General features: G+C 49.1%; 2 protein-coding genes across 5 annotated transcripts; both read left to right on the forward strand.

Annotated features, from left to right (window-relative positions):
• Positions 1-238: 238 nt before the first annotated feature.
• On the forward strand, positions 239-59428 carry APLP2 (amyloid beta precursor like protein 2). Of its 4 annotated transcripts, XM_008142535.3 has the most exons (18): positions 239-444; positions 27562-27735; positions 28571-28694; positions 35716-35828; positions 36509-36696; positions 37046-37266; positions 38290-38457; positions 41478-41608; positions 42769-42843; positions 44786-44944; positions 45964-46092; positions 49489-49588; positions 51068-51220; positions 52709-52744; positions 55430-55515; positions 56390-56464; positions 56715-56870; positions 58083-59428. In XM_008142535.3, the coding sequence occupies exons 1-18, from the start codon at positions 340-342 to the stop codon at positions 58182-58184; spliced, it is 2295 nt and encodes a 764-aa protein (XP_008140757.2). In that variant the 5' UTR covers positions 239-339; the 3' UTR covers positions 58185-59428. The 4 variants fall into 4 exon arrangements, with proteins under 4 accessions (XP_008140757.2, XP_028002694.2, XP_028002693.2 ...); XM_028146893.2 differs by lacking the exon at positions 38290-38457 and having other exon boundaries at positions 242-444; XM_028146892.2 differs by lacking the exon at positions 52709-52744 and having other exon boundaries at positions 243-444.
• Positions 59429-71879: 12451 nt separating this feature from the next.
• ST14 (ST14 transmembrane serine protease matriptase) lies at positions 71880-109934 on the forward strand. The gene is made up of 19 exons (XM_008142854.3): positions 71880-72030; positions 90675-90831; positions 91536-91663; positions 91814-91884; positions 92259-92416; positions 92617-92652; positions 92905-93145; positions 95869-96008; positions 96340-96437; positions 97416-97525; positions 97674-97804; positions 99414-99518; positions 99834-99944; positions 100066-100179; positions 100497-100619; positions 101445-101631; positions 107597-107871; positions 109074-109210; positions 109289-109934. Exons 1-19 carry the CDS (start codon positions 71950-71952, stop codon positions 109448-109450), a joined length of 2565 nt encoding a protein of 854 aa, XP_008141076.2. The 5' UTR covers positions 71880-71949; the 3' UTR covers positions 109451-109934.
• The last annotated feature ends 27866 nt before the right edge of the window (positions 109935-137800 follow it).

The following is a 137800-nucleotide window of genomic DNA, read 5'->3' on the forward strand; positions in this document are numbered from 1 at the left end:
AGCCCACCCGACGCACACCTCCGCACCTCCCGGCCCAGGGTCGGGCGGGGGCGGGGCTGTCAGCGGCCGGGGGCGGGGCCTGGCGCGCGGCTGGGGGTGGGCAGGCTCTCTCGTTCCCTGATTGGGTCTGGGATGGCCAGGAGGCGGTGTCTTGGAGAGCTTCCACGGGCCGACATTGGGCCGTAAAGGAGGAGGGCGTGGCTTTGTGAAGTCAGTTCCGGTCGCTGTAAAACCCCCTGGGCGGCGACGAACAGGCTTCAGATGCTTCTGGGTCGCGGAGCGAAAGGTCCTACTCTCAGTGTGTGAGCTTCAGGCCGAGCGCGAGAGCGACCCGGAGGGATGGCGGCCACCGGGAGCGCGGCCGCCGCGGCCACGGGCAGGTTCCTCGTCCTGCTGCTGCTCGGGCTCACGGCACCCGCCGCGGCGCTGGCCGGCTATATCGAGGTGGGCAGCGGACGAGCGCCCGAGCGCCGCCTTTTTCACCCGCCGTGGGAGCGCGGCCTGCGGGCGGGCGGGCGGGCTGGGGGCGAGCCGCGCGGGGAGGCGGGGGTCCGGGCTGCGGCGGGTCCGGCGCTCCCTCCCCCGCCCCTGCGTGGTGCAGTGCTGAGCGCCGGAGGGATGTCGGGCCGCCTCGGTCGCCGCAGAGGCCAAATGAAAGGCATCGGGGCTGCGGGGGGCGGCGGACCGCCTCGGCCGCCGCAGCAGCCTCCATCCCGCCTGCGGCCCCGCCGCTTCGTCGGGGGAACCCCGCGCGGTCCAGACGCCACCGCGTTTCCTTCTCCCTCCCCCTCCACCCCACCCGCCGCGGGACAAGCCGAGCCTTCGGTCCGCAGCTCCGACCTCGGGGTGGCCGGTGGCGAAATGGGCAGCGCGCGCTCCCCGCGGGACAGGGCTGGCTTTCCCTCCGGGGCAGCGGCTGGGGGGCATCCTTTGTTGGCGAGGTGGGCTCCGGTGTGGGGTGCAGCTCCCCCGGCGTGGCCCCGTGGAAGCGCCGAGGTCCCGAGCGAAGGGGCGCGAGCGCGCGTGGGCTGCGGGCGAGAGCGCTCCTGCCCGGCCGCGGGTGTCCCTCTGCCTCTCCCGCTCGCCTGCCTCCCTCTCCAGGAGGTCCTCCGCGCTGGCACCCGGCCCCGGAGGGGAATTATTCAATAAGAGCTGTTTGCCTGAGTCTGGAAAAAAGGGGAAAGGGGGGGGAGACCCTTCTCTGGTGGCCGGGGGTGCTCCCTTTTAAGAGTCGGTTTCCCCGAGGAGGGAAGGGGAAGCCTCCTTTTTGGTTATCCTACTTTTTGGCTGTCATTCTCTTCAGTAGTTGTGCATCTGATGACCCTGTGAGCATTTTTTTTGTGCCACCAGGTGGTAGGTTCAGTGGCCTGGGTTGTGGGCGATGCTGGCGTGGAGGCCGCGTGAACGCGGGTCGCTGGGGTCAGGGTGGGCTCCGTCTGGCTCCCACCCTGGAAACGCATCTGCTCGTGGGGGGGGGGTGGGGGGGAACCTGGGACCTTATTTTTACCTGCCTTCTTGAAATGGCGCTTGGCACTGTTGGGCTGCATGGAATGAGTGTTTCTGGTGTGTGTCGTTTATATTTCGTTTCCCTGTTCACTATTTAAAAAAAAAAAAAATGACCATTTCTGCGGAGTTAGCTGATTTCAGAGAGAAGTGAGACCTGGATTTGATGACCTAGGAATTGACGGACTTCCTAATAAAAACCGCAAGTTGGAATGTGTTCTACAGAATGCTTACACATTTCCACGGGTGAAATAAATCTAACCAAGAACAAACTTTTTTTTTCAGGTGGAACGGCTTAAAAACGATTGTATTCTGCTTAAAGCTTTAAGGAAAGGTTTAGGGAAAAGAAATTGATTCATTAGGGAGAAAAGTTTTAAGTAGAAATAGTTCGTGTTGATATAAAAACGCTTTTCAATGATGATTATTTTAGCTTCCGCACCATGGTTGGTTAGATGTTTAACGATCCCCCTCTCCCCCCAGTATGATGTCGCAGGAAAGCAAGTTAGATCAGTGCAGTGGGAGGGGAAGGGAAAAAGGGATTTTGTGTAGAATATAGACCTTAAAGCTGACAAAAACCATTGTTCACACTCTGACCTCACTTCCCAGGGGGATGAGTAACTTCAGGCACTGGTGAGTTCACAATAAAAGGATTCATCAGTTGTAAAGAACATCTTCCTTTCAAGTGTAAGCAGAATATTAACACTGGTATGCCTATGGAGAAAGAACTCACAATATGAGGATTTGTTGTGGATTAGATTTTGATTGTTACTCCCCCCCCCGCCCCCCCAATATTGTTCAGTTGAAAAGGCTAGACAGTAGGAAATAGACATTTCCCAGGAACGGTTTCTAAATGCTATTTTATGGTAACTCCTGTTCTTGGGAACTATTTTTTTGCCCGCACTAAATTATTTTTCAAATGTTTTTGTCTTTTGTGAAGCAGGCAGAATTTTACTCATTTGCATATATTTTGATTTTACTTCTTTGTTGTCAGGCAAAAGATTGCATAAGCCTTAATTGAGATGAGTATGGCCTAAACGTGGATATCTCCGGGAAGATCCTTATTGAGATTAGCCAAAGGGATTCTAGCCAAATCCCTGATCAAGTTGCTTGGCACAGAATTATTAATTGGAGAATCTTTAGTGTTGCTTGGTGTTGACTGGATTAATCTCTTACACCTGTTTAAAAAGAAAAAAAAACACCTCTGTACTCAGGGTCACTTCCTCTTTTAAATCCAAGACAAATCCTGTTGTGTGCAAGCTTCCATTTGGGATTCTCAAATGGTATTTGTGCTGAAACTCTGCACTGTATAAAGTGGACATTGAGACTTACGAGAGCCAGAGCTTGAGTTCTTTCTGCCACGTTTATAAGTAAGTGGGCCAGTTGATAGCCAGTTTTCAGACAAGTCAAACTCCAAGTGTGACAGCTGCAGCAGAAGGTAAAGAAGGCTTTTGTTGGTATATTTCCGAGTGGTGGTATATGGAATGTCTGATTATGACTTGGAGATAGGAATATCAGTCCTCATTTTATCATAGCTATCTTAGAAACCTTTTTATAAATTTGATAAACTAAGTTTTACCAGTCAGGTCCTCCTTTCATAGAGGAAATTTGTTTCATCATCTAAACCCGTCTGCCCGTATTGGAGCCACATGTGGCTACCGAGCTTGCAGTTGTGGATAGTGAGATTGAGGAATGAATTTTCCATTATATTTCATTTTAATTAATTTACTTTTCCACTTAAAGACTGACACTCAAATCAGTGATTGGAAAACTTTTAACTTGTTTGAAACAGCGTGGCTATGTGAACCCACTTCTTAAACTGTACATTTTATGAACTATAAATGCAGATCAGGTATTTCCTATGAAAATTTAGCATCTGCCTGGAGGTGTGCTGTAATTGTAAAAGACACACCAGATTTTGAAGACTTAGTATGAAAAAAATGCAAAATATCTCAACACTTTTTACATTAATTATATTAAAATATAATATTTTAGATATTGGCAGAGTAAAATATATTAGTAATAGTTTTGCTTGTTTCTTTTAATTTTTAATGTGGCCGCTAGAAAATACTACATCTAGGACTCACATATTTCTACTAGAGTGCTCATTTAAAAAAAAATTTTTTTATTGATTTCAGAGAGGATGGGAGAGAGAAAGAGATAGAAACATCAATGATGAGAGAGAATCATTGATCATCTGCCTCCTGCACGCCCCACACTGGGGATCCAGCCTGCAACTTGGGCATGTGCGTGGACCTGGAATCAAACCGTGACCTCCTGGTTCATAGGTTGATGCTCAATCACTGAGCCATGCCGGCCGGTCTGGATTGTTAATTTAATGTCTTGCTTGAGTTGGTCCTGGATGTGTTTTTATTAGCACAATTTAAAACATATTGCTTTCCAACCCCTCTTCCCCCAATAAACTCTTGCTTGAAGTCGGTCCAGTGTGATGGTGTTTTCTTAGGACAATTTTGAATGTTATTTTCTCTCGCTTTTTTTTTTTCAATTAAATTTCATTTAGAAATAATTTCAAGCTTACATAAAATTGCAAAAATTGTACAAACAACTCTCATACCCTTTACCCAGATTCACCAGTTGTTAACATTTCCCCTACTTAGCATGTACTTTATCATTCATTCTGTTATGCATTTTTTTTCTGAACTATTTGAGATTAAGGGGCATATATCATGCCCGTTTACCTTTGGAAACTTCCTTGTGTATTTCCTAAGAACCAAGGACATTGTCTTACATAACCTTAGAATAGTTATCAACTTAATGAAATTTAACATTGATGCAATGATTTAATCAAATCAAATACTGTCTGTATTCGTTTGTCAGTTGACCCAATAATATAAAGCTTTTGAAAACATGGTTATTTTTAAAGCTAAAGAGCTTTAGAATTCTTGGCAGAATATGTGAAAGGTTATTAATTTTCTCCAAATAGAAAAATCAGTTTTTAAAACTTCTCTGATATTGTTGACTTTGGAAAATAAAAAATTGTTAAACTTTTAACATTCTTTAATTATGTTATGTACCCTTACTGAATTCTCAGGCTTTTGCATTTTCTTCTCTTTTTTAAAAATATATTTTTATTGATTTCAGAGAGGAAGGGAGAGGGAGAGAGAGAGAAAAACATCAGTGATGAGAGAGAATCATTGATCGGCTGTCTCCTGCATGCCCCAGCTAGGATAGAGCCTGCTACCCAGACCTGGAATCAAACCTTGACCTCCTGGTTCATAAGTCGATGCTCAACCACTGAGCCACACCAGCCTGCATTTTCTTCTTGAAATAAGAACTTAAAGCTTAAATATTATATAGGTAGTGCTGTTCACTATAAAAATAAAAATAAATACATGTAAACATGAGAAATGAAAAAGAATCTGAAATCCTGTTAATTAGGGAAACCTCACGGCAAGCATTCTGGTGGTGTCTAGCCTTCTGGATCTTTCAGATACATACATTTTATATAAGTGGCATATGTTGCATATTGAAGCTGGTACCTAACAAGTATTAATTTGAATTGTCCTAAACTGAACTATTGAAAGAAAATAAAGTTATCTGTGTGATTAAAAAGTAGGGATAAAAATTTGCCCAGTCATTGTAGTCTCTATGGAGGGGCCAATTTGAGAGAGAATTTGAAATCTCCCACAAACCAGTTTTCATGAGTTGTTTTTTAAAAATGAGATAAACTAGATTACTCTAATGCTTACTTATTTAATGTAGTGCACCTTGATCTGTGGCCCGAGGTGGAAGGAGAATCATGGAGGCGCATTCGGATAGAAATGAGTTCCAGTCCTTTGTTTCAAATATAACTAATAATGACTTTTGCTAAGGGAAGTTTTCTTCCATACGTACCATGAAGTCTCTTTTAATGACATCTTTTTTTAAGCATAACTGAAATCTATTTTTAAAATAGGAATTCTCATTTGTTATTCACACTACTGGTGTCAGATGTTAAACAGTACAGCAGTAAAAAAAGTAATGCAGTGCTTTTTACTCTAGTGAATGCCCTTGCTTGTGATTCTAGGCCCCACCCCAGGGATTCTCAGTGAGTGCATCTGGGATTCTCACTTCCAAATGCTTCCTAGGTGATCTTCTGAGCAAGTAGAGAAAAACAAAACAAAACAAAGCTCCAGCAAATAAAAACCCCAATAGAACTCATGTGGGCACACTGTCTCACGAATGTTCCCAAACAGACTGGCGAAGTAGGTATTCTTGTCTCACCTAAAAATGGAGTCCGGAGAGGCCAAGGGTTTATGGTCGCGCATCAGGGCCAGGGTTGAGTCTGTTTGTCCTATTCTCAGTCTGTTGCTCTTTCTTTCCTCTACATCAGGATGTTTCATAATCTTCCCCTTTTGGCTGCGGATTTCTTTTTATGTATGTCTACCTATCTTTCCCAGGACCAAAAATCCTGATAGTATTTTCTTTGAAAGAAACTAATTTCATAGAAAATACTACATATCGTGAATCAAAATACGCCGAATGTTTAACAGCGGTTATCTTTGAAGGATGTAATTTCAGGGAATGCTGTGTTTTACATTTTCTATGGCTTTTTAAAAAACTTTTAGTGCCTTTTTAAAAAAAATTCTTACCAGAGGATATGTTTATTTACTTTAGAGGGAGACATACACACACACACACACACCCACACACACACACACACATCGAATGGTTATATGCACCCTGACCTGGGATTGAACCTGCAACCTAGATATGTGCTCCGATCAGGAATTGAACCCGCAACATTTTTGGTCCCTGGGACGACGGTCCAATCAACTGAGCCACCCAGCCAGGGCAAACTTTAAATTTTAATGCCTTTAAAATATAACATGCAGGTTCTTTTTTGTTTTGTCTTCTTAATCCTCACCCAAGGATATTTTTCTTTTTTCTTTTTTAGAGAGAGAGAGAGAGAGAGAGAGAGAGGAGGAAGAGGGAGAGGGAGAGAGAAACATTGATGTGAAAGAGACACATCGATTGGTTGTCTCCCGAACATGCCTTGGCCGGGGCAGGGGATCGAACCTGGGATCCAAGTACATGCTCTTGACCAAGAAAAGGACTCACAACCCTTCAGTTTGTGGGCCAATGCTCTTTAAGCACTGAGTCACACTGGGCAGGGCATGTGCAGGTTCTTTTTTAAAAATAATAATCTTGCTTCATCTTTGTATTCTGCAAAAAAAAAAAATTAAGAAAATATGTGGAGAGTCTTATAAAACTCACGGGGTTATTTGGAAGAGAAAATGCTATGGGTACCAGATTTACAATCACTGGCCTAGTTGATAGACAAAACATTGGGAAGAAGTTGATTCAGTAACCAATGACTGGGATAAGTTTGTGGTCTAGAAAAAAGATCATCAGCATTTGGAGTAGGTCACCCACAGGGATGGTTTGTTGAGAGCACAATCTTTTCAGTCTGCCTTCGCCTAAAGCCTCATGATTGCAACGTGGCTCTTTCAGTTCCACAGGGCATGCTCTGATGTGTCAGCATCCAGGGCACGAAGAGACTGTCTCTTCTTGTGTATCTCCTGTTAAGAGTGAAGGAACCTTTCTCCAAGCCCACCAGCACAAGACTCCCGCAAGTCTTATTGGGCAGAATTGTGTCAGATGCTCCTAGCCAAACCAGAGGGGAATGGGACCTCTGTGATCACTTAGACTTCGGGTTGGGTTCTGTTGCAAAAGAGGGCTGTGGATATTGGGTAGATAACAACCCAGTGCTTATACAATTTGGGTAGTTATATAGCTGGGCTAACTGGAAAGAAAAAGACTTAATTTTTTTCTTACCAGGAGTATCCGTGAATTAAAAGGCGAAATGAGACATTGGAGGAGACACACACAGTGCAGTTATTAGGATTGGCTTTTCGTTTTGAGGGATATTGCATTCAGAATAAAATGGCTGGAATGATGAAGTATGTGAAAAATTGGATATGAGACATGGATGGTAGTTAGCCTAGAGAAGAAGAAAACCTGAGATTTAGTGGCGGTGGTATAGAACATAGTATTTTGAATATTTTAGACTTTGTTTCTGGAAGGCTAACTGATGACTTGCTTTGGTTGAAGCAGAATTTTTACCTGGAGAAATGAGCTGATAAGAGTGTAGGACCTTTTATTTTACTCTTTTTAATTATGTACATTTCCAACATAATGTAGTAAATATATAAAAGATACTCATATCTTTTGTTAAATTTTAACATTTCCATATTTGCCTTAGCCTTTCTTTTTGAAATAACTAAAGTATTATAGATATGGAAATAAAACATTACGATAGACCTTTAAACTTTTCCACAGCCCATTAACCTTCCTTCCAGAGGTAACTCTTATTTTGAGTTGGGGGTTGAGCATTTCTATTCCTGTTTGCATGCTGAGAGAGAGCTCTGTCATCTCCCTGGATTCCAGAGAAACTTGCTCTGGCTCTTGGTTGTAATAAATACTGGTTTATCCGTGTAGTGTTCATTGTTTGATGGTGTTTTGTGATATTTTAGAAGGTAAGATGGCGAAGATACTTGAGAATAGAGGTAGTGCCGTACTCCTGAACACACCCAGCATACAGAGCACCGTTTCTGGCCACCCAACATCAGAAGCCCCTGGGTATTTTTGAGTTTTTAAAATATATATCAGTGTGTTTTCATAAAACAGACAATTTGTGCAACTACCACCAAGGTCAAGAAATAGAACATCCCCCCTCACCCTCTCCAGTAACTGTTACCCTGACTTTTATTGTATGTAATTGCTTCCTGCTTTCCTTTATAGTTTTACCGCCTCAGCATTCATTGCTTAACACCATATTTGAGTTTTTTCCTGTTCTCTCGTTTTATGTAAATGCAATCCTTCAGTATGTATTCTTTAGTATCTGGCCTCTTTCACTAAACATGTTTTTGAGAGTCTGTACTGTTGAGTATAGCTGTGGTTCATTTGTTCCCATTGCTGTATAGTACTCCATTGTGTATGAAGAAACCACAATTTGTTCTGCTATTGATGGACATTTGGGATGTTTCCAGATTGAGGTTATTGAGATAATACTGTTCTCTCTGTGGCTTGCCTTTTCACTGTCTTAATGATGTCTTTTGAAGTTCTTAATTTTAATGTCTAATTTACCAGTTTGTTTTCTTTTTAAATTATTTTCTTTCAAAGTGATTTAAAATTACAGTAGGTGCTTTTTGTGTCGTATTTGAGAAGTCTTTTTCTACTCTGAGGAAATAGTTATTATTCTCCTGTCTTGTAGATTAGAAGCCTTTTGTTTTGCCTGTCACATTTGAAAGTACAGTTTACCTGGAACTGATTTTTGTTTAGTTATGAAGCATCAGTTTTTTTATTTCTCTTTTCCGTATGGATATCTAGCATAAACCAGCTTCACCATTTATTGTCAAGGTCATCCTTTTCTTTCTATTTTCCCATGACACCTTTGTTGTTAACATCTCTACTGTATATGGATGAGTCTGTTCCAGGTCACTGATCCATTCTTTTGTATTAGCTCATCTGATGTTGATTCTTTCTAATGTATTTTTCATTTCAGTTACTGTATTTTTCAGGTCTGTTGACTTTTTTTTTCCTTAAGGTCTACTTAGTTCTTTATACTTTCTAACTCTTAGTTGAAATTCCAAGTTCCTATATTCCACTCTCTAGTATGGTGAGCAGTCTTATGACCTTTTCTTTGAATTCTTTATTCAGTAAATTATTTATCTACATTTCTTATAAGAAGTAGACAAAATAGCTATTTCTCCACATCTTGAAAAAAGTGGCCTTATGCCTCTGTGTAGGCTCTGTGTGCAGGTGGTTTTGGCAGGCCAGTAGGAACTGAGGGGGTGTCTAAGGTGTCAGGGCCACTGGCCTATGAGCAGGAGCAGCTCTGGAGGGGGAGGTCAGGTGTAATAATGCCCTGTTGGTCCTACTTGCTCTGTTCGTTTGACCTAAAATGGGCGAGGGAGGTGTCTGGAAATGTGCTGCAGGGACTTAGCAGGCAGGCTAGAGCACCTCGATAGAGCCCCTACCCACCCTATGGAGGTGGAGGCCAGCTTAAGTCACCTTTAACCTGGAGTGTTCTCCCATTCCCTGAGAGCATCCGCAGCTCCTCAGCTTTCTCTGGACAAAGTGTTCTTGTGTAGAAGTGACCTCTGTCCAGGTGCTGTGCGCCTGATAGTTTGGGGAAGCCAGTTGGAGCGGAGCAGGTTCTTATGGTGCCTGAGGCACTGGTTTTCCAGACTGGGGTGGCTCCCAGCACAGAGGTCAGGACCCTGTTCTGCTTGCTTAGGAGCCAGAAGGCTCCAGGCCTTGCAGCCGGGAAGGCCCTGCATTTATTTGATCTTGCACAAGAGCCAAAGCCCCCAAGCAGAGCTCCTGCCAGCCTCAGTGGAGGGGACATAACCAGTGCACTCCAGAGCCAGGGGCAGCTTCCATATTTACCTCCTCTCTAGTCCATCTCTTCTCTTGCTTGTTGAGAAGCTGTTCATTCAGCCACTTGTCTCACAGGAGAAATTGGTCTCTCTATTCATATATGTTTGAGTTTGCTCATGGAAGGGGGTGAGTTCAGGATCGGCCTGTGCCACAGCCATGTTGGGCCTCCTAACTGTCTTTTTAAATAATCAGCTTTGGGTTTTGTTGCTCATCTCTATTGTCTGTTTAATTTTATTACTTCCTGCACATTATTTTCTTCTTTCTACAATTCATGGGATTAATTTGTTCTTTTTCTAACAGTTTGAGATGACTGCTGAATTAAAATTTTTTCAACCTCTTTTCTAATGCGTTTATGTAAAGCTATAAATTTTATTCTGAACAGGGCTTGCGCTGCAGTTCACATGTTTTTTCAAGCTTTCTACTTAATTTTTAAAATTGAGTATAATTGACATAGAGCATTTTGTAAGTTTAAGATGTACGGTGTGTCAGCATAAGAAATGTCCAAACTGGTAGAATTTTAATGAGTTTATTTGAGCCAAACTTCTAAGATTTACTCTGAGCAACTTTCAAATATACAATGCAGTATTATTAACTGTTGTCCCTGGACTATTAAAAGTTTTGTACTTACCATTGTGTTACAGTTGCCTACAGTATTCAGTGCAGTTACATGCTGTACAGGCTTGTAGCCTCACAGCCTAGGTGTGTAGTAGGCTAGACCAGTGGTCCGCAAACCGCGGCTCGCGGGCCACATGCGGCTCTTTGGCCCCTTGAGTGTTCTAACGCCACTTCTTTAAAATAGACTCGCCCAGGCCGAAAACCGACTTCTGCGCATGGGCCACGAAGTTTCAATCGCACTGTATGTGCGCGCCCGCACGTGGTATTTTGTGGAAGAGCCACACTCAAGGGGCCAAAGAGCCGCATGTGGCTCTCGAGCTGCGGTTTGCCGACCACTGGGCTAGACCATCTAGGATTGTGTAAGTGCCCTTTTGATGTTCCCACAGCATTCCTCAGCACCCATCCCTGTCATTAAGTGGTGCATGACTGTATTTTTTAAATACTCCTCAGGTAATTCAAATTTTCAGTGCGATTGAGAGCCTCTGATTGAGATTTACAGATTCTCTTTGTTATTCTTCATGCCTCTTGTATCTCTGACCTTCTTTCTGGGATAAGTTTTTTCTTCCAAACACACTTTAGAATTTTTTTAAGGGTAGGTTGTTGGATGACATTCTTTTACCAAATATCTGTCTCACTACCTTTCTTGCAAGATAGGGTCATTGGGAATAGACTTTCTTTCATCATCTTAAAGATCTTACTTTACTGCTCATATTTAATGAAACCAGTATCCTACTGTTGAATATAACCCACAACTTGACTTAGCTGTCAGCATAGTTGTTGCTCCTTTAAAGGTAATGTGTTCTTTATTTCTGGCTACTTTTAAGCTTTTCTCTTTGAATCTGGTTTTTAGCATTTTTGCTGTCTGTAGCTAAGTGTGGATTTTTAAAAAATGTACAGTTGATCGTGGGTGTGAGGGGCTTTGACCCCTGTGCAGTCAAAAATCCTTGTATAACTTTTGACTCCCCCAAAACTTAACTACCCTTGGTATCTGCAGGGGGTTGGTTCCAGGACCCCTGTGCATTACCGAAATTGGCTGGTGCTCGAGTCCCCTATATAAAATGGTGTAGATCAGCGATTTTCAACCTTCTTCTCATGGCACACACAAGCTAATTACTAAAATATTGTGGCACACCAAAAAAACATATTTTTTGCTGATATGACAAAAAAATAGGTATAATTTTGATTCCTTCACACCAGATGGCTATTGTTGTGTTGGCTGTTGTCATTTTTTGACAGTCTAATGGAAAAGAGTCAGGTATTGCATGTTTTAAAATTTCTAGCAGCACATCGGTGTGCCAAGGCACACAGGTCAAGAATTCCTGGTGTAGATCAGTACACACTCTTGGCCATCCAACTTGTAGTAAGCATCTACCACTCATGGCAGACTTCAAGTGGACTAAAAGCCACATTTGGTAACAGAATTTTCTTTGATTGGCTGCTTGGACTCGGCCGTGCCCTACCCCCTTTTGAAGAAGCTTTTTGCTTAATGCTATATGGATGTTTTTCTTTATAGAAATTCTCCCTCCCCCCAGCAACTTTTAAGAAAAATTACTATTTGAGGTTTGATTAGCTTCCACAGGATCTACATTAATAAAATATCCAGCTGGGCTGTCATTTTGAAAGAGTAATCTTGTGAATTGATTGAAGTCATTGAGACTGAATGTTGTCTGTTTAAAAAACAATGGAAATAGTCAGCAGGACAGATGAAAATGTTTTAAATATTGATTGAAAGAGATTAAATGCAAAGCACAGACTCAAACCTGGTAAGTTCCCAGTCACGTTGAGCCGTTACAGGTGGTTTTGTGTGCTTATGTGTAGTGAGTGAAGACGCCGAACTTGTCACAGAATGGTGGTAGTGCATATTGCAGACCTAGTACCAATCGCTATGGATGAATGGATCCTCATTAAAATATCCCTATGGTGGTCTGAGAGCTATCTGAGCTGTATTGATGTCTGTCCCCAAAAAGCCAGGAGAAGATAAAGTAGAGCATAAACTCCAAGTCTAGTTTGAGGTAATGAAGGTTGCTTCAGTAAACATTACCAAGAAGAATACCCTTTTAGCATTCTTTTTACTTGGTCATTAATGAAGATAAATTTCTTTTGGAAATTTATCAGTGCTACATCAGTTTTTGGAACATTTTGGAGTTTTATGGCAAAAATGTTTGGAAGAAAGTAAAGAGACAAAGTGACCAGAAGGTAAAAAATGTCTTATACAAATGTAGATAAGATTACATCATTTTATGTGAGCATATGTTGGCCAAGTAAAATTTTATGTTAAGTATTACTGAGACTAAGATACAGCGGCTTTTGTGATGTTAGATTTATATATATTTGGAAATGTTTGAAATCAATTTTTTTTTACAGGGCCAAAGAAGTCACTTTAACCTAATATGAACATCGGGTTTCATCCTGGCATTAAGTATTACAAATGAATTGCAAACTTTTTTCCATTGAGCTTGTTAATAACTGTTCCCAAGGGATGAGTAGGGCAAAGGAAAATCATTCTAATACAAGCCAACATGGATCGCCCAAATTTGGCTTGGGTACTAAGTTACCAGATAGTATTACATACCTAAATAGCTGCTTGACTCGCCTGTTTCTGAAGGGTTCAAGGTGAACTATTTCTGATGACTTTGTAAGACTATTTAGAAGAAAAACAAGGAGGGGTTTTTGTAGACAAAGTGTGTGTGCTAACACATGCTGTTGAAAATTACTGAGGAGACATTTTTTTTTTTCCTTTGGTAAAAGCACTATATATGTTGGCAAAAATAATTTTCTTCTTACAAATGTTGTTATAAACATACATATCTAGATCATATTTGGCTCTTGTGCAAGATCAAATAAATGCAGGGCATTCCCGGCTACAGCAGTTTGGGTTGAATGTCATTTAGAGGCTGATCTAAGGACATGAATAATTGTAGTAGTGTTTTTTAATAAACCATACCATGTATATGTATATATACACATAGATACATATATATTATATATGTATTGTTGTGGATTGTAGTTATTTATTAAAGAACAAAGACCAGCCCTGGCTGGTTTGTTCAGTGGTTAGAGCTGTTGGCTAGTGGACTGAAGGGTCTCAGGTTCGATTCCAGTCAAGGGCATGTTACTGTGGTTGCAGGCTTGATCCCTGGCCCTGGTTGGGGCGCATGCAGGAGGCAACCAGTCAATGTGTTTCTCTCTCATCAATATTTCTCTCTCTGTCTCTCCCCTTCCCTTCCACTCTCTCTAAAAATCCTCGGGTGGGGATTAACAACAACAAAAAGAAGAAAAGACCATTTGGGAGTTTTTAACTATAAAATACATAAAATGAATTTAACAAGGTGGTTGTCATTTGTTTTTAATCCAAAGTATAATGGTTTAGAATTTGCCAATGGTTGCCATGCTGTCACCTGCTTTTTATTGATTTGCTTTTATGGAGTATCTGAATTCAAATAAAAATGGCATGTTATTATACAGAATAATTGTAGATGGCTGTAAATCATCAAAGGAAGAAAGTTTTAGCACAAGGAATAGGATAGTTTTGATTACTCCAGGGGGAGGAAAAGATTAGATGGATTTGAAGAAAATCCGTGTTCAGGGAAGGCTACAAGCACTGGTACAGAGACATCACAGAGATGTCCAGGAAAACTAGTTGAAATTGGGAGGACTAAGTCACTGAACATGCATCTTTGGAAAAATGCCTGGCTCCGTCTTTGACATGACAGGCATTCAGGTGCTACAGTGAATTGGCAGTGAGAATCGTCCAGGCTTGTGAACTTGAAGGAAATAACAAGGTTCTCAGAGCAACAGAGGAATACTCAGGCTTGCTCCAGAGAAGTTTGCAAGGAAGAAAAGCCCCCTTTCTGTACTTCACTAGATATTTTTTAATATATATTTTTATTGATTTCAAAGTGGATGGGAGAGGGAGAGAGAAACATCAATGATGAGAGAGAGTCATCGATCGGCTGCCTTCTGCATGCCCCACACTGGGGATCAAGCCCGCAACCCGGGCATGTGCCCTGACTGGGAATCGAACCAGGACCACCTGGTTCATAGGTCGAAGCTCCACCACTGAGCCACACCAGCCAGTCATACTTCACTAGATTTTGAGAAGCTTCAGCCACTCTCTCCCATAAAGGGAGCATTCCAAAAGGGCTTCTATGATCTAGATATGTATGTTTATAACAACATTTGCGTCTCTTCTTTCTTCTCTATTTTCATATTTGGTCAGGAACAGACTTCCAATTTGTACTATTATGCCTATAGAAAATAGGGGTATTAGTGTACCTTTCATTGTGGCTGCTTTTGACTGCCATTTAGGAAGCGATCGAACAGCAGTTGGGGATCTCTTAGGACAGTTTGAGACTCTTTCCCTTTTTATTAGGGCTGTTTTGTTTATATGCCATCTCCCTACCACATCAAGCCTCCACACAGTTGAGGTGTTTGAGGACTTGTGACCCATTCATCTTGTTATCACTGGAGCCTAATATATACTTCATCTGTTCTGGTTGTTACTATTATCATTTGTCTTTAGGAGACCTTTGGATTTTGGTCTGTGGGGGTCAGAAGCCTGGGAGAGGGTTTTTGTTTGATTGGTTGTTTCAGTCAGACATGAACATACAAGTGAATCTAAAGAGTTGGGGGTGGAGGAGAGTGTCTCCCTATGTGTGTCCACCTTCTCCTGGTCCAGCAATTGGATAAAGTAAGAACTTCGGCTCTTGGCACCTTACTCACATAATCAATCTTTTTAAGAAGTAATGTCTCAGGGTCCTTTTTTCTGTCTAATTCCTGTTCCTTACTTTACTTGTAACCGCTTGTCTCTTGAGCTAGCCTGGCCTCTTCAGACAGCTTTTGTGGCTCTCACCCACTTAACTCTTGTCAACTTGAGGATTTCTCAATCCTCAAGGAACCATGTGAGTACATGCTGCGTCACCAGGAACGCTTGCTAGTCTTCATGATGGAAGAAAGGAAAGTGCATTTATGTTATTTCATTATTATTTTTTTGTTCATCTTGTTAATCCTCACCTGAGGGTATTTTTTTCCATTGACTTTTTTTTTTTTTCCCAGAGAGAGTGGAAGAGAGGGGCTTCCACTGTAGACAATGTGTGGGGAGGGGAGAGAGAGACAGAAAAAGAGAGAGAGAGACAGACAGACAGACATGCAGACATGGGTTGGTTGCCTGCCACACTCGGGGGCTGGGAATGAAGCCTGCAACCCAGGTACTTGCCCCTGATGGGGTTCTATTCCCCTTTGATGCTCTAGCTGACACTAACCACTGGGCAACACTGGTCAGAGGGAAAGTGCATTTAAATGGCATCTACAGGTGAAAGAAAAAAATCATTCAGGTCATGTCTTTCTTAGCGCAGTGTTAACTGAAGATTCAGTACAGCACGTCCAGTAGAAATAAATGCAAGGCGCATGTGTAATGTAAATTTTTTCTAGTTAGCATTTTCTTTAAAAGCAAAAAATAGATGAAATTGGTTTTAACAACATGTTATTTAACTCGTAGCTGATATATTATTTCTACATATATAATCATATTATAAAATCAACATGTAATATACTTAATGAGAAACTGGACGTTTTTCAATTTACACACTGAATCTTTGAAGTTGAGCATATATTTACCTTTATAGCCACATCTCAATTTGGATCTAATCTTCATGGGAAATGCTTGATCCGGTAGACTCACCTTCTGTCTGTACTCAGACTGTTTCCTCTCCTCTCGTGTCTCCTGGGCTCAGAGTGGCCTTGTTTCTGTCACTTTCACCACATTGAAGTGACTAGTGCTCCATAACCTTGGGAAATCGTGGGCTGGCATTTCAGTTGGTACTGCTTCATCTCCTGGTTTTTCTCCCTCAGCAATGGACTTTCTGTACACCTTAGTGCTGATAGTTCTTTTTTAAAAAAATATATATTTTTTATTCTAGAGAGAGGATGGGAGAGGGATAGAGAGATAGAAACATTGATAAGAGAGAAACATCAGCCCTGGCCAGTTTGGCTCAGTGGATAGAGCATCGGCCTGCGGACTCAGGGGTCCCAGGTTTGGTTCCGGTCAAGGGCGTGTACCTTGGTTGCGGGTACATCCCCAGTGGGGGGTATGCAGGAGGCAGCTGATCGATGTTTCTCTCATCGATGTTTCTCTCGCATCGATGTTTCTGGCTCTCTATCCCTCTCCCTTACTCTCTGTAAAAAAATCAATTAAAAAATATATTTAAAAAGAAAAAGAGAGAGAGAAACATCAGTCAGCTGCCTCCTGCGTGCTCCCCTACTGGGGATCGAGCCCAAAACCTGGCATGTGCCCTAAATGGGAATCAAACTGGTGACATTTTGGTTCATGGGTTGACACTCAACCACTGACCCATACCATCTGGGCAAATGTTGATATTTCTTATGGTTCTGTCCTCCATTTCAACTGCAGTCTCCCCAGATGATCCTACCTAATCTCTGGGTTTAAAATTCTTTCAGCTTGTTACTGAATTGCAAGTTCATAATTCCAGCCCATAATTAATTGCAAATTCATAATTCCAGCTCTGGAGTTCCTGACCTATATCTTTGTCTGGGAAATATCTCCACTATTGCCACTTGAATAACCTTTGAGTACTCAAAATCCAGTGCACCCACATCTGAAACCTGACATCTGACCACCTCCCAGCCCGTGGGGCGGAGGACTGCATTCTCCTGTGAGCCTCGTGTTACGTGACTTTTCAGGCTGTGTACATGGATTCACTTGGCAAAAAAATCCAAACTTGCCATACTGCATATGCTTCTTTTTAAAGTTTAATTTGGCATTCATTATCGATCTACTTTGGTGTAAATGATTACCGTTTATTCTAGGTGCTGTTTCCAGATACTGTGTTTAGACAACAGATGAGGGTCTCCCTTTGAGGACTGACTTACATTCTAATGGAGGGAGCTGGACAGTGCAGGTAGTTTCAGATTGCTGGGGGGCGGAGGGGGACAGTGAGGGGGGGGGAAGGCAGCCATGTCTTGGGGACTGTCCTCAGGAAGGCCCCTCAGGTCCTGAAAGGTGAGACTGTGTCTGTCTCCTCAGGAAGAGCAGGGGAGGGGAGTTCTAGGTGGAGAAACTTGAGGTTGGAAAGACCCTGGCTGGTGTGTGGACACAAGGACTCAGAGCGGGTGGTGCTGAGCACAGGGTTGGGCGATGGAGTGAGGCAGGGGTCACTGGTAAAGGGTAGGAATCCCTTGGACTCAGAAGAGTGATGTGTGCTGAGATCATTCAGAATGCGTGTGAGAACAGATCCTAGAGGGCAGGAGTGTGGCCGCCGCTCCCCAGAGGCCACCTGACAAGGAGAACAGTAGTGCTGTTGTACTTTCCACTGTGGGGGTGTGTGCGCGCACATTTACATCCTTCTTAGTCATTCTTTTTACTTGACTGTAGCTTTTCTTCTCCTTTATGCATTTACTTAGTAGTTAGGGGGCTTGATCCTAGGGAGGCCCTGAGCGGGTCTGCCTACGGCTGGCCTGTAGCGTGTGGGTTCTTCACAGCACGAGTCCAGTGACTGTGAGAGTACGTTGTTAAAGCTGGGGACAGTGAAATAGGGGAGGGCTTAGCATAAAAGAAGCGACAGGAGAGCCTAGGCGGTTGCTTTGGCTCACTGGGAAGTCAGAGAAAAGGCGGCCTCGGAGACAAGGTCAGGGGGTTCGCCTGGGATGAGCTGCTGTTACCCATCGCTCCCCTGGCTGCAAGTCTCCTGGAGTCCCTTTGAGTTTAGGAGATGCACGCCTGCGGAGGGAAGAAGAGGGGGGAGGGGAAAGTGCTGGCATGTTCCTGCGGGGGTGGGGCGGGGGGAGGAGAGTGCTTGCTGGGTCCTTTGCTTTGTTTTGAGGGTTTTGAAAGGCTGGGAGTTTAGGGGAGAATTTCGATAGAACAGTCATCAGCTTTTCCAGGTGTACCCTTTTAGGGTCGTAATCTCCACTGATTGGTCAGTTCCAGGGCAGGGGTCATGAGCCATTGCAGCTGGTCCTGGCATCACCCACCTGGTTTTGCTGCTTTTCTGGGCCTGGAGCTAAAGTACAACTGAGGCCTAGATGTTATCTCTAGGGAGGTGACCTTCTGGATCTGGCTGTAAATTGCTTGGCCAGTCTGTTCAGCTGTCTTAGTTTCCCCATTCTACTCGCCAAGGAATTTTCCCAGCTTCTGACTATCTATCCTGCCTCAGTGGCAGCATGCAACACACATACTGACCAGCAGCTCATACTAGCTTTATTACTTTATTTTTAAAATTGCTGGTAATTACAATAATGCACATGGATGGGCATGGGTCCCAGACAGGAAGCATTATTGTCTGCAAGCAGATCTGGAGTGAGCTGATAATACAGCCTGTATTTACTTTCAGATTTAGATGCTGTGTAAATCATAGGAAAGATGCCTTTTGACTGCTTTGAACTAGGAGAGGGTGGGCACTTTCATATTTTTGTTATTTTTACGGTTGTTTTGTTGGATATTAGTAGTTAAAAGTGAGCTCTAGCCCGTTTGGCTCAGTGGGTAGAGGGTCAGCCTGTGGACCGAAGGGTCCCGGGTTTGATTCTGGTCAAGGGTACATACCTAGGTTGCAAGCTTCATCCCAGGCCCTGGTCAGGGGCATGTGCAGGAGGCAGCCAATCCAGCCAATCTATGTGTCTCTCTCACATCAATGTTTCTCTCTCTCTGTCTCTACTCCTCCCGTCCACTCTCGCTAAAAATCAATGGAAAAATATCCTCACGTGAGGATTGACAAAATAAATAAATAAAATAAAGAAGTTAAAAGTGAGTTGTGACATCAAGATTGGTATCCGACTATTGCTTGTACCTGGTAAACATGGTGAAACATTTAGCAGAATAGCATGTAGAAATTGCTACTTGTGTTTTAAAATAGAAATTTGCCTCTTTCTGCCCTGTGAAAGTCATTTGGCAAATTGTCTTATTTTGTACTTGTAAACAAAGATAAGGGTTATTCACTTAAGAGTTTCTGCCCTTTCTCGCCTTTTGGCATCACAGAACCTTAGAGAGTTTATAATAAGCCTTTGGTTTTCATGGGCTAGTAAAAACTAAGGAAAAAATTTTAGAAAGGTAAGGTTGTCAATTCTTCATATACAGAATATTATTTTAAAACAGACTACCCATTCACTATTGCGGTCATTTTATGAAAAACATTTGAAAGCAAAAGGTGGAAAGGAAGTAATGGTGGAAAGGAAGAATTCAGGACAGTCATTTCTCAAGAGAGAACAGTTAGCAGTTCTGTTGTCCTCTAATCGTGTGTGCACACAAATGCACTCTAGACCTTCTTCTTCAGGAGGCCCGGAGACCTGTTGCAGACCTTCCTAGCCCCCTAGTGAATGCCAGGGAACCCCTGCTTTAACAGCAATAGAAACCATTCTGCACATTAAAACATGAACCTTTTCAGCTGCATGGGTTTGTTTTCTTTCCCTGGATATATTAAAAGGAAAGGGATCCAGTAGAATTGAGATCTCTGACATTGGCCTTTTGTGTTTGTGGTTGTAACTTTTTTTTTTTTTTAGTTGATTTTAGAGGGAAGGAGGAATAAAGGGAGAGAGAGAAACATCGATGTGAGAGACACATTGGTTGCCTCTGTGTATGTGCCCTGACTAGGAATCCAACCCACTGAGCCACCTGGCCAGGGCAGTAGTGGTAACATCTTGAAGTCAGATAGAGCTCTGCAGCCAAAGCAGTCATGTTGGATAGTTTCCCAACGTAACCTTGGTAAATTCACTAGGTTGAGTATTTATTTTAGTGAAATGGGTCTGTCTGAATACTTCTTTAAAAGGTGTAAGTTATTACATTTCAAGTACATGAAATTTTGAAATATGCTAAAAAAAAATTACCTAATTTTTAATGGCTGTGAAATTGCATTTCATAAACACAGTATCACAGAGCTTCAGATCAACCAGAAGTATGTTTATAATTTCTGATTATATTGCCAGGTTTGTGCTTGGAATTCCACAGAAAACCTCCCATCAGTTGTATTTCTATTGTCTGTGACTCAATAGTAATGATTTAGAATGAACGTATTTAATTATTAATATTTAATCAGCAATACTTCTGGGTGTTTTTTAACTTGAGTCATTTTACCCTTTGAAGGTTTAGAAAGCGCATCCCTATATAAACTCCCCCAGGCTTGCACACACTTTATTTAGTACATTCGTAGTAAATAATTTTTTAAGTAATACTGGCCCTTGAGTTCAAAGGTTAAGCCCAAGTTCACACCATTAAGATCATCTTATATTAATGCTCAAGCCTCCTGGCTTTTTGACCTCTGCTCAAAGTATGACAGATTGCTGCTTAGCTTTGGAATCATGCAGAATCTCATTCAAGGAAGCCTCTTTGTTTTCCAGCCGTGTTTCTTAGATATCAGGAGTTTTTGGAAAGTGGAGTTCTGTCCGTTGTAATGTGAACCAAATTCCAAAGTTAATATTGTAGGTGTCATTTATTGTAATATCTAAATTTTGGGTAATGCCGTATTTAGATTGCACACAAGTGATAGCTAAGATCAAGAGAGTGAGGAAATAACTTCCATGAGGTAGCATAGCTCAGTGGTCGGCAAACTGCGGCTCGTGAGCCACATGTGGCTCTTTGGCCTCTTGAGTGTGGCTCTTCCACAAAATACCACGGCCTGGGCGAGTCTATTTTGAAGAAGTGGCGTTAGAAGAAGTTTAAGTTTAAAAAATTTGGCTCTCAAAAGAAATTTCCATCGTTGTACTGTTGATATTTGGCTCTGTTGACTAATCAGTTTGCTGACCACTGGCCTAGCTGGTAAGAAGAGGGAATATCCCTTAAGAAGACTCACTTAGAGAAATAATTTGCATAGTGCTTTTTTTTTAAAATCACAACAGTGACTTAATAATCGAAAGCCAGACCGGATCCAGGAAGCTAGCAAGCCAGCAGCTCCCGGTGATTTTCCTTTAAATAAATAGGGCAGCATTAAAATATTCATGTAAACATTTGGCACCTGAATTCCCACAAAATGAAATGTGGAGTATTATTGCAGCCTGCTCTAGGCATGTTCCGTTTAATCTGTAAAAAAGCAATGTGCAGTCCTTTAACCCCATTTCATGCTCTCCTGGCTTTGGGGATGACTGGCCACGTCAGGATCTCACGTGTTCTTTCGTCCCTGGGTGCCCGTGGGTTAAGCCCCAGTTCTGTGCAGTGGTAGGCTCACATTTGAGTGCTTGCTCTGAGGTCAGCATTGTGCTTAGTGCATTATCTTCATTTAATCCCCACAGCAAGCCTGGGAGCAGTGTGTATGTTAGCAGCCCTGCTGTACAGATAAAGCAGCACATTGCACACTTCTGAGATCAGAAGTGGGATGAGCAGACGCCTGATGGTTGGACAGGGCACGTCCTTAGTGTCATCCTACCTGTGGGAATCGGTTTTTTTAGGATTCCTATTTTACTATGGGACATTGGAAAGAAACAGGAGCCAGTAAAAAAACTTTAGAATTTTAGGTCCATAAACACTGTTCTGCATCTTTTTTTTTTTTTAATATAAAAGTACTGGATGTGTTTTTCAATAACTTCTTTTATAAAAGACTTCCTGCTCATCCCAGAGACACGTGCGTAAAGACAGACCTCACGTAAAGCTTGGTGCTTGGACCCTGACCAGTGTAATCCAGATGGACAACTTAACGGGGCCCTGTCAGAAGCCTAAGAGACCGTCTAAAACACTTCTAGTCTTGGCAGTGATACCTCATTTATGCTTTAATATTAGAGCTCTAATAAAAGCAGGGATTATTTGTATAAATTACTGCCTATGAAAATCATACATAATAGCTGCTATATGTCAATGGAAGGATATTGACCTTTTATATTTGGAATTTTTCTCTCCTAACTCTAATTCACCAGCTTCTAATTAGAAGTTCAAATGTAAAAAGAGGTCAGTGATTTTCAACCGGTGTGATGAAAACTCACTTTTAAGAATAGGTTTTGCTTCGTTTGCTGGAAAACGCTTGATAAGAATCCTGTTATTTTATTCAATGGCGGGTTAAAGTGTTTGAAGCTTGGATCTTTTAATTGAAAGCTTCACTTCTGTACAGTTGATGAAGATACTTTGAAGGCTCCAAACTCTAGGCACCCCTTTGACAGTAACAAGAGTGGACTTTCTTATGTCTTAGGCTCTGAGCAGAACTGTAATTGTCCTCCCATTGGAGAGAAATAAGACTTAATGTTTGTACACATGGGATCTTACCACGTTAGAATATATGCTCATGTGTTCAGAATAAAACAGTATGTTTTTTTAGGTATTGTGCCTGCTCTGATTATACTTACTCTTTGTCCTTCTCTTTTGACAAATTGAATCCATGTAATCATGATTGAAATTCAGGCAGGCAATGAACAGGATTAAAAAACCAAAACCAGTTTATTTTGAACTGATTTTAGAGTTTTTTTAAAAAGTTGCAAAAATACTACAGAGAGCCCCCTATATCCTTAGCTCACCTCCCTTAATATTAACATCTGATATAACCACAGTGCAGCTATCAAAATGCGGGATTAACATTGGTACAGTGCTGTTAACAGATTTACAGCCCTGAGTCCAGTAACTCCTCCGGTTCTCCCATTAAGGTCCTGTCCCTGTTTCAGGCTCCCCCTTTGCATTTACTTGTCATTTCTCCTTAGTCTTTTCCAGTCTGTAAGTCCCTCTGTCTTGCCCAACTCTCTTTCCTGTTGGTATTCTTCTTCTTTTTTTTTTTAAATATATTTTATTGATTTTTTACAGAGAGGAAGAGAGAGGGATAGAGAGTTAGAAACATGGATGAGAGAGAAACATCGATCAGCTGCCTCTTGCACACCCCCCACTGGGGATGTGCCCGCAACCAAGGTACATGCCCTTGACCGGAATCGAACCTGGGACCCTTGAGTCCGCAGGCCGACGCTCCATCCACTGAGCCAAACCGGTTTCGGCTCCTGTTGGTATTCTTAAGTGTCTTATTGCTGGTAAGGTTAATGTTGGTGCCTCCACTGTGAAGTAATTTCTTTCCCTTTTTGTAGTTAATAAATATCTTGGAGACCTATCTTCACACTATGGATTTTGAGTCATTTTAATGTACCAATCACTAGCATGCAGATAGTAAATAGATGTTGCAAAGGTGCTTACCATTGCTGTATTGCTCAGTATTTATAAGAACTAGAACTGAGTTAACTTGACTTTCCAGGGTGAAGCTTGGACACCTGAGAGGCTGGCATGCAGCACCTTCCTGTCCAAGGAGACATGATTCACTCAATCATAGGATGGAACCCTCCTCTTTAGAAAGAAGCAGCTCCCTCCCCGGCAGGCACCCGCACAAACCCTAGAGCCAGATTAGGTTCTGGGGCAGTAGCTTCAGTGAGGGAGGAAGTAATGGGCTTGCTTATTTGCTTGGATTGGGATCGCTGCACCGGTCCTGCGTGGCTTTGTGAAAGGAGGCGGGGCTTAGCTGGGGGTGTGGGTGCAACTCTCCAGCGATGATTAAAGGGCTGGGGATAAGTTAGGTTCAGACTTAGAATTATTTATTGCCTTAAGCCATTTCAGGTTTTCAACCAAGTTACTAGAAACACTTTTTACCAAGTTGAATTTCTGTCCTTAAATAGCTAAACTCTCTTTCCTGATCCAAATTAATACAATGGGATTTCTCATTAAGAATGAATTATTAAGTAAAATGGAAGCACTGGGCTAGGACAGCAATTGATGTAATTTGTTTTCAAAGCCTTCAAAGTGCCGCAGCGTGCATAGATCACAGGCACTGGCTTAAGTGCCAAAGCAGGGGCATTAATTTCCTTTCCGAGTGGAGTCCAGGTTCACAGGATGTCAGAACTGCTGACTTGGCAGTGACGTCCCATTTGTAACATGTTAGATTAGGAACCAGATTGATTTATACGTTGATGTAATGGATCAAGGCACAGTGTGCGCTTAAGAAAATGGAGAGCCCATTAAATAAGAGCATTTTCAAAGTGAAGAAGTACAAACAAAAAAGATCCGATTATACTCTAGATAAGGTTGGGGTATGTTTGATTAGTTGATTTCTAGACATGGTCCACAGAGGCTTTTTATACCTTCTTGAGAGTCTCTTATGACCACAAGGATTAATCTTTCTGAACTCAAAAGTGAATCACTGCAGCGTATTAGCTGTCTGGAATGATTCCAGTTACTCTCCCTTTTCTTGGTGGTAACTGATGTGAGGGTGTCGCTGCTTAGCTGCCTCTTCCTGTTGCTTTAACCTCTGGTATTTTAGATTCTCTTTAGGGACGGGAATGCTGACCATCTCAGCACAGAGATCAAATGCACTTACCACTGCTGTATTGACCTCAGCGGTTGACCCGTACACTGAACATTTATGCAGTTGGAACCCTTGCGGTCTTTTCTCTAACAGCCATAATGAGTAACGCGTGGAACATAGTCTTCGGTGCCGATAAATAAATGGCTGCCTGCACAGTTCCCACCACTCCACAGCTGTGCCTTGGGTGACCTCACATAACTAACTGACCCTGTGTCTTACGTGTATTCATTTTTGGAATCTAAGAGGTAAATCCCCACCCCACCCCCACTCCCCACTTGAAAGATTGCACATCACACCCAGAACTCTATTTGTTTAATAGCTGTCTTTAATGTTAAGAATATACAAGGCCAGCCCTGGCCGTTGTGGCTCAGTTGATTGAGTGTTGTCCTATGCACCGAGAGTTCCATTCCCAGTTCCCAGTTCCATTCCCAGTCAGGGCACATGCCTGGGTTGCGGGCTGGATCCCCAGTGGGGGGCATGCAGGAGGCGGCTGATCGTAATCTAGGTTTCTAGCCATAATCCTTAGATACGGCTCCAAAAGAAGAAAGGCCACCACAAGAGGCATTTTGGTGCATGTCTTGAACTCATTGTGAGAATTAACACATTTGTCTTGGGCATCCTTTTACCATTTAATAAACACCATTAGTGTCCTTTTAAATGTTTTTTGCTTTCTTTGGGGGAAGTAGGACTCAACACCAATCTGTAGCTTCACATGCAGTTATACTGAAGGCATAGGATCTTCCTTCTACTTTAATAAGTGACTATCATCACAGGGTTACAGTCGATTCTAGTTCATAAAGTTGCAAATTGTTCTCCTGATTGGATTTAATAGGTAGTTTTCAACCCAGATTGATGTAGGCAACATTTTACTTCAAATTCCCTTTCTCCCAGATGTCCAACAAGTGTTAGTGCTTCATTCTCTTGTACTAGTGGAGAGATGGCTAATTTTCATAAGTATCACAGCAAAAGGTGTAGGATGGTAAATTTGTCCTGGAAAAAGATCATTAATGTATTTCAAAACCTAATGTAGGCTCCTGATGGGGAGGACCATTCATGTCTATGTCGTCCATCAGCATAGATAAGTAAGAATTGCTTGGAAAGCACACATTTTCCATGTACTCAAGCCAGGTCTACCTTTCAGTTATAGAAAACCATTTTATGTTAATTTCTCTCTTTAAAAAGAACAGTAGAATAGCCCTGGCCAGGTAGCTCAGTTGGTTAGAATCCCAATACACCAAAGTTGTGGGTTCAATTCTCGGTCAGGGCATATACAAGAATCAACCAGTGAATGCATAAATGAGTGGAACAACAAATCTTTCTCTCTCTTCCTTTCTCTCTCTGAAAAATATAGACCAATATAATCAAGCAATTTAACCCTACTCCCCCCTCCCCAATCCAAGTTTTAACATTTTTTAAAAAGCTATTTAGTTTTTATTTTGAAAGAACTTCCTCTAGGAAAGACCACAGAACTCTACTGTGGATACAGCCATCAGTGTTGGCATATTTCTGGATGTTGGGATGCCTGTGCTTTTTTCCTACTGCCAGAGACTTTGCAGGAGCCTTACTGTCCTCATGCCTGGATGTTATTTCTCACTTGTAACTTATGCGTTGTTAATGGCTGTGATCTTTTGCAAAGAAGAGAATGCTAGCCAAAAAAAAAAAAAAAGACTTTCTGCAATAGTTGATTATTTTTAACTAACACAAGGTAAAACTGTTCATGAAATCCCTTTTAGTGTTCTGTTTCCATGAATGACACCATCACTTCTTAAGTAACACTAGCCAGATTTGTCATCTTCCTCTTCCTTATCCCCCTGGCTAATCCGTCACCAAGTCTTGCTTGTTTTGCTCTCTGTGATCTCTTGAATCTGTCTCTCCATCACCCTCCTTTAGCCCAAGCTATCATGGCTCACATTTGGACTGTGCAACTCCAGCTTCCTGAGCCATTGCCCTGCATATACTCTGGGTTCCTTTCAGTCTGTTCTTCACCCTCAACCAGAGAAAGCATCAGAGCTGCATTTTGAACATACTAACTTTGTGCTTACAACCTCTCCACACTTCCAGGGATAAAGACCAAAGTCCTTTCTTGGTCTACAGACTGCCCAGTCTGTCCCTGTATGCTCCCCTCGCACCTGTTCCACTCTCCACTTCCTCTCACTTAAAGTGTTCTAAGCGCTGCTCTACTCAGGTGCCATTCTCTTCAGGAAGATTTCCTGATCATCTCATCCGAGCCCTGGGCCGATTCCCTTTTTATATGCTTCTTCAATGCTGTGTTCTTTTCCTCCTTAGGATGTCTGGGCATGTGACCACGCTTTTTGGGTGTATGCACTGCTGCTCTAGACCGCAAGCCCCGTGAGAGCAGGGGTCATAGCTCTGCTCGCCCTGGTGTCCTAAGCACTTAGCTTGTTGATTTGCATAATAGTAGCTGCTCAGTAAAATTTGTGTAAGTGAATTGAATAAAATTACTGGAACTTTAGACATGTTATGCTTTTGTGGTTCGATATATTAAGGAACAGAAAGTAGATTTGCTTTGTAATAGAGGAGACTGCGGTTATGTTATAGGTTCCCAGTCAGAAGTATCCAGATGGGGAGTGGGGGCTAAATTTCCCATTGATCTTTCACTCTGATCATGTACATCCAGAGGTCATTTTTATTCTGGGTTAGCTCCTGGGGAAGGGATTTTGTTTATGACAACAGTTACAGTGAAAATTTTTAGAAGATCAGTTCTACTGTCACAGACAACTGAATATGACTGCCTTGGTGTGGCCTTTTTGCAGTAAACGTGTCTTTTGCCCCCCTTTCGTAGGCTCTTGCAGCCAATGCTGGAACAGGATTTGCTGTCGCCGAGCCTCAGATTGCAATGTTTTGTGGAAAGTTAAATATGCACGTGAACATTCAGACTGGGGAATGGGAACCGGACCCATCCGGCACCAAGAGCTGCTTTGGAACAAAAGAAGAAGTTCTTCAGTACTGTCAGGAGGTAAGAGTGTTGCCAGAAACTTAAAACCGCTTTGTTTCTGGGTCAAATTTGAGCCTCTTTGCCTTAGAAACGGATATTCTATCATTCTTTTCTTTTGACCGAAGACTAAGTGGCTAAAGACTGGGGCACCGGGCCTTGGTTTCTAAGCTGTGAGGCGACGAGACTTCTCGAAGGCTTTTGCCTTTGTGTGCTGTGAACCGCAGTGCTCTGAGGAAGGAGTACTGCAGAAGGAACACTGTACAGCCTGCTCCTCTCGGCTTCCACTTGTCATAGGAAGACGCGAAGCAAACATGTCATGTGTGTGCTTGTGGTTTCCACTTGCTGTAAATGATCATCTCAAGTCTGATTCAACTTGGTTTTGGGTTAAAACTTGACCTAGAAAAGGATATAAGAGGTTTGAATGCACTTCTTACTTACCAAGACTGGTATATAGGGCCAGGGTCCAAGCATTGTTCTGTAATTTTACTAACAGACGCTTCCATGGACTTGCCTCTTAAATGTTTTAATTCATGAACTCAGCTACTTACACGTACCCTACAAGCATCCTTTATGTCTAACAGATTTATTGGGCTTAAAGCTTGCTGCTTTTGTATTAAAGATTCCTTTTTTTAAGAGAACGCATTAGTAGTCAGAAATCTGCCTGTCCCAAGAAAGCTAATCGTTATAGTATCTTTTTACTTGAAGAGTTTATCTGGAGCCAGGGGCAACCGAGTGGAACTTTAGATTTACATAGGATAACAGTGACCCTGAGTAAACAGACACTCAGCCTTACTTGTGAGAGAATGTGCATTTATTATAGACCAGTCCACTCACTGAGTGTGCCTTTTCTGTGCAGATGTACCCAGAGCTACAGATCACCAATGTGATGGAGGCCAACCAGCCAGCCAGCGTGGACAACTGGTGCCGGCGGGACAAAAAGCAGTGCAAGAGCCACGTTGTGATTCCGTTCAAGTGTCTCGGTGAGTGTTCTGTAGACATCCCTGCGTGCTTCTCAGGAAGTGGGCTCCCTCGTTTTTAAGTTTCTCTTGACTCACAGTGTAATATCCACATGTTAAGAACCTGCGGGCTACACGAATTTATTGTGGGACTTTCTCTTTTGAATATTTATTGCTTTCTGTGTCGATAATTGACTTGTCTTCGCTGGTCACTAACTCGCCCTCTCCCTTCGTGGGCATCCTGGTCTTTTAGGGAAGAACCTTTTCGGTGGCACTGAATGAGAGTGCTGCCCTCAGAGCGGCCCAGCTTCGCCTCCAGGGAGAGTGTGAGGTGTTAGAGTCCTAGTAGTGCGTGGGACTGAGCAGCCCATGGATCAGGGGTCCTCAAACTTTTTAAACAGGGGGCCAGTTCACTGTCCCTCAGACCATTGGAGGGCCGGACTATAGTTTAAAAAAAACTATGAACAAATTCCTATGCACACTGCACATATCTTATTTTGAAGCAAAAAAACAAAACGGCAAAAACACCCTCATGTGGCCCGCGGGCCGTAGTTTGAGGACGCCTGCCATGGATACAGCACTAAGGTGGACATCCGGGGTAGTTCTGTAGATGTACATACTTTTAGCCATGAAGTTAACTTTTTCCCTTCCCTCCCTTCTTTAAAACCTTTCCTCAAATGGAATATATTGCTTTTCTCATTCTCACATGTAGCAAAATAACAGGAAGGGTCAGCATCTGAATAACAGTATTTAAAATACGTAGCAATTGCTTTGTTTTCAATACCCAGTAGGGGGAGGAGGGACACTGCCTGTGCTCAACACCACGTCCTCAAGCTGTAGTGTGAGACTTGGAAAAAAATTTTGTGGTACGGTTTAAGGATGTTCTTCCATTCCATTTGGCTCCAAGAAGTCTCTGGGTGTGAGGTTTCATTCATTCTCTATAAAATTCTCACACTAGTATTCTTGACTGTTTGTAGATAGTACTTGGAATCATTTCTGCCTTTTGCATCCTTACCCCTAAAGACGTGCAGTCTGGTCTTCGCCCTCCTGTATGTTCTATGTCCCTTGCTGGCTCCACGACCCACCCAGAACTCTGAGCTTGAGATCTGGGAGACCTTTGTCTGTACACCCAGTCAGTTTCCAGGCCAGTCTGATTCTCGCCTCTGGAGCATGGCTTATGTCCATGTTTAAGTGCCCCGAGGCGCTCCAGGACATTGTAGCAGCCTCAGCGGCATTGTGGGATGTTTGGGTTTCCAGGGGAAACATCTGTCCGACATCCCGTGAACTACTAGCTGGGAGTAGTCACGGTTTCAACACCTGACCATTCTATTCCTTTCTGTGACCTCATCTTTGTGGCTCCCGTGATACAAGGCCAGCATCACACAGAATCACCGTGGAAGAAAGAAGGGTGGATGTGGTCCATCGATTCCAACGTTGGAAGAGTTGTGTAGGGCCAGCAGGCCCTAAGGTGTTAGCACACAAGTACTTGTTGGCCTAACCACTTGGCTTTGGGGCATTCTTTTGCCCTAGGGGTGCTGTGACTTGAAAGTTTGGGAACCTCTGGCTTACATCCTTCTCCATCTGACTCCCCTGCTCAGTTCAGCTTGCCCTCATTTCCTTCCTAGGCTGGGCTGTGCCTGTCCCTCGGGTCTGTTGTCAGTGTGTTGCCTTCTGATCTGAAGTGAAGATTGAATGGTCTCTTCTGCACATAAAACCCTTTAGTAGCCCTTCTTCACTTAAAAAGTCACCTTTAATTAAGCTCCTTAGCATGGGTTAAAACTCCATCAAGTGGTCCTTGCTTAACTCTACTTTTCTACAGCGCCCCACGTCCCCTTTTGTGCTTCAGACTCTTCATCAACATGGACTTCTCATGGCTCCTGGCCACTTACCATCCACCCAGCTCTCATAGTTTGGAATGATTTTCCTCTATTTAACCCTACTTGGGAAGTTCTCCCTTAAAGACTTATCTCCGGGGATGCTTTCTTTAACGGAACCACTTTTATTTTCTATCCGGATAACCGTATCTGAAGTTCTCCATGTTGTTGCCATTACACCTGTCACACTGTACAATCAATGGTTTCTGTGTATTGCATCTTCCTCCAACCTTGTTGTAAACTCCTTGAAAACACCGACCCTGCTTTAATTATTTTGTCCCCTCAGCACCATGCAGTGCCTAGAACATAGGGTACACTCTTTATAATGACAAGACCTCTACCATAGCCAGTACACAACAACAAAAATTTGTTTTACTGCATTTATTTTCAAATGCTATCATTTGAATTTATCAGTGTGTCATAGAACCAATGAAATGATAATGTCATTAATTAAATGCATAAAGACAGTTTGACCATAAACCATTTAATACCTTCTTTGCGTTGTCACACATAAAGCATTGTACTGTACAGTCTTCAATGTTATTTATTCAGACAGTTGTTCATGTTTACACCAGCATGCGTTTGGACAACTTTTTAAGTAAGTAGAGCTCTACCCCTTTTTATTTTTGAATGAATACAGTTGCCTGAGCCTAAGTTAGTGAAGGACCAGTCACTGAAGTTTAGGGAGGTAGTAGGAAAGACATACTGACTCTTCCTTGTTGTCATTTAAGAAGTAATAGATTTTAATGTCTTTCCACTCTCGAACCCAACCTCCCTTAGAGTACCCAGATAGAACTGCCGTTGGTTAGTAATCAGCACGACCTTCTCCTTACCATTTATTTCATTATGGACTCATTGTCCAGATTTGGCCAGTGCGAGCCCCTTCATTCTGGTTCCTTTTTGTTGTTAATCCTCACCGGAGGAGATATATATGTTGTTTTTTTTCCCCATTGATTTTTTTTAGAGAGTGGGAGGGGGAGAGAGACAGAGAGAGAGACATTGATGTGAGAAAGACCCATCTATTGGTTGCCTTCTGCACCTGCCCTGCAATCAAGGTATGTGCCCTTGTCTGGAATCTGACCTGGGACCCTTCAGTCTGCAGGCCGACACTCTGTCCACTGAGCCAAACTTGTTAGGGGCTTCATGTGTCTTTTAAGGTTCCCGTGTCTTTTTACATGTCCCTGTCATTCTTTGAAAGCTTCCTTTCTGGTACCAAAAGATGCTCTAGGCTCATCCTATATTTTCCCTACCTCACCCCTGGATTCAGCCATTTCTGCAAGAAGCCCTGATTTTATTAGTGGGGAAAATATTTAGACACCAAGATCTGGGCATTAGGTGTTCTTACTGCTATTACAGTGTTACTGCTTCTAGGCCCACTCAGGGGACAGAGCTAAGAAATATGTATATATACATTACATGCACACACAAATCTATTTTCTAGATCTATGTGCATATGTTAACAGTGAGCTCATACTGATACCTACAATTCCATTATCTTCACTATATTTTAAAATTTTCTCAATATCCCCTGTAAATAAGTCTCTCTACTTTTTAAGTATAGGTTTGTTGAGATATAATGGTTTAATGGTGTATAGTATATTCACTGAGTTATGCAACCATACTCAATTCTTTTAACGTACAAACTGTACTGAAAATTAATGCAGTAAAAAGTGAGAGTCTTGTGTATTTTATTCACCAGGAGTAACCACAGTGAGTCCTTTTATACCTATTAAGGTAAATAAATACCACATATTGACATAAAGAGATGGTAGTATGGTTAGCTTCAGCTCTGAAATCCCCTTTAAATATTGCTGCCTAGCTAACCCAAATCATAGGCCAGCCAGAGGGGTGGGGAGATGGGGACTGGGGAAAATAGTAGAATGTACTTACATTGGTTGGGAGCCTCTATTAATTGGTTTGGATGTTCCAGGGGTCTTATCTATGTACTCAGGTAGTATTTTTGTTGTTTTGCAAGGTTGAGGGGAAGGATGTGTCTTGATTAGGATGCCTGAAAGCAGTTTGAGAATGAATTTTGGTTGCTGGCAATGTTTGCATCACATCTGAGGTCACACTATCTGTAGACATCTGTGTCCAGTCATTCAACTCTGCTCTCTTCTGAGAACATGTTTAATTACCCACCAATGTGATTCTCTTAACTAATACTTAGTATATTTGGTGAGAAGTGACAGATCAGTCTCCTCAAAGTGAACATTTTATTTCCCGTTACTACTAATTGCCTCCTGCTTATCTATAAAAATGTATCTAAATAAATCGGATGATCCGAGTAGGACCCAGTTGGTGATGTGCTGGTATTTGTGGGAAGGAGTTAGTCATCTTTGACATTTATATATAGACTGGCTCCGGTACTAAAAGAAGCAAGCTTTGCAAGCCCAGGGCAGTTTTGCATTTGGTTATTTTGGAAGGAGATGAGCACAGGGGTTTGCTGTGATATGAAGCCTCCTGGAGGAAGTTGCACAATCAGGCTTTGAGATGCAGTCCTCAGCAGCTGCGCCTTCGTGTCTCAGAGCCGCTCACTCGTCCATTGCAGGCGTCTGTTTGCAAGTCACCTTCTACCTTGGAATTCACCATAGGCCATCAGCAGTTCACCCTGTTCCAGTATGAACGCTTCTGCAAGGTGTATGTTTCTGCTCCAGACAATTATTCTAGGTCTTTTAAGTTCTCATAGCCCTATTCACCTCAGAGACATGGTCTAGGGAAGGACGCTAGAGCTCACAAAAACTTGCCTTGGGTGGTCAGGTTGTGGGTTTGCAAATTGATGCAGCCACTATGGAAAACAGTACAGGGCCTCCTCGAAAAATTAAAAATAGAACTCCTTATGACCCAGCAATTCCACTTCTGGATATTTATATAAAGAAATCCAAAAATCTAATTTGAATAGACAGATACATCCCTATGTTCATTGCAGCATTCGTTACAATAGCTAGGATATGGAAACAACCTAAGTGCCAGTGGATAGAGAGTTGGCCTTCCCTAGACGAAGGGTGAACTGCTGATGGCCTATTACTCAGCCATAAAAAAGAATGAAATCTTAACCATTTGTGGCAACATAGATGGGCCTAGAGGGTATTATGTTCAATGACATAAATCAAACAGAGAAAGACAGATACCATATGATTTCACTTAACTGGAATTTAAAGAGCAAAATTAATGAATAAACAAAATAGAAACAGACTCATAGATATAGAGGTCAGACTGATGGTTGACAGAGGGAATGAGGGGTAGTGGGACCTGGGTGGAAAAGGTAAAGGGATTAACAAGTACAAATTGGTAGTTACAAAATAGTAAAAGGGATATAAAGTACAGCATAGGAAATACAGTCAGTAATACTGTAGTAATTGTATGGTGCCAGATGGTACTTGAAATATGGGGGAAACCACTTTGTAAAGTATATGATTGTCTAACCACTAGGCTGTACACCTGAAACTAATGCAAAATAATATTGACTGTAAGCTGTAATTGGAAAATTTAAAAAAATAAGTCAATAAAATTAGGGATACTTTATTTTACAGTTAAGCATGGAGTTAATTATTAAATTTCTGGCGTGGCTCAGTGGTTGAGCATCGACCTATGAACTAGGAGGTCACGGTTCGATTCCAGGACAGGACACATGACCGGGTTGCGGGCTTGATCCCCAGTGTGGGGCATGTAAGAGGCAGCCAGTCAATGATTCTCTCTCATCAGTGATGTTTCTCTCTCTCTCCCCCACCCCCCTTCCTCTCTAAAACTGATCAGTCAATAAAAGAGAGTTTTTATTTTCAGCTTTATTCTGAAATGTTTCATGCATACTGAAAAGACAAAACATAATATGGTCATCCATGCACTCACCATCCTGCTTTAAGTTCAGCATTTTGCCATGTTTGCTACAGCTCTCCCTCCTTCCACATAGACCCTGTGGGAGCACATCAGTGATGCATGAGAATCGCCTGGGATGCTTGCTCAATGCAGAGTAGTGCATCCCACCTTAGACCTACTGACTCAGAATTTCTGGGTGATAATCTGGTGACATATATATAAGCTGTTAGCTTTTTATTATGGAAATTACAAATATATGTAGACTCAGAGAAAACAGTGCCCTTAACCCTCATGTCCCTGTTGCCCAAGTGTGTAGCAGTCATTAATTCATGAGCCACTCTGACTTCATCAATGGCCTCACTCCCACCTTCCCCCAATTACCTGGAAACAAATCACAGATACCTTTTTTCCCTTTAAATATTTTAGCATGTATTTCTAAAATGTAAGGATCCTATTTTCTAAACAGCTATATGTATTTTTTCTCCAGCTCATTAGGTATGTGTGTGTGCATATCACATACTTTTTGTTGTTGTTGTTAAACTGAAAGTAAGTTTGAGACATCATGATAGTTCACCCTAAAATTAAAAGTCCAGGTCATTTGTTTGATGGAATATCCCTGGATTTGAATTTCATTATGATTAGATTGAAATGACATATTTTGACAGAAAGACTGTGTAGGTAGTATGTTCTTCTTTAGGACATCGCCAGTTTGTCTGTGATTGGCAATGTTAAACAGGTCACCTGGTCAAGGTCGTGTCTTCCAGAGTTTTCTCTTGCCAGGACCCTGTTCCCCTTGTAATTAGCTCTCCATTGATGATTCTTACGTGAATAAGTTCATTGCAGTGGTGGCTAGTCTCAGAGCTCTGTCTTTAGGTCCACAAAGGGCTAACCTAAGAATTACCTGTACCTGAGGAGAACATCCAGTCTCAGTTTCTTGGACATTTTGTTATCAGAACCAATAATAGGCAGAAATGTGGACGTAAGAGGCCAAGAATATTGTTTATGTGAAATCTGGGGGGCAGAACCTGTGTGTGTGTGTGTGTGTGTGTGTGTGTGTGTGTGTGTGTGTCTGAGGACATGGAAGGGGACCTTATTCCTATTCGCCTCATGTGCTGTGCAGCCTGCACCGGGACTGGAGGGCTTGGAGTCGGGGAGAGAGGCAGTCCCGTCCTTAGTGGCCTAATGGCATGTCGAGCTCTTGTGACTGCTTGCTTGGAGGTGTCGCATTCAGTGGGCCTTTGAGGGTGAAAGATACTACACCGTCTGCATCTGACTATGTGATTAAGAATATGCAGTGAGGGCTGTTTTCCCCTTGAATTAAGCTCAGATTTGCTTCTGACAGAGCTTCTCTTTTCCAGTGGGTGAGTTTGTGAGTGACGTTCTGCTGGTTCCAGAGAAGTGCCAGTTTTTCCACAAGGAGCGGATGGATGTGTGCGAGAACCACCAGCACTGGCACACTCTGGTCAAAGAGGTAACGGGCGGATGGCAAAGCCACCCTGGTTTCAAATTACTTTCCTTTTCTCCCTTCCAAGTTAGCAATGACTTGTACCTTCTAAGTTAAAAATATTGGGGAGAAGGGTTGGTATTTTCACAGGGAAGTTCGGTGCTGACAATCCAGACCCTAAAGTTACGGATATTAAAAAAGCCGTGAAGCGAGGATGCGCTCAGCCGGGCTCCCGAGAAGGCCCTCTGAACCCTAAGGCCTTCGGGGGGGAAATGGCCAATTATGGAAGGGCGGTGCCCGTCACAGGCTGACAGGACTGGATGTCACGTCCTTCTTCTAGTGGAGAGACCCCTTCTTAGCTCGTCTTCTGTAAAGTTGGTTCTCCCGTCGCTTGTTTTCCTCTGGTCAGATCTGGAGTGCCTCCCTCCCCAGGGACGAGTGTAAACTCACGTGGACACCCTCCATCCGCTTGATAATTACCAGAAAGAACTCCCTTCCCTTTTTGTCCAGCTTCGGGCTTTCATTGTTTATGGTCCAGATGTTTCCCTAGTGCAAGTTAAGCAAAATGTGTCCTACTACCAGCACACTTTTTGACAGAACATCTCGGTGGCCAGGAGAGGAAGCATCACAGAGCGATTTGATAGGGTTTCTTTCGGCCAAAGCTCGGGTCCGGTGTGTTCTGATGTCGGCCTGCGGGTCTCTTTCAGGCCTGTCTGACCCAGGGGATGACCTTGTACAGCTACGGCATGCTGCTGCCCTGCGGGGTGGACCAGTTCCACGGCACCGAGTACGTGTGCTGCCCTCAGACCAAGGCCGTGGAGTCGGCTGTGTCAAAGGAAGATGAGGACGAGGAAGGAGAGGAAGAGGAGGAGGAAGACTATGACGTTTATAAAAGGTGAGCTCTTGTCCCGAGCCTGGGAATGGTTTTGCCGGGGGCCGGGGGCTGCTGGGTGAAGGGGGCATTGCCTTGGTCCTGCTGAGCGGAGGCAGCCGGAGCCGGTCCCGGGAGAGCTGGAGGCTGCCAGCCTTACGCTGGGCCGCACTGCTTTCCACAGGCCCATGTGGTCCCTGCTCCCCGGCTCTTCCCTTTTGCTGGCGGAGCCAGCCGAGGCCTTCATGGCCGAGTCCAGGGCACGCTGAGCTGATTTCCTGTCTCTGTTTGTGGTTCAGAACAGGGGGCAGACTCATTGTTGTGCTGGGCGTCGGAACTGGCATTAACCTTCCTCTTTTGCTGTGGCCCTTAGTGAATTTCCTACCGAAGCAGATTTGGAAGACTTCACCGAGGCAGCTGCGGATGACGATGGCGAGGACGAGGACGAGGACGAGGACGAGGAGGAGGAAGTGGTGGAAGACCGAGACTACTACTATGACACCTTTAAAGGGGACGACTACAACGAAGAGACCCCGACGGCGCCCAGCAGCGACGGGGCCATCGCGGCCAAGGAAATGACTCACGATGTGAAAGGTAACGCCATGGGAGCAGAGGCAGTAGCATCCCTCCGGGAATTGCTTGCTTAGGATGTTGTGCTGCCTGCACCGCAGGTGGGTTACAGGAGCGGCGGGGCTTCTGTGCCGGAAGGAGGCCAGCTCCTCGGGTGCTGGTGGCACCAGCTTCGTGGCGGCTGGGCCGCGGCAGGGCCTGCCATGGACACACTTAGGGAGAGTGCAGAATGAGTCAGAGGACTGTTCTCTGCATTGCAAGGACTGAACTGGAGAACAAGAGACAACATGGTCTCTCCTGAGGGGGACCCCCTCCCCCATACTGCTAAAGCCCTGGCCCTGTGGAATGGAAATCACTTTCTTGGTTCTTCTCTTTCTGAGTGGGTTCCCGTGGGAGGGTGGAATTGAATGACCTCCTGGGAAGGGATCGGGACCAGCAGTGTTTTCATCTTGCCAGTTTAAAAAAACAACCACAAGGCTGTGACGGTTCTAGAGCCATTCCCACACAACCTCCCGCTGCTTGTGGATCTGAAACCAATGAAGATCTGAAGAATTATTTAGGACCCAACTAGGGCGAGTTATTTAGAGTCTAGAAATTGATTGACCTTGGAGACCATAAAAGTGTGCACTCGTCCTTTTTAGATGCTTGAGTAGTGCTTCCACTATCACCAGTCACAGCCCATCCACCTGCGTTCCCTGTAGGCCTTGACCCATCAGGATAGGCAAACCAGGCAAATATCGCCACCGCCCAGCTCAGCAGGGTGGCCTCACGGAGCTATGATATAGGGAATTCCTCTGCCAACCTGTACATCTAGCCTCAAGACAGCACAAAACACTGTCAGTTCCTCAATGTATTGCCTTCGAGTGGAAACGACTGGCTTGAGCTGGTGAGCCAGTTAGCCGGGCGCTGAGGGCTTGTCCAGCCCTCGCCTCCTGATGTTGAGTGTCCCCGGGCCTTCCTCGCCCGGCCCAGCCCTGCGTTCTGTAGGTTGTGACGCGTCTGCAGCTGCCACCTCTGTCCCGCTGACATCTGACCGTTTTCACACAGCTGTCTGCTCCCAGGAGGCGATGACGGGGCCCTGCCGGGCCGTGATGCCCCGTTGGTACTTCGACCTCTCCAAGGGAAAGTGCGTGCGCTTTATATATGGCGGCTGCGGAGGCAACAGGAACAATTTTGAGTCTGAGGATTATTGTATGGCGGTGTGTAAAGCGATGAGTAAGTCCGCCACGCTGGCTCTGTGCAGCAGACTGTCCTGTCCGGCGTTTGTCCTTCCCGGCTGTCCACGTGACTGCATCTGTTAGTGCTCCCTGCCCCTCGGGTGTTCGCTGTTGGTCGTGTTTCCCTCATCTCGTGCTTTCTAGATCTAGCCTTGCTTCTCTGTGGGCAGCTGCAAGCTCAGTTCTCCGTGTCCTGTGCTCACCGTGGGTATGCTGGTGGTGGTGGTGTGGTGGTGGTGGTGGTGATGGTGATGGTGTGTTCCCTGCCTGGCACTGCGGGGGCGCCCAGGCCTTGCTCTCAGCCCTCCGTTAGTCTGCTGGCTCCCTGGGCGCTGTGCGTTGGCTCGGAAGGCAGCCCTGCCCTGGTTGTCTCTAGTTGAAAGGCACAAAAGGGCAAGCAGGCGGCCAGGAGTTCTGCATCTGATCGCTCCAGGCTTTGCCTCTCATCCTTGACTTTGAACTACCCTGTCACCGACCCTGTGATGCCTGCTCTCCAAAGCAGTGACGATGGGGATGCTTTGGGAGTCCGGAAAATTGAACTCTCTCGCTTTTACGTCTCTAGGGAGAGAGCTTTGCAGCCAGGAGGTGGTAACTGTTTCTCTGTATTCGGCAGCCCTGGGTTGTGCAGAGATTTGGGGGGAGTGAAGGACTTTAGTTTATGTGTCCTGAGCTCCCAAGGAAACTCAGCGGCTCAGTTGAGTTGGGTTTACTAAGGTAGGAAAAGTTTTGCTTTTCTCCATGGTTACCCCTCTTCCTGTTTTAAGGCCCTCTTTCTCTTACTTTGCAGTACTAACCCTGTGTTTGGAAAATCCTCAGGCCAAGTTCCTATTCTGGATTTTATTAGAATGATGATTCCTGGGATTTGGCTGTAGCATCTGATGGTTTTCATTCAGATGCCTTCATGGTCCCTCTTCCCCCACTACCTACCCCCCCAAAAAAAAGATGTCTAAAATCCTAATATAACATGGTATACTTACAGTGCTTCCACTCCAGCTGCTGCCCTGTGGAAAGGCTGTTTTTATTTGATACACTTGAAAAGATGAAAAAAATATGAATCCTTAGGGAACTTTGGCAGAAAGATTTTTATTCAAGAAAGATGTAGAGATAGAAATAGATCTTTTCAGCTCTGTGGAACTACTTAAAGTAAGAGGCAACAAAAACATTGTTTTGGGTTGAAGCCTGAGGAATCGGAGTTCGGATGAGATTTTACTGAATATGCAGATGGTGATCTTTTCCCAGAGGATCAGAGAGGTGGTGCCTTAAGACACGATGGAATTTTGGCAGCTCTTCAGAGCATTAACAAAGTCTGCCCAATTGTGGTTTCCGGTTACGTATGGTAGGGGAGACTTGCCAAGGGGCTGCATGTGTTCGTGGGCTTTTGGGGCCCCTGGCTAGAGTGCCTGGATGGCCCAGGAGCATCGCTGTTCCCATAGTCAAGGTTGTGTCCCTCCTCGAAGGGGATTGAGATGGGCCGATGAGCTGGTGGTTTTCACAGGGACAGAGGGCGTGGTGCTGGGTGGGAGCCCACCGTGTCTGCAGAACCAAACCTCTAGGCCCGCTGCCCCCTTGCCCTGTAGTTTCCAGAGGGTGGGGGCAGCTTACGCTTGGTATTACCTTCATCCAGCCCAGTGATGTGAACAAAGCTCTAACACACAGTGCTTTGACATTCTCCCAGCTGGACTTTGGAGTATCCTGGGGAATGTGGTCTCTGAAGCCATACGTTAGTTAATTTAGTTCATTTGAACATTGGCTGCTGTAGCTTTTAGGTTTAGTAACTAAAATGAGGGAAATAGAAGATGCTCTGATGGAAAGCTGGAATGGCTGATGCATTTGTAGTTACATCTGTCAGTTACACCTTTGTTTTCAAGTTCTGCTGAACTTAGGCAATTCTGGAAGTTAGGTGGATTTGTTCGAATTAAAGGTTGTTGAATTGGGCTCTTACTACCCGCTTGGCTCTCACATGATGTCATGATGCAGCTGCAGGTTGTGCAGCAGGCTGCGTGTCGGTCCTGTGTCAGTCCTCCCTAGCCTGGGCCGGTTCGGGAATTGGGCGAGCAAGAGTTGCCATAAACATTCCTTGAGAGGCTGGCTGAGGAACCCGTCCTCCCAGTCCTTTCCTTAGGAGAGGAAGCTCCCTGGTGCAGCATTGCCTCGCCGGGGCCACTAGGAGTCTGCTGGACTGGCAGAGAGGGGTGGTGATTCTAAAGGATCTGCCTCGGGGTGCTGGCCTGTTAGGGCCAATGAATGTCCTGGGTGTCTTCACACCGGGCAGTCCTTGTCGAAGAGCAGCTCTGTCCTGTCACATACAGCAGCTTAGCTCTACCTGTCATCTCTGCGATCGGGGTTCAATACTGTTGAACACTGAGGCACCAGCTGGAGCAGTTGGGCCTTCCCAGTGTGCAAAGCACATGCAGTTGAGTTAGTTCCCCAAAGTAGGTGTCCACCTAAAATAGCAAGAAGAAAGGAGCCCTGAGCCCTCAAGTTCCCTTCAAAATAGAGTGTGGAGGCGAATGGTCTGACTTCAGCCCTCGTCTCTGGTCAGATGCCATCGGTGACAGCAGTAAGGCAGTTACTTTTTAGGTTTTAACCTTTTGCACTCGGATGTCGAGTGTGACTCGACACGGTTAGCATCGGTAGCAGCTCGATGAAAAAAGCAAGCGAGTGGAAAGGGTTAAGATTTTAAGAACCGAGGGACAGTTAGAAGAAGCGATTTCCTTTTCTGCCCCTGCAGTCCTCAGTAAATGCCTGGCTGGCACCGTAGTTGCCAGGGTACCTGGACTGGCCCGGTGGGTGAATCTCGTGTAAGGCGCAGCCTAACCGCCGGGTCCTGGCAGACAGGAGCGCCCCATCCTTGGAGATAGGAGCTTGGCAGACAGGAGCGCCCCGTCCTTGGAGCGCAGTACCAGGCACACGAGCCCGCTCTGCGCTCCTGAACTCAGTATCCTCCGGAGCGCAGTGCTGTCCGGGTCAGCAGGGCCCTCGCCCCCAAAGAGACCGCCCTCTGTCGTTCTTTTCCAGTTCCCCCAACTCCTCTGCCGACCAGTGATGTGGATGTGTATTTCGAGACCTCTGCAGATGATAATGAGCATGCCCGCTTCCAGAAGGCAAAGGAGCAGCTAGAAATTCGGCACCGCAACCGGATGGACAGGGTAAACTGCAGCCTCCCCGTATCTGCATGGCGTTGGGCACTGGGGGACATGGTTTTCATAGTTGAAGAAAAGGGACACCATTTGTCTAGACTGTCACGCGAACGTGTCGCCTACGACAGGTGAGGTGTGCGAATATGAGGGGACCTTCTCAGTGTGACTAGGCCTTCCCGCTTCCCCAGCTCCATGGAAGCATAATTCCCTCAGCGCGCTGCATTCCACACACAGTGGCCAGCACTTACGCTATTATGTTCTCATTAGTATTAGTATTATTTTTTGCCATTAACTAGCTTAAAAAATGTATTTTAAAGAAGGGAGCTTCATGTCATGGTTGTAAAGAGCTAGTGTCATTTGCCATTAGAGAAAGGTAAGTGTAAAAACGTATTAATGAGAGCAAGACACTGGCTAGTGGTGCCTGTTGAAGGTTCTGTGTCTTGGGATGTTTTCTTTTCCCTAAAAGGGTAAGTGTTAGAATAACAAGGGCCCCATAGTGTGACTTTCTCCCAGAGTCACTCAAGGATTGAGAGAAAATCAGAGGGAGTCCTTGCTAGGTCTCAGTGACCACCTGGAATCCCATACATCACTTGAGCTGGGCTTTTATTTTGGGAGAAATGGTCGTTATTCTGTTTTACCCACATCAATTCTGAGAAATGGGTATTAACCTCCTCCTGCTCTCTTTTTTTGGTGAGGAGACTAAGGCACAGAGACTTTTTTAAAAATACATTTTTATTGATTTCAGAGAGGAAGGGAGAGGGAGAAAGAGATAGAAACATCAATGATGAGAATCATTGACCGGCTGCCTCCTGCACACCCCCCTATTGGGGATCGAGCCTGCAACCCGGGCATGTGCCCTTGACTGGAATCGAACCTGGGACCCTTCAGTCCACAGGCAATGTTCTATCCACTGAGCCAAACCAGCTAGGGCGACACAGAGACTTTTAAATAACGTGCCCCAGGAGATAGAACAAAGAAGTGTGGGATTGAGACTCCATTGGGGGACACCGAGGCGCAGCCTCAGAGGCAGTGCCCTGGGAACAAGCTAAACGGCCTGAGCTCACGAGGGATCACACGTGCGATTTCCTTCTGCACAGTTTCCTGCATGAGCTGCGGGGGATTGTTCTAGAGACTGCTCCCTGGTTAGAGAACTCTGACTTTCGTTCTAGGTAAAGAAGGAATGGGAAGAGGCTGAGCTTCAAGCGAAGAACCTCCCTAAAGCAGAGAGGCAGACGCTGATCCAGGTGAGACGTGCCGTCCAGGGCGGGGCTTCCAGCCTGGCCCTCCGATGTGGTCAGCACCAACTCCCCGGAAGTTAGGGCTTCACAGCTCCTTTCAGTCAGGAGCTTCTGTTACAGGAAGTTTTAACCTCCCAACTGGTGTTCTCTAGAATAGCTCGCCTATGGCAGAAGGAAAACAAACCCCCAGCCAGAGCGCACCTCATTCACGCCAGGAAGCAACCTTATCCGCTGCGTTTGTTCATTCTGCTCTCCTGGCTCAAGTCCTCGGTCATCTTCCTTCATAGGCTGCGACTTGCCTTTCAGCAGCACTGAATTCTTGCTTTTACAGACTTGTTGAAAAGTCGAAAGGCAGAGAAGAAATAACTTTGTGAGAATGTAACCTTAGAATCACAGCAGCAACTGCCTCCTCCTTGCGTAGAAGAGTGTTGATAGGAATAGGGATACAATCTACGAGACAGGTGTGGGGCTCGTGACACTTAAACATTTTAAATCCGTTGGTGTTTGTTTAGCAGAAATCTCTCTTCACGATAACCCTGTCTCAGAACACCTAGAACAGGCGTCCTCAAACTACGGCCCGCGGGCCACATGCAGGAGTTTTTGCCGTTTTGTTTTTTTTACTTCAAAATAAGATATGTGCAATGTGCATAGGAATTTGTTCATAGTTTTTTTTTTTAAACTATAGTCCGGCCCTCCAATGGTCTGAGGGACAGTGAACTGGCCCCCTGTTTAAAAAGTTTGAGGACCCCTGACCTAGAAAGTCCCGTTGTGTTCGTTTCTGCATCTGTGTGGGGAAGTGAGCCCGCAGCCGGGAGCCGTGCCGTCAGATGGGGCCAGGACTCACAGCTCGCTGCTTGCCCCTCGGGACTGCAGTGGGAATGACTCAGAGGAGCCCGCCATACACTGGGACGTGCTTCGCAACACGTCTCCCATTAGGCTGTGGTTTCAGGACGAGGAAGTGGGCGCCTGGCCACCGTGTGGAAAGTCGGCATTTCTTGCCTTGCAGTGCACGTAGAGAAGCCGGCGGGGCCAGGGAAGTGCTGAGGAGCCCCGATGCTCGCTGTACCACGCTGACATTAGACAAGGAGGGACTATTCTAACAGAGCAGATGAAGTGCAGCGGCTCCTGGATCACGTCATTTCATTAACATCGTTTTATGATGTTTCTGAGATGCTGTAGCAACTTAACCCTTTGCACTCGCTTGCTTTTTTGTCGATTCCTTTATTCTACTCGGGATTTAATTTTTTAAATACCCCAGATTTTACAAAACGCAGCAGTAGAATAAAAAACTGGAGTTTCTTTTCATACAAACTTCTTTATTTGGATTCTTTTATATTTCAAATTATTGATACATTCAATACAATTCGACATACGAGCTGCTACCGATGCTAACCGTGTCGAGTCACACTCGACATCCGAGTGCAAAAGGTTAAGCCTCGTTTTATTTATTTATTTATTTATTTATTTTTATTTATTTATTTATAAATATTGTTATTTATTTCAGAGAGGAAAGGAGAGGGAGAGTGAGAAACATCAATGATGGGAAAGAATCATTGATCGGCTGCCTCCTGCACACCCCACACTGGGGATCGAGCCCGCAACCTGGGCATGTGCCCTTGACTGGGAATCGAACTGTGACCTCCTGGTTCATAGGTCGACGACGCTCAACCACTCAACCACACCGGCCGGGCTTAACCCTTGTTTATATCAGTTAGCCTATGGTAAATTGGTTGAATTATATGTCATTTTGCCTGAAGTCACAGAAGCTGGTGCGGATAAGTGAGGACTTACTGTGCACAGCGCTTAGATCTTAACCTGCTCCACTCTCTGGACCCGCTGCGGCTCTCACACGCCCTGGGCAGGGAGAAGCCTGTGTTGGGCTCTTAGGTGTTGTTTGCCTAGACTTCCCCCGGCTGCCATGAATTACATGTCTGCTTTCTGGGCATAGCACTTCCAAGCGATGGTGAAGGCTTTGGAGAAAGAAGCCGCCAGCGAGAAGCAGCAGCTGGTGGAAACGCACCTGGCCCGGGTGGAAGCCATGCTGAACGACCGCCGCCGCATGGCGCTGGAGAACTACCTGGCCGCCTTGCAGGCCGACCCGCCGCGGGTGAGTCGCGGGCAGCAGGTCACTGGGAAGCGTGCCCCAGGGTGGCCTGCCCCCAAGTAGTGTTTATGTGGAACCAGCATGACACGGGTCCATAAAATGACGTGTTGTGACAAGCTCTGGCAAGGCTGGAAGTGGGGAAAGAGGAGGGAGGAAGGGAATTGCATTGCAGTATCTGCTTACATCGGCTTAGCATTGCACTGCCTGCATGTGCACCTGTGGCACGGAGTGTGACCCAGCGAAGGCACGGCCTTAGCACAGTGGTTGGTAGTTACCAGTTACCAAATTTTTTGTTAACAGCCTTATTTTCAAAGAATAAAAATATAACCTTCCACAGACAAAGGCTTTGAACCAGTTCTGTTTTAAATAATATTGTGAAGAAAGGGGTAAAGTAGTTTATATAGAAACCCTCTTCTGCTGGTAGTCTCAGACTTTAAAAAAATATATATTTTTATTGATTTCAGAGAGAAAGGGAGAGGGAAAAAGAGATAGAAACATCAATGATGAGAATCATTGATCTGCTGCCTCCTGCATGCCCCATACTGGGGATCGAGCCTGCAACCCAGGCCGGGAATCAAACCACAACTTCCTGGTTCATGATGCTCTATCCATTGAGCCACACTGGCCGGACAGTGTCAGGCTGTTTATCCCTTGACTCTGTGTACCCTGTCTTGCTCTGGGGGGAGGATATGTGTATCCTAAGTAAGCAAGTAAAGTCACTTCTGGGTGACACAGGGACTGCCTGGTTTGTAATTAAGGTGTCAGAGGCTGAGCCAGCGAAAAAGTGCCCATTGGAGGAGGACAGTGGGCTGGAAATGAGGGAAAATACTGTTTGTGAAGGAGCTGATACAACTTTGGAACCTAGATTTGGCTTCTTGTTACTAAAAGCGTTTGAAAGGACAGCTTTCACTCTTACGCCTCACTGAGCTTTACATTCTTAAGGGGATTTTTAAAGCCTTGTTTTTCTGTCTGTTTTCAGTGCCCTCGTCTCTGGATATTAAAACCACTCTTCTGTCTTGCAGCCTCATCGCATTCTCCAGGCCTTGCGGCGGTATGTCCGCGCGGAGAACAAAGACCGCCTGCACACCGTCCGGCACTACCAGCATGTGCTGGCTGTGGACCCGGAGAAGGCGGCCCAGATGAAATCCCAGGTACCCGGCGGAGTCCAAGTTGCTCTGGGAGAGTTTCTGGTGGGAGAGGCTGCTGTGACTGACGGTTGGTCAGCACTGATGGTTGTGCTTGATATCAGTCCTTAGAAAGCGTTTCTCATTTCCAGCGTCATTAGGTACAAGAGCTGGTTTAAGAATAGTTTATTGATTTTTAGAGAGAGAGGAAGGGACAGGGGAAGAAAGAGGAACATCAGTGTGAGAATGCAACATTGATCAGCTGCCTCCTGCACACCCCCTACTGGAGTTCAAGCCCACAACCCTGGCATGTGCCCAGACCTGGAATCAAACTGGCAATATTAAGTACTTTCTACTTAAACAGTTTCTGAAAGTTTAGTAATGGGTGATTACATTGTAAGTCAGTATCTAACAGTTTATTTTTATTTAGGGCACCACTAGAATTAATAATGGAAATCATTTCCTAGGCTGCTATATCAAGCAGTTCATAAAGATTGGTATCGTTTGTACATTACATTTTTGTGTAGACAGACACTTTTAGGTTCCTGGGATTTGTCCCACGCTGGGTCTAGCTTTTCTTTACAGTCATCTATAAGAGTTTATTTCTGGACCCTCTTTCTAAATTCTATATTGTCTGTATATTAAGTTGAGTTTTACTCTCGTATGCATAGAAAATGAACTTGCCTGTAAGACTGCTGGCTCCCTTACAAATCACCGTCTAATAGTTCAGCCCATTAGTGGGTTTGTTTTGTGTTGAGTCTTTTGTTTCTTCTGTAGCCTGTTAGTTTCTAGAGGGCCCTGTAATGACATGACTGATCTTATCTCATTTCCTCCCATATTATAAACCCCGTGCTGTGCTGTTGTGGGTCCTTACAAGTGTGGGCACTTGCCCACCATCCCAGGAACTCGCCCCCCAGCCTCTGTGCCTGTGTGATGACTGGAAGGTCATCTGCCCACAGGCCTAGGAGTGCTGCGGGGAGGGTGCTGCTCCTTCGTTGAGCAGATGTTTGTGTGCTTCCTGTCCACCTGCCAGACTCGGCCCTCACGTCTGACGCCACAGAGTCCAGTCCCTGTGTGCCATTGAGCAGCTCCCAGTGCGCACAGGATTAATTACATTAATTGTAAAGATGAAGAGTAATTGTCCTCAAACGTAGCTGCACTTCAGCAGTTGGATGTCTGGGGTAATGAAAGAACTCGGGCTCCTAAAGAGTGGGAAGAACGAAAGGGGCCAGGTCTGGGGACCAGAAGGGACCCTGCTATGGCCTGGGGCGCAGTGCTTTGCTTTAAGCTGGATGCAGTAGAAGGGAGGAGAAAAGGCAAGAACCTCCTAGAGTGGCTTCCAGGAAGCTCGGGGTGGGGGGAGCAACGCATGCATCTTGACGGGTAGGTTTTGTAGGTCTACTTGATTTTTTTTTTTAAGTGATCATTTTAAAAATTCTTGTGTGTGGAAGAACTAGACTATTGTGTAGGATTTTATAGAGAACACTAGCGTTCCCGTTGCAGGAAAAATCCTTCAATAGGATTTCCTGCTGCACTCTACCCCGCCTCCGCTCTGCCCTTGTCGCCCGCCCCGCCTTCTCCGCCAGCCCGCCTGCTTTTCCCTTCTCCCCCGGCCCCGCCTCCGCTCCTCCCTTCTCCCCGCCCCCGCCCCCCTCCCCCCCCAGCTTGCTTGCTTCTTCAAAGCTTTGCTCCCTTCTGCAGCTCTTGGCTTCTTTCTAAGTTGTCTTGATATGCAAATTAGCCGTCATCTTTGTTGGGGTAATTTGCATACTCGTCCTGATTGGCTGGTGGGCGTGGCTTGGGCGTAGCGAAGGTGCGGTCAATTTGCATATTTGTCTATTATTAGGTAGGATGGCCTGTTCTGAGTGATGAGAATAGGAGGAATCGGACCAGTATATTAAATCAATACCTAGGCGATGATTCACCTGCAAGCAGGACTAAAGTGCCCCACCAAGTCACACAGGCAGCAGAGCCCTCCTCAGAACATGGAAGGGAAACCCAGCTCTGCTGTGTGACGTTTACTGTCTGCTCTGAGCCCCGCTGAATCCCATTAGCCTTTCGTCTGTTCCCTAAACTCCAGAGAGCCCTGAATACATTCAGCCGTTATCACGTGCGGATTTGGTTGGTTGTGTGACATGCCTTTGCCCCTCGTGCGCAGCTCCAAGGTTCAGCACAGACTCCAGTGTGCAGCCTTCCCCCCACAGTGCACTTCTGTCCTCATGGGTGTGGGCCTCCCTCCCTCCGATGGCCCCTCAGTTCAGCTGACGAAGTGGAGCGATGCCAGCACATGCTCAGCCTGGGGTGGGCCACGTGTTCCTTTCTAGGCATTTTCTCTCTGAGGCATTCCCTCTTGGCCTTCCCAAGTCTACTTGATTGAAAGAATGGCAGATATAAAATTAAATTGCTTCATCCTTGCTTTTAACGGTCAGAGAGATACCCGTCTACAATAAAAGCATCTTTCCAGTTAACTCTTCCAGCCCATCCACCCCCATTTTGACGCTTCATGTTAATGGATTGTAGCCCACATAATTCATCCATGGGTGTAGCTCGCCCTCTGTAGGAAGAGCTTGGTAACTGCAAGGGTAGCCAGGCAGGAGTAACCACAAATAGCTTGTGTGAGCTGCAACGTGTCTCACTGTGTCATTGGGGTGGCAGTTACCCCAAATCACCTTTCTTTCCCATCCGGAGAAGCTGTAAAGGTAAGTGACCGGTTTTAATGGCTTTTTTAAAAAGTGAGCAACCTTGGAAATTTGCGTTCAGAAAGGGTAATGAGCTATGGAAGACAGATGGGTGGTAGATAAATCTTATTTAACACTCCTTAAAATCAGGTTTGTATATACCTTAGCGTAAATTTTTGAAAGAATAGCTAATTTAGTTAAATAGGAATAAACTAGCTATCACCATGAAAATCATTTTAAGCAGTTACTTCACAAAGCAGTGTCTGTGACTGGTTCCCTCACTCCCCAAATCTACTTTTTAGCCAACGATTTCATTCTCTTTTTTTTATCCCATCTAATCTGACCAGTGGTAGAAATTGGCCAACTCTTTCCTGGTTTCACTCAGAAAAACCTTACCTAGTCCCTGGCATTGTGCAGACTAGGGTTCTTTGTAACTCATTCAGTCCAGTAAGTTCTATGAAAGGCAAGCCAACAGCTGGCTAGTAGGATTCTTACATTTTCTTTAACTTGAAGGACTCTGGTAAATTCTCAGATCGCTGGGGGTATTGCACAGTCTGCACAATTCTTCACTTCCGTGGTCAGTACGTGTGTGGGGGTGAGTGCGTTCCCTCTGCCAGCTGCTTTGCTGGGCGCTGTGGAGGCCTGGCCTTGCGGAGTGTGTGTGGCTGTCCCTGCGGGAGTGTGTGTGGCTGGTCCTCCTCCCCGGCTGTGGTGCTGACAGGCCTCTCCCATACTGTCCTTCCAGGTGATGACGCATCTCCACGTGATTGAAGAAAGGAGGAACCAGAGCCTCTCTCTGCTCTACAAAGTCCCCTATGTAGCCCAGGAAATCCAAGAGGAAATTGGTGGGTGCTGACTGTGTTTGTATCAGAGTCAGGTGGGGTCTTGGGAAGGCTGGCGAGTGATGGCCGAGAGAGGTTAGAGAACTAGGCCGCGGGAAGCCGTGAGGCTGGGTGTTAGCACCCCGGGGTTTCAGAAGTCTGGAATTCACGTGTCCAGGTCAAGGACTGGCTGTGAGCCACCGAGCCTTGAGTTTCATTAACCTTCACTCTGTTACCGGAAGAAAACTCTAGGGTGTAAAATTGCAAGGGCCTGGGGGAAGTCTCCTGTTACCTTTCCCTTGTGCTGATGCATTTCAAGGCACGTAGTTTACACACGTTCTCACTTCCTCTCCCTCTTGGTCTCTCTCTTCTCCGATTATTCAGCAAATATTTATTATCTGCCCTGTGTCAGTGTGAACAGTGCACAAGCAGACAGTATCTCCTCAGTGAGCGTAGGAGAGACAGACAGGAAAACAAGTATCAGCAGGTGGTGTGAGCTGTGGAGGGGGTAACTAGGGTAGTGGTGGTGAGTGGCTGGGTGGTCAGGGAGGCTGTCTCAGGGCCAGTAACCCGAGACCCCAGGGGGAGAGAACAGCCTTATCACAGGCATGACTCCAGCAGAGGCCTGGCGTGTAAATCAAGCGGCAGGCACATTTGAGTAGATCAGGGAGAAACGAGGCCAAAGAAGTAGGCAGAGGCCAATTTGTTAAGAGATTTTAGCAAAATCTAGGGGTTCGGATTTTATTTCAGGATAATAGCCATTAGAGGCTTTTAAGCTAGTGAGTGACTAGATCTGGATTATGCTTTTAAAAAGAACATGAATTTTTTAAAAAATTACTTAGATGCTGTGTGGAGAGTTGATTAAAATTGGAGCCCCCTGGAAGCAGTTGTAAAAATCTGGGAGAGAGCTGGTGGTTGTGTGCACTCGGGTGGTGATGGAGGGGAGAGAGTGTGGGTGGTCTCAGGATCCGGTTCAGAAGGAGGTGGACAGGCTGTGCAGTGGTCGGATGGGGATTGACGGGAAGAAAAGCATTAAGGATGATGCCCAGGTCTTCATTGGGAGCAGTGAGTGGGTGGTGGTGCCAGAGTTGACTGAGGCAGAGCGGTGTCTTCACTCATTTTAAATAGAAGTTGCTGTTGGACATGAAGTGGGCGTGTCACGTAGGCCATTAGCCTGATGAGCCAGGCTCAGGCATTAGTTAAGATACAGATTTGGGAGCCATGCTGTGTGGGTGGTGTTTAAAACTGTGCCTTAGATGAAATTACTAGAGAAGAGGAGTGCCCAGGAAGGAGCCCGGGCCCCCCAGTGCTGGGGTTCTGCGGCACCACAGAATCAGAAGGTGTTTCAGGCAGTCGGTGACAGTTGTGAGCTGGTGAGATGCTCCTCTCGGCAGGTCTCGCGAGCTGTAATCACATGAACGAGTCCTGTTCAGACTCTGGTCCTGTGCCGAGAACCCAGATCCTTTTGAAAACCTGGCTCCCTGCCGTGTCTGTCTTTGTCAGATGAGCTGCTTCAAGAACAGCGTGCAGACATGGACCAGTTCACGTCCTCTATCTCAGAGACCCCTGTGGACGTCCGGGTGAGCTCTGAAGAAAGTGATGAGATCCCACCATTCCGCCCCTTCCATCCCTTCCCGTCCTTACCTGAGAATGAAGGTGTGTATGATTGACAGTGCAACTTCTTGGCGGTGGGTGTAGGGTGGTGTGGGGGTGGGTGGAGGTGGGGGCAAGAAGGGAGAAGACTACAATTAGAAAATTGAAGTCAGATTTTTTGGACCTGGATTGTATTGGTGAGGCTGGGTTCCTAGTGAAAGTCGGGCAGGGCAAGGAAGACTTGAGTCATGGAGCACCTACTATGTGCAGGACCATAGTGGGAGCTTTCAGATAGCTGTTCATTATCACCATGAGGTTAGCCCTATTTCTCACATTTTATAGATGGTTTGCTTAAAGACTGCAGTTTTTCCTGGGCCTATCAGCTACCTCCAGCATGTGTAAAACTTACTCCACGTGGAAGTCATTTTACTGTGGACACAGCACTTTGGTGTTAAATTATGTCCTTATCTTTTCATAGCAGTCTTGGGAGTCAGGTAATGGAGAGGCTACAGAGATGACACGACTTACTGTGCTATTGGGGGGGGATAGGAAGCTGTGTCCCTGTCCTTCCGGTCAGGCATGCTGACTGCTACCCCCTGCTGGTTCTTGCTGTCCAAGGGGACCTCTGACCCTTGGGTCTGCACCAGCAACACCAAGTGCGGAGTAAGAGCGGGCCCAGGACCCCAGGGTGTGGAATCAGTCTCTCTATTTGTCTGCTACCTTTGCTGATGGTGTGGTTATAAAAAAAGAGGCCATAGCTATAGAGTCCTTATCGAATGCCAGCATCAGCTAAGCATCGTTCCTGGGTGCTCTCAGTTAATCCTCAGAGTTTCCCCATTGGGGTTCCCAGGTTCAGAGAGGTTAAGTGTCTGCCCAGGGTCCTATAGCTTGTAGGTGGAGAGTAAGGATTTGAGCCCACCTGATTTGGTGCCACAGGCCTCTGACCTGGTACAGTTGTGCTGGCAGAGGCCTGGGGAGGCGCCAGAGTGGGGAGGGGCCTCCAGCTTAGCCTTCAGACCATAATTGCTTTCTGAACTAGTTACCTCCGAGTGCCAATTCAGTTGACCCTCCAGTAACAGCAGAATCTGAGAAAGGAGGCACCACTGTGTCTCCCCCCTCCCCATGCCCCCCAAACCTGCCCTGCCAACCCCAGGCTCCGTGGCAGCAGCATGGCAGCCATGCCTACACAGCTCCTTGGGGTGGGAGCATCCGGGCGTATTTGAAATAGGACCTTGTCTCCTCTTCAGAAAACTGCAATCTGTCAACTTCTGATTCTGTTATTTTTCTAAGAAAAAGAATTTTGTGGGCTAAGCTAACTAATTTTGGAATGTCACAAATTTTCCCCAGAAAACCCAAGACAGACGTCCTCCTTTCTCTCCCACCTTCCAGCCCTCACTGCTGTTTGGTCCGTGGGCTTTTCAGGCCGGGTTTTAAGGAAGAGGACTTTTGGTTCACATTATAAAGGAGTTCTAAAATAGGAAATTTGAAAGCCATTTTCCTTCTTAATCTCCTTTTGTGCTATTTTGTTTTTATTGTTTTCCTTTCTGCTAGACACCCAGCCGGAGTTGTACCACCCAATGAAAAAAGGTTGGTTTGTCAGAGATGTTCCCTTTGAGACCTTCATCCCTGTCACTTCCCCAGTGTGTCCGAATCTCATATCTGTCTCATAACATCACCGACTGTTTCCACCTCCTTCCTCCGCCGTGGCTGTGCGGAGCCACAGCGGTCCTGTCTCCAGCCTCCAGCCCAGTGCCAGTGACCATGGTCACCAGGTGGCCATCCCAAGTTTGCCCTCTGGGTGCCCAGAGAACAGAGTACCCAGAGGTGGCTCCTAAGTCCTTTAATCCGGGGAGACCATATGAAAGCAAATAGGCTTAATCTTGGTCAGGTAGAGGGTCTTCTATTTTATTTTATTTTTTATCTTTTTCTCTGCTGCTCCCACTTACGTCTCTTCCCTCTCTGGCTGTCCTTGCTCTTTGTGCCCACCTGCCCACTGTAGTTGTCTCATGTCCCCTGGTTATTGCAATAAGCAGCGCATTCTAGAAGCCGATGGGTGCAGCAGGTGGAGACTCTGCAGTGAGTCTCGTGTCAGGAAGAGGTAACGTTATGTGAGCACTGTAGGTGGGATTTTAGCTGTTTCCTAGATCAGGCAGTCCAAGAAGCCTTAGAGTTACAGAACTTGCTCAAAGTAATGAGCTCAAGGGGCAGAGAAACCAGAATTTGAACCCAGCTCCTCTGTCTTCAAAGCCCCCGCTGTTTCTGCTGTATAAAATGCAATGTCGGCTGCTGAGTGTCCCAGGCGGCTGGGTCGTCCAGCGTCTGCAGCCACCGTGACCAGTCCGGAGGGTGCGTGTTCTCAGGGTGTGTCTGCGAGCCCACTGTGGGCTTTGCAGACAGGCTGTGGCGGGCCGGGTGGTGCTCCCTGGCCAGCATGGGGCGGTGGGGGTGCCACAGCTTATCTCGGAACAGAACAGACTCCAGCCTTCTCATGTGAATGCTTCTGCGTGAATGCTTCACTGTATTCCGCTCTGACGTACCTCTTCGTCACCGTGGTTACCCTGCTCTGAACAGCACACCCTCTGCTTACAGATCAAGTCTAAGATGTTATGTTCACAGATCAAGATACATTTTTTAGGAGGTTGGCTGGCTTTCACCCTTGGACCCCAACTGTTACTAGTTGGGATAATTTAAACATTAACTTTTGGTCTCTTAAAGCGTTTATGCGTTTGACCAAATCAGAATGGTTTTGGTTAGTGTTTACATGGGTTATATCACCCAAACAGTACTTAAACAGTGTGGACTAGTAGCAGATCCAGTGCCACGTTAGTTTTCAGATAGGATCCTGCCCTGACCTTCACAGTTTTGAGGAGGAGATCTGAGAAAAGTGGTGGAAGGAGCGCAATCACAGTGGCTTAGGCTTGGCACACGCATGCTTGCTGAGGTGGCACCGTTCCTCTCCCTCAAATAGTGGAGGTGCCGTTTCATTGGCATTTTGAGACAACACACGCCAGCCCTGGCTTAACTTCCCCTAGAATCCAGCTGTGAAATTATTCTTTAAAATGAAAACACTAGAGAAAACGGGCGTCATTGTTGGCTGTGTGCTCACGAGGGACTGCGTCAGCCGGCCTGCGGGGTCAGCAGTAGCTGTTACCATTGCTCCGTGTCGAGAGCAAGTGTGGCGTGAGCTGGCACGCTCCACGGTGGCTGGCCCGGCGTCAGCGCGCTGGTGGCAGGCCCGGGACAGCAGCGCTTTGCAGGTGCTCGTGTTTGACTGTTCCTCACGGGCAGGTGGCCACTTTGAATGCTGAGCATCCTGTCAGGTTGGTCTGTTTATAAGAGGTTCAGATCAGACATCTGTAAGAACTGTGTCGGTTTTTATTAATGAGCAAGTGTTAGGGTAGCTGGGAATCACATTTTTATTTTTAGCTTTGGAGCTAAAAATAAGAAGTAGAGAGGCTTGCTCCTCGCTTCCTCTTGCTGGGGTGCGCTGGCTTGTCCCTGATGCGGCCGTTTGGAGTGCCACGCACAAGTGACGTCGGCTCAGGCCATGTCTGACCTTGACAAGAGGAATGGTGCCGTTTCTGCTTCATCTATAGAAAGGTGCCTTCCGCCCTGACGTCAGGATTCCGCCTTCTTATGGGATGCTTCCTTCCTGTCGGTGCTCTAATAACCAGCGAGGATGTGAGCATCTGGGATCTAGGCCCAGAGAGGGTCACAGCCTGGTGGGAGACGGGAGAAAATCAATCATTACAGATAGTGCTTGATTGAAGTGCTAGAACCTGGGGTGTCTCCCAAGAGCAGCTGTAGCTTGAAGGACAAATGGGAAGGGCTTAAGGTCATGGAGGTTATTTCAGGCAGAAAGAACTGCCTGTGGGATAAAAGATGCCTGAGGTCTGACAGTTGCTCATTGGAAGGGAGCCCCAGCTGTTGAAAGAGGAGGGGCTCGGTAGTTCACTTGGGGCGTCCCATGGGTTCCATGCTGGAAGGCCTTGGCACTAGCTGCGTTCTCTTACAATAAGCACTGTCTTCTGAAGGCTTGCGCTCCATCCTTCCCGGCTGGTACAGCAAGCGCGCTCCTCTCCATTACTCCATCAGCCTCTGGAAACCGCCCGTTCCACTCATCCCTGTAAGCACAGCGCTTCCTCCAAACGGGAGCCGAGGAGCGCCTTGCGCTGCGGGGAGGCCCTCCGGGGGGCGCTGCCCCAGGAGGGGGGCGCTGCCTCTGAGAGGCACAGACGCCCTGGGAAATGCAGCTGCGCCCTCTCCACACAGGCTCTGGATTGGGCGAGCAGGACGGAGGGCTGATAGGCGCCGAGGAGAAGGTGATCAACAGCAAGAACAAAGTGGATGAAAACATGGTGAGCCATTTCTCTCTCTTGCCCTGCCCCGTTTTCATTTGGAAAAGAATGCGCGAGTGGCCTTGTGTCAGGTGCCTTCCAGGTGGCCCCCGTGTTCCTTTTCCGCTCGGCGGCAGGCGGGTGGGCCCCAGCTGCTCCCACAGGTTTCGTGTTGTTTAGCGTCCGGGTGTAACAGGGATGGAGAAGTACTTCCCAGCAGTAGCTCATTCCTTGCTGTGCAGTGGGGAAATATATTTGCAACTAAAGAGACGAGTAGAATGTGAGAGGCCGTTTTCTATTGAGGAGAGATTCAGTGTGAACGTGGAGGAGAGCTGGCTTTGGCTCGGTGCTGCCTTGCGTTCACACCTCCTGTTAATCATTCTAGCATTTTCTCTCTCTCCTATTTCTGGATTATTCTTAACTGAGTTGGATGTTTCAACTGGGCTTCCTGGTAATCTGCCCTGAAGTATCTCCCACAACAGTTCCCTAAAGGAAGATGTAGGAGAGGCCCTGGAAGGACCCTCTGCTTTACGTGACCCTGCACCCACATGCTCCTTCCAGGGGGTTCGCGTGGATCTAGGTCAGGGGGTCCTCAAACTTTTTAAACAGGGGGCCAGTTCACTGTCCCTCAGACCGTTGGAGGGCCGGACTATAGTTTAAAAAAAAACTATGAACAAATTCCTATGCACACTGCACATATCTTATTTTGAAGTAAAAAAACAAAACGGCAAACACACCCGCATTTGGCCTGCGGGCCGTAGTTTGAGGACGCCTGATCTAGGTGAAGGAGGCAGAACTGGTGTCCACCCGGTATCTGCTTTCCTCCACCACACGGAATGGCGTTACATTGACACTAGATTCCCCTCCCAGTTACTGACCTCTCCATGTGTCGCAGGTCATTGACGAGACCCTGGATGTGAAGGAGATGATCTTCAATTCTGAGAGAGTTGGAGGCCTTGAGGAAGAGCCGGTATGTGTTTAGCCCCAGAACCTAATGCGGGTTAATCTTCATGGAGACAGGGAAAAGTGGGGGTCCTCCCAGGTGGATGGTTACCTGGAAAAGTGGGGGTCCTCCCAGGTGGGTGGTACCTGGAAAACTGGGCCCTGGAGCCGCTCGGGCTTCGGGACAGGACTGGAGGGGCACGGCCCTGACTGAGGGCGCCTCGGTTCCTGCCTGCCTTTCACGCCGCGCTTTCCTGCACGTCCGCCTTGTCCTGTAGGAATCGGTGGGGCCGCTGCGGGAGGACTTCAGTCTGAGCAGCAGTGCCCTCATCGGCCTGCTGGTCATTGCGGTGGCCATCGCTACGGTCATCGTCATCAGCCTGGTGATGCTGAGGAAGAGGCAGTACGGCACCATCAGCCATGGGATCGTGGAGGTGAGTGGCTGGGCTGTCCCGCCGGCCCGAGCTGGGGGCTTGCTCTCTGCTGGCGGGGCTTGCTGGGGTTCAGATGTCTGTTCTTGGGCGCTGCCCGGCAGCTAGATCGCTCACTGGATCACTAGCTCATGTTTTGAAAGTCAGCCCCAACTGAACTATGTTGATCTATGACAAAGGGCTGCTACCGACTTTTAACATTAATTTGGGCTTTGACTGAATGTGAGGAAATCCTAAGAGCATTTTCTGTTGCAGAGGGTGGATCTGCCTCTCCGATTCTTAGTGTTTCCTTTTGTCAGGCACGTTGGGTGTCAGCATGGAGGACTGTAACGCTCTTCTTTGTTGTTGACTTGTTTTATAAGGAACAAGTGAGGTCTGTGGCACATCAGGCAACAGTGGTAATCATGAGTGGTTCCGTCTTAAAACTAGAACCAGGACTAATATTATTCTTTTGTTTTGTTAATATGTTTTTTAATTCATTTCAGAGGGAGGAATGGAGAGGGAGGGAGAGAGAGAAACATCAGTGATGAGAGAGAATCATTAATCGGCTGCCTCCTGCATACCCCCCACTGAAGAGCAAGCCCGCAGCCCAGGCATGTGCCCTGACTGGGAATCGAACTGTGACCTCCTGGTTCATAGGTTGACACTCAACCACTGAGCCGTGCCAGCCGGGCTGTTCTTATTTTTTAATGGGAAAAAAAGCAACAGGAAATGTAGAAAGCAGAGCAGATTGTTTCCCTTTCATCCCAATGGGTAGTTAGAACTCACCACTCGTTCTTGGTGGAAATGCCTGGGCCTCTTGATTCTAGAAAATGAGTGCAGTAAAGAGCATAGCGTGCTCTGGAAAATTCGTTCAGAGGCATGTCTCAGTTACTGGGTTTCATCTCCTGTAGCACAGGGGCCTAAGTGTTAGAATTTCTGAGCTGGAAAGACCCGGCAGATCATCCAGCCTCGGTCCTGTTTTATAGGGATGCTCACTTTGGCTGTCCCTAGGAAATTCAGTTCACTGTTCTCCAACTTGGACTAGGCTTTTAGGGCTCTGGCTTGCAGAAGCATTGCCTCTTGGACCCTCCTGTTCTCTCCTCGTCCCGTGTCCTCATTCATTTTGATCACCCAGTGGGAACGAGACGCTGGGCTGGCGGTGGTCCCAGGCCTTTTGAGCCCTGTGCCGTCTCCTGGGTGCCCTGCAGTGACCCACAATCTCTGTTCCTGCAGGTCGACCCCATGCTCACCCCCGAGGAGCGCCACCTGAACAAGATGCAGAACCACGGTTATGAAAATCCGACCTACAAGTATCTTGAGCAGATGCAGGTCTAAGTGGGAGAAGGCGCATGTCCCCCCTCCCCCCTCATTGGAGTGGGGAGTGCAGGTGGGCCAGAAGGTCCAGCGTTGGATCGACTGCTGACCAACAGTTACTTCCAGAGGAGCTCATCTTCCATTCAGACCTCTCGGATCACTAAGACTATAAATACTACTGTAGGATCACAATTTCCATTCTTTTAAATGGGTGAAATGTTAATATAACTATATGATATATAAACCTTAAAGAAATGAGAAAATGATCTATTGCAGATACCTGACTGATGTAGCTTTCTTTTTTAAATTAACCAGGCATCCACTTCCGTTGTGTTGTCTCACGTGCTCTCCATCGACGTGGAGGTGCTGGTTGGCAGGGACACTGTCCGTGCAGGGCGTTGTCCCGGTTGCGCTTATAAATCACCGAGGCTCATCCACTGTCCTGGTTCTTATTTTTTAAAAGGCAGTATTTCCTTTTTCAATGAGCTTCAGGAAGTCGCTGAGAAACTAAGTGGATAGGGAACTGTGAGACCATTGAAGCACATCTGATCCCTCTCAAAATCATTGTCAAGGACCACTTTCTTGGGATCTAGCGTTCCCGCTGCTGGTTCCTCAGTGTCACCAAGGAGTTAAAGCATTTGCGTCCCAGCATCTTTTAGCAGAGCCCGTGTACACAGAATGGGCGCCCACACTCCTCTCCTTCGAAATCCAGTTCTTCCACGGATAGTAGCCTGTAGTGTGTATATGGCCTCACTGTCCACCGTTCACCCACCGTAGCTTTTTACACCTCCCTCCCTCCACGTAATGTCCGATGTGCTGTCCTTACCTCCATGGGCATTTCCCTCCGAAGGCACTGACCCGCCTCCCGCTGTCCCCTGACTGCCTGCCCTCCCCCCGCACCGCCTGGTGTCCACTCAGATGACCGTGGCAGGGGCAGTGCCCGGAGACCCGGGGCTGGCTTTGCGTAGCAGGAGGCCGGGCGATGTCTGACACGTGCAGCGCGGCGAGGCTTCGTTCCTTCCCACGCCCCTGTCATGCTTGTGTAGTTGATGTTGATGTCACCGCTTCCTCTTTTTTTTATTCTGAAGGTTCTGGTAACCTGTGGTGTATTTTTTTCTATTTCCCTGTGACTGTTTTTTCCCTTCCCTTTCCCTGATCCATGTCTCTCCCCACTATGCACAGGTAAACTTCACCTACAAACTCCTTAATCTGATCTGTGGAGAATGTACAGAGTTTAAACACATCAATAAATACTTTAACTTCCACCAGGACTCCTTGTGTGATTGGCCTGGCGTTACTCTGCGTGATGGTTTTGACCCTCTCGCCTCCAGGACGGTGGGACTCGCCCTCCCTGCAGGTGCCAGCCGCTGACAGGGACGCGAATTACTCTACTCCGCACGCTCGGCCGACTCTTGAGTTTGAATTCTATCAAGATAACAGGCCCAGCCAGCGTGGTTCAGTAGTTGAGCATTGACCTATGAACCAGGAGGTCACGGTTCAATTCCTGGTCAGGGCACATGTCAGGGTTGCGAGCTGATGCGAGACAATGAATAGGACTTGTGGCTAAATTTTCAGAGAGATGTTTGTGGGGCATGCAGGAGGCAGCCAACCAGTGATTCTCTGATCGTTGATGTTTCTCTCCCTCCCTCCCTCTCCTTTCCTCTCTGAAAGCAGTAAAAATACATTTTAAAAAAATAACAGGGAAAGTGATTTCACCCTAACGGTATGTGTCTTTTATGAATCCCAGAGAAATATCCTTGCATTATTTCTTCAATGCTTTCCTCCATTATAACTTAAGTATGTTCTAAAATTCTAATTGGTTAGACCCAAACCTCCCCGATTGCTTCTTTTTCTTCAGCTTTATTCTAGAATCTGAACGATTGCTTTGCCTTTGTCTTCCAGCGTTTCTAGTGAATTTTGTCATCCTATTTTAAAATTTCTTAAGAGCTGCTTCCTTTTACTATTTCTTTTAGCATCCTTTCTTTTTATGATGACACATCCATCTGAGTTTATGTTATTTTGTTTTTTCCTTAAACCTCACTTGAGGACATTTTTCTCTTTAGAAAGAGAGGGAGGGAGAGAGAGAGAAACATCGATGTGAGAGAGACACATTGATTAGTTGTCCCGACTGGGCAGGGGATTAAACTTGCAACCCCAGGTATGTATCCTTGACTAGGAATCAAACCTGAGACTCTTTGGTGTGCAGGCTGACATCCTAACCACCGAGAAACACTGGCCAGGGTTATATGTTAGGATTTTAAAAGATTTCCTTTTCTAAATTACCTGTGTCCTTTTGTGCTGTTGGTTTCCTGTAAATGTGTAGTGGTCATTTGTTTGAGCAAACTTAAGAATAAAGTACAGCCCAGCTGGCATGGCTCAGTGGTTGAGCGTTGATCTGTGAACCAGGAGGTCACAGTTCCATTCCTTGTCAGGGCACATGCCCGGGTTGCGGGCTTGATCCCCAGTGTGGGGTGTGCAGGAGGCAGCCGATCCGTGATTCTCATCATTGATGTTTCTATCTCTCCCTCTCCTTCCTTTTTGAAGGCAATTAAAATATTTAAAAAAAAAATAGAATAAAGTACAAACTAGCTTAAAAAAATAGGAGAGAAAGCCAGCCAAGAGTTTTGTCCGGCCAAGTTTATTAATTTATTAAATGAGACTTTTCTTGGTACTGGAGACAATGAATAGGTCTTTAGTGCCTCAATTTTCAGAGAAGTGTTTGCAGCTTTCATTTTTGAGTTTGTTTTTTTTCTTTCATTTTTCAATTACAGTTGACATTCAGTATTTCCATTTCTGAGTTTCTTAACCTGCCATTAGGAGGCGATGTGTTCTCATTGGAGGAGGTTTGTTTACCTGACAACTGCTCACAGCACTTTGTATCTGGGGACGGGGTTCACTGTGATCTGACTTTAATGTCCAGCTCTATGCAAAAGAGTAAAATAGGGTTAATGAGCACGGCCAGTGTGGCTCAGTGGTTGAGCGTCAACCTATGAACAGGGAGGTCACGGTTCAATTCTCAGTCAGGGCACATTCCTGGGTTGTGGGCTCAATCCCCAGTGTGAGGCGTGCAGAAAGCAGCCAATCAATGATTCTCTCTCATCATTGATGTTTCTATCTCTCTCTCCCCTCTCCCTTCCTCTCTGAAATCAATAAAAATATATTTTTTAAAATAAATAAAATCGGGATAATGTGACTCTTCAGTTTACATATATGGTGCATTATAAGCATCGCAGGCATGTGTATGTGTAAATGTCCATGTGTGCACACACGTGAGGCATCTTCCCTGGGAGACTAGAATAGGGAGTGTGCATTTTAAGAGCCTCTGGCCAGGAAGTACGTTGGGGTGAACCAGTTCAACAGGCTGGTTCTTTGTAACCCTCAGTACTTCCTCATCTGCCTCCCTCCTGCACCGGCCACTCACATTGCTGCCAGGAAGGTTGTAGAAAAAATGAAACTTAAAGGAATTTTTTGACTCGAGTTTCTGCCAGAGTGAGAAGAGTGAAGCCACTGAACCCTGTGCAGGGTCCGTTGGAAAGTGTGGATCCAGCATTCGGAAGTCCAAGTCTCACGTGTCTGCCCCCTGCTGGGCGCTATACAGGCATTGTCTACTTTAACTGTTCAAGCCTTTCTAGCAGGGTTCTCTCCTCCAGAGAGCTGAGGTTGTCCTAGTCCAGGGGTGAGGGATGGGGCAGAGAGCAGGCCCAGCCAGCTGTCAGCCCTTGTTCGGTACACATGTCAGTCATCCTACAAGCTGGGAGTGTCAATGAGGACCTATCCGCCGGTCAACTGTTGGGACTTTGACCATCACCAGCTCTGCTCTTGATGGACGTTGGAGAAGTTCGGGGCTGGTGAACTTGCAGTGAGTTCTGTTCACCCATTCGTGACTCAGATGGGGCCAGTACAGAGGCAATAAAGGTTAGAGTTGAATGTCAATGCAACCAAGCCCACATCTCTCCCTCGCCCTGGATGGATGCAGGGCTGTAGGTATGGTAGAGAAAGTTTTTAGTTTTGAAAGAAAATGCCATGGGGATGGTGTAAGTCAGGTACTGGCCAGCAGGCCTGGCCCCTTGACACGTCCTGAGAGAAACTTACTCACCTCGCAGTTTCTCCCTGGTGACTCAGCCTGCTGTCTGAGGAATGTGCCCTGCCCACCTCACTGTGCTGTCAGCCGCAGGTGCCGGCAGCGCTCAGCTGACTGGTCCGAGGTCCTCCTGCCTCCCTGTCGCTGGCAGTGACAAACCAGCCAGCTCAGTATCCTGGGAATCTGCTCAGTTTCAGTTGCTCTGACAGACATTCCTTTTTAAAAAAATATATATTTTTTTATTGATTTCAGAGAGGAAGGGAGAGAGTTAGAAACATCAATGATGAGAGAGAATCATTGATTGGCTGCCTCCTGCATGCCCCACACTGGGGATCAAGCCCAAGCATGTGCCCTGACCAGGAATCGAACTGTGACCTCCTGGTTCCTAGGTCGACGCTCAACCACTGAGCCACACTGGCCAGGCTGACACATTTTTTTAAGTATATTTTTTATTGATTTTTTTACAGAGAAGAAGGGAGAGGGATAGAGAGTTAGAAACATCAATGAGAGAGAAACATCGGTCAGCTGCCTCCTGCACACCCCCTACTGGGGATCTGCCAACAGCCAAAGTACATGCCCTTGACTGGAATCGAACCCGGGACCCCCCAGTCCGCAGGCCGATGCTCTATCCACTGAGCCAAACCGGCCAGGGCGACACTGACATTTTTGTTTTAGGAGACCCAGATTGTGATGTGATGAGTCCCTAAAAATTGGGGGGGTCCAGGGGTCCACTCTACTGTCTCTTGGTACCCGTTGGAAGTGATGGGCACAGACAAGGTGGATGGGAGGAACTAGAAGGACCTGTATGGCTTGTCCTCGCATTTTACAGCCATAATATGGCCACCAAGTCCCTGCTGTTCTGCCCGGAGCCCAGGCTGTGGCTTGTGCAGCAGGCTCTGTTTTCTGGGGTGAAGGGTCAAGTCCTTTTAAAACAAGGAGGACGGTGTGTTGCCTTGTTACCCTCTATGAACACGGGAAATGGTGTCTGTCCTCTGGGGGCACTTCCATGGAGCATCCCTACTGCGGAGCACTCCAGTGCACAGAGAACGGGACCAGAGACAATTAACATGTTTTTCTAGGAGTGGTTGGGCATGGCTTTCTTGAGCAGTGGTTCTCAACCTTCCTAATGCCGCCACCCTTTAATACAGCTCCTCATGTGGTGGTGACCCCCAACCATAAAATTATTTTCGTTGCTACTTCATAACTGTAATTTTGCTACTGATATGAATCGTAATGTAAAGATCTGTGTTTTCCGATGGTCTTAGGCTCTACAGCAGAGACCCACAGGTTGAGAACCGCTAGCAGGGTCGCCTAAGACCATCGGAAAACGCAGATATTTACATTACGATTCATATCAGTAGCAAAATTACAGTTATGAAGTAGCAACGAAAATAATTTTATGGTTGGGGGTCACCACAACATGAGGAACTGTATTAAAGGGTTGCGGCATTAGAAAGGTTGAGAACCACTGTTCTTGGGGAATCTTTGGGAGTTCTCTGGCCACATTCACCAGGTCTGGCTGAGATGAAAATACTGAGACTTAGAGCAGCAGCCTCCAGCAATGAAACACTTTTCGTATGTGCCTTGTATGTATAGTTATTTTTAAATTATAAACATGTACTGTCATAAGTAAAAACTTGGAAAGCATCAAAAGATGACCGCCCCCCCCCCCCAAAGTTATTAAGGTACAAAGCCTTTTGGGTCCAGTAAAATAATGCCAGTTTTAGTTCAAGCAAAGAGGTGGCCTCAGCCAGGTGGTCAGGGCCAGCGTCACCGTGCCACCATGGTGACAGCAGGTGCCCTTGATCCAGTGTGACAAGCATGGCACCTTCCCTCTGTGGTCCCCCTCCCCAGTAATACACAACCTCAGGATCTTATGAGAAAAATCCCAAATAGAGGGGCGTCCTACAAAATACCCAACCACACACCTGCACACCACCCAAATCATCAAAAGCTAGGTGAGTGAGGAACGGCCGCAGTCAACAGGGGCTTAAAGAAACACTAAATAGAAGTTGGTGTCTGGGACATTAAAAGGAGGAAACTGAATAAACTATGGGCTTCGGCTGAGAGTGAGGGAAGGAAAGTGTGTCAGTGTCTCATTGGGAAGTCTCCGTCCCCCCGCCCCCACCTTCTCTGGAAGGAGGTCACTGCCTCCCACACAGGGAGTTAGGCCGCCCCTGCCTTATTATTTTTTAAATCGTGTTTTAACACTTTGAAGTCGAGCCATTACAAAGCCGGGTTCAAAGGTCTATCCAAAGCTGAGAGTTTGGATTGCCGCGATGGTTTCACAGGGGTACACGTACGTCTCACTTATCAGGTTGTGCACCTTTAATGTGTGCAGTTTTATTGTACGTCGGTTATACCTCAGTGAAGCTGTGTTTTTAAAAAGCCAGAGGAGACGCCTCACAAAAGGTCGCAATGGAAGAGGTGCCTTTTACAGACAGCACTGCACTTCCCATCCTCTCTACCGAGGCTTTTTTCAAGTTAAGGATACAAGCAGGTCCTTTAGGTTGGGCATACTTCCAACAGCAAAATTACCCAGAACGGACATCTTTCCAGACATTTGTTTCCAAATTCCCCCACAGCATAATTTTCTTTATTTTTTTATTATCTTGTTAATCCTCACTAGAGGGTATGTTTCCATTGGTTTTTAGAGAGCGTGGAAGGGAGGGGAAGAGACAGAGGGAGAAACATGGATGTGAGAGAGAGACATTGATTGGTTGTCTCCTGCACACACCCCAACCGGGACCAGGATGGAACCTACAACCAAGGTACGTGCTCTTGACCAAAATCGAACCCAGGACCCTTCAGGCTGCAGGCCGATACTCTATCCCCTGAGCCAAACCAGCTAGGGCACATAAGTTTCTTTAGGAAAAAAAAAAAAAATCAAAACATGTTTTTTTAGCTTTAAAAACAAGCTAAAAACAGTGTGACATCTTTAAGCTCAACAAATCAATTTGGTATAGAATATTTTATTGGTCACATAACCTTATTAAAAATATTGCAAAGATTCTACCGTATTTTTAAAGTTCTGGATTCTTAGTATCAAAATAACTACATTGAAGCTGTTTGGTAGCATCTTGTGTATTTGTGGTTCCCAGGTGGGCTAGCACCGGAGTCTGATTTGGGGATATTTCTTTACTCCAGCCCGAGCCGTCAGCCCATCAGTATTACAGTTTTCTCGTATTTCACATAACACATTATTTACCATGAAATACAAGTCAGCTATAATGTTACAGGCAGGGGATTCTGAAACCGTATTTCCTGGTTCTTTTTCTAATTCGGCCACTTCCTGTGACCTTGAGGAAGTTAACCTCACTTCTCCATCTGAAAAAAAATGGGTGTGGTGACAGTACCTCCCTGGGGGAGGAGGGAGTAGCCACAGGTAAAGCGCCTACACCTAGACTGGTGCCCAGCGCAGAGCAGATGCCCGATTAATGTTAGATATTATGTTTAACTCTTGAGAACACACCTCCCCAGTACATAGGGCTCGCTTAAAAAGTGGTATGTGTGTACTTCGTGATTCATACAATTGGCTGGGCTGTACTAGTGTCAACCGGTGGTCATTGGCACCAAATCAGTGCCAAAAGGAACCCCCAATTGGAGGTGTGGTGAAGAAGGGAACTACTCAGTGAAAACCGTTCAGTTGTGGTGCAGCATGGCTGTGGAGCAGCATCCCAGCTGTGATGCAGCTGTGAGGAGGCCCTAGGAGGTGGCCCCGCTAGCTACTAGTAGACACCTCTGCTCTGCTCATACTGAGAGAAGCCCCTGCCCCTGGTCCCTGATTGGCCTGTCCTCATGCAAACAAGGACTCCCAAGTCCTCAGTTTGATTGATCCAAAAAGCACAGTCCTGATGATTCGGAGGCAGCTGCTCTGATTGGTCGGTGAAGATGCTAAATGAGATGCAGCTGGCCAGGTCTAATTCGATGGGGAAAGTCTCAGTCCTATTGGTTGAAATAGGATTCTGGGAACTCCTTTATGAAGGTGGCTCAGAAGGTAGGACCACAGCGCAGGCTGGCAGGTGGCAAGCCCAGAGGTCCCTGTTTAGCAACACCTGCTCGGCTCTGTTTGTAAATATGAGCCGTTAGCCACCAGGAGCCCTTCTTGGTAGGAATCTTCTTTCTCGGGGTCAGTGCTTTCCTCTGAACCTTTGTTAGTCTGACATTAGTTTTGTTAGCGTCTTCAAATCTGTGCCTCTCCCAACAGCATTTACGACAGAAAAATGGACCACAGTGCTGCTTTGTTGTTTTCTGTGTATTCAGCCATTTGGACTGTGGCAAGAAAAAGGCATTCTATCATGGTTGATGGCTCTTTGTCTTTGGCTTTTATCATTAAGAGACCTCAAGCTGTACATTATCATTCCTTAATGGATATTTTGTAAATTACTAAATGGAATATTGCACGACTTTAAGCACTAAAAACATTGTAGTGGCTTGTCTTCGAGCACTTGACATTCATTTTTCAAGTCTCATGAATGAAGTTGGCCTCATAATATTTATTAACAACTCCGAACCCAAAATACACGTAGAGAGAGGAACATCATTATGAGTAGTAAATGTAAATTTGTGGTCTTGCGCATTGAAAACACTGTTTGCCAACTTATTGGGTGATAATTGTTTTACCTTCATAACAGGGATGTTGAAAAGCTTGTACGAGGACTAGAAATGTCAGTCTTGGTCACTCTTGTTCTATGCTTGCAATGTTACTATCTTCCATCGCAGTGAAGATAAGGCCTTAGAAGAATTTTTAAAATACACAAGACATATATTTTCATTATTCTATTAAAATTTAAGTTCATTTAACTAGCACTCGGCATTGAGCTCAGAATGTAAGCAAATGAGTCGGCACACTGATTTTAAGAAGCCCCTGCCAGCCCCTGGAGGCTGGTCAGCACCATGGGTCCGAGTGGGCGGGGCATAGCTACACATAGCAGATGGCAGAAGGGATGGACTGGGATGTGCTGATTATGTGGCCGGCAAGGAGGGTCAGAGAAAGGGAAGGTTTCAATGATGCTCTCAAGACAGAGCATCGAGGAAGTAGCCCAGGGAAATAGAATGCATTTCCCCAAAGGCTCCAAGGATACCCCCAGCTCAGAGCCCAGTGTGTGGAAACCAGGGTGTCTTTTGAGCAGCCCTCCTATATTTGGAGGATTTCCATGTGGTAAGTCCTGCCTACCCAAGGCAGGAACCAGACCTCGGCTTAGCAGGCTGGTGGGTGAGCCAATGAGCCGCACTCACAGGAGACTTACTCAAGAGGGAACAAAGGTCAAAGGCCACTCTGGCTGGAGGTGTGAAGCCAGCCATGGTAACATCACCGGTGCCCAGGTGATGAGCTGGAGGTGTCTCCCTGGGGTTGGAGAAGTGGGGGCTTCGGGAGCAGCACTGCGGTTGGAGTAGCTGGCCTGGATCCTGGCTGGGTCTCCTCCCCTCTTGCCTTTTTGGCCCTCTCAGAGATTCTATGAGCTTCCTACAAAGCTTTTAATAATTTCCTCTTTTTTTTTTTTTTTTTTTTTGCTCAAATTAGTTAGAGTATGCTGTTCGTGAGCTGGCAAGTTGACAAAAACTCCATTAAGGGCAAATTCACTGAGCTCTCATGAGAAAATTGTACCTGTTACTGTCAATTAATAAAGGGATAGGACTTTAAAAAAAAAAAAGTGACGTGAGAATTAGGACTCTCGGTGTGGGGAATAGTAAATACAGACGCAAAATAGAATAAGTTGAGTCAATATTTGAACTGAAAGTATCAATATAAACGCGTTGTGTATTTTATCTCTTAAAAAATCCCTACATTTGTCCACCAAAAGCCCCAGAAACAATGGAAACAATGGACTGTCTTGAAATATCATTTTTCACTAAAAGACAGTAGGATGTCTTGAAGAAATGGCTAACTGCACGTCTGGGCAGGAAATGTGCAAGACGAGCCTGGCACATCTCACCAGAAAGCCCAGAAACAAACAAAGGGGGTAGGATTGGGCCCGAAGGACACAGAGCGAGTGGAGCGGACTCCCACTGCCCAAAGGGGAGACCGTTTGAACATCAAGGAGCATAGAAACGGCAATGGACCAAAACATATCAAACATGCAAAGATCCGGTGGCTCAGTGGTTGAGCGTTGACCTATGGACCAGGAGGTGGCGATTCGATTCATGGTTTGATTCCCGGTCAGGGCACATGCCCGGGTTGTGGGCTTGATCCCCAGTGTGGAGCGTGTAGGAGGCAGCCAATCAATGATTCTCATCATTAATGTCTCTCTCTCTCTCCCTTTCCTCTCTGAAATCAATAAAAATATATATTTTTAAAAAGCACTTATTTCGCCCTAGCCGGTTTGGCTCGGTGAATAGAGTGTCGGCCTGCGGACTAAAGGATCCCAGGTTCAATTCCGGTCAAGGGCACATGCCGGTATTGTGGGCTCGATCCCCAGTGGGGGGCGTGCTGGAGGCAGCCAATCAATGGTTCTCGCTCATCGATGTTTCTCTCCCTTTCCTCTCTGAAATCGATAAAAATATATTTTTTAAAAAGTACTTAATTCACATGCCATAATGTTAGGAGGATGAAACCAAGTGGGTTTAGTGGCCATGGCCATGACACAGTGGCCCTGGGGGAAGGGTCTGGGATGCGCAGTAAATTCACTGCATGTGTATTGCGTCCAAATGACAGCGCCGCGTGCCTTCTCTGCAAGGCGTTCATTAGCCAAGAGCTGAAAGGCGACGCTCCAGGAACCTGGGAGACGATACGAGACACTCCTCTGGCTGCCGAACAGCGGGTTTCAGAGTCATGAATGCCACGCACTTACACTACTTTGAAACCAGCTACTTTCAATCACCCACATTCGCTGAAAGGTATTGTTGTGCCTTTGGTAACTACAGTACCGATGTACTACCGAGGAGGGACACGGGGGATTTCTGTCCCAATATGCAGAAACTCGTGTTTTATATCTTCCATTTAGCTCTGGAATGCTTTATAGGAAGGAAGGCAGCAGGTCTATTTTCTATTATAAAACTGACATGAGTTATTATACTAGTCGTCGTGCTGGGCTCCAGGGGCTCAACGAATGAGGAAGACACTGATGGGCCTGCAAAGAAAAGGTGGTCAATTCCACGACGGCGGTACAAGCAGACCTAGTTGTGGTTTGGAGGGAAGGGAAATCTCAAGGAGAAGACAGAGCATCAGTCGGGATGGGCTAGGCTTGTGGCAACGTTGAACAACCCTCAACTCTCAGGGGCTTAACTTCCCCAAAGCTTAATTCTTTCTTTTTTTTTAAAATGGTGCAGTCACCTTGGGAAATCATTTTACTTTTTTTACATATATATTTTATTGATTTTTTACAGAGAGGAAGGCAGAGGGATAGAGAGTTAGAAACATCGATGAGAGAGAAACATCGATCAGCTGCCTCCTGCACACCTCCTACTGGGGATGTGCCCGCAACCAAGGTACATGCCCTTGACCGGAACCGAACCTGGGACCCTTGAGTCTGCAGGCCGACGCTCTATCCACTGAGCCAAACCGGTTAGGGCCCAAAGCTTAATTCTTATTCATGCCACATGTCTGGTGCACATCAGAGGGGGTCTCTGCACGTGGCAGCCGCTGAGGGTCACAGGACCACCCTGTGCTCCCCGGGGTGACTTTGCAAGGAGAAGGGGGCGGGGACTTGCTTCCTTAGGCTCCTACCTGGACGTGGTGTGTGTCCCCTCAGGTGACATTTCCGTGGCCACAGCTAGCCTTATGGCCACACCTACCTTTGAAGGAGAAGGAGTGCAATGCTGGCCCGTGCCGGGAAAGGAGAGAGCTAGAAACTGTCAGTGAATACCACTGATGACTACCGACGACTCCGATGCCTCCGTAGGTGACTTTGTCTCAATATGGCGATGTGGGTGTGAAGGAGGAGGGCCTCCCAGTGAATGAGCAGCACTAGGGAGGGTGCACAGGTGGGAAAGCCTGGCTGAGAGGAGCCCCAAGGAATGCTGGGAAGCCAGGTTGCCGAGGAAGGCAGGTGGCCGTTGTGAAAGCCATGCTGGGGAGGTTGGGCTGGATCCAGGAGCCACTGCAGCTTGTAAAGCTGTGGCTGAGGAAGAGGGACCTGATGGCTGTGTGTGTGGAAGAGATCAGAGGGCAGCTGGAGGCAGATCACTCGCTTGGTACGCAAATCCAGGCAAAGGGTGATGGGGGTGTACACAGGGATCTTCTAAGTGGGGAGGAAAGAAAGGGCTCTACATATCAGCTGCCTGAGAGAAAGGCTTGACCGGCGTTGGGACTAATTGGATAGAAGATGTAAGGGGGAGCCCTGGCCGGTGTGGCTCAGTTGGTTGGGCATCATCCTGCGCACCAGGAGGTTGCCGGTTCGATTCCCAGTCAAGGGCACACGCCTGGATTGCAGGCTGAAAACCAGAGGTGCAGGAGGCAGCTGCTCGATGTTGCCCTCTCACATCGATGTTTCTCTCGCCCTCTCCTTTCCTCTATCTCTAAAAATCACTAACTATTCTTTAAAAAAAAAAAAAAAAAGGTGTAAGGGGGAGGTGGAGATTCCAAGATGACCCCAAGGTTTTGAGCCTGGGAGAATGACAGTCACAACCAGGGAAAACCGCGGAAGATGGGTTAGTCTGGAAAGGAAGTCTGGGGCTTGAGGATGGCACAGCAAGGATTTTATTTACTCTTGTTTTCCCGGCACCTGGAGTGTGTGCTTAGCATGTAACACGTGCTCAATAGTATCTGTTGCCTGTGTAGCACCAGAACACGACTCCTCGATGCCAATGCTAGGAAGGTAGAGCCACCTCCCTACAGCCCTAAGACAAGACGCCAAGAACGTGTAGAGAAAAAGAGGAGGAGGCTGAAGGGAGAACTTGGAAACCATGGCATTTAGGGGCCAAAACGTAGGACCAGAGCCCGGGGTAGGTGGGCATCTGAGGATGGGATCGTGTCAGAGGCTGCAAATGGGTAAAGGATGCTGGGAGCAGATAAGAGGGCATTTGGGTGAGCACCTCAGGACTCGGGTGACCACCCCCCCACTCCCAGGGAGAGCTGGAAGCCGGCCAGCAAGGGCCTCTAACAATGAGAACTGGGCTGCGGGGGAGGCTGGGCCGGGGCCGCCCGGTTTTTGTTGGGGTTTGGAGAGGTTGTAATTGAGACCTAGTCACGCCGCCAGGTGGAGACTGAAGTTGCAAGAGGGCGGGAGAGAAAGCACGGCTGGCCTCCAGGGAGCGGGCGGAAGGGCCAGGGGAAAGGCCGCTTCTCCCCGGAGGGACGGAGAGCGCGGACAACCCCCGCTGCTGGGGTTGGGTGCCGGCGACCAGGTGCGGGGCGCAGGCAGCGCGAAGGGCCACCACCCAGGCAGCCGCCGCCGCTCACTTCCCCGGCACCCGCAGGCCGGTGGCCTGATTCTCCCCTGGGCGGAGGGAGGCGGTTCCCGAGGCCGGAGGGAGGCGGCCCCGCGAAGGGGGCGGCGGGTCTGGGAAAGGTGCAGGCGAGAGCGGCGGGAGGCGGGGCGGCCCGGGAGGCCACACCCTGAAACTACCTGCGCGGGACAGGAAGAGCCGGGGCAGACCCGCCCCGCGCACCGCTGCTGGCCGGGAGCCGGGCCTGCGACCGACCGGACCCCCCGCCGCCTGCGCCGCGCGCCCCGCGCGCCCCGCGACCCACCGGACCCGGCGGCGATGGGAGCCAGCCGCCCGCGGGGACCACGCCTCTGAGACCCGCGAGCGGTCGCCGGGACCATGAAGAGCAATCGGGGTCGCAAGGGCGGAGGGGGCGCCAAGGAGCTCGGCGCCGGACTCAAGTACAGCTCGCGGCCGGAGGTGGGGCGAGGGGCACGGGCGGCGGGGAGCCGGGACCCCCTCGGGCCGGGGCGAGGGCAGCTGGCTTTGCGGGCGCCGTCCGGGCGGGGAGCCCCGGGTGCGGCGGCGGCGGCGGCGGCAGCTGGACGGCCCGCACCTCTGCGGCGCTTTGTCTCGGCCCGGGGACCGCTCCACTGCCCTCTGTGGCCCGGGAGCTGGCCCGACAGGTGGAATTTCCTGTTCGGCGGGTGCCTGGCCACAGGACCTTTGGTACCTGTTCTGCTGCGCGCCAGCCACGGGGGAGGCGGGCAGGCGCAGGTGTTTGGAGATGCGGACTCTCCCATCTCGGTCCCTCCGGGGACTCCGCGCTGTCAGAGCAACCCCCAGAGGAGCCAGGGGTGTGGGGGGGATGGGCGTGGGGGAGGCTTGGAGTGGGTGGTGTGACCGGGAGAAGGGGGGTCTCCGGGGGTTTTGGGGGGGTCATGGCCTTGCTTGGCCTCTTCGGGAATTTGTTTTTTCCTTCCTGGTCAGGGGCATTGGGGGCCCTTTGCAGAGGCCAGCGGGGCACCTGGGAGACTAGAGCCTTGGCCGTGGTGAGCTTGGAGCTAAGGACTCCACGGTGGGGCTTTTCTGGGCGTCTCCAAGGGAGGACGGAGCTTTGGGGGAAGGTGACTCCATGGGAAAAGGATGCGGGAACGTGTCTTGAGCCTTTAGGTGACAGGGAAGCTGGGAGCCCTGGTTTGGCAGGAAGAACAGTGGGAGACCGAGAGATCTCAGACGTGACGTTGAGGTTGAGGTCGCGCTGGGGTGGGTTGCTAGTTGCCTGAAGGGCACACCTAGGTGGCCGTGCTCAGCAGGACCCGCCAGCCAGGCTCCCCCCTCGGCCCAGCGGGGTCCCAGGTTTCCCGGCGGCCAGGTGAGCGCCAGCTGCAAAAGCCAGGCGGACCGGGGCCCCTGCCCTCCCCGGCCCGTGCCCCTGCGCCCGGGGCGTCCTGTGCCCCGCGCTGTGGCATTGCCCCACGCCGGGTCCGATGTTGGAGTTCCTAAAATCACTTCCTTTGCTCCAGCGGCATCCCGGCTTGGGCAGCCTGCAGAAGCCGAGAACCGCAAACAGAACTGGTTTCTTCCCCTTTCCACTCGCCCTCCTTGTCCGAGCGAGCATGGGACCGGGCGGCCGTGCTGCTGGCCGCTCTCCACCCGCTGGAGGCTCTGCTCCCGGATGGGTGCCCCTGTTTTCCTTCCTGTAATTGCCGTGTTTATGAGCCCTGGGTAATGGCCTACCGGGGCTCCCGGGTGAGGGCCTTGCCCATAGGTGTTTGTTATTTCAGGGCGGGTTTTTCTCGGTGACTTCCCTTTCTGGGACTCTCTCCTGCGGACGCTGCGGGGAGCAGGGTCTTCCCCGAGCCTCCTCTGAGTCATCGCTGACCATGCGCACCCCAGCCCCACCCCACGGGGCCAGGCCTGGGGCTCCCCTCCACATTCTGTTCCGTGGAGCTCGCCCTCTCGCCACCCACTGCGTTCTTCCCCCCACTTCCGATGAGCTGCTTCCCTCCTCATGGATCACTTTGTCTTCCTCCCCCATCCCCCCACCCCCTTCTGTGCCGGGCACCGTGGCCTGGAGGGCTCTAAAGGCAAGTCGGACGTGGCTGTTTCCCTTAAGGAGCTTACAGTCTTGAGCAGGCGTCCTCAAACTACGGCCCGCGGGCCACACGCGGGTGTTTTTGCCGTTTTGGTTTTTTTACTTCAAAATAAGATATGTGCAGTGTGCATAGGAATTTGTTCATAGTTTTTTTTTTAAACTATAGTCCGGCCCTCCAACGGTCTGAGGGACAGTGAACTGGCCCCCTGTTTAAAAAGTTTGAGGACCCCTGGTCTAGAGCGCCGTGGAGACACAAGGTGCCCTGCAGGGAGTGGCCTGCTGTGCCCAAAGCCCATTCATTCCATTTCTCCAGGAAGTTCTCAGTATCCCTGCCCACACCCCCCCCGCCCCCGCCCTGCCTCACCAGCAGTCCACTCCCTGGGCCACGGACCGTGTTCGGACAGTGTTCGGCGTCAGGTCTGCAGACTCTGCCTTCACTTGCTCCTGACCCGGAGGAGCGGCTGCCGCCCTGGGTTTGTCCTCTGCGTCTGCAGAGCCTCGTTGGCCATGCCAGCCCCCGCCGGGCACTGTGCTGCTGGGGACGGTTCCACTTGGCGGCACTGGAGTCTGGCCGTGTGCTTCCCAAGGCTGCCGCTCCCGCCTCTGCCGCACCCCTGCCTGTTCCCGGGCAGCGGGAAGCGGCCACTCGCTGCTCCGCACATCGTGTCTGGGGTTGTGGGAGCCCCGGTGCCTGAGAGCTGGCGCTCTGTGCCGGTAACAAGAACGGGGAGGCCCGTCTCACTCAGGGTCCGGCCTCTGTTGAATATCTGATGGTGGCCGTGAAGTCGCTTTGGCACCCATGGGTTCCTTCTCGGGGCTGCCCCGTGTAAGACGCGGTGTGCCCTCGGCATAGGGAAGCCAGGGTTGGGAAATCAGACGTGGGGGCTAGGCGGTACCGCTCTGGCTCTTCAGAGAGGCATCTCTTTGTGAGTTGGTCCGACATTCACTCATCCACATAGCAGATCTCAATCAGGTGCCCACCGACGGAGCCTGGGCCAGGCGTGGGGCACCAGCACTGGGAAAGACCCAGTGACACGGGCCCTGCCTTCGGGGAGCACCCAGTGTAGGGTGGGGGGCAGGGGGTTACATTCTGGGTGGTAAGAATCAGGTTCCGGAGAAAGCCCGGTGGGCACTGAAGACGGGCCTCTGACCCAGGCTTGAGGGGTCAGGGTCGGTGAGTGGGGCGGAGGCCGTCGGGGATGTGGTGGCCGGAGCGACCGACACGGAGGCCAAACCTGGTGCCGCGGCTTTTCCTGCTCAGAGACGTTACCTGATCTCCGAGCCTCGGCTTCTGTGGCTGTGAAATGGGGATGGCGTATATGTGCTAGGGTTGTTGCAAGGATTAGAAGGAATGCTTTACAAAATGAAAGCCATTTGTGAGTTGCAGCGCGGCGTATAAACCATAGTTTGAATTTGTGAGTTGAAAAGGGACTCGAGACTAACAGTAAGGTGATGTGGAGTTAGGAGAACGGAGGCACATGAAGAGGCTCACAGCCAGGTTGTCCGGGGGGCTCTGACCTCGCAGAAGGGCCGGCCTGCCCCCCCCCTGGGCCCAGGGAGTCTCTCTGAGGAACGTGGGGGCACAGATTCCAGCGATCGAGACCCTCCTCCCAGGGTTCCACCTGTCATTTCCCTCCCTTTACGCGGCTACTGTGAACATGACCCTCTATAGAATGGAAACGTGTGCCAAGACCGTGGCTCTGGCTGCTGGTCCCTTTCTCCTTCTTACTCCCCTCTGCCCCCCCCATCACCCAAAACAAAACTTTCAAACGCTTCCTTCTCTCTCGGGGCTCCCAGAGGCCCCTGTGCTGGAAGGTGTGTGCAAAGGGGGAGGGGCGGGCAGGGAAGGTGGTCAGCGGGACACTAAGATGGCCAAGCAGCCTGCCTTCTCCGGGGGGCTTTGTCCACTTGGTCTGGGGAAGACCTTGGAATTCACGGCCCTCGTTGAGGAGATGTGGACACGGAGGCCTAAGAGAAGACAGTCCTCCCTTGATAGCTGCCCACTCCCTGTGGGAAGGCACTGAGGGTGGGCCTGCCCTGAGCAGGCGCCGTATCATCACAGCTTCCCCCTGCAGGGTCCATGTATGGCCTCTCCCGCTGCTCCCCGGGAGCCGGGGGCGAGACTGTGCGCGCTGTGGCCTGTGGCCACTGTGGTCTCGGAGTTCCTCTGGAATCAGTTCCTTTTCTGGCCTGAGGTTCTGCCCAGGCTGTTGGCTCACGTCTCTCCTAAGGGAGAAAGCGTTCTTGGAAGAGGAAGGAGAGTGGGACGGAGCCCCCAAGACGCCCGTTGCTTCTGACACTGTGCACATGCTCCTTGGGGTGTTTGGAGGACTAGTAATCATCGCCAGCGTCTGTCGAGCCTATGTCATGTATTACGCCTCTTAGTACTATTGCTATCACCCTTTTATAGGTGAGGAAAATGGGCCCAGAGCGAAAGAGGAGTGGAAGCGGGATTTGAACTCAGATCGTCCGGCTCTACTGTGTTTTGCTCGGACTGCTCTAGTGCGAGACAGGGCTGTCGGCCCAATGGGCTCAGGAAGGGATGGATTACCAAGAGTAAGGATTGATTTGATTTGGGTAAGAGACTGGATTTCTCTTCTTGGGATGTGCCTGCCGTGCCTGGGGCTTAGCAAAAATGACAGTAGCATTTGCCTGGGAATGAGGTTGGGAACGCCTGGCCTCCTCAGAGAATGCTCACCCTGGCTGGCAGTGGTGAGCGTGGCTGGGGTTTGCTCACAGCTTGTGGCCAATAGTTGCCCTTTTTTGTTGGTTAAGAACTTTCCTAGAAGCAGGTCGCCTACCAAAAATTCTGTCTTAGAATCTCAGAGTTTCAGAATTTGCTTGTTCTTTCCAGACTTAGCAACAGAATCCTTAGAATCTTGGTGATGGTTGTCTGACTGGTCAAAATCTTGGCTCCTTTGTCTCTGAGATGGTGATGATGATGATGATGATGGTGGTGAAAAGGAGAAGAATATGATGTCAGCCATTCTACCCCTCATTAAATATGCCCACTTAAATTCATTACCTCTGTTTATCCTCATAGCAACTGTGTGAGGGAAAAAAAAATGCCTAGTTCACAGATGAGAAGACTGAGGCTCAGAGAATTTGCATAATGGTCCAAAGGCAGAGGTAGAACATGGATTCAAACTCAGATCTCTGAGACTTCAAAGCCTGTGAGTTTACCCGCAATGCCATTATACAGTTGTATTCCAAAGACGATGGTGATTGATGCCTGTTCCCAGCCGCATCCTGGGACACACCATTAAGCCCTGTGGTGAGCACCAGCCGCCAACACAAGTCCACTAAACACCTCTCACACCACACTTGTCTGGTTCCCCCTTTTAATGAGTTACTCATGTGGTAGACCAGGAGTCCGGCTGGGGATGCGATTTCAACAAGGCTTTGAACAAAATGTTCCTTTACTCATTACATGAATAAATGTCTTCATGGAAATTTTTAAATTAAAAATAATTTACCCCCTCAAGCCAACAAATCCGGTTGCTTACATTTTTTTTTTTTTATGCCTTTTTCCATTTCTTACCCTATGGGTATGTTTTATCTAGTTTGTTGCTAGGCACACACCAGTTTGTGTTCTGGGAAAGGCATTGTATCAGCCTCCCATCTGCTGGGCACGGTGGAGGGACTGGGGGCTGGAGAACCGTAAGGCCTGGTAGGCTTGTGTCTGATGGAAGGGCTGTGCCAACAGGGTCCATTTATGGATCCAAGTCACCCTGGGCTGCTCCTAACTTCTTCCTGGGTCCTGCGACATTTCTTACTGAGTAGCAACTCCGATGAGGTCTTGGAGCATTTGCTTATCGTCTTTGTTGATGGATGACACCCTCCTGGGGGGAAAGGCCATACCTTGGATGACTTAATTATGAGTCAGAAAGACACGGACAGCCTCTAGGATAGGCAACTGTGTCCATCTCTGTTAGGAGTAAGTCATGCTCTTACGGTCCCACCCTGACAACGGACACTAAAGCCACTTCCTTCCCCCTGTGGTGATGTGACTGTGCTGTGCTGTGAGCCAGGATGCTGAAGGCAGGAGGAGATCCGGACTGCAGAGCTGACGCCCAGCTCAGTAAAAGCCAGGCATGTAATGTGGCTCCCTAGAATCTAAAGTAAATCCCCTCATGTTTTTATTTGGTTGTAACTTTAAATTATTATTAAAGGTTAAATATATTTAAAGAGAATTTGGCTCAGAGAAGTAGAAAGAATTTTAATCTGGGGAAAATACCCTAGAGGAGCATTTTATTAACTTGGTATTGCCTATCCTATGCATGTTTTCTGAAGGAAGTTGATTTTTTTTCCCCCCCCTTACTACAAAAGTTAAGGGTTTTTTGGTTTGTTTTTCTTTTTTAGACAAGCAATACAGAAATATACAAAATAGAAGGTGAACTTCTCTGAAATTCTCTCTTCCAGATTTTTAAAAAATATATATTTTTATTGATTTCAGAGAGGAAGGGAGAGGGAGAGAGAGATAGAAACATCAATGATGAGAGAGAATCATTGATCGGCTGCCTCCTGCACGCCCCACACTGGGGATCGAGCCCGCAACCCGAGCATGTGCCCTGACCGGGAATCGAACCGTGACCTCCTGGTTCATAGGTCGACGCTCAACCACTGAGCCACACCAGCCGGGCTCTCTTCCAGATTTTATAATCTCTATAGTTTGCCTTATATTCTCCCACAGGTCTTCTATGCATATACAAACATGTACTTATTTGGATATTAATATACAGTACATGTGTACATGATTCTTCTTCCCCAAATGGAATCACAATGTCATTCCTGTTCTGCAACTAAAGACATGGTCAAATAAATTAATTCACACACTTATTAACTTTGATTGTAGAGCAGAGACAGCCTCTATCTCCCCCCAGTCTTAAGGAGCAGGTGGGTTACCTGAGACTGAGACTGGGATGGCTTCTCCGAGGAGACACCTGAGGTGTTTAGAATGATGGGAAGGGCCTATGAGCTTTCTGACCTTTTTTTTTTTTTTTCATTTAACATTGTTTCTTGGGCAGTTTTTCCACATATCACCTACTTTCATTTATTTTTAAATATATTTTGATTGATTCTAGAGAGAAAGGGAACGGGAGAGAGATAGAAACATCAGTGATGAGAGAGAATCATTGATCGGCTGCCTCCTGCACGCCCCACACTGGGGATTGAGCCTGCAACCTGGGCATGTGCCCTGACTGGGAATCGAACCATTCTCCTAGGTTGACGCTCTACCATTGAGCCATGCTGGCTGGGCTTACCTACTCTTTTAAAAACCATTTTTGATTGTTGCCTAAGTTTGCAACAAGTGGCTGTATCCTTGCTTATTCATTGTTTTATTTTGTGTGTGTGTGTGCTAATTGAATATGTTAATGGCAATAGCTGGATCAGGAGAAGGTGGGTAACTGATGACCTGCTCCCAGGGAGACCACGCTGGTCAGGCCTCATTTGGATTATGCTGTGGAGTGCTGGTTTCCAGGTCTTCATGGGAATATTGCTCGCTAATAGTGCTGTGAGGTTGGGCCAGATGGCCAGAGGCTTAGGAAACACTTTGATGTCTAGATGATTGAGCTGAGCGAGTTGAGCGAGAGGAGGAGCCGACTCAGCATGGGGACCTGGAAGTATTTTCGGGAGCTGCCTGAGCTGCAGGAGTTAGGCCGGCCCCATTGCCACACTCACGTGCCGGGCATTGTGATGCGGATCGCACCTGGGGGAGGAAGGATTTGTCATGTTGGCAGCAAATGAAAATGCTATTTCCCCCAGAAAGGATGGCCGTGGGGGGATGGGAGATGGGATGATGGCTACAAATTGTCCCAGCTCTAAGAACCCAAGTCCAAGGATATGGTTCTGCAGTTCTCCCCGGGCTCCTATCCTGTCACCTCCCTCCACCACAGGGTTCTGGGTTGTGACCTTGGACCTGGGTCCCCAGGCCCCCTCCCTTGTGGTGGTGCTTTCTTTCCTGTTTGCGTATTCAGTTCTTTCACCCAAACAGCCACTTAGAGTGTGCTCCGACCTGCCTGGGAGCTACGCAGGAGGTGGGAGAGATGTTTTTTTAATGCAGTCAGTGCCAGGAGGCACGTGGGCTTGGGGCTCTTCCACTGACTTCTGCAGATCCCGGGGTCACCAACACGGCTGTTCAAAAAGGTTAAACAGACGCCTCGTGGAATACTACTCAGCAGTAAAAAGGAACAAGCGACTGATGCGTGCTGCGACTTGAGTCATGCTCCAGGGAATTTTGCTGCGTGAAAAAAGCCAGCAATCCCTACATTTATATCCTGGATAATTCATTCCTATAACGTTTGAAAGGACAGCTTTAGGACTGGAAGATGGGTTAGTGGGGAGGGGCCAGGAGGGCGGTGGGCATGGTCACACCCAGGCAGCAAGAGGGTCAGAATCTCCACTTTGCCGGTGGGTGAATACAAGAAACGACACCCGTGATAACAGCGTATGGAACTGAACCCTGGCACACAGAGGAACGCGAGCAAAATGGGACACGTGACTAAGATCCATGGGTTACGTTAATGTGGTGGTCGTGTAATATCGTTTCATAGGATGTGAGAATTGGGGGAACCTGGGCAGAGTGTCCGAGGGACCCCTTGGTGTTATTTCTCACAAACTGCACATGATTCTGTCATGATCTCAACAAAATGGTCAATAATTCAGAGAGAACTAGCCTGTGGAATCAAAATGTGGGCTCGAGCAAAAGGATGAGAAGGAAGTGACACGGCGCTGCCTTTACTTCTTGTTCCTCTTGCTGGGTTTCTGGGGGGATCTGCCTGGTGGTCGCTGCAGGCGGGTGCTTCTTCTGCTTCCTGTCTGGTGACGCGCTGGGGCAGGTGGGAAGGTCGGGGGCCGGGAAGAGGACCTCTGGCAAGTGAGGACAGACCCAAGAGCCCAGGGCAGGGAAGGGTAGGGAAGGGGCAGCGGGGCGTTGGGGCAGAGGATGGAGGGTGAACTTGGAGGCTAGATGGAATTCTCTGGTGGAATTACAAAAGAGGATGTGTCCTGGGGGTAGCTTTTAACTGGGAGAGGAAGAGACTCGAAGAGACCAAATTTGGGGGTGCTGTAAGCAGAACTAGGATGTGAGCTGAGTATTCTCTCCCCTTCCAGCACCGACACAAGTTCGGAAAGTCCCCAGCTTGCTTTGGGTACACTCTTTACACCTGGCTATGGAGAAAGACGTCTTTCAAGCAATCAATCAATCAGTCAATCAATCAGTCAACCAATCAATTGCTAACGTTGGCAAGGTCAAGGGTAAAGGACTGGGGAAAGAAGCAGAACAAGTAGGAACCGGGGCACCCTGACCTCCCAGGGCTGCCTGGGCCGCTCACCGTGGCAGTGGGGTATCACCGATGCCAAGTGGGTGGTGCAGGCCATAGGGGAGGCGCGGGCCCAGGAGAACGTACTGTGGATTGAGGTGGTCCGCAGAGGTTTCCCGCTGGGGCGTGGCCCTGGCTGTGTCCTCAAGGGCAGGCAGGTTTGGTAGGTGGTGAGAGGAGTCCTTCTGAGTGGGCAGGAGGGGACCAGCCTCCTGGTTTCATGCAGGATTGGGGCCCTCTTGGCTGGGGGCAGGGTGAGAGGTGGGGGCCGTCAGCACCCCTAGATCAGATGTGTAAACCGAGACCCGGAGCGTGCTCGGGCAGACTCCCTGGCTTTGCTGGGAAAATGGCCTCAGGTCCAAGAATGGGTGACAAGACCCCAAGGAGGGCTGTCTCTCCTCCCCTCCCCTCCCCACCTCCTGCAGTCCCTGCTGGCCTCTGCGCAGCGGGGAGGAGGGGAGAGGAGAAGAGGGAGGGGAGACAGCAGCAGGACGAGGCCCTCTGGGTGCAGGGATGGATGGGCTGGCCTTGGTTTGTGGCTCCCAGGGGCTTCCTGTATGAGGCCTCCAGGCAGACTTGTGCTGTTAAGGGTGTTTTTTTTTTGTTTTTTTGTTTTGTTTGAATGTTTTAGCTTGAACTCCAGCTGCTCCGCAAGACCAGAGGGAGGAAGGGGCCTTGCTTGGCTTTGGCCAGATGGATGGACGGTGGGTGGAGAAATCAAAACTGAAGGGAGACCGTAGGTAGGCCCTTGTCATTAGCATGAGTCAGGTAATTTGTTTTTACAACACCTCCACTTAGAAGGCTGCAAGGGGTTATTAACCCACTTTTTAGAGAGGAGAACGAGGCACAGTGGGGCCTATTTGCCCCAATGGCTCAGCGCTCCCAGGCCCCACACCTCATGTAGGTCCCACCCACCCCGATCCCTCAGAAGGGAAGGAAGGGATTTGCAGCGGGGGTCCTCCCCAGTCTGTGATCTGTCCCCTTTGGGGGTCGTGTTGCAGGTGTGTGTGGTCCCAGGACCCTGCTCTGTGGGCAGGGCCTGGGCAGTGCAGGGAGTTGGGGAGGGAGCCATGCTGGCTGGCAGGGGCCCAGCCCTGGGTTTCTTGCTGACACGGTGCCCGGTTGGCTGAGTCAGGCCCCCGCGACTTCGCTTCCTGCCCCGACCAGGTGTGCGGCTTTGTTTGACTCCTTTCCTTCCCTGGGAACTTAGCTGGGGGTCAGCGTTCTGTTCCCCTGGATGGCTCGGGGCCACGGATCTCAGGTAATTCTGGGCTGCTGCTTCTGGTGGGGGGACAGTGACGGGTCAAAGGGCAAGTGTGAGAGGCTGGGCAGCAAGAGGCAGCAGGTTCCGAAGTCCACCACCAGCTGACCCCACCTTGGCTGGGCGTAGTGTGTCCGAGGAACTCCGGTGGCCGCCTAGGAGACCCAGGGATGCCCAGGGCCTGTTGTGGGAGGGCCCCAGGCCTGGAAGCCAAGATCCACCCGGTCCAGCTGAAACTGAAACTGACCCGCTGGCGCCTCTCTCTGTGGTGGGACGTGGGCGAGCCCAGCCTACGCTTCTGGGAAGCGAAGGCTGAGTTGCTGGGACTTGAAGTTCCTAAGAATAACCTGGCCCCGCTCCTGGCTGCCGTGTCTGCCTCTCCCCAGAGAGGGGCTTGGGAATGTGGATGCTGGAAGCACGTTGCTCGCTTCGCTTCATTTTTATTGTGACTTTGCGTGCCCAGGCCGGTCGGGAAACGCCGGGGTGGCACCATCCATGGGATCCTGAGACTCGGGCTTCTCCTGAGATCGGCTGTTGGGGCTGCTGAGTGGGCGGAGGATTCTGATGTGGTTCTTTTCTCTTCTCCTGTATCCTTTTGGTTATCCTGTGATGAACAAACAGAGTGTCCTCTCAGCTGGTCACTGCGCTGGGCCGGGGCTACAACGGCGGCAGGATGGCTGAAGTCTTGCTCCCGGGAACCTGCGTATGGGCTGCGGCTCTCTGTCCACAGCTGCCCGAGGTGTCCTAGGTGTGGGTGCTGGCTTTAGTAGGGAGACATATTTGCCCCAGGAGGTCACGGTTCGATTCCCCGTCAGGGCACATGCCCGGGTTGTGGGCTCCATCCCTGGTAGGGGGTGTGCGGGAGGCAGCCGATCCGTGATTCGCTCATCATTGATGTTTCTATTTCTCTCTGCCTCTCCCTTCCTCTCTGAAATCAATAAAAATATATATTTTTTAAAAAGTAGAGTGAGCCGAAACCGGTTTGGCTCAGTGGATAGAGCGTCGGTCTGCGGACTGAAAGGTCCCAGGTTCGATTCCGGTCAAGGGCATGTACATTGGTTGTGGGCACATCCCTGGTGGGGGGTGAGCAGGAGGCAGCTGGTCGATGATTCTCTCTCATCGATGTTTCTAGCTCTCTATCCCTCTCCCTTCTTCTCTGTAAAAAAATCAATAAAATATATTTAAAAAAAAAAAAAGAAGTAGAGTGAGTCATCCTAAGTCGGGCCCCTCATAATCAGCTACTTAAAAAAGAGGCCTTTCTCCAGTTTCACCTTGGAATCTCAATGTTGTGCGGCCCTACTGTGCTCAGCATCGCCCGGGAAGACAAAGGCAGTGTTCGTTTTTGGAATTCGTTTCTTGCGCTGTCGTCCTAGGTGGCCCGTGTTTCTGGGGACTCTGGCCAGGATCTAACAGGGGCCTGGCACCCGAGAGGGGATGTGAGAGTTATGCTGGCTTTGTATTTCTCCCTGTAGAGGCAGGCACGTGCCTTCGAGGGCCGCAGAACACAGCACCTCCTCTCCTTGGAGAACCATTGCAGATGCTCAGACGGTCCTTTCTTGCTTGAACACTCTCAGGGATATTGTGTGGCCCTAATGACCATAGTGACAGTGATGACATCATGGAGCTGAAATCCACCCCGTCTGGTGACGGGTGCACTGAGTCACCGGACCCATACGCGAACAGCACCTGCCACAAATCAACGGCAGAATCGGCAGTGGCGTGTGGAGCCAGCCACCCTGTTCTAGTCTCGGGTCTGAGCAGCACACCTTTGTCTCCAGCCAGTGACATCACCCCTGCCCCTTGACCTTGGTCTCCAGCAGCAAAAGCAGGTTCCCAGTTGCGGTGTGATGGTCTTTCACGGCACCTCCCAGGACTCTGAGTGACCTTTTCTGTTTTTCAGGTTCATTCCCCTTCCCAGCAGGTCACACCCAACCTTAGCCAAATGAGCAACGATCTTTAAAAAAACACACACACCACCATCTGGCATGAAGATTTCTTTACTCCTCATCTGCTTACCTGGGAATCTTGCATGGATTTTCGGATTGTTGTTATTTTTAAATATATTTTATTGATTTTTTACAGAGAGGAAGGGAGAGGGATAGAGAGTTAGAAACATCGATGGGAGCGAAACATCGATCAGCTGCCTCCTGCACACTCCCTACTGGGGATGTGCCCGCAACCAAGGTACATGCCCTTGACCGGAATCGAACCCGGGACCCTTCAGTCCGCAGGCCAAACGCTCTATGCACTGAGCCAAACCGGTTTCGGCGGATTGTTGTTATTTTTTAAATTTATTTAACTTTTTTTTTTTATTGATTTCAGAGAGGAAGGGAGAGAGAGAGAGAGAGAGAGAGAAACATCAATGATGAGAGAGAATCACTGATCCGCTGCCTCCTGCTCACCCCCTACTGGAGATCGAGCCCGCAACCCAGGCATGTGCCCTTGACCGAGAATCGAACCGTGACCTCCTGGCTCCTAGGTCCACGCTCAACCACTAAGCCACGCCGGCCGGGCAGTTAGTGTTATTTTTGCCATTTAGAAATGTCAGCACTCACCAGTTGCTTTTCTCCAGTGACACACTCTCAGCGACCGGTGACAGTGTAGCTCTGGATTCACTGGTCCTAGAGCCGGTGGGAGCATGGGCCCCAGAGGGTTGGGAGCCGGTGGCAGGCCTGCCAGCGTGTGCCTGGGACCCAGGAGACGGTCCCTCTGGCGAGGGAGGATTGCTTGGTTGACGTGGACACGGCTTTGTTTGCTTAGCATTGAGCTTTCAGCCCTGCTGAGTTTCTTACTCCATGGGAGTCCGGGGCGACAAGGGTCTTTCTTGTGTCCAAAATAGCTTTTGTACATCCGTTCATTAGGACCACCACTGGCCTCGGGGAGGAGAGGAGTCGCTTGCACTGGTGTGCTTAGAGCAACAGGAAATAGGATACTGAAGGGCTTCTGCATGCTCCTGGATTTCTGGACCATCCTCTCTATCCCTCTAATAAGTTGGATGGCAATAAATAAATACATAAGTAAATGAAATAACAAGTTGGATGGGAATGGCGATCATCTGACCCTGTCCCTGCAACCTGCCCCTTGGGTCATCCCCCTTCATCCCTCCAGGTTCTTTTTTAAAAAATATATATTTTATTGCTATTTTACAGAGAAAGGGAGAGGGATAGAGAGTTAGAAACATCGAGGAGAGAGAAACATCCATCAGCTGCCTCCTGCACACTCCCTACTGGGGATGTGCCCGCAACCAAGGTACATGCCCTTGACCGGAATCGAACCTGGAACCCTTCAGTCCGCAGGCCGACGCTCTGTCCGCTGAGCCACACCGGTCAGGGCCCCTCCAGGTTCTTCACTCTTCATGTACCCCCAAGCTTTTCACGCCCACCTGTCCTCCAGGAAATCTTTCCTGGCTTCTTGTCTGAGCTGGCGTTGAGCCCTGCTGGGTGTCTGGGGCCTGTGGCTGGCCGGTGGCAATTGGCCTTTCTGTCTGTTTGTAGTAAGCAAGCATCTGGCTTCACAGCGCTGGGTTTTGTGTGTACACCTGCCAGTGTGTTTGCTTCTACGAAAGAGAGCAAGAAGAGGCAAAGCAGGCACCGGCATGCGTTCTCTCCCATTGGCTCCGTGGCCCCGCAGAGAGATTGTTATGTGGACGGGGTGGTTGTGTGTGTAGCCAAGCCGAATGGATGGAGCTCCCTGCCCCCTCCGCCACCAGAGCATGCCTGAAACTCGTCTGTGGTGGAAGGGCGTGGCTCTCGGCCTGGCGTTGCTGCTTTCCTGACTTCACTACCTTTGTGACTTTGTACAGGTCACTCCCTCTCCGCCTCAGTTTCCTTATCAATAAAACCACTGGGCTAGGCCAGGTAATCTCTGACATGCCTAAAAATGGAGCAGAGAGTAAGGCCATAAAAGGAAACAGTCTAATTACTGATTAAACAGCATCTCTGGGCTGAGTGGAGCCCAGCGGTCACACTGCAGGGACCATCAAGGCTCTGCCATTGAGCCTGTCCCACGGCTGATGGCCTTGCTCCAAGGCCAGGCCTGGGCCGCCCTGGGGTGCCCTGTCCATGGGGCTTACTTTTCCTCTTCCCTGAATACTTGCTTCCTGAGTTCTGGAAGCTGACCACTCTGGGAGGCAGAGATCAGGACCGCCTGGCTGTGTGGTCCTGCCAAGTCCTCGTTTCTCCGGCCTGGTCTGTAGGACAGGGTGGTGGCACTACTCGTGAGTGATTCCAGGATTGTTGCGAGGCTCAAGTAAGAAAATAGTTGTGAAATTACTCTGTACATTGAAAAGAAAAACAATAAACAATCATTTTTCTCACATTTCTTCTAACACATACACACATTTATACAGTCTAGAGAGTCTAGCTCTAAAGCCTTATTTTTCTAACACATACACACATTTATACAGTTTAGAGAGTCTAGCTCTAAAGCCTTATTTTTTTTAATTAAATCTTTAAATATGATTAGACATCCAAGGACCATTGGCCATTGAAAGAAAACCCACAGCCTGAAAGAGAAGGACAAAGTTCTGAAGAGAATGACGACATGTAGAGATATATATAAATACCTAGTTGGTAACCTCAGAAAGGGCCAGAAGGTAGTGCGTTCATAAAATAAAAAAAAAGACTGCCCAATAAAGTAACCATCAAAGAATAAAGCATCCTTCTTGGAAATGAAATAGATGGTTTTTGAAATTTAAAGAAAAACACGCCTTGCCTTTATAGTAAGTCATGATCAGGTGATTTTAGTCCTCCAGTTTTGTTCTTCTTTTCATGGTCTGCTGTAATTTCCACATGAAGTTCAGAGCAGAGAGCTCATCAGAAAGCCGGCTGAAATTTTGATCAAGATTATATTGGATCTCTGGACAAACTGGAGAATAGATATCTTGACTACATTGACTCTTGCAATCCGTGAACATGAGATGTTGCTTGATTTATTTTGGTCTTTTCAAATTTCTCTCAGCAATGTTTTATATATTTTAAAATATTTTTATTGATTTCAGAGAGGAAGGGAGAGGGAGCAAGATATAGAAACTTCAATGATGAGAGAATCATTGGTCGACTGCCTCCTGCACACCCCTACCGGGGATCAAGCCGTATTTCTTTTCTTTTTTTTTTTTAATATATTTTATTGATTTTTTTTTAAACTTTTTTTAAAAAATACATTTTATTGATTTTTACAAAGAGGAAGGGATAGGGATAGAGAGTTAGAAACATTGATGAGAGAGAAACATTGATCAGCTGCCTCCTGCATACCCCCTACTGGGTATGTGCCCGAAACCACGGTACATGGTTGACCGGAATCGAACCCGGGACCCTTGAGTCCTCAGGCCGACGCTCTATCCACTGAGCCAAACCGGCTAGGGCTTTTATTGATTTTTTACAGAGAGGAAGGGAGAAAGAGTTAGAAACATCGATGAGAGAGAAACATCAATCAGCTGCCTCCTGCACACCCCCCACTGGGGATGTGCCCACAACCAAGGTACATGCCCTTGACTGGAATAGAACCTGGGACCCTTGAGTCTGCAGGCCGATGCTCTATCCACTGAGCCAAACCGGTTAGGGCGAGCCGTATTTCTTTGATAATATCCTCAGCCAGACTCTGGAATTGGGCTCTGGTGTCACAGGAGATAGAGGTGAGAAGGGAAGGACATTGTTAGAAGTCCTCAGATCTCCACTTCTGTCCCAAGCAAAAACACCCCATCCCACCAGTCCCACATCAGGGGTGGGAAATTGATTTCTCTCACATGTTCTGGAATGTTAGTGGCTGGGTTTAAATTGCTCCATCCAAGAGATTTTAAAAAAATATCCTCTGGAGCAATTAAAGCACCCCATAGAAAAGATCTGCGATAGCTTAACTGTTGGGAATGTCCAGTAAAAAAGCCACTTGTGCCAAGCCATTCACACAAAGCTTCTAAACAGCCTTGCGGACCTCATTCCTAAATACTCATGAACAACTGAGCACCCTCGGGCATTGGGAAAAGCCTTCAACATGAAAGAGAAAAGGCACTCAGTAGAAATACAAAGACGAGAAGACTGTCCACCCAAAATTCAGAGAACAAGAAGAGTAAAATTCAGAGAACAAGAAAGGACTCTTGGAAATTAAAGTTTTAAAGCAGAAATGAAAAACTCAGCAGAAAGATTAAGAAACAAGATGGATACATATAGTAAAAATTGCAGAAAGGTAGAGCAGAGGATATGAAGGGGAGGATATAATCTAAGAAATAATACAAGAAAGTTTTCCAGGCGCAAAGATAAGAGTTCTCAAATTCAAAGGGTAGGTGGAGATTTCAGCTCACGAAATTTAAAAAAAACACACAATTCAAAGCACATCCTCTATGCTTTCAGAGAAAGATGAAAAATCATAAATAAAAAATAATGGATGTATACTATTATGTCTCAAAAGCCAAATTAAAAGCTAAAAAAAAAACAATGGAACCTTCAAAATTGTAAATGAAAATTATTTGACACCTGTAGTTCTATACCTAGCCAAACTATCAACACCCATAACTGCAGAATTAAGGTACTTTCAGGAATATCCAAAGTCTCTCATTTCTCCGGAAGCTACTGAAGTATGTGCTCCACCAAAATGAAGTGATCAGGAGAGATGAAGACATAGAATCCAGGAAACGGGTTTTAACACAAGAGGGAGGTGGAGGGAATTCCCAGGATGATGGTGAAGGAGGTTCCAGACAATAGCTATGAGAAAGGACACAGGGCTGTAGGAGGGAGGCCTCCAGGAGGAAAATGAAATGAGAGGCTATTTGACAGACTTTACATGTGGAGGATTAGAAGAGTATTACACAGCTCTTCGATTGTATGGAAAGACTTGGGTGTGTGTTAAAAAGAAACCCAGTGAAAGAATATTTGCAGCAGGAAAAACAAAAATATAGTTGTACTAGGAAGGCAACAATAGTGAACAGTATTTTCAGAGACTAATAATGAAAACAGTATGGATGTAATTTTTAAAATTTTTTAGCCCTATCACTTTGGAGAGGTCGGGTGAGAGGGAAGGAAGGACATTGAAATCCACATTATCATAAAGAAAGTCAGTTGATTATATTTTAAATAGATGAATCAAGAGATAGTAGTACTGGCATATAATGTAGAAATATGGGGACAAATTCCAGAACAAGCAGTTTGCCTCTGGGGTGTGTTTCTTATCTTTTTTTAAAATGTATTTTTATTGAGGTATAATTGACATACAATAGTGCGTAAGTTTAAGGTGTACAGCGTGTTGATTTGGTACATTTATGTGCTGCGATAGGATTCCCATGGTCAGGTCAGCTATGGAGTGTGTTCCTGTGTGCGATATTACACAAAGTCACAGATACAACCCGTTAGGAAACTAAAAATTTAGAGATAAAAGTATCCAAATGTGACAGGAATGGGGAGAATCTTTCATAGAGAAGGTTTAAATGTGACAAACCAAGAAATGTCCATTCAAGCACGTTATTTAGAGTTCTGAGGTTAACACCGGAAGAACCACATCTGGAGACGGTTAAAAATGGCACATCTGTGGAATTTGGGGTGTGGGCTCTCGCTTTTATTGCAATTCCTTTTGCCGTGGATATGAGGTAGTTAAGCCTATGAACCGTTCAATTTCACGACACACGGCCCCTCTGCAGGATTGAAGAAAGGCAGGTCACGTGTTATAAAAGTTCACCTGTCATGACATGCTGGCCCCGCACCTGCCCCATCCACACATGCTCTCCCCACTCCCCCCACTTCCTGATACCCCTTTACAGGGAGGACTCCAGGAAGCCGCTATCCTGGTTGTGGGAAGGTGTTTTTGTTGTTGTTGTTTGTTTAATATACTTTTATTATTGATTTCAGAGGAAGGGACCGAGATAGAAACATCAATGATCAGAGAGAACCATTGATCGGCTGCCTCCTGCATGCCCCACGCTGGGGATTGAGCCCGCTACCTGGGCATGTGCCCTGACCGGGCATCGAACCGTGACCTCCTGGTTCATAGGTCAACCACTGAGCCACGCCAGCCAGGCTGTGGGACATTTTGTTGTTTTCCCGGCTCTTGGGTCTGAGCACGAGTGTGGATTCCAATAGAGACATGACCTCCTCACCTTGAAATCGTTCACTCGGACCCCTAAGGCTGAAGGCAAGGTGGCTTGTTCCACAGTGGCACGGCCAACTGGTTAAACATTGGTGAAGCAAGGCCACTGGGTAGGGTGTACAGTGTACTAGGATGTGCTGCCCACAGGTGCAGGGGACCGGTGGGGCCTGGGTCTGGGGGGGCTGGAGCAGGGGCTGCCTTTAGAAGCTTGCACCGAGGCACCTGGTGGCCAGGCATGGCCCTGGGCCGGGCCCCACTCCTGGGCCTCTCCCTGTGTCGGAGCGGGTTCATGGACGTGGAGAGCTGCAGTGACTGGGTTTGCCCGCGGGGCAGGCGGGAGAGTGTCTGAGCGGCTGTGCCTTCCTCTGTGCAGAGCATGCATGCCTTTGAGGAAGGCCTGGAGTTCCTGCCGGTCAACAACACCAAGAAGGTGGAGAAAGGAGGCCTCAGGCCCTGGGTGGTGCCCGTGGCTGTGCTTGTGATCCTGCTGGTCTCGCTCGCGGCTGGTTTCCTGGTGTGGCACTTCCAGTGTGAGTACAGCTGGGGTGGGGAGGAGGGCTCTGGGGAGGGCGACGTGGGGATGGCCTACCTCCTCCCTCAGGGACTGACCCCGGGCCCGTGTCTTTTTAAAAATATATATATTTTTTATTGATTTTTTTTACAGAGAGGAAGGGAGAGGGATAGAGAGTTAGAAACATTGATGAGAGAGAAACATCCATCAGCTGCCTCCTGCACACCTCCCTACTGGGGATGTGCCCGCAACCAAGGTACATGCCCTTGACCAGAATCGAACCTGGGACCCTCCAGTCCGCAGGCCAACGCTCTATCCACTGAGCCAAACCGGTCAGGGCTAGGGCCCGTGTCTTATGGACACGAGGGAGAGAATGGAGGCGCAGCGGGGTGGGTGAGGAGGGTCTAAGACTCTGCCCCCCGCTTCCTCTTTCAAGTAGTGGGCGGTGGGTGAGGAATTGGTCAGAGCTGGCCCATCGCGCTCAGGTCCACTGGCCCCTCCCGGCACCCACTGCCCGGTTGTCAGCAGTTCTGTTGCTTTTCATGCTTGGGTCTGAGCATGGGGGTGGACCCCATGGGGACCTGGCCCACCATTTCCACGCCCTTTATCGTCACCCCCCCACCCCCCACCCCAGGGCTGCTGAGGGCAGCTTGTGGACATTGGGGGACCGGACAGGGGTGATGTCACTTCCTCTGACTGTTCTCCTTCCCTGGTCTTGCACAGACCGGAACGTGCGGGTCCAGAAGATCTTTAATGGCTACCTGAGGGTCACAAACGAGAACTTTCTGGACGCCTATGAGAACCCGAACTCCACTGAATTTGTAGAGCTGGCCAGCAAAGTGAAGGAGGCGGTGAGTCACGTCCTGGGCTGGAGCCCTGTCCTGGCTGCATCTCCCTGGGCCGGTGTGGGGCACGGCGGGGCACCAGGTCCCAGGACGGAGGGAGTGGCCTGGGCTGGGGGCAGAGGGACTGGCCTCACTGAGCCTCCTCTCTTTCCGCAGCTGAAGCAACTGTACAGTGAGATCCCCGTCCTGGGGCCCTACTACAAGGAGTCGACAGTGACTGCCTTCAGGTGGGTGCTGCGGAGAAGGCGGGGGGCGGGGGAGGGGGTGCTGGGAATGGGATCTGTGCGCTGTTGTAGGGGGACAAGTGCCTGGTGGCCAGCAGGGTGATGCAGCCACGAGGCCCTGGCTTGGGGAACCAAGTCCTGTTCTGTCCACAACTGTGACAGCTTCTGTCTGGGCCGTGTCTCTCTGACGGAGGGCGCCGGGCAGGAGGGCACCGGGCAGGAGGGCACCGGGGCCTGCCACGTAAACCGCTCCGGAGTGCTGGTGCTGCTTTGCTACTTTCCACATGTGGGTTTGGGTCTGCACCGGGCATCCGGGAGAGTGGGGACCAGCGGGTGCCCAGAGCCCACCCGCATCTCAGACTCGGGCCTCTCCGCAGCGAGGGCAGCGTCATCGCCTACTACTGGTCGGAGTTCAGCATCCCCAGCCACCTGGTGGAGGAGGCCGAGCGCGTCATGGCCGAGGAGCGCGCCATCCGCCTGCCGCCCCGCGCCCGCACCCTGAACTCCTTCCTGCTGACCTCGGTGGTGGCCTTCCGTGAGTGCGGGCCTGCGGGCTGCCGGGGGTGGGCATTGGCGGGCCGGGCCGGGCGGCGCAGGGGACCACTGCAGGAACTCGCTCTGCTCTGCAGGAAGATAAGACAGTGAGCTGCTGGCTCCTCCCCCGGGGAATAAGGAAGCAGGAACGAGGAAACAGGCCGGGCCAGTAAATACTCGATTCTCCCTCTTGTTTTTCAGCCACGGACCCCAGAACAGTGCAGACCGCCCAGGACAGTAAGTACCAGGCCCTCCTCCTAGTGGTGGGTTGGGATGTGGCCAGATGCCCTTCAATCCAGGCGTCCCCACAAGTCACATGTTGGTGACAGCCAGCACATCCCTTCGCCTGTCCCAGGCCACGAGATGCCGCTTCCTGGTCTCTCCTAGGCCCATGGCAACCTGGGGCGCCTTGGAGAGGCCGGCCCTGGGGGCACCCCTACGGGGCTCTGTCTCCACCCAGCTCTGCCTCTCCTCCTCTGCTTCCCACAGACAGGTGCAGATTCGCCCTGCACGCCCGATGGGGGGAGCGGACTCGCTTCACCACGCCCGGCTTTCCTGACAGCCCCTACCCAGCCTTCGCCCGCTGCCAGTGGACCCTGCGGGGCGATGCCAACTCCGTGCTGAGCCTCACCTTCCGAAGCTTTGATGTCGCAGAGTGTGACCCCCATGGCAATGACCGGGTCATGGTGTATGACACCCTGAGCCCCGTGGAGCCCCGCACGGTGGTGCAGTGAGTGTCCCGGGGCGCAGAGGTGGGAGCTGGGCTGGCGCCTCTGGTGGGCGGGGGGCCTCTGGGCCAAGTTGGAGACAGTGTGTGTGACAGGCCACTGCGAACTGACAGGCAGCAGAGGGCGGGTGTGGCGCCGTCCTCAGCATGAGCTCAGCGGAGCACCGCGGAGGTGACGTCTCTGCCTTGGCCGTGGTGAGGAGGCGATTGGTCCCTAGACACCAGTAAGCAGGGTGTCCTTCACCTGCGGAGCCAAGGCGCGCCCTGCGGGGGTGAAACGCGGTTTTGTGGAGGCCTGTAGGTCGGGAGAGGCTGCCATTGAAAAGGTAGTTTGTTGCTCGGCTGGCGTCGACTTATGAACCTGGAGGTCGAGGTTCGATCCCCAGTCAGGGCACATGCCCTAGTTGCGGGATCAGTCCTCAGTGAGGGGTGTGCAGGAGGCGGCTGATGCGTGATTCTCTCTCTCATTGATGTTTCTATCTCTCTCTCCCTCTGCCTTCCTCTCTGAAATCAATTAAAAAAATATTTATATATATATATATATATATATATATATATATATATATATATATGAGAGGAGCCTTTAAACCTTGGAAAGGAAAGGAAAGGAAAGGAAAGGGAAAAGAGGAAAGGAAAGGAAAGGAAAGGAAAGGAAAGGAAAGGAAAGGAAAGGAAAGGAAAGAATTTGTTACTCACAATTCCCAAACGGAGGACCCCCTGGGGAAGCACCAGGGTGGTCGGGCGGCGAGGACACGGCAGCAAACATGGCAGTGCTGTTCTGTGTGGTTCCCGCAGGAAAGGCGAGGCAGGGAGGTGCTCTAAGCAACTCCAATGGGCTCTGGGGCCTGGGGCTGTCTCTCCGGGGCTGGGGCCTGGTTGTAGGGCGATTAGGCCAGTGGGTGGTGGCCAGGAACGTAGGAGCCCCAGGGAGGAGACGCGGGGTGGGCTCTGGATGGGTTGGCTTGCGCTTGAAAGACTTGGCCATGGGTGTGTCTAGACTGTCCCTAGGAATGGTCTGACCTTGGGAGGGCCCTCTCTGCAGTCAGCAAGGTCCCAGGTGCGAAAGCATCGGGATGGCGGGGACTCGAAAGGCATCACGCACCTGCCACGGAGGTTGGGGTGCGAGATGAACACCACCCCCCGCCAGCCGCAGGTCGGGCAGGGGCTGCCCTCCGAGGCGCAGCGGGCGGGCGGGCGGACTGCCCCCTCCCCAGCTCTGCCTACGTCTCAGGATGAATGACAGGCTAAGATTCAAGCCCAAACCCAGCGGGAACCATCTGCTGCCACCGCTTAGCATCAGGACCTCTGTCTCCACCCATTTGGTGCAGGGTTCTGTCCCTCCTGCTTCACTAACGGTACTACAGATAAACACATCTCCTGGAAAGTAAGAGTGGAAAACAGGCATGTGTAAGGGGGACCTACATCATTCATAATCTTACTTTCCAGAAACAATCACTGCTGACTTTGTGATGTCTATTCTTCCAGACTTTTCTGCTGTGTGAGTGTCTATTTGTGATGATATTTAAACTAGAGGCCCAGTGCACAAAATTCGTGCACTTTGGGGCAGGGGTCCCTCAGCCCAGCCTGCACCCTCTCGAAGTCTGGGAGCCCTTGGGCTGATGGCTTAGGCCTGCTCCTTGCTCAGTCCCAATTGGCTGGACCCTAGCATCAAGCTAACCCCTGGTGGTCAGTGCACGCCATAGTGAGCGGTTGAGCGGCCTTAGCATATCATTAGCATATTATGCTTTGATTGGTTGAACAGAGGACCGGACACTTAGCATATTAGGCTTTTATTATATAGGATATAGGGTTATACAGCACCTTCGGTTTTGTTATCTGCTTTTAAAAAATGAACTTTAAAATAAAATGAAGGGGAAATAAAAAGTAAATAAAAATGAAGCATACAAGATAGGGCAAAAGTAGGTTTATAGTTGTTCATATGGAAAATCTATAATAATAAAAGCATAATATGCTAATTAGACAGGCCGTTCTTCCGGACAAAGCTGGGGCTGCGAGGGAAGCCCGGGTGCCGGGTGCCAGAGAGAAGCCGGTGCCGGCAGCCGGGGAAAGGAAGGCCTACTCTTGCAGGAATTTCATGCATCGGGCCTCTAGTAATACAACAATTAATGAATAATTCAAGAATAAAGCCTGCGTTTCAACGTACTCACAATTTTAAACCTACGTTTGCCCCACCCTTGATTTCCGAACCAGTAATTCTGCCTCTGATCCTCATTTTCCGGTGGGACAGACGTGGTGTAGTTGAGGCAGCAGGACACGGTCCTTGGCCGCGTGGCTCCGGAGCCTGGTGTCCGGGCTTGAATTCAGCCCCGACACTGACTGACTGCGGGATCGTTAGTTCACCTCTCCATGCCTCAGTGTCCTTACCCGTAAAATGGGGCTAATCGTCTCTACTGTGTAGAGTTGCTATGAAGCTACCTGAGTTAATGGCTATAAAAGCACTGAGTGTTAGTAGTTCATAGTGTTACGACTCCTGTTCTTGCTATTAGTTAGCCTGTAGTTGAATGAATCCTGTAATGTTAGGCAGTCTGTGTTTCTGAGGTTTTGCTATTTTAAATGGACGGTCTTTTCATTAAATCCTTACTGAGGTTATGGGTGGGGCTGGCCTTTTGTGAAGGGGCCCCAAGGTTAGGGGTGGGGTCCTTGGGCCCCTTCTGCGTGGCTTCTGTTTGCCCTCACTAACGCCCGCCTCTTTTGCCCCCCCACAGGCTGTGTGGCACCTACCCCCCCTCCTACAACATGACCTTCATCTCCTCCCAGAATGTCCTGCTCGTCACGCTGATAACCAACACGGAGCGGCGACATCCTGGCTTTGAAGCCGTGTTCTTCCAGCTGCCCAAGATGAGCAGTAAGGAGGGCAGGGGTGGGGGCAGGGGCAGGGAGAGGGCCAGGGGCAGGGGCAGGGGCGGGCAGAGGGAGAAGGGGACAGCAGGTGGTGGTGGGCTGGCCAGGTCGGTGACAGAAGTTGGAAGCTTAAGTCATAGGCCATTAGCCCTTCACCTGGGTCCGGAGCCCCGCCGACGCCGGCCGCCTCCCCGCACTGGCTGTGGAGCCTCCCGGTGGCCAGCGGCCAGGCCTGCAGCCCAGAGCCCTGGCTTGGCCTCAGGCCGCTCCGCCTGCCCCTCCGCCTGGCCCAGCCCGTGCTCAGTCCTCGTGCCCCTTCTCCTCTTCCCTCTCAGGCTGTGGAGGCTACTTACGTGACGCCCGCGGGACATTTAGCAGCCCCTACTACCCGGGCCACTACCCTCCCAACATCAACTGCACCTGGGAAATCGAGGTAGGAGCTGTGGCGGGAGGGGAGGGAGGGGTCAGGGAGATGAATGAGAGAGAGAGAGAGACAGAGGGAGGAGGGGACGCTCCGGGATGGCACGTGAGGAGCGCAGAGGGGATGAGCTCCTTGGCCACCTCCACGAGGCTGCAGGTGTGAATCGCACGGGTGGCAGGGTCATGCATGGCAAGGTCGTGCGTGGCAGGGTTGTGCGTGGCAGGGTCGTGAGGGGCTGACCTGCTGCCAAGTCAGGCAGACCCAGACTCAAGTCCCAGCTCCTCCGTGGCCATCTGGGGGGCGTGGGCAGAGCCTCAGCTTGCTCTGGGTCACGTGAGAGGGCCGGTGGCTGCTCCCAGCCAGAAGTGGGGTGGGGACGAGGTCAGAGTGGGCATGTGCCGCTGAGAGCACTTGCTGAATGGCCCTGGGACAAGAGTCCCCCACACAGGACTGCTTCTCACGCCCTCCCCATCCCAGATCCATCTCCTTTTCCTCCCTCGATAATGGTGGGAGGACCTTCCAGCCTTTTTTATTATTATTATTAATATGTTTTTATTGATTTCAGAGAGGAAGGGAAAGGGAGAGAGAGATAGTAACCTAAACGATGAGAGAGAATCATTGGTCAGTTGCCTCCTGCACATCCCATACTAGGCATCGAGCCGCAACCCGGGCATATGCCCTTGGCTGGGAATCGAACCATAACCTCCTGGTTCATAGGTCAAGGCTCAACCCCTGAGCCACGCCTGCCGGGCCCAGCCTTCTTTAGCCACATAACCGTGTCTCTTGCCCCTGAGTCTAGAGGTTCTTCCAAACCCGGCCCCCGACCCCTCCCGCTCTGGGTGGCATGCAGCCCCCGTGGCCCTAGAGGAGAGGCCGCAGCCACGCTCCCTGCCCGCCCCCTCCTCCCGGCCCCACGGCCGCCGCTGACGCCCCTGGGTTTGGGGAAGAGGGAAAGAAGCAGCGGAGACCCAGCAGCGTGTCTTTCTGCAGGTGCCCCACAACCGGAACGTGAAGGTGTCCTTCAAAGTCTTCTACCTGTGGGAGCCCAGCGTGCCCGTGGGCACGTGCCCCAAGGACTACGTGGAGGTCAACGGGGAGAAGTGAGTGCCTGGGAGAGGGGTGCCGGCTGGGGAGTGGGGGACTGGCCGGGGAGTCAGGGAGCGGGCCCGGGGCCCAGGTGGGGGGAGTGTCCACGCCCCGGGGTGGGTCCTCTGCCTACAGTTGGCCTCCCCCCCCCCCCCCCCCCAGGTTCTGCGGAGAGAAGTCCCAGTTTGTGGTCGCCAGCAAGAGCAGCAGGATCACGGTGCGCTTCCATTCGGACCAGTCCTACACCGACACGGGCTTCTGGGCCGAGTACCTGTCCTATGACTCCAGTGACCGTGAGTGGCTTCTCCGGAAGGAGGAACCCGGCTGGAGGGAAGGACCCCAGCGGCACGCTCCGGGCTGCGTCTTCCTAGCGTCGGGCCTTCCTCGTCCTAAGGCCCCAGGGCGTGTGAGGCGCAGGTCCCTCTGGCAGCCTTCTGAGGGGGAAAAGGCTACCTGACATGCATGTATTTTTTTTTTTAATCTATTTTTAAAAAATATATATTTTATTGATTTTTTTTACAGAGAGGAAGGGAGAGAGAGAGAGAGTTAGAAACATTGATGAGAGAGAAACATCCATCAGCTGCCTCCTGCACACCCCCCTACTGGGGATGTGCCCGCAACCAAAGTACATGCTCTTGACCGGAATCGAACCTGGGACCCTTGAGTCCACAGGCTGATGCCCTATCCACTGAGCCAAACCGGTCAGGGCTTAATCTATTCTTTAAAAAACATATTTTTATTGATTTCCGAAAGGATGGGAGAGGAAGAGGGAGAGGGAGAGGGAGAGGGAGGAGAGAAATATCATTGATCGGCTGCCTCCTGCATAGCCCCCTACTGGGGATCGAGCCAGCAACCCGGGCATGTGCCCTGACTGGGAATCGAACCGTGACCTCCTGGTTCAGAGGTCGACGCTCAACCACTGAGCCACGCCGGCCGGGCCATGCATGTAAGAAAGACCCCCGTGAACACTGGCATATCCCACGCCCTTCGGTCCCAGGTGCGGCCCCTGAGCCGAGGACCCTGGTGCCTTGGGGCCACCTGTCCCTGTGGCCCTGGATCGCTGACCATCGGTGCTTGTCTCGGCGGCCTTTCCGCACCTTTGCGGTTAAGAGCATCGTTTTGAGACATTGGAAACTTCGGGGCACGCGCACCACACTAACTGCGCCTGGCTGAGACAGGTGCATGAGCCGGCCCGGAGGCATCTAGCAGCTTCTGTTGCCTTTAATTTCACTGTCTGTGGCGTGAGGAGCGGTTCCCCCGTGTACAAATGGTTTCGTGTGTCAGCCCTTCGTCGGAGATTAGCCTTCTGGAAGACATTTTAACCGTACGCAGGAGTCCACGTTTAAGTAAAAATCCTATGGCATGGCTCTCCACCAAGAGTGAAATGAGCTGAGCAAACCCCTCGGATAAGTGACTGAGCTGCCAATGCAGACAAAGTGACCGAGGTCCCCCCCGAACCTCGCCGTCCGCCTGATGACATCAGGTGGCAGACACCTTTCCATTTCAGAAACACGGGAACGCGGGAAATGGGGGAGGGGACACCCACATTCCCGAGCTGCCCGGCTGCTGTTGCTGTGCGTCGCTCTGGGGCCATAGAGCACCCAGCCAGCCCCTCTCTGCTTTGCCCGGAGCTCCCGGGGTTGGGTCGCCGGCCGTCGGGAGGGACCTGGGCCAGCCTTCCTGTTTGGGCTGTAAGAACCCCCTGGCCCCGCTTGGTGGACCTGGATACCCCTCCCTTCTGGTGCCCGTGGCAGCCTGCGCCTCTCCGTTCAGGGTTGGACTGGCCAGTTTTCGTGAGTCCTCAGTGTGGCCGTGAGGTCGGCTCTGGGGAGGGAGGTGAGGCGGGGAGCGGCTGTGGAGGAGGGTGGAGGCCCGGACCTCAGGCCTGTCCTCTCCCCGCAGCGTGCCCGGGGAAGTTCATGTGCAACACGGGGCGCTGCATTGGGAACGAGCTGCGCTGCGACGGCTGGGCCGACTGCGCCGACCACAGCGATGAGCTCGACTGCAGTGAGTGGGGCTGCGGGCCGGGACGTGCTCTCTTGCCCTTGCTGTGCCCTGGCGCCTGCCAGCTGATCCCGGGGGCCGGAGGTGGCGGGGGGTTGTGCCCATCCCCGAGTACACCTCTAGCCCTCCCTCGCTCAGCTGTGTGGAGCCTGGGCCCCGAGGAGCAGGCAGCTCCATAGGCCGTGAGCGGGGGCCCCGGGTGCTCTCCAGGGACCAGGTCCCCAGGCAGCTTCCCAGGGAGGCAGTGAGTGACGAGTGAGCGGGGGGCTCACATCCCGCTGAGCCTCCCTAGCTGACTGCCGCCCTCGCCACCCCCAGAATGCAATGCCACCTACCAGTTCACGTGCAAGAACAAGTTCTGCAAGCCCCTCTTCTGGGTGTGCGACACCGTGAACGATTGCGGGGACAACAGCGACGAGCTGGAGTGCAGTGAGTGCCCGTCGGGGCTGCCCGTGGGGGGCTGCCCGTGGGGGGCTGCCCGTGGGGGCCCGGCTCCCTGCAGTCCACTCAGCCGGGACTTGGACCCCTGACAGTGCTTTGTGCTTCCCAGGTTGTCCGGCGAAGACCTTCCAGTGTGGCAACGGGAAGTGCCTCCCCGAGAGCCAGCGATGTGATGGGAAGGACAACTGTGGGGACGGGTCCGACGAGGCCAAGTGCAGCAGCGGTAAGGCCTGGCCCCGCCCCCCCCCCGACCTTCCGGGGGGGTTCCTCCTGCTCCCAGGAAGCCGCCCAAGCACCCTCACAGGCAGTGCGTGCAGAGCTTAATAAACACAAACGACCTTGTTTGACGAAAGGGCGTCCGCAGAGGGGGAACCTTCCAGAACGTGGAGGAACCCTCGGCAGGGCCGGAAGGACAGTGGGCGGTGGTGCGGTGCGTGGGCCGGGCCTGAGTGAGGGGCGTCGATGGGCGGATGGATGGCAGGCTGCTGCTGAGGTCCCCGGGGGAACTGACTTTCTCCCCACGTCCTGCTCCCCGTGCAGGCACGGTCGTCACCTGCACCAAACACACCTACCGCTGCCACAACGGGCTCTGCTTGAGCAAGACCAACCCCGAGTGTGACGGCAAGAAGGACTGCAGCGACGGCTCGGATGAGAAGAACTGCGGTGAGCGGGCCCGCCCGCGGGCACCGGGGGTTCACTGTGCGGGCACAGACAGAGGCGGAACCCGCCAGGGCCTCCCGCACCCATTTCTGCCCTGGATGCTGCCCGGAGGGAAGGATGACCTTGCCGATTTGTTGACTGGCACGAGGGCACTGCCCCCCTGGGCGTGCTCTGGTCCGGGAGGCAAGGCCCAGGGCAGCCAGCACCTCAGTTGTCCTGGTCCTGGTGGGGGTGCTGGGCTGGCCCCCGCTTCTGGCCCCTGCCACAGGGGGCACGGCAGGCCCTGGCTTTCCTGTCCTGCCCGGGAGAGGGGGCACAGCTTCCCAAGCCCTCCCCCGTGTTTGCCCGCACCCCACCCCACGCTTTAGTTTGCAGCCTCGTGTGTGTGTGTGCCAGAAGCCCTGGCCCAAGTTAGATCTGAGCCTGGCAGCTGCTCTCTGACTTCCTGTCACCCGCCTGTGCTCCCTCTGAGCTGTGTCTTCAGCATTCGCCAGGGAAATCTAGGCAAATGGCACCCCTGGTAATCTAAGCTAACCAGCAGGTGTCTGCAGGCGCCCCAATGCATTTGTGCAGGGGCGGGGCGGGGTGGGGGGGGGAGGATGTGAGGGTATTGACCTTGGGAGCAGGGAAGGGGCCCCGTGGAAGTCGGTGGGTCCGAGGCTCAGAGTTCCTCGCCTGTAGGGTCTGTCGTGCCAACAATTGCACCAGCAGTGCGGTGCCCACTGCGAGGCGACCGCCCCCTGCGGGCTCCCCGGGGCCTGCTGGGGGGCCAGGAGCTGGCACCCACCCTAACTCCCCGCCCTTCCTTCGGGTCCCGGCCCCTCGCAGACTGTGGGCTGCGGGCCTTCAGCAGGCAGTCCCGGGTGGTCGGCGGCAAGGATGCGGAAGAAGGCGAGTGGCCCTGGCAGGTGAGCCTGCACGCGCTGGGCCAGGGCCACCTGTGCGGGGCCTCGCTCATCTCCCCCAGCTGGATGGTGTCCGCCGCGCACTGCTTCGCCGACGACCGAGGATTCAAGTGAGCCGCGGGGTGCGGGGTGGGGGGTGTGGGGTTGGGGGGCTCTGGGAGGCCCTCCCGTGGGTTCTGGGGTTGGAAGGCCTGTGTCTGTGAGTCACGAAGGTGGGCTGGCGCTGGGGCGGGGTCGGGCTGGAGGGCGCAGACACCCAGGATGCGGCTACTCACGGCAATAATGAAAACGGGGATGGATCTCTTAGGGGCTCCCTCTCAGGCAAGCACCACCTAAGTGTCCTCCTAGCGACCCGGCCAGGCAGGTCTGCTCACGTGGCATTTTGCAGACACGTAGGTTCAGGGAGGTAAGCACATTTGCTCGGGGTTGCCCAGGTAATTGAGGGGCAGAGCGAGACCCCCGGGCCCAGGTGTGTGGACCCACAGCCCGCTGGTTCGTCGCTGCACTAACGGGCTCCCCGGGACGTGCTCAGACCAGCCGAGCAGTGACAGGCAGCGCCGCCGGCCAGGTGGCCGCAGGCAGGTATTCACACTCCCAGGCCTCAGGCTCCTCGGCGGCACTGGGACTTCGTATCCTTCGATTGTGAGGATTAAACATAAAGTGCTGGGCCCTGCGTCTGCGCACAGTAGGTGCTCGGCACGTTGTAACCGCAGGTCCGGGCAGCCTCGATCCCAGCACAGGGACGGTCCCTAGGAAGGGTTGTGCTGGGGTCTCAGGACGGGCTGGGCACTTAGTGTTGTGGCTCCCGCCCATGCAGGCCCCCTGGCCAGCGGCTTTGGGAGGGAGTCTAGGGGACAGCTTGCTCCTGGGGCTGCGGGCACAGGGCACAGACATTCCCACGCTCCAGGGGTTCCCACGCTCCAGGGGTTCCCACGCTCCAGGGGTTCCCACGCTCCAGGGGTTCTCACGCTCAGGGCCTTCCTGTGAGCTTGTGCTGTTCCACCCCACGCTCCACAAGGAGCCCGGGCTGCCAGGGAGAGGGCAGCCACGGACTTCCCGAGAGACAGGGCCTGTGGCACCACGGAGTTCCCAGGCGCAGATGTGGGCACGGTCAGACGGCTCGTGGGTGGAGGGAGTGGAGTCAGCGCTGTGGTCCCTGGGGCCTCGCGGGGCAGTGCGGCCTCGCGCACCTGACCGTCCTTCCTCTTCCCATTCTGTCAACTTCGCTCCAGCTCCGCCGTGGGCAGAAGTGACTAGAATTCTGCCCGAGTCCTGGGGAGGGCGGCTGTGAGGAATGCCTCGTGGGCAGGGGCGTCGGATCTGGGTGTGAAATGCGAGGGCGTTGGTCACCGGACCCGGAGGGAGAGCTGTGAGCGGAGGCAGGTGTGGCGTGTGCAAGGACCTGGTGCGCGGTCACTTCGGACCCGTTTCTAGGTCACAGATGCCCGCAGTTCTTCCCGAGAGGAGGTACCATGTTGTGGCGGGGGGCACAGGTTGCTGGTTTGGATCATCCATGACTTGTTAGCTGTGTGACCTTGGGTGAGCAAGTTACTGAGCCTTGTGGTGCGTGAGTCCTCACCTGAGCGTGGGCGGCCCTGCCCGGAAGGGCTGTTTGGAACAGAAAAGGACGTAACCTGGGGGCCTAGAGGAGGGCTTGGCGAGCGGTCAGCTCCGTCCGGCGGTTGACTTCCCCCGGTGTCCTCTCCCACACCAGGGCGGTCACCGGGACCTCGTGCCACACCTCCCGGCTGGCTTCTGTTACGGGCAGGTGTGCACCTGCTCAGGCAGTAAAGATTGTCCTGCCCCAGCTGGTTTGGCTCAGTGGATAGAGTGTTGACCTGTGGACTGAAGGGTCCCGGGTTCGATTTCAGTCAAGGGCACATGCCCAGGTTGTGGGATCCATCCCCAGTAGGGGGCGTGCAGGAGGCAGCCAGTCAGTGATTCTCATTGATGTTTCTATATTTCTCTCCCTCTTCCTTTCTCTCTGAAATCAATAAAAATGCATTTAAAAAATAAAAAATGAAATAAAAATAAAGACCGTCCTCAGCTGGGTACCACGGGCTTTAGAGCGAAGACCCTGTGGCTGGAGTTGGGGTTGCTGGGTGAGTGGGCCTGGCTGGGACGGGGGTGGAGAGTCTTGGGGCACAGGGCTCCGCAGCAGCACAGGGCTGACAGAGGGACGTCCGTGGCAGGTGATGGGATCCCAGGAAGATGGAGCCAGAGGGGACAGGGGACTCCCCTCCTCCCCCACCCTTCGTGTCCTTCCAGCCTCAGGTGCTGGCCTCCTTCGTGTCCCGGGAGCTGCTCTGCCCTTTCCCACTCACACGGCTTCCACCTCGGCGCCCCGGCCCAGGTGGCTGCAGCAGCCCTGCCTGACCTTGTCGCTTCCTCTGAGCACTCCAGTCTGTACTCTCCAGAGCCAGAGCGGTCTTTCCAATGAGCTACCCTGATCCTGTCAACCCCTCCTTATATGCCAGCCGTGGCTTGCAGGATAGCGTAGAAATGCCGCAGCGTGACCCACACGCCACACCATCCGGTCTCTTCAACCTCAGCCTCCTGTCCTGGCCTCACACTGTCCATGTGTTCAATTTGGGGGCTTCCTTCACAATCCCTTTGCTCTCTCTGTTTTTTAAAAAATATATTTTAATTGATTTCAGAGAGGAAGGGAGAGGGAGAGAAAGAAACATCAATGATGAGTGAGAATCATTGATCAGCTGCCTCCTGCACGCCCCACACTGGGGATCGAGCCCGTAACCCGGGCATGTGCCCTGACCGGGAATTGAACCGTGACCCCCTGGTTCATAGGTCGACACTCAACCACTGAGCCACGCCGGGTCCTCGTTGCTCTCTCTGAATATGCTGCTTTCTCCCCACCTGTCGATCTGACCAAGTCCTGTTAGGTCTCCAAGGCCTGGTCCATGACCCGCTCCCTGTCCTGCCTCCCGCCTCCACCCCACGCTCTCCTGTAGGGTCTGCCCACTCCACCGAGGGACACTTCCCACCCTGTGTCATGGCCGTTCTCCTGGATCCCTCCCCACGCTCACTGTGAACTCAAAGACTCGGTCTAGTGCAATCCCGAGAACATCAGGGATGCCCAGTAATTATTGAGTCAAGAAATCGATGAGTACATGGTTGACTATGAGGATGATGGGGGAACGTTGGAAAGGGTGGGGCAGAATTAGTGGGGGGTGTGGAATGCCAGTTGGTGCGTTGAGGCTGACTGGGTAGGTTTGGGGACTCAGGTTAGGTCGTCGAGTGAGACAAAGAGGTCCTCACAGGCCTTAGGGAGCTGTTATCTGGCAGCAACAGATTAGAGTGAAACCAGAGGCCAAAAGGTCTGTGTGGAGGCTGGCACTTGGTTCTGGGTGTGAGACTCCGTAGGGAGGGGCGGCAAGAATGGAGGGGTGGGTGCTGAGTCAGCAGAGGACAGCTGGGGCCGGGCTCTGGCAGGGCTCTGGGCAGGGGTGGGGAGACAGGCGCCCGAGGGTGAGTCTGCAGGGCTGGGGCGAGTAGCCTCCTGACTTCCTGAGAGGTTCGAGATCATATGCATTTTCTGTTTTAAAGACCTTATTTTCTGCCCTAACCGGTTTGGCTCAGTGGATGGAGTGTCCTGTAGACTGAAGGGTCCCAGGTTCGATTCCGGTCAAGGGCATGTACCTTGGTTGCGGGCACATCCCCAGTAGGGAGTATGCAGGAGGCAGCTGAATCGATGTTTCTCTCTCATCGATGTTTCTAACTCTCTATCCCTCTCCTTTCCTCTCTGTAAAAAAATCAATAAAAAATATATATTTTTAAAAAGACCTTATTTCCCCAGATTTTTATTTTGAAAAAAACACACAAAAATTTAGACCTACAACCAAGTTGCGAGTACCATGAGAGAATAAAAATTACAGTGAACTCCCTCATCTCCTTGATCTGTTTCCCTAATTGTTGAATTTTACCACATTTGTTTTAGTTTTATCTCTTCACGCATGCCCATGCACACACATACTTTGTTTTAAACTTCACGTAATATTTTACTTCATTTTATATTTTTTATTGATTTCAGAGAGGAAGGGAGAGGGAGAGAGAGAGAGAAAAACGTCACTGACGAGAGAGAATCATTGATTGGCTGCCTTCTGCATGCCCCACACTGGGGATCAAGCCTGCAACCCGGGCATGTGCCCTGACTGGGAATCGAACCGTGACCTCCTGGTTCATAGGTCGACGCTCACCCATTGAGCCATGCTGGCCGGGCCTCATTGGTTTCCTTTAGTCTCTTTTAAATCTGTAACAGCTCCCCCAAGCCTTTAATTTTTGGTCTGTGTTGGCATTGCATTTTTTAAAAAGACCTGGTGAGTTATTTAATAGACTGTCTCTCAATTTGGATTTTTCTGATTGTTGTTTCTTGATTAGAGTTAGGTTACACATTTTCGTAGGAAGCACTGCCTCGGTGATATTGTGTCCTCAGGAAGCACCTGGTGTCCGACTGGGAGGAAAGTCGGGTTGTGTGGTTAAGGTGATGTCCGGGGTTTCCCCACCTTAGAGGTACTTCCCCCGGGGTTGTGAATAAGTAATCTTGGATGACACTTCGAGTCAGTGTGAATATCCTGTTCCCCAACAATCTCTTACCCAGTGGTTGTAGCATTCCTCAATGATTCTTTTTTAAAAATATACTTTTTTTTATTGATTTCAGAGAGGAAGGGAGAGGGAGAGAGAGGTAGAAACATCAATGATGAGAGAGAATCATTGATCGGCTGCCTCCTGCATGCCCCACACTGGGGATTGAGCCCATAACCCGGGCATGTGCCCTGACCGGGAGTTGAACTGTGACCTTCTGGTTCCTAGGTCGATGCTCAACCACTGAGCCACGCCAGCCCGGCTCCTCAGTGATTCTTGCATGTGTTGGTTCCTGCTGTGGTGGGTGCAAAATTCGACTTATCATCCACCCTTTCTTCTGTATTTATTCGCTGGTTTTTCTGTAAAGAATACCTTTCCTCCTCCTCATTAATTTCTTGGGAATGACTTTTTAGACTCAGGATGAACTCATGGATTTCCGTTCCCCCTTCTCTGCTATTCAGCGTGTGTGGTAACGAAGCCTGTTGTGTATGTGCGTGTTCGGAGGATCCTGAGTTTGGCCTGTGAGCGCCCGTGGCTGGCTCATCGTTGTTTGAGAACCCACTCAGTTCCGTTAAATACATGGTCTAGGCTGGCTTTATTGTTTCCTTGCTCCAGACCTGAAAGCAGCCATTTCTCCAAGGAGCCTTGGTTCCTTTGAATGGAGAAGGATATTTAGTAATCAAGTTCTGGCCCTGACCGGTTTGGCCCAGTGGGTAGAGCGTTGGCCTGCAGACTCAAGGGTCCCGGGTTCGATTCTGGCCAAGGGCATGTATCTTGGTTGCAGGCACATACCCAGTAGGGAGTGTGCGGGAGGCAGCTGATGGATGTTTCTCTCTCATTGATGTTTCTAACTCTCTATCCCTCTCCCTTCCTCTCTGTAAAAAAGCAATAAACTATTTTATTTTTTTTAAAAAAGGAAAGAAACCAAGTTCTGGCTGGTATTGGGGATGTTACTGCGTTTGTGGGAAAATCAGGAGTGTGTACTGCTGCCCTGTGTGTCAGCAGCCCAGCGCTCTTCCTCTGCCCCCTCCTGGTTTGTGGCCCCCTTTTCCCACACCAGAAATTGGGCCCCACCATCAGTGTCTTGTCCTTAGGTGTTCAGCCCTCTAGTAAACACGAGACACTTCCAGCATTGCTACCGCCATCCTGCTACCAGCAGCCAACCCGATAGGTCAAGTTCAATGCATTTTTCAATTCTCTTGGTACCTAGAGTAGACGCCACTGTGTTAGAAAAGCCTTTGGATTGAGTTCTGTGTTATTCCTTCTGTGAAAGATGAGACTAATAAGATATAATAAGGTATTTTTTGGTAAACAGATAACAATGAGTTAAAAGAGGGAATGGGGATGAGTGAGGTGGTGGGAGGCACCTAGTAATTTCCAGTTGAGGGCGGTGGCCAAGCAGGAGCCACACTCCCCTCAGTGTGTGGCAGGTGTGCAGCAGGTGGCTCACGGGGTGCTCTCTGGCTCCCTCTGCAGGTACTCCGACCACACCATGTGGAAGGCCTTCCTGGGCCTGCACGACCAGAGCAAGCGCAGCGACTCGGGGGTGCAGGAGCGTGGCCTGAAGCGCATCATCAGCCACCCTTCCTTTAACGACTTCACCTTCGACTACGACATCGCGCTGCTGGAGCTGGAGCGGCCGGTCGAATACAGCAACACCGTGCGGCCCATCTGCCTGCCCGACACCTCGCACGACTTCCCCACGGGCAAGGCCATCTGGGTCACCGGCTGGGGCCACACCTACGAGGGAGGTGAGCTGGCCTGCCCCTCCTGCCTCCTCTGTGAGAGGACCAGGCTGTTCAGGGTCAGGGGAGGGTTTGGGGCGGGGGGAGGTCTAGAGGACTGGGAGGCCGGGCTTTGGATGGACATCCTGGTTGCGTGACTTTGGCGAGTTGCTTAAACTCGGAGCTTGTTTATTCGCCTGTAAAATGAAGATAAAATGGTATCAGTGACCATAGAGCACCGAATGGAAACAGTGTGATTTAGGGGCCTGTGGAGCGGTGCCGGCGTCGGGACCAGTGGTGGGAGCGCGGCCTCCTCCCTCCTTCTGCCTCCAGGAGGGCCCTTCGTTGGTAAATGTTATATTGAAACACTCCGTCCTGATCTACTACAGTGGTCGGCCAACTGTTGGCCGCTCTGTTGACTCATGAGTTTGCCGACCACTGGGATAAGGGCTTAATCACAAGGAACAACGACAGCCTGTAATTATTGGAGTCGAGAGTCCATAATTACAGGCTGTCGTTGTTCCTTGTGATTAAGCCCCTATCCCAGTGGTCGGCAAACTCATGAGTCAACAGAGCGGCAAACCGTGGCTCGCGAGCCGCAGTTTGCCAACCACTGTCCTATAGTACACTGCTGAAATCTGTCGACGAAGGAGAGGAAAGAGAAAAATAACCTGACATAAGGCATTTTATGGTGCTTTCTTCCTCCTTTTTTTTTTTTTAATCCTCGCCTGGGGATATTTTTCCCATTGATTTCGAGAGAGAGTGGAAGGGAGGGACAAGGGGAGGAGAGAGAGAGAAACATTGATGTGAAGGAGACACATTGATTAGCTGCCTCCCGCATGCGCCCCTACCTGGGGAACCTACAACCAAGGTGTACATGCCCTTGACTGGGAATCGAACCCACGACCCTTCGGTCCAAGGGCCAGCGCTCTAACCCCTGAGCACCCCGCCAGGGCCGCTTTCTGTTCCTCATTCTCACAGCTGTTCCGTGGTGTATAGCGGGTCTTTTGGGGCCTGCCACCTAATGGCTTACAGGGCTGCACAGTATCCGGCGGGTAGATGCATCACCCGTTACTTAGCCGTTTGTCCGCCTCGGGCTCGGGTTGTGTCCAGAGTGTTCCTAGTCCAGTTATCGCTGTGGGAGCACCTGGGAGGGTGCTGTCCCCACGTGGCGTGGCCCCAGGAGCCCGCCTGCCCACCCAGCTCAGCCCGCCCCGCCCTCCCGCCAGGCTCCGTGGTGCTGATCCTGCAGAAGGGCGAGATCCGCATCATCAACCAGACGACCTGCGAGAAGCTGCTGCCGCAGCAGATCACCCCGCGCATGATGTGCGTGGGCTACCTGAGTGGGGGCGTGGATGCCTGCCAGGTGGGTGCCGGGCGCCGGGCGCCGGGCGGGGTGGGCCTGGGAAGGTGGGCGGGACACTCAGGGCTTGTCTCCCCTCAGGGCGATTCCGGGGGCCCCCTGTCCAGCGTGGAGGCGGATGGGCGGATCTTCCAGGCCGGCGTGGTGAGCTGGGGCGAAGGCTGCGCTCAGAGGGACAAGCCGGGCGTGTACACGAGGCTCCCTATTTTCCGGGACTGGATTAAAGAGCAGACTGGGGTGTAGAGGCAGGGGCCATGCACTGGTCACCCCAACGTGCACCCCTGCGGCCTGAGCACCGGATCGCTACCTGCACCCCTGCCTCAGGCCCCCCACAGACTGAGCTGAATCCCCAGGACTCTGGAGACGGAGGACCAGCCGGCAGAGCCTCTCACCTCCCTCAGCCTCCAGGGTGGGGCTGGGAGGTGGGGAGAGGAGGATGCCGGCGCCGACCTGAGCGGAGGCCGGAGACCGCAGCCGGTCCCTCCGGCCCTGGGCAGCCGGGCCCTTCCCTGGACATCTGCTTCCTCGCCTCTGACCCAGGCCCGGCGCGATGCTGCCTCTGAGGGGGGGGCTGGGCGCTGCGGTCCTGGGGACACGCTCTTCAGGAAGCCGGGCCCGGAGGACCCTGGGCGACAGACGGGTCTACGACGCGAATTGTTTTACCAGCTCCCAGCTGGGGTTCAGAGTGTATTTGTGCGTTTGAGTAAAATACTTTATTTCTTTTTAAGTATTTTTGTTCTTACTGCAGTGCTGCCCCTGGGGCCAGGCTGAGAGTGGGGGCCACAGCACTCAGGGCTTTCTCCCGCCAGCAAGGGCTGGGTTTCTGCTCCTGCCTGGAGCTTCCGAGACCAGCGCCTGGTGCCCTGCTTTGTCTCAGAAAGAAAGGAGGAAGTAGAACTTTGCATTAGGTGGGGAGGTGGTCACATAAACGGTGTGTGTGGATGTGCTTACACGTGGGTGTGCTTATACATGTGTGTGCATGCTTACACGTGTGTGTGTGGGGGGGCGTGCTTACACATGCAGGCATGAGGGGTCCTGCGGCCTTGGAGGAGTCGTGCTGCCTTGCTTCCAGGCTCTCACCTCTCTAGTCCACCCATAATCCTTTGCGTTTTACTTAGTTATTTAAAATGTTCTCCTTGCTTGGGGTGACCCAGAGGGATAGTGTCAAGGACCTAGGGAGGGCTCAGGGAGTTCTTTTTCAAAAATACTTTTTTGCCGAAACCGGTTTGGCTCAGTGGATAGAGCGTTGGCCTGCGGACTCAGGGGTCCCGGGTTCGATTCCGGTCAGGGGCATGTGCCTTGGTTGCGGGCACATCCCCCGCAGTGGGGGGTGTGCAAGAGGCAGCTGATCGATGTTTCTAACTCTCTATCCCTCTCTCTTCCTCTCTGTAAAAAATCAATAAAATATATTTTTTTTAAAAAAAGGATCAAAGAAATGCCCTTCTACCTGCCTAACCTATGTTCCAGGCTCAATTTCCTTTAAAAAAATAAAAATAAAAATAATAAATAAATAAAAATACTTTTTTATTGCCCTAACCGGTTTGGCTCAGTGGATAGAGCATCTGCCTGCGGACTGAAGGGTCCCAGGTTCGATTCCAGTCAAGGGCATGGACCTTGGTTGCGGGCACATTCCCAGTAGGGGATGTGCAGGAGGCAGCTGATCGATGTTTCTCTCTCATGGATGTTTCTAACTCTCTATACCTCACCCTTCCTCTCTGTAAAAAATCAATAAAAATATATTTTAAAAAATTACTTTTTTATTGATTTCAGAGAGGAAGGGGGAGTGGGAGAGAGAGAGAAGCATCAATGATGAGAGAGAATCATTGGTTGGCTGCCTCCTGCATGCCCCACACTGGGGATGGAGCCAGCAACCCCGACATGTGCCCTGATGGGGAATCGAACCATGACCTCCTGGTTCATAGGTCGATGCTCAACCACTGAGCCACACCGGCTGGGCAAATTCTTAATGTTTGAACAAGAGGCCCTGCATTTTCATTTTGTACAGGCCCCATAAACGGTGTAGCTCGCCCTGCAGCCTTACACAGGTGGCATCTCTGGGTACCCTCAGGTGGCCACAGGGTGTGAACGGGGCAGGAGCAGGGCCTGAGAAGGCTCTGATGGGGTGGAGCGAGGCCTGCAGGCCGCTGGGAGGTGGAAGTGACTTCTTCCGACCCCCTGGCTGCTCCCTGTGGTGTGGGCTCTGGGGGTCTGCAGGCCCCTTCAGCTGGGAGAGGTGGCGGGTAACTGCTCTGGGGTCAGGCCCTGGTCCCCGGGCTGGGATTCTTCGGGGTGACAGTGAGGAAGGGAGCCTGGGAAGCCAGCAGATAACACGGAGAAAGGTGAGGCTCATCCCCAGAGCAGGAGCGTGAATGTTGATCACCCGCTCTTAGGCGGCGGGAGTGCCTGGAAGACGGCTCAAGCCTCTTCCCCGGGACAGGGAGGGAAGATGCCCACAGGTTTGTGCCCTGGTCTTCCTTCTGCATCTGTGCGGGGGCACAGGCTCCTGCGACCCAGCTGGCAGCCAGGGATCGGCCTGGCTCCTCGGAGGAGCCCTTCTGAGCCGTGACAGGGCCAGGAGAGGAGAGGGAGCTGGAGCAGCACATCGGGAAGAGGAGGAGTGAGCGGGGCCTGGCACCGCTGACCACGAGGGGAGGCCTGTTCAGAGCATCTTTATGTTCAGGTGCCCCACCCGCTTCCCAGGAAAGATGCAGAAGAAAGAGCAGCTTCGATCCTCAGAGCAGCGTTGGCCCATCACGCTGGTCGCCCTGCGGCCTAATCTGCCTCCAGAGATGACACGATGCTCGATGGAGCCCTAACTCTTAGGGTTTCAAGGAGTTCCATGATCCCTTCCTGCTTCCCCCCTGTTCCCCGGTCCCAGTTCCAGCGTCCTGTGTGGGCAGCTCCGAGGCTCCCTTCTGTCCTCGCCCTCCCCTCCATCGTTCCCTGAAGTCATGCCCAGAGCTGTTTCCGGCGGAGGAGGACCGATTCCACTGTTTCTTCCACGGTCGCAGCCGCTCCCCGCGGGAGGGTGTGTGTGTGTATTTTCCTGGGATGCCGCCCACACTTTCCCTCTCCCCTGGCGCTCTGCTTACTCCACTGCCTGTGTCCTTCACCTTGGACGTGTCACGGTTTCCCTGCCCACGCCCCTGAGATGGAGAATAACCCTCTCTGAGCCAGACCCTTCCCCGGGAACTGCATGTGGACTCATTTAACTGAAAAAGGGCATTCTTGCATCCTCAACCTGTGCTTTTTCCAAAGGTCACGGTGGAGTGTGTGTGTGTGGGGGGGAGCCGGGGGGGTGGTGAGGAGGGTAGGGACCAGGTCCAGTAAGCCAAATCGACCTCTTTTTAATTTTTTTATTGATTTCAGAGAGGAAGGGAGGGGGAGAGATAGAAGCATCAATGATGAGAGAATCATTGATCGGCTGCCTCCTGCATGTCCCCTACTAGGGATCGAGCCTGCAACCCAGGCATGTTCCCTGTCCAGGAATGGAACCGTGACCTCCTGGTTCATAGGTCGACGCTCAACCACTGAGCCACGCTGACCGGGTGCCTCTCGATCTCTTCACACAGCAGTACCTTCAGAGAACAGTCCACAGAATCAAAAGGGCATCCGACACCTTTTTGAATTTCATAATCGAAGTGCTGTCCAAATACCTGATAGGACAGGGAAAAAATGCCTAGAAACAGACTAGAAAAATGGAAATACGTGTTTGGAACGTGTGACTGTTGGGGGGACCTGGTGACAAACTTGTTTACATACACCAGCGGAGAGGAAGTCTTTGTCATGGGCCCCCTCTGTGCCACGTGTGATGGGGAAGGGCAGCTGATGTGGGACGTGGGGCTACTACAGGCTCATCTGGCCCTGACCAGGCGGACACCTAGAAGCAGGTCCTGGCCCCGGCCGGTAGCTCAGTTGGTTGCAGCATCATCCTATACACTAAAAGGTGGCGGGTTCGATTCCTGGTCAGGGAACATACCTTAGGTTGGAGGTTTGAACCCCCTGTTGGGGTGTGGGCAGGAGGGAGCCGAGCAATGTTTCTCTCTTACATCAATGCTTCTCTCTTATATCAGTGTTTCTCTTTTTCTCTCTCTAAAAATCAATTAAGCCCGGTTGGTGTGGCTCAGGGGGTGAATGTCGATTTATGAACCAGGAGGTCCCTGTTCGATTCCCAGTCAGGGCACATGCCTGGGTTTCAGGCTCAATCAATCCCCAGTGTGGGGCGTGCAGGAGGCAGCCAATCAAGGTTTCTCTCTCATCATCGATGTTTCTATTTTTCTCTCCTCCCTCTCTGAAATCAATAAAAATATAAATAAAATAAAATAAAAATCAATTTAAAAAAAGAAAGAAAGCAGGTCCAGGACTGGGGGGAGTTCACATTCCTAGTCCGTGTGAGGTCACAGGGCCTGAGGTCACAGGGCCTGCCTGCCTGGGCTGAGTGCAGGGTGAGGGGCCTTTTCTGATGGGCAGTGACTTTCCCATGATCCTCCAAGTTGCTCACTGGGCAGTATTTCCTGGGATGACAGCTGCCTGAGGCTCTCTGTAGACCTGGAAGAATGCCCCATTCAACTTCACAGGTGGGAGAACTCCCAACCTGCGCGGGAGGTATGAGGTATGTGGGTCCCCTCCCTAACGCTGCAGAGCACAGACAGGCTTGTGGCGGCAGGAACTCGCTGCACCCCTCTGTCTGTGCCTCTGCCCGATGGTGTTCTGGGTGTCTGCGCTGGTAGGGCCCTGGGGGGTCATCGGCTCCTCCGTGAGGCATAACCGGGAACACCCAGCAGGGTAGGTAGCCAGGTGCCTTGCCCAAGTTTCCTCCGTAAGAGGAGGAAGGACGCAAACCCGGCTGCTGCACTCAGTCCTGTGCTGCCTCTGGAAGCCCCCGGCGGCCCTGGGATGCTGGGCCAGGCCCTGTCCTCCCGGGAATAAACTCACTGGCTCAGGCCACGAGGAAAAGGCCAAAAGGCACTTCCACTCGCTGGCCTCCGAAATGGCTCCTTCAAAAAAACCTTTCCCTCTCCCATTTCCTCGGCTCCCCCTGGCAGCCCTAGGCGTTTCCCTTCCTCAGGGCCAACCGTCTTTCTCCTATTCCTCTGCCTGGCGGGTGCGGACGGGAGGTCTTGGCGGGGAGCAGAGGAACCACACGTTCTGACCTGGATCCGAAGGATCGACGCTGCCCCTCACCGTCCCCGCTCAGCCATTCATTTCTGCTGACCGCTGGCTGGCTGTGGGCGAAGCTTGAGGTGAAGGGAACAGGGGCCCACCGAGATGGGGGCACGTTGGCCTGGAGCAGTGAGTGGAAAAGGGGGATAGTGCTGCTGAGCCTGGAGGAGTCCCCTCCGCTCAGATTCCCAGACCCAGAGAAGATCCACAGAGTGAGCCCGTGGGCAGGAGGCATCTGTCTCACTCCCCAGTGGCCAGGCTGTTCGCTAGGACCTAGGGGGCTGTAGGGAGCATCAGAGCTGAAAAGACAAGTCCGCTCTGTTCTAGTTCAAAGGCTTTTGAAAAGTGAGTGAGGGGCCCTCGCTGGTTTGGCTCAGTGGATAGAGAGTTGCCTGCGGACTGAAGGGTCTCGAGTTCGATTCCAGACAAGGGCACATGCGGGGTTGCGGGCGATTCCCCAGTAAGGGGTGTGCAGGAGGCAGCCGATCAATGTTTCTCTTTCATCATTGATGTTTCTACCTCTCTCTCCCTCTCCCTTCCTCTTTGAAATCAATAAAAATATATTTTTTTAAAAAAATGAGTGACTGGCTAATAGTTTGAGCTGCTTCATTGAGTATTTATTTTAAACAAAAGCCTTTTAATTTGGTTTACAAAAGTGTTTTGTAAGTTTGGGTTTAAAGGCAAAGAAAGATTATTTTGAGTCCCTGCCCTGGGGCTCTTTCAAGGTGCGAGCAGTAGGGGGCGCTCACACGCTGCGTTTCATTCATGAACTAAGCAGCCGGCGTCCAGAAGGACGTTTGGGGCAGCTCGCCCCTCTCCACGGCCCCCTCCCACCCAGTTTATGGCGAGTCCTGGGCGCACAGAGGAAGAAGCTGTGTTCCTTCGTGTGGAAGCCGCAGGTTCAGGCCATGGAGAAGGCAGCCTCCCTCTTCCTGGCCCCTCGCCCGAGGTGTGGGCACAGGCAGCGGGGCAGTGGGTGGCGGCACCCAGGGGAGAAGTCAGCCTGCCTGGAGCCGGCCTCACCATGTGCTGTGGAGAGGATGGCGGGTCTGTGCGCGCAGGACCCCTGCAGAGTCCTGGGCTGGGACAGGTCTGCGAGGCCAGGATCTTCCGGGCCGTGGTCACCACGAGGGGAACCAGCATTTACTTCTCTCTTTTCTTAGGGGTGTGGAGGCCCCCAGAAGCCAACAGACCATCGTCCCAGAGCGTGGACTCCATCCCATTTCAGGTCTGAAACATTCACATCCCTAAAGCTCTTGTCTCCGAGGTTAAATAACGTAACCCCTTGGGCTTTCTCCACGGTCAGCTTCCAGCCGGGTTCCCGTCACATCTTAGGGAAGCTGATGAAGAGCGTGGCGTCTCCCGAAACAGCTCACAATGAGGCGTTTCTTCATGATGGAGAATGACACTGATGGAGGCGGGAAGTCTACGGAGACTCACATTATGCTTTTTCAAATCAACTATGAGCTGGTCAACAGACCGCCCTCATTATGACCCCCGCATGCCTGCACTCTCACACCTCCTCATTTACGGACTTCCGACTGTGTGCCAGGCCTTGTGCTGGGCACTGGGGCACAGCGAGGAAGCCGGAATAACTCCAGGAGGGAAGTGAGGCTTCGGGAAGTTAAGTGGCTTGCTCAGGAGCTGGACTCCAAGTGTCCTGGCCCCACACAGGGCCCTCCGTCCGGTGCCATCTGTCACAGGAGGGAAGAAGATAAGAACCTTAAAAAGGCAGGGCGTAGGACTGTTGTTTCATACAAAGACTGCCCAGCTACTAAAATATGAACGTTGGGCCCTGGCCGGTGTGGCTCAGTAGGTTGAGTGTCGTCCCATGCACCAAGAGGTGGCTGGTTCGATTCCTGGTCAGGGCACATGCCCGGTGGCAGGCTTGATCCCCAGTGGAGGGCGTGCAGGAGGCAGCTGATCAAGGTTGTACTCTCACATTGGTGTTTCTCTCTCTCTCCCTCTCCCTTCCCCCCTCTCTCTAAAAACAATAAAAACATTAAAAATAAGAATTAAAAAGAAAAAAGATGAGTTTTGGGCTCTGGAAAGGTGAGCATATTTGTTACCAGGGGTTCCTGTCCCCCTAGATCCATGGTCCGCAAACTGTAACTCGTGAGCCACATGCGGCTCTTTGGCCCCTGGAGTGTGGCTCTTCCACAAAATACCACGGCCTGGGCGAGTCTATGTTGAAGAAGTGGCGTTAGAAGAAGTTTAAGTTTAAAAATTTGGCTCTCAAAAGAAATTTCAATCGTTGTACTGTTGATATTTGGCTCTGTTGACTAATGAGTTTGCCGACCACTGCCCTAGATTAACGTTCTCTCAGACTGAATCTGAATTACATTCAGCCTTGACCTCCCAGGTACGTTCCCTTCTCCTCGGGGCTGGCGAACCCCTTCTGTTCTGTACTTAGATTGTTCACGGGACTGCGTTACAATTCCCGGGAAACCAGGACCAAACGTGCAGGTCTACATTGAAAACAGGTTCTACAACTTATTCAAATTACTGCGCAGGCCGCTGGGAACGGTGCGTGGGGAGCCGCAGGGGAGGCCGGGCTCCAGGTGTAGGAGCTCGGGTGCTGCGTGTTGTGCTGGCTGGGCCTTGACGAGGCATCTGATTCCCATTGGAGACGGGGTGGGGGTGGGGGTAGGGGTGGGGAGGGTGCTGGGCAAAACTGGGGAGTTGCTCCATTTTTCCTTTGTTCTTGGCTCTGCTCATCCCTTCCACTCCCACCCACCCCACCCTTCACTTCCTGGTGCAGAACTGGAAAGCCCACCCACCCACACGGGAGCTGATGCGCCCCCAATAACCGATGGCTGTGGGTGAGAGGGCCCAGGTGAGAATCAGCCCATCGGGGGAAGCGTCCACACCTGGCGCCTGTGAGCAGAGCCAGGCATTTATTCCGGCTCCGGGATGGCGGGCGTTGCTGACAGCGGGGAGAGGAGTGTGAGGAGGGGAACGGCGGCCCCTCATCCGCTGAACAGGGCAGGCTTCTGGTCCCAGGTAATTCAGGGGTGGAGCCCAGGCCCACCCCACGGGGAGGATCTGGTGGCGGGCAGGGAGCGGGCTTTTGGGGGGCATGGGCTACAGTAGGACTGCAGTTATGGGGTGGGGGGAGGGCTCTGAGCTACAGGGGTGCCCTCCAACCGAAGGAGAGAGCACACATTTCTTCAGCTAGTCCTACTTTTCATGGAGAGAAGTTTTGTGCATGTACAGACATAGCCCTCCGAACCCACGGGTTCTGCGTGGGCAGGTTCCACCGACCTCGGTCAAAAATACCCTGAAAAGTTACGCTGTTGCTGGCCTACACGGTGTAGGTAGCCGACGGTGGTCGGGTGTTTGTATCCCCACTGAAGATGTACAGACTTTTTCCTTGTCATTATTCACTGAAAAATACGGCACAACGATTTATGTAGCATTTAGTTGTATTAGGTCAGGCGTCCTCAAACTACGGCCCGCGGGCCACATGTGGGTGTTTTTGCCGTTTTGTTTTTTTACTTCAAAATAAGATATGTGCAGTGTGCACAGGAATTTGTTCATAGTTGTTGTTTTTTTAACTATAGTCCGGCCCTCCAACGGTCTGAGGGACAGTGAACTGGCCCCCTGTTTAAAAAGTTTGAGGACCCCTGTATTAGGTATTTTATAGAGCCATTTTAAAGTTTATGGGAAGATGTGCGTAGGTTATATGCAAATATGACATTTCACTGAGCATCCTTGGGGGGCCTGGAACCATCCCTGCGGATACAGAGGGATGGCTGTGTGTGAATATATGTGTATAAGTATATGCGTATGTATATTTGTATGTTTTGGGGCACTTACAACGTGCAAGGGGAAGTTAACGTCTCCAAGGCTACTCTGGCCCAGCCTCTCCTAGGACCTGAGGGAGACCTGAACTCTCACAGGTGTCACGTGTGACGTGGGAAGCAGGGATGATGGGAAAGCCGGCTCTGGAGAGAGGCTATGCAGGAGGTACCTGGCACATACTGGGCACTCAGGGTGAATCGCGCTTAGTTTTTCCACGAATATGCACCGTTTCCTGTTGAAACCTCAGCCCTTGCACGGGCCTTGCTCGCTCCGTTTCTTTAGAAGCCACTTAATGAGACTTTCCAGGGCAGCTGGCGCGCATCTCCTCACCTGCCGGGACGTTCGTGGGGAAAAGAAACTGCCCCACAAACGCCACTCGTGTTTACTGGCTGAAGGCCGGCTCCGTGTGCTTACGGTGCGTGCGCAGCTCTGGGCTTAGTGTACGTGTATGTAGGCATGTGGTCACCTGCGGAAAAGGGAGTGGCTGGGGACTGGACGCGTGCCGGTCTTTGGAATGGCATTTTCAACTCCGATCAGCCAAAAACGTGGATAGGGAAGAGGAGCTTCGCGTTCCAAAAACATCCAAAGCTGCGCCTGCTCACTGAAGCGGGAGGGATGGTGAGCAGGGCGTTCGGACCCGAGAGATGTCCCTGGAACTTCCAGCCCCACCACCACCCTGGTTTGGCTGAAGCGGAGTGCTGCTAGATTCATTCACCCAGGCCCGGGCCTGGCCTCGGAGCTGTTTCTAACTCGGAGCGACCTGCTCCTGCCCGGGGGGAGGACTAACCTTCCTCGGGTTTGGCCAGGAAAAGGCCTGTTTGCTTGAACAACAAACCTCCTCCGTGCTCGTTTCTGTGTCACCCTTCAGTCTCTGGCGGTGTCTGCTCTGCTTTGGCGTTTGCCACCGGGGCCTCAAACAAAACCCATCTGGGCAGGGACCCCGGCCCCCTGCAAGTTCAAGCTGGCTGCCCTGGCTGGTGTGGCTCAGTGGATAGAGCGTCGGCCTGCGGACTGAAGGGTCCCAGGTTCGATTCCAGTCAAGGGCACATGCCCTGGGGTTGCAGGCTCGATCCCCAGTGAGGGATATGCAGGAGGCAGCCAATCAAGGATTATCTCTCATCGCGGATGTTTCTCTCCCTTCCTTCCTCTCTGAAATCAATAAAAATATATTAGAAAAAAAAAAAGTTCAACCTGGCAACAGGCACAGGCCTCTTGAGGCCGTGCACTCGCCTTGCCCTTGGCCTGGAGCCCTCCTGCCTCACCCGCTGGGACCTTCCTTCCAGGTCCTCTCACTCTGGCCATCCTACCTGAAACCTCCCACCTGCCCACGGACACTGTTGATCTTGTTGATTGTTGGTCATAGCCCTTCCCTGCCCCTTCCCCCACCAAGAATATCAACTCCACGAGGGCCAGGCTTCTGTTTGGGTCGATGCTGCGTTCGCAGGGCCTGGAACAGTGGCTGGTGTAGCAGACACCCGGTGGAGACCTGAACTCTCACAGGTGTCACGTGTGACGTGGGAAGCAGGGATGATGGGAAAGCCGGCTCTGGAGAGAGGCTATGCAGGAGGTACCTGGCACATACTGGGCACTCAGGGTGAATCGCGCTTAGTTTTTCCACGAATATGCACCGTTTCCTGTTGAAACCTCAGCCCTTGCACGGGCCTTCCTCGCTCCATTTCTTCCTTTTTTTAAAAAATAGCCGAAACCGGTTTGGCTCAGTGGATAGAGCGTCGGTCTGCGGACTGAAGGGTCCCAGGTTCGATTCCGGTCAAGGGCATGTACATTGGTTGCGGGCACATCCCCAGTAGGGGGTGTGCAGGAGGCAGCTGGTCGATGTTTCTCTCTCATCGATGTTTCTAGCTCTCTATCCCTCTCCCCTCCTCTCTGTAAAAAGAATCAATAAAATATATTAATATATATATATATTAAATATATTTTATTGATTTCAGAGAGGAAGAGGAAGGGAGAGGGAGAGAGAGATAGAAACATCAATGATGAGAGCGAATCATTGATTGGCTGCCTCCTGCATGCCCCCCACTGGGGATCGAGCCCACAACCCAGGCATATGCCCTGACTGGGAATCGAACCAGTGACCTCTTGGTTCCTGGTTCAACGCTCAACGGCTGAGCTGCACTCGGCTGGGCTCCGTTTCTTTAAAAGCCACTTAATGAGACTTTCCAGGGCAGCTGGCGCGCATCTCCTCACCTGCCGGGATGTGAGGAAAAGAAACTGCCCCAAAAACGCCACTCGTGTTTACTGGCTGGAGGCCGGTCCCGTGTGCTTACGGTGCGTGCACAGCTCTGGGCTTAGTGCACATGTATGTGGGCGTGGGGTCACCCCCTGCGGAAAAGGGAGTGGCTGGGGACTGGACGCGTGCAGGTCTTTGGAATGGCACTTTCAACTCCGATCAGCCAAAAACGTGGATAGGGAGGAGGAGCTTCGCGTTCCAAAAACATCCAAACCTGCGCCTGCTCACTGAAGCGGGAGGGGTGGTGAGCAGGGCGTTCGGACACGAGAAATGTCCCTGGAACTTCCAGCCCCCCCACCCTGGTTTGGCAGAAGCGGAGTGCTGCTAGCAAGGGCCACCAGCTGAGCAGGTTTATTTGCATAATTGGAGGGGGTGGGGGTCTCTCCTCAGCCTACCTGTGAGCTCAGCTCTGGAACCTGGCTCACACTTGCCTACTTCTTTTATTTTTAATTTTATTGTTTAAGGTATTACAAATAGTAGTACATATTTCCCCACTGACCTGCCCCCGGCCTCCCCTACCCACCGGCACTTGCCCGCGTCACCCCCCCCGCCGCCCGCCCCAGTGTCTTTCATCTGTTGGTTGTGCTTATATGCATGCATACAAGTCCTTCAGTTGATCTCTTACCTCCCCGCCAACCCTTCCCTGCCTTCCAGCTGTAGTTTGACAGTCTGTTCGATGCTTCTTTGCCTCTGTCTATTTTTGTTCAACAGTTTGTAATGTTCTTTATTATCCATAAATGAGTAAGATCATGTGGTATTTATCTTTCACTGACTGGCTTGTATTTAACTTGCCTACTTCTTACCCTATTTTTTTAAAAAAATATATTTTATTGATATTTTACAGAGAGGAAGGGAGAGGGATAGAGAGCTAGAAACATCGATGAGAGAGAAACATCAATCAGCTGCCTCCTGCACACCTCCTACTGGGGATGTGCCCGAAACCAAAGTACATGCCCTTGACCGGAATCGAACCCGGGACCCTTCAGTCCGCAGGCCGACGCTCTATCCACTGAGCCAAACCGGCTTTGGTCTTCTTACCCTATTTTCTCCAGGAACACGGTTTTCTCCTCAAACACAAAGGGAAGTTGCCAAAGAATCTGCTGAGGTCTAGTACGGAGCACCGATAGGCCTTGTGGAGCAGACACTGTCTGCTGTTCAGACAGGAGACCTGGTCTTGGGGTGGCAGGCTCACCTCTCACCCGCCCTCTGGCTCTCCTTCTGGCTCTTTTCCTGAACCACTGAGTCACTGGGCAGAGATCTCGGCTCAGTCCGCATGCCTTCTCTCCAGTCTCCTCTACGCTTGTTCTCCGATGGAGTGGTTCCTCTGCCTGGACATGTGTGATGGTTGTGTCCCACCAAACTCAGCCCCTCTTCTCCTAGGCCTCCTCCCATCTGGCCCAGCCGACGCTCACAGGTACCTCTGTCCCTGCCCCCAGGGATCCAGCAAACTGAGCTCCTTCATCCCCTGGTCCCTCTGCCCTGTGCTCAGTGCTGCTCCTGGTATGGCCGCCTCCGTCCCTGGTCTCTGCCTGTAACGCTCCCTTCCTCCCTGGCCCTCCGTAAATCACCTTCTTCCGTGGCAGTTATTTCTATATGAGTTTGATTTCTACAATTCTTTTTTACTTCAGAAACCGTAAGCTCCTAAGGTCAGAGACGACTGATTCCTTCAAGCAGCTGGGGTCTGAGGACAGCTTGCCCTGATGGAACTTAATCTAATGGAGTTTGGTCCAGCTGATGCTAAATAATTGGTACCAATGTAATAAAAGTATAGGATGCTATCTGAGCATAATAGGGAACCCCAGCCCAGTTGGGTAAGGGGCGGGGTGGGGGGTGGGCGATCTTCCTTAAAAAGCGACTTAGGTGAACCAGACGAAAGGAAGAACAGGGCCGGACCAGACCCCCAGAGGGAAATTTGGGGGAAATGTGGCCAGGCGATGGCGGTTGTTCTGAGGATTAAAGTTAATTCTCATTCAGAACCCCACATAGCCTTGTATTTATGACCCTCATTTAAAAATGAGTGCCCTGACTGGTTTGGCTCAGTGGATAGAGCGTCGGCCTGTGAACTGAAAGGTCCCAAGTTCATTCCTGGTCAAGGGCATGTACCTTGGTTACGGGCACATCCCCAGTAGGAGGTGTGCAGGAGGCAGCTGATAGATGTTTCTCTCTTATCGATGTTTCTAACTCTCTAACCCTCTCCCTTCCTCTCTGTAAAAAAATCAATAAACTATATTTAAAAAATAAATAAAAATAAAAAATAAAAAAAAATGAGTAAGACTCAGATATACAGGAAGCGAGAGTTGAGGCAAACCATGGGGTGATGTGATAATTCTCTATGTTCTGTCCTAAGGTCCCCGGGTAGGTCCCTGAGCATTATGGGAAACAGCCTATGACCACTGCTCGGTAATGTCCACTCACTCTGGTGTTTGGAGTTCTGTGCCAGGCACTGCGGGGGGTACACAGTGAGACAGTCCCTGATGTCAGGAGCTGTCAGGCGCGGGAGGGCCCGAGCAGGAACAAACTTAGTTACCGTGCACATTGCATTTTCCATGCAATTCATTTAATTCTCACAACTCCCTCAGGAGGCAGACTTAAAAGACAAGGCAGTGACTGAGTACTGGTTTGGAGCTCAACAAAATCTGCTGAGAGAACCGATAGGAGGGACCTTAAGCCCACACTGGGGGGGAGTGGGGGCTGAGGGGTGGGTTCCTGAGGCGATGCCTCACCAATGTGGATGCAACTGGGGGAGCAGGCAGAGCGGGCTGGGAGGGCCTATGGGGAGGGAGCGGGCAGAATTAGGAAGGGCAGAGGCCTGGGTGGAGAGCTGACTGGCAGCATGTGAGGGGCAGACGAGAGGGGCCCAACTGCAGAGGGAAGGGCAGCTAGGGGGCTGGTTTTGTTAGGCCAGAAACACAGGCTTGAATTCAGTGACCGGCAGTAGGAGGAAGAAAATATTCAAAATGTTACCAAGATAACCAAGTGGAGGTAACTAGGTAAGAGCACGTGACCAGTCCACATCTTTAGAGCAAGGCCATATGCAATTTTTTACATTGTAAGGTAACCCCTTACTCTTGAGAACTAGATCCTGGCATAAAAGACAAAACCACTCGTCTGAATTAAAAATGATTTAAAATATAATATTACCAAAACTGTACTAACATAGTGTAATATCACAAAAGTTGTAGAAAATATTAGAAATCTGCAAATAACAGGATTACTTCTATTATATTCGAAAATATTTTTTTCCTCTGACTCTATTTTTGTTCATCTGTTTATGCTGTTCATTATATTCCACAAATGAGTGAGATCATTGATATTTATCTTTCTCTGACTGACTTATTTCACTTGGTATAATGCTTTCCAGGTCCATCCATGCTGTTGCAAATGGTAAGAGTTCCTTCTTTTTTACAGCAGTGTGGTATTCCATTGTGTAGATGTACCACAGTTTTTGAATCCACGCATCTGCTGATGGGCACTTAGGCTGTTTCCAAATCTTAGCTATGGTGAATTGTGCTACTGTGAACATAGGGGTGCATATATCCTTTCTGATTGGTGTTTCTGATTCTTGGGATATATTCCTAGAAGGGGGATTACTGGGTCAAATGGCAGTTCCATTTTTAATTTTTTGAGGAAATTCCATACTGCTTTCTACAGTGGCTGCATTAGTCTGCATTCCCACCAACAGTGCACGAGGGTTCCTTTTTCTCTGCATCCTCACCAGCACTTGTTGTTTGTTGATGATAGCCATTCTGACAGGTGTGAGATGGTATCTCATCGTAGTTTTGATTTGCATCTCTCAGATGATTAGTGACTTTGAGCATGTTTTCATATGTCTCTTGGCCTTCTGTATGTCCTCTTTCAAAAAGTGTCTATTTAGGTCCTTTGCCCATTTTTTGATGGATTGTTTATATTCCTTTTGCTGAGTTGTATGAGTTCCCTGTAAATTTTGGAGATTAAACCCTTATCGGAAGATAACATTGGCAAATATTCTCCCATGCAGTGGGCTTTCTTGTTATTTTGTTGGTTTCTTTTGCTGTGCAGAAGCTTTCTATTTTAATGTAGTCTGATTTATTTTCTCCTTAGTTTCCATTGCCTTGGGAGCTGTATCCGTAAATATATTGCTATGACATATGTCTGACATTTTGCTGCCTATGGCTTCCTTCTAAGATTTTTATGGTTTCCCATCTTACGTTTAAGTTCTTTATCCATTTTGAATTTATTTTTTATGTGTGGTGTAAGTTGGTGGTCTAGTTTCATTTTTTTGGCATGTATCTGTCTAATTTTCCCAACACCATTTATTGAAGAGACTATCTTGACTCCATTGTATGCTCTTGCCTCCTTTGTTAAATATTAATTGAGCATAATGGCTTGGGTCGACTTCTGGGTTCTCTGTTCCATTGGTCTATATGTCTGTTCTTGTGCCAGTACCAGGCTGTTTTGAGAACAGTGGCTTTGTAATATAGCTTGATATCTGGTATTGTGATCCCTCCAACTTTGTTCTTCTTTCTCAGGACTGCTGCAGCTATTCGGGGTCTTTTTTAATTCCATATGAATTTTTGGAGAGTTTGTTCTAGGTCTGTGAAATATTCCATTGGTATCTTAATGGGGATTGCATTGAATCTATAGATTGCTTTGGGTAGTATGGACGTTTTAATGATATTGATTCTACCAACCCATGAACACAGTATATTCTTCCATTTGTTTATGTCTTCCTCTATCTCTTTTTTCAATGTCCTGTAGTTTTCTGAGTACAGGTTTTTACCTCCTTAGTTAAGTTTATTCCTAGGTATCTTAATTTTTTTTGTTGTTGCAATGGTAAATTGGATTTTTTTCCTCTAAGAGTTCATTATTGGTGTATAAAAAAAAAGCCATAGATTTCTGGGTGTTAATTTTGTATCCTGCTACATTGCCAAATTCATTTATTAAGTCTAGTAGTTTTTTGATGGAGCCTTTGAGGTTTTCTATGTACAATATCATATCATCTGTGAATAATGACAGTTTTACTTCTTTTCCAATTTGGATGCCTTTTATTTCTTCTTCTTGTCTGATCACTATGGCTAGCACTTCCAGTACTGTGTTGGACAGGAGTGGTGAAAGTGGGCATCCCTGTCTTGTTCCTGTTCTTAGAGGAAATGGTTTAAGTTTTTGCTGAGAGTTTTTATCAAAAATGGGTATTGGATTTTGTCAAATGCATTTTCTGCATCTATTGATATGATCATGTGATTTTTTTGTCTTTCAATTTGTTTATGTGATGTATCACATTTATTGATTTGCAAATATTGTACCAGCCTTGCATCCCTGGAATAAATCCCACTTGATCATGGTGTATGATATTTTTAATATATTGCTGGATGCAATTTGCTAATATTTTGTTGAGGATTTTAGCATCTGTATTCATCAGGGATATTGGCCTGTAATTCTTTCTTTGTAGTGTCTTTATCTGGTTTTGGAATTAGGATAATGCTGGCCTCATAAAAAGAGTTTGGAAGTGTTCCTCTTGGATTTTCTGAAATAGTTTGAGGAATATAGGTGTTAGTTCTTCTCTGAATGTTTGCTAAAACTCCCCTGTGAAGCTGTCTGGGCCTGGGCTTTTGTTTGGTGGGAGTTTTTGATTCCTGCTTCTATTTCATTACTGGTTATTGCCTATTCAGTTTTTTGGTTTTTTTATTCGTCCTTATTCAGTTTTGGGAGATTGTATCTTTCTAGGAATTTGTCTCTTTCATCCACATTGTCCAGCTTATTGGCATATAGTTGTTCATAGTATTTTCTTACAATCCTTTGTATTCCTGTGGTGTCAGTGGTTACTCCTCCATTTTCATTTCTGATTTTATTTATTTGGGTCCTCTCTGTTTCTTGATGAGTCTGGCCAATCAGGGAACCATTAATGTTACGGAAAACTGGAGAAGAACCAAGCAATACTTAGAGAGATGGAGTTATATTTATTATGCGCAGGTCCAGAGGAAAATGTCTCTCAAATTCTGGGCCCCAACATGGAGGAATTTTCCCTATTTACATGTTTTTACCTTCTTTGTCTCCCAAATATGGGGTGTTCCTGGTCCCCTTTGCAAGCTCTTAAAGAGCCCCTATGTGCTGGGGCCTTGAGACCTCAACCAAAGGCTTGGCCTGGTGCCAGCACTGATAATTTCGTCTGGGGAAGGTTTAATGGCCTCTCTGAAGTGGGAGTAGTCTTATTTTCCTTATTATTTAAGCAAGCAAGCATCTACAGAAGCCAAATAGCAGGGTTAAAATTTCAAACAGCAGTTTTTATATAAGATGGATACTTCATTCAATGGCTTATCAATTTTGTTTATTCTTTCAAAGAACCAGTTTTTGGTTTCATTGATTTTTTTTTGGTATTTTTTTAGACTGTTATTTATTTCTGCTCTAATCTTTATTATTTCCTTCCTTCTACTTACTCTGGGCTTTTGTTGTTGTTCTCTTTCTAGTTCTTTTAAGTTGTAGGGTTAAATAATTTATTGCTGATTTTTCTTGTTTTTTTTTTTGAGGTATGCCTGTAGTGCTATGAACTTCCCTCTCAGGACTGCTTTTGCTGTGTCCCAGAGATTTTGGGTTGTTGTGTGTTCGTTGTCATTTGTTTCCAGGAAGTTTTTAATTTCTTTCTTGATCTCGTAGGTAACCCATTCATTGTTTAATAACATGCTATTTAGCCTTCATGTGTTTGAATGTTTTTGGGTGTTTTTACTGTAGTTGATTTCTAATTTCATTCAACTGTGATCTGAGAAGATGCTTGATATGATTTCAGTCTTCTTGAACTTGTAGAGACTTGTTTTGTGTTCTAACATGTGGTCTATCTTTGTGAATGATCCATGTGCCCTTGAGAAAAATGTATATTCTGCGTTGGGGTGAAATGTTCTATAAATGTCAAATCCTTCTGATCCAGTGTGTCCCTTTAGAGCAGTGGTTCTCAACCTTTCTAATGCCGTGACCCTTTAATACAGTTCCTCATGTGTGGTGACCCCCAACCATAAAATTATTTTGGTTGCTATGTCATAACTGTAATTTTGCTACTGTTAATGAATTGTAATGTAAATATCTGTGTTTTCCGATGGTCTTAGGTGACCCTGCTAGCGGTTCTCAGCCTGTGGATCGGTGACCCTTCGCTTTTTGGTTGGAGCATTTAGTCCATTTACATTTAGGGTTACTATTGATAGGTACTTATTTATTGCTATTTTAACTGTGAATGGCTAGGTTTCTCTCTGTTTCCTCTGCTCATTACAGCAATCCCTTTAGCATTACTTGTAATGCTGGCATGGTGGTGATGTACTCCTTAAGCTTTTTTTTTTTTTTTGGTCTGGGAAGCTCGTTATTTGACTGTCTGTTTTGAATGATAGCCTTGCTGGATATAGTAATCTGAGTCTCAGATCCTTGCTTTCCATTACCTTGAGTACTTCATGCCATTCCCTTCTGACCTGTAGAGTTTCTGATGAGAAATCAGGTGTCAGCCTTATGGGAACTCCTTTGTAGGTAAGTTTTCTTTTCTCTTGCTACCTTTAAGATTCTGTCTTTAATTTTTGGCATTTTAATTATGATGTGTCTGGGTGTGGGCATGTTTGATTCTTCTTGTTTGGGGTTCTCTGTGCCTCCAGAACTTGTGTGACTTTTTCCTTTACCAGGTTAGGGAAGTTTTCTGCCATTATTTCTTCTGGCTCTTCTGGCACACCTGCTATTCTAATATTGTTACGTTTCACGTTGTCCCACAGCTCCCTTAAGCTGTCCTCCTGTTTTTTTCTCTTTCAACTCTGTCTTCTAATTCACTGATATTTTCAACTCTGTCTTCTAATTCCCTGATTCGATCCTCAGCTTCTGTAATCTGCTGTGTATTCCTTCCAATATGTTCTTTGTGTTATGTCATTCTTTCTCTCAGACTGTTCTTTTTTCATAGTTACTGTATCTTTTTTTCATGCTGTTGAACATCTTTACCATCATTACTCTGAACGGTTTCAGATAAATTTCTCTCTGGTTCATTTTTCTTCTTCTGGAGAATTCTCTAGCTCTTTCACTTGGGGGGTTGTCTCCTCATTTTGGCTTTCTGTTTGGGTTTGTGACTATGTATTAGGTAGATCCTCTACACCTTTCAATCTCTAATGCACAAGGTGGGTGGCTCCACAGGGAATTTTGTGTGCTGGCCCTTTTAGAGGGTGCCTGACTTTTCAGCTGTTACTCTGGCAGACAGCACCCTGCTGCTTTTCACAGCCAGATTTTATGTGGGTAGCCTCCTGAGTTTTGGTGCTCTTTGTTGCTGGGGGGTCCAGCTTGGGGATTAGATCCCAGAGTTCTCAGTGGCAACCCCTCACAGCTGAGATATCTCTCCGGGGCTTCAGTTGCTATCTATGGGTGCCCGGCCAGCCCTTTCGTGCCTCTGCCCCTCCTACCAGTCTCTATGTGGTCTCCACTTTCAGTCCTTGGGTATCAGGGTTCTCTCCTGCGACTTTTCCCTTAATTATTCAGGAAGTTTTTCTGTATTTTAGCTGTAATACCAGTTTGTTCTGGGAGCATGTCTGTGCAGCATCCAGTTACTCTGCCGCCATTGTTAACCCACCACACCACCTCATCTGCATTATTTAATCCACATTTCTGCCACCATCACCCACTTTTCTCAGGCGTCTCTCCAAATGCTAGTAGTGCCCAAGAATTACACTAGACCCGGAGGGTAGAAGGTCCTGGCCTCTCTTCCTGCCGCTGTGCTGGGGGATCTTGAGCCCATGGAAGGGCTCAGCGGCAAGCCCGGTGGCTCTAGCCCTGCCTGCGGCCTAACCGGAGAGAACCTGTCTCCCTTCCACGATGGGTAGGAAGGACCCTATGTGGACCATGCATTTATTCCTCTCTCTCCTTATCTCACTGGGGTTTTGAAGGCCGAATGACTAAAAGTGCTAGCATTTTATGAACTGTAAAATACCTGAAAAGGAATTTTTACGAATCTTGCAGGTAGATTAATTTGCATTCAATAAGGAATTCTGTTCTTAGCAGACAGACAGCTGTCAGCAGGGTGTGTGTGTGTGTGTGTGGGGGGGGGGAGAAACTGGGTGAAAAAGGTGAAGGGATTAAGCAAAAAAACAACAACACAAAAACACACAAAAAAAGAAACAAAATAACAAAACATCTAATAGATACAGATAACAGTATGGTGATTACCAGTGGGAAAGGGGGAGGTGGTAGTGAGCCTGGGGGAGGAGGTAGAAGAGGGTAAAGGGATAAATGGTGATGGAAGGTGACTTGATTTGGGGTGGTGAACACACAATATACAGATGTAGTATAAATTGTATGCTTAAAAACTATATAATCTTACTAACGAGTGTCACCCCAATTAAAAAAAAAATGTTCTCAGACAAAAGTTAGCATGTACACAAGTCCTACCATGTGCACTGTTGATGCCAGAGAGCATGCACCTGCCACAGCCCCTTGTTTTGATGGACTACAGAATGTAATTTGGTTGCAATAATTTTATTAAAGCAACTTTCCCAACAGTCTCCAGATGGCAAGATTCATCAGAGGCAGTCCATTTGAGGCCTTTCCTGGGGCATGTCTGTGTGCGTGTACATGCCCCATGTTGCTACACCTAATTTTACAGGTTTTCTGGTCAATGAGACTCATTAACTGACTTTCAGACAGTGGTAACCAGAAATGTCAGCTGTCCTTCCTATCCATCGTAGGCAGGGCAAGAAGGGTGTGGGATCCCGTGGGAGCCCCACCCAGAGCCTCTGCCAAAACTCGTCTGCTTACCTATAAATGGGTAGGTACAGAAACGTCAGGTATCTTCTGTAGGAAAATTCAAGCCAACCAATCAGAGTTTAAGACAGCAGTAAAACAGCCTATCCTTTGTCTGTAGAGCTGTTCAGACCCTAGTTCTACATCAGTTTGCTGGTAAGAAATTTCTATCTAGGCTGAAATGCCCTATCTTAGTTTTCCCACCTGTATAACAATTTATCCATACAAACATGAATTAGATTAACTTTTGGAATTGGATATTTGTAAGCAAGTTCCCTCCACTTAAATTCTTAGTATATTTGTAGATTTTGTTAACTTTCTCAGTTCAGTATTTAGGACAAATGTTCCTGTTCAAGCGAGAATGCCCAAAACTATTCATTTTAACCCTATCAGCCACGGGCATTGGTATCTTTGGTTATTGCCTTTAGCATCATTCTCTGAAAGGATTTTTTTCCCTAGAAGGTAATTCATATGCAAATCAAACTCCAGGGTGTAATTATTTTAAACTAGAAGCCCAGTGCATGAAATTCGTGCACGGCAGGGGGTTGTCCCTCAGCCCAGCCTGTACCCTCTCCAATCTGGGACTCCTGGAGGGATGTCCGACTGCCCTCTCACAATCCAGGACTGCTGGCTCCCAACTGCTTGCCTGCCTGCCTTCCTGATTGCCCCTAACCTGCTTCTGCCTGCCAGCCTGATCACCCCCTAACCACTCCGCTGCCAGCCTGGTTGATGCTTAACTGCTCCCGTGCCAGCCTGTTTGCCCCCAACTTCCCTCCTCTGCCAGCCTGGTCACCCCTAACTGCCCTCTCCTGCAGGGTTGATCACCTCCAACTGCCCTCCTCTGCCAGCCTGGTCACCCCTAACTGCCCTTTCCTGCAGGGTTGATCACCTCCAACTGCCCTCCCTTGGAAGCCTGGTCCCTCTCAACTGCCCTCCCTTGCAGGCCAGCTGCCTCCCAACTGCCCTCCCCTGCTGGCCATCTTGTGTCCACATGGGGGCAGGATCTTTGACCACATGAGGGCAGCTATATTGTGTGTTGCAGTGATGATCAATCTGTATATTACTCTTTTATTAGATAGGATAGAGGCCTGGTGCACGGGTGGGAGCCAGCTGGTTTGCCCTGAAGGGTGTCCCGGATCAGGGTGGGGTTCCCTTGGGGTGTGGGGCGGCCTAAGCGAGGGGCCTGTGGTGGTTTGCAGGCCGGCCACGCCCCCTGGCAACCCAAGCAGAGGCCCTGGTATCTGGGATTTATTTTCCTTCTACAATTGAAACTTTGTAGCCTGGAGCGGAGCCAAGCCTGCTGCTCCCTCCGGGGTGGCAGCCATTTCTGTGGCAGTTAATTCACCTTCTACAATTGAAACTTTGTAGCCTTAAGCGGGTGAGCCCGGCCAGCGTGTGCGGAAAGCTTTGCTTCCCGTTGCCACCATTTGTTTGAATTTGTTTACCTTCTATAATTGAAACTTTGTAGCTTGAGTGGAGGCTTAGGCCTGCAACAGCTATGGAAAGCTTGGCTTGCTCTGTTACCTGGGAAACCTTGCTCTCTGTCGCTGTTGCCATCTTGGTTTGGGTTAATTTGCATACTCACCCTGATTGGCTGGTGGGCGTGGCTTATGTAGCAGAGTGATGGTTAATTTGCACATTACCATTTTATTAGAGAGTACTAGTGTTCCCGTTGCAGGAAAAATCCTGCAATAGGGTTTCCTGCTGCACTCTACCCCGCCCTGCCTACTCTCCTCCCTTGTCCCCAGCCCCCCTGCTTTTCTCCCTTCTTCCCCAGCCCGCCTGCTCTTCTTCCTTCTCCCCTGGCCCTGCCTCCGCTCCTCCCTTCTCCCCAGCCCCGCCTGCGCTCCTCCCTTCTCCCTCGGCCCCGCCTCCGCTCCTCCCTTCTCCTCCCTCCGGCTTGCTTGCTTCTCCGCAGCTTTGCTCCCTTCTGCAGCTCTTGGCTTCTTTCTACGCTGTCTTGATATGCAAATTAGCCACCATCTTTGTTGGGATAATTTGCATACTCATCCTGATTTGTTGGTGGGCGTGGCTTGGGCATAGCAAAGGTGCGGTCAATTTGCATATTTGTCTATTATTAGGTAGGATTATACACCTTGCATTTATTTATGTTATCTTTGTGTAAGGCTACTGAGTGGCCCAACAGTGTGAATGGGTTGAAAAACCAGCATTAACACATCACACTCACTGAATGAAAGCCAGTGCTTCTGAAACTTGAGCCTATTCCTCCCTGAACTTAACTCTAATGGGACCCTGGTAGATTTGGGTCAATTGAATGACTTTCTTGGACTGAAGTATTATTGTGAGAACCCACATCTAGATGAATGTAAAGTTAGCCTTTCCTGAGGCTCTCACAGGCTCGCTACCTGTGCAATGAGCTGCTTCCCCCTCTTTTCTACTCCCTGCTATTAAGGTGTTATTGAAAAGTCACCAATAGGTTTCTAATCAATAAAGAGTAACTTCAGGAAGGTTTAGAGCAACTTCTCAAGATGCAGCCCACCCACCACTCAGGAAGTAGCTTTGCAAAGAGCGGGTTCCATAGCTGTGGGACTTGATGCCTCTCGCTCTTCTATGGCCCCTTCGATCTTAGGGGTGGGGTGAGTGCAATCTTTGCACTTGCAGCTCTTCCTTATGCCCAGAAAGCTGACAAGTGCTGTCCAATGCAGTGCTCTCCAGTGTGCACACGCATGGATGCTAACCTAGGTTATGTATTATTCTGATGACTTTTCGTATCCACTTGACCTTAACCGATGCCACCAATTCTTCCTTCCAGCCAACATTAAATAACAACAGCAGGAAGTTTTATTCCATAAAGCATTAAGATATTTTAATGAGGAAAAACCCATATCTTAGTCTTATGTTTCTATTCAAAGACACTCAAATGTAATTTTTCCCTGCCTATCCCTTCTAACTTTGTGACCATGTAATAAAGGCCAGTTTAAAGATTTTTTTTAAAAAAAGTTTAAACCTTTTTAAAAAAGATTAACCAACCAAGCTAGCAAAAATGGTACTCAGTACATACTTTCCTTATATCAAACAGGCTAGTATTTCAGTACAGTGTAACTATACAGAATATATACAATACACATGTGCACAAAGCAAACACTATAGGCTCAGAACAGATTTGAAAAAACAATATTCACATTGATTACAATAACTCCAAAAATGATTGTAATGTTCAAACGGCACTTAGTTTACAAAAAAGTCACAAAAAATATATATATATATGTCATCACCAAGAACTACGGTTCCTGTAAAATACTAATAGCCAGAGACTAGTATACAAAATGTGAGGTTCTGACACTGTGTACATTTTTAGGAAATAAAATCCCACACCGTTGTTGTTGTTGAAAGTCAAACATGCCAAGGAACTTGTAAGCTATGGCCACTGTCACTGAGAAAAGCCATACTTGAACGAGATGACTGGGTACAGAGCTGGTGAACGGGGTGGGGGGCTGGCGCAGTGGAGAGAGCTGCACCGGTTGTAGGAGGGGGCAGAAGACAAAGAAACACCATCTACATAATTTAATTCACATTTCCTCCCCCAAGGGTTTCACAAATGCCAGTGCCCCACAAAGAATCATAATGCTGTAACCAGCAGGTCTCCCCAGCCTCCTTGATGCTGGGCTATAGGGAATAGGACTAAAGCAGCCGCCCTGGAGACGGCGGGGCAGTTACTGCTGGGCTGGTGGGACTACCAAGGCCTCCAGTTTTAAACGGAGCCGGATTTACATGTTCGCTCTGTAAAATATTGAGCTAATGTAGCAGCAAATATGAAATTACAGAAACAAACCCACGACTTTATTTAAAAAATCCATCTCTGTTAACATCAAAACAATTTTTTCCTTCATGTCTGTCTCCTTTAACCAGACATCGATTTCTTCTACCACAGAATTATCTGTTGTCTCAGTCTGACTTTCTCATTTTGTCGCTGTGGAAAAACGCATGTCCTAATGCTGGAAAGTTTAAATTTACTGTTAAAAACGGGAATACAAGAATTTTAAAGTAAAAGAACCAAGTCTGTTCTAAAAGTATCTCTCACAAATATATATATATATTTAAATATTAAAATAGGCTACATAGACTCTTTATAAAATGGCTTTTGAAAAGATAGCAGAGACTCGAAGAAGCCATCCGCTATCCTCCGATCGGACTAAGGTGCCATCAGGGTGCCTTACACAGAAGCAGCGCTCTCCACTGATGCAGGAGCACAGGAAAACAACAGAAAAATCAACGACTACTGTGACTTGGATTGAAACCAAATCCCACCCTTTTAGGACTGTTCTTTATTGAAAATACCTTGAAACCTAGGCATCAGAAGCCATCACTCTGTACAAGGAAGAAATGAATCAAGTCTAAGGATCTGACTCTTTCCAAATAAATACCCGGTGGCACTCACTGCAGGCACCTGCGAGACGAAGAGCAGTGCAACTTCCAACCACGCGCCGGACTCCTCTCGGCATGAGGGCCTCTCGGCATCTGCCACCTGCAACCCCAGTGCCTCAGAGAAAGCGCTCAGAAGCTGCCCGGATGCTCCCCGTCTTTGAATGACCAGCCCCACTGATCCGCAGGGGACAAGGGTGGGGAGACAAGGGCTCCTGGAGAGCAGGAGGGCTTCTCCTCAGCAGGGGATGGACTGTGTTTGGTGACCTGAACATTCATTTACAGTGAGATTTTTTAAAAACTTAACTGAATAATGAAAACTGAATATGGTTAGATGGCATTTGGGAAAAGAAAGACAATTTAAAAGTTATAGTCCCTTAAGCCATCAGGCAGCAATTTTATCAATGAATCATCACAATTAGCAATTTTATCATCACATTAGCATTTTAAGCTAATCAGAAAAAATTATTCAATTGAGAAGAGAAAGGCAATAAAAATTTGATTTTAGAAAGAGGCACTTCAAACTAAAATTTATTTATTTAGCCAGAATGGTGTGACTCAGCGGTTGAGGGTCAACCCAGGAGCCAAGAGGTCACTGGTTCGATTCCCAGTCAGGGCACAGCCCAGGTTGCAGGCTTGATCCCCAGGGGGGGGGGGGGGGGGCATTCAGGAGACAGCCAATCAATGATGCTTCTCTCTCATCAAGGTTCCTCTCTATCCCTCTTCCTTGCTCTCTCCCTAAAAATCTTAGGGGAAGAAAAGTGATTACAAAAATGAGTTTAAAAAACTTTAAAATAGGTTTTTGTCTTCTATCAGTGGTCTGAACTCTTCGTTCTTTGTAAACGATCATGTAAACAGCGGCCCTGGCATTGGTTGGAGCTGCCCGGGGCCTATGCAGAGGGAGCTTGCTTAACTCACACTTTGAGACAGGCTCATTGCTCAGATACTGCCAACTGAGAGTCCTGTGCCATCGCCTTCCAGCGCGCAGAGGCTATATGTAAAGGCATAAGCGCATGGATCTATTACTTTATCATAAAAATATAATCACTATGATATAGTGAAACCATCTAACTGTATAGTTTATTATGAAGTAAAAAAAAAAGTACACCTATGATGTCACCTAGAGTCTTCTCCCATAAGCTGACAGATTTAACTTTCTATTACTAAATCTCAAGATACTTATTATCTAAAAATGAAATATCCAGAGTGTTCGTTCCCTAGTTGAGCCTGAAAGCTGGTTCAATTTCACTTCATTGTTTAATCTGAACCATTATTGCTTTTTGCAAATTTGTCTTGCTGAGGACTATCTACATGGTCAGACAACTCAAAGATAAAATTGGGTCCAAGCAAAATAAGGAGTTACTTAGGAGTTTGATGATTTTAATGTAAAGCCTGTAAGACTATGTTCAGCTATAACTAGTCTCAGAGACGTGTTTACTATAATGGAGATTCCCCCAATTTTGTTTCACTGCTTCATAAAAAAATAAAATAAAATCAAGCTTCTATATATTCTTTCAGTAACTTTCAAAACATAAATATATTATAAAAGCATCTTATGTCAATAACTCACAGTGGAAAAACCACACTACCTTTTAGCAACTTTGGGTCCTTTCAAAGCAAACTTTGAAGCCTCCCCCCAATTAATATTAACACCTAGAAAACTATGATCCCTCACTTGGACGTATGTGTATTTCAGGTACAACTTCACCTTTCCCGGATGAGTGGAAATACTTAAGTGCTGCATGAAAGTTTCTCCTTCTCTTCATCAATTCCTCAAATCTCAAACTCTTTTCAGTTAAATATTACAATTTTAGGATTGTTCACTCATCAAGTACTACTTCTCTCCATGTACTATTCCAGTATCCATCAGCACACAGTAATGTTTGTTCTCTCCCCGCCAGAGACTACAAAACTGAGGGAGATGAACACACGATCTGAGAGTCTTCAAAATAAAAGCCACTAAACCAGACAACTGGTCTCTATTCAGATTAAGGTAAGTACAAGAATAAAAAATAAGAAATAAAATACTGAAAGAGCAATACAGCTTTCCAAGGCTCCCAGGGAACTGTTTCCCCATCAGGAGAGACCGACTCAGTAGTCTGAAGGTAACAGTGTTATCAATAATAAATACATCAGATGTGCTGGCTAGTCCACCACTTTGGTAAAATTCTTTAGCGAAATGGAAGCTTTTTTGTTTTGAAAGCCAAAGGGCTTTATGTCCTAACAAGGAACCAAATTACTGTAAGCCAGAGTGGTTGCTGAAATATAAGACTGAAGGAGGCTATTTAAACATTTTAGTACACTTTGTCTCACTGAAATCAAGAACTTTAAAAACTGACAATGTAACTAAATGTATAACTAATTACTTGAAATAAAAATTAAGATGACTTGAAATTCAAATTAAGAAAAATTCACTTAAATGTATTTGTGGGTGACAAACTCCTTTTGCTTCCCTTTACAGAAAACTTAAAATTCCAAAAATATTAAATAAAAGCCAATATTCACCTGTTTCTGAATTAGTATAATCACTGACAGCTCCAAGTGTCCGCTGTTAGAAACGGAGAGCAACTTCAGGAACTCAGCGCCCAGTGCGCCACCACAAACATCTTTGCTCATTTCTAAACTATATCCCACCTATGTGGTAGCTTATTTATGGAAAATAAATGTGTTTTCTTGTATAAAATACTTGGTTTCAAAAAGGCAATTTATTCTGTATCCTAAAATTTAAGCCCTTTAAATATCAGTTACCCTCTTGGGCCTAAGAAAAAGATAGCTATGCTTAAGTATTCTAAACTGGACTCTTTAATGTTTAATTATACTGACAGTTTCTAATGACTGAGATAACGTAACTGGCTTCCATCTGTTTGCAATGTTTTCCATATATTCTGGTAAAAATTACATGTCCAAACATCCCTCATTTGCATGAATTTTAAATAAATCAACTTACCACTATGTACTATTATCCCTAGAAAGGGATCTATCGATAAGCTAAATATCCTTAAACTGTGTGTCAAGAAAAACATGAGCCTCCCTGAGAGAGAGAAGGCCTTTGTTTATATCGTTTTATGTTCAATTCTAGTTAGTTAACCATATTGCTAAGATTTGGGAAGAAGACAAGTAAGTATGCATTTTCACAGTATTATACTCTAATTTTTCAAAAAATTGGAAATCTGTGCAATTGTTAACTGCCAATGAAAACCTAAAGTTCCCATCTGGGGAAGAATAGCCAACAGTGGTAATTCCACATTCTGAGAACAGTCTACCTGACAGCT

This window comes from Eptesicus fuscus, chromosome 23 (genome assembly GCF_027574615.1).
Source record: "Eptesicus fuscus isolate TK198812 chromosome 23, DD_ASM_mEF_20220401, whole genome shotgun sequence".
Taxonomy (NCBI): domain Eukaryota; kingdom Metazoa; phylum Chordata; class Mammalia; order Chiroptera; family Vespertilionidae; genus Eptesicus; species Eptesicus fuscus.

Bases quoted from the DNA above. Each gene is read 5' to 3' on its own strand.
- APLP2 (XM_008142535.3), top strand. From the start codon at position 340: ATGGCGGCCACCGGGAGCGCGGCCGCCGCGGCCACGGGCAGGTTCCTC. The intron at 28,695-35,715 runs GTGAGTGTTCTG...TCTCTTTTCCAG, and splicing joins GATTCCGTTCAAGTGTCTCG to TGGGTGAGTTTGTGAGTGAC. The intron at 56,871-58,082 runs GTGAGTGGCTGG...CTGTTCCTGCAG, and splicing joins TCAGCCATGGGATCGTGGAG to GTCGACCCCATGCTCACCCC.
- ST14 (XM_008142854.3), top strand. From the start codon at position 71,950: ATGAAGAGCAATCGGGGTCGCAAGGGCGGAGGGGGCGCCAAGGAGCTC. The intron at 93,146-95,868 runs GTGAGTGTCCCG...GCCCCCCCACAG, and splicing joins GAGCCCCGCACGGTGGTGCA to GCTGTGTGGCACCTACCCCC. The intron at 96,438-97,415 runs GTAGGAGCTGTG...GTCTTTCTGCAG, and splicing joins ACTGCACCTGGGAAATCGAG to GTGCCCCACAACCGGAACGT.